This window comes from Eschrichtius robustus, chromosome 9, assembly GCF_028021215.1.
Source record: "Eschrichtius robustus isolate mEscRob2 chromosome 9, mEscRob2.pri, whole genome shotgun sequence".
Lineage (NCBI taxonomy): Eukaryota > Metazoa > Chordata > Mammalia > Artiodactyla > Eschrichtiidae > Eschrichtius > Eschrichtius robustus.
This window is the reverse complement of record NC_090832.1, coordinates 30,975,922-31,120,100: the sequence shown is the minus strand read 5'-3', so window position 1 is coordinate 31,120,100 and position 144,179 is coordinate 30,975,922. Positions and strand designations below refer to the sequence as shown.

At 37.8% G+C, this 144,179-nt stretch overlaps 1 protein-coding gene and 1 non-coding gene across 2 annotated transcripts; both read right to left on the bottom strand.

Annotated features, from left to right (window-relative positions):
* Positions 1-35,694: 35,694 nt before the first annotated feature.
* On the bottom strand, positions 35,695-113,816 carry MOXD1 (monooxygenase DBH like 1). The gene is given in 13 exon segments (XM_068551195.1): positions 35,695-36,855; positions 36,858-36,981; positions 37,465-37,633; positions 47,506-47,648; positions 51,476-51,535; positions 53,402-53,593; positions 54,706-54,872; positions 56,345-56,447; positions 57,088-57,267; positions 90,853-90,936; positions 91,071-91,238; positions 92,879-93,025; positions 113,465-113,816. Coding segments are annotated over 13 exon segments (1,842 nt in total). The 5' UTR covers positions 113,729-113,816; the 3' UTR covers positions 35,695-36,814.
* A 6,884-nt stretch (positions 113,817-120,700) lies between these two features.
* Positions 120,701-120,865, bottom strand: LOC137769747 (U1 spliceosomal RNA). The gene has a single exon (XR_011075063.1). It is a non-coding gene; the product is annotated as a U1 spliceosomal RNA (small nuclear RNA).
* Positions 120,866-144,179: the final 23,314 nt, after the last annotated feature.

The window sequence follows — 144,179 nt, the reverse complement described above, 5'->3', positions numbered from 1 at the left end:
AGGCTCCAGACGCGCAGGCTCAGCAATTGTGGCTCACGGGCCCAGTTGCTCCGTGGCATGTGGGATCTTCCCAGACCAGGGCTCGAACCCGTGTCCCCTGCATTGGCAGGCAGACTCCCAACCACTGCGCCACCAGGGAAGCCCAGGATAGCGGTTTTGAAAGTCATGAAGAGAAAGGTGCTTGTATATTTTTGCTTCTCAGGCTGAGACCTCTAGTCCGTTATTAAGACAGTCAGCATTTTAATGAAAACTTTATCAGGTGTTGGCAAGACAGGTCTGAACTCTGAGCTCTAAACCAAAGAATAAGTTATGCACATTTGTTTGCTAATATGTGAATCATGTTCATTTTTTTTTTTACATCTATCATGGTAAATAAACTACTTTGAAGTCCTGTAGACAGAAATGCCACCTCCCATCAGCCCTGCCTCCTGACCGGATCTTCAAAGCTGGTCTTAGCCTAAAAGGTCTCTTCCTGCTGGCAGCCCCACACTGTGAGATGGCCCTCCGTGCCCAGCAGGCACCAACTCTACCCGTGCAAGGTCATGATGCTCAGGACCTTTGTTTCAGGAGGTTTGCTATCTTACAGAATTGAAAAATGCAATCAACCTTAACCACATGGACCCTGCAGGGAACGTTGCTCTGGATAGATGTGCTTTGGTTCTAGTAGGGTATTTACTCCCTGAAGTATTATGTGTCAGTTTCAAAAGTAACTAATTTGAATAGAAGTCTTTCTCAACAGCTTTTTATGTTTTCTTCTTCTTGAACCAGTAATCAAATGTCATTTGAGATTTTCTTCATCACTTAGTATCACCCACACAGACATTTCTCAATGAGCTCTGTTGCAAGGATATAATCGTTCTGGGGTTTATTAAAATTGATCAGGATTTGGACCCTTGCACTAAACTTATAAACATGGTTTCTTTTTCCATTTAGCTCTTTTCTCATCATTTCCTGTGGACTCACTCTCTTCTGTGAATATAGAAGTCAACGACTGCAGATCTGAATTGCCTTGGATTTGGAAACCATTTACATCTATAGTAACCATAAATAAGTTGTGTGATATGGTAATAATTGTGATGTATGTGTGATAATAGTAAATACAGTTCAAGTGAGGGCCAGCTATGCCCTCCCAAGGATACTGTAACTGTGCCTTAGTACCTTGATTGAGTGTGTTTTTAGCAGCTCGCAGCTGCTGTATTTTTTTTATTCCTGGTTTGCAATCATACTCCAATATATAAGGTTGCCAAGTAGATGGGTTCCTTAACAGACCAGGTACTAAAGCAGTGAGCTCATTTCTCTCATTCCTATACTATTATGTTCATCTGTAGAGTTCAAAACAGCTTGTACCGTGTGGTGGGTAAGAGACCTCTGTAACCTGGCCTGGCAGCTTGCATATCCTCTCTCAAGCACTTATCAGCTGTGTGACTTTAGGCAGGTTGTTTAACTTTTCTGTGCCACGATTGTTTTCTTATAAAATAAAGGTAATGAAAGTGCCTAACTAAGGGGCTATTGTGAAGAGTAAATATGTGCCATCCATAGCGCCATGCTTAGCAAGTACTGAGCATTCAGTGAATGTTGGCTTTTATTAACATTGTTATGGCAAAACGGAACTGTAGATACTTGGTGTTAATTGAGTCACTACAGGTGCCCCATATCCATGATCCATCTTTAATTCCACTTCCTGCAAAGACATTTTCCAAATGTAACAGACCCTGTCTTTAAAATACCAGGGGAAAGTTGATCTGCTTTTCTTTTGGTGCTTATCTTGCTGTACCTGCCATTGCAGTTATGGAAAAAAGCTCAGAAGAGAGCAAGAACCACTGTATTGATCACCAAGACCTAAAGCGCCCACGACCGATCAAATACTAGTTTTGAACTGAGAATAGACATATATTTATATATCAGGCAGCTCTTTCACTCAAAAGTCATATATCAATTACTCCTTGAGGAATATCCCCAATTAATAATAATCTCACAGAGGAACACTTGCCTTGAGAGTGAGTAATGTTTACCAGAAAAATAAAATTTTCCAAGTGCTTTTTTGGGCTGCTAAATCTCAGCTATGCACATCAGTAGAAAAACCAACCACCTCAAAGAATGCGACTCAGTAATAGCAACAGGACTTTACTCTCATGCCCAGACCTTTTGCTGGGAAAAGGAAAACCAATACCCCACAGGGGATCCTCCAGGTTGACTTCCTCCGGGGTTGCCCTGCTCTGGCAATGTGAGTTGACAGCCCAGATGGAACATGTTGAAACACTTGGATGCTCTTCCAACAACGTCAAGCTGAAGCCTGTGGAACATCTCTCTGATATAACTACCCTTTCACATACTCTCCCAGTTCCCTCAAGTGAAGAAGGGAGGAATGTGGATTAAAGGCATAACACCCGATCAGTGGTAACTAGTCTCTTTGGATCATTGTTCATAGGTTACAGTACCGGACAGTTCACAGTCTATGAAAATATTCATGGACTCCACTCAAAAATGTGTTATGACTAAAGAAGAAAAGTTGTGCTCCATAGGGTATATATATTGTGTGGTCACTTCTGAAGACAAAAATCATCTTTGAGGGAGGTTTAGAAAGAAAAAGAGAGGTTCATGTTAGTTAGGAGGAGGTGACCTGAAGAGAAGCATGACTGTCCTGAGGAGAGGGAGGAACTCGGCCTCGGGAGAAAGTACTACAGGCAGGACCCAAGTTTCCCGATTTGCAAATAAACTTACCACCACTTCCCCCACCCACTCCAACACCAGCACCCCCAGTTCCAGCTGCTCCACTTCTCTGCTTTACCTCCTCTGAGGGGGGCTCTTTCCCCCTCTAACCTCTCCTTGCTGCAAGACAACCAAGCTAGACTGGACTCTTTACACCACCTTCTGGCAACACCTAAAAACGTTTTAAAAGGGTGTGTTTTTGTTTCTTTTACTCAGAAGTATTCCCAAAGGTTTCACCTAGCTCTTCCTTTTCTAATTAAATAAGCTTTAAAAAAGAAAAAAACATTTAAGATAACTAGAAATTGGTTTCATACTGTTAAATAGTGTAACATATACTACTTTGTACTCTAGTAGCATAAGTTGTTGTTAAGGATCCTTTATCACCATTCTTATTTGTGTATTCTTAGTTTTGTGCTACTGATTAGCAATGAACTTTTATGATGTAAGCTTCTTTTTTCAGTTGAAAAAAAGCAGAACTACCACTGAAACAATGAAGCAATAGTAATATGAAATATATGAAATAATAATAATAAATAAAAATTTAATGTCAGGAAGAATGTAGAGACTCATATTCTGGTCTTGGTGAGCTTTTAGGGTTTCAGAACTTCATTCTCACACATCACTGAGAAGCACAAGATAATTGGCTGCACTTCTGCTTTCCTAAGTAAATCCCTCCTCAAATGTCTACAACAATCATAGACTGCTATTATTCCCCTCCCTTCCAATAAAATCTCTACAAATTATTGATATCTCTCAGACCCTCCTTTGTTCCCAAAGTTCAGTAACTTGGAAAATATATGGTGTGTCCTACTTAAAGACTAAAACTTCCATACAAAAGAATGGTTGAATCTGAAGAAGCCTCATTAGAGTGTTTGGATTGTTCAAGATAGAAAGGATGTGAACAAATAGCTACAGTCATGGACATGTCCATGGATGAAAAGAAATGTTGACTTAAAAGAAAATAACAAAGAGAGGGTTTTAGATTTAGAAAGAAATTTCCAAACTCTCATTCATTGGCTGGAGAAATGAAGAGACATAACCAAGGTCATACATGGCTTATTGGTAGCCGTGTGGGACAAGAGCCAAGAATCTCTGATCTCCAGCTCATTGGACCTTCCTACAACAGAGAAGGAGATTCGGGCCATGTTGAAATAATGCCAGTGAAGCTAAACAGGACAGTGACAGCAGTGGTCCCCCTCTAAATCTAGACTTATCTGGATGCATGTTCTAGGCTGCATGCAATATATAGAATTCTATGTAGAAGAAGGGGAAGATCTAATCATAATTGGATGTACATCAAACCTCCTTGCCCACAGTTTTAGATAACTCCATGAATAAAGAGCCAAGGCCTTTTATATCTTCTTCTTAAAGTTTGATATATATACACAACGGAATATTACTCAGCCATAAAAAAGAATGAAATATTGCCATTTGCAGCAACAGGATGGACCTAGAGATTATCCTACTAAGTGAAGTAAGTCAGATAAAGACAAATATCGTATGATATCACTTATACGTGGAATCTAAAAAATAATACAAATGAATCTATTTACAAAACAGAAACAGACTCAGAGACATAGAAAACAAACTTATGGTGACCAAAGGGGAAAGGGGGAGGATAAATTAGGAGTATAGGATTAATGGATACACACTACTGTATACAAAATAGACAAGCAACAAGGATTTACTGTATAATACAGGGAATAATATTCACTATTGTATAATAACCTATAATAGAAAATAATCTGAAAACAATATATATATATACAACCAAATCACTTTGCTGTATATCTGAAACTAACACAATACTGTAAATCAACTATACTTCAATTAAAAAAAAAAGAAACAAGGGCTACTTTTGGATTTCTTGCCAATCACAGAAACAGATTTCAGTAGATTGTTACACTAAACGTTAATTAGGTGAATTCTGAAGCTGTTTTACTCTTGGATGTGTAGCAGCTGTAGACATGGTCCTCCAGTTTGCACAAGGAACCTCTGGTACAGGCTTCAAATGAGGCAGCCGATGGGTAACATCCGTCTTGCATATCTCAGTTCCAGCAAAGCCAAACTTCTGTGTAGCCGTTGTCTGTTCTAATCTCTCTCAAGCAAGGATTTCAATGGAAGTTCTACTTCTGTAAATAGAAAAACATCACATCTGATTTTTATCATATTGAGCTAAGGAGAATTTCCTTCCTGTAATGGTTCTCTCATTAAAACTAGGACACTCTTACTATTTTTCAAATGACTTTTGCATCTGCACTTGAGGAGGAAGTGAGGAGGAAGACCCATTGCTGTCTGGAATCCAGCATGCTTCCCCAGCATAGAAGGTACTGTGCTCAATGTCACTCTTGTTGAACACATGAGAGGCAGACATGCTGGGGCATCCTCAGTTGTGTGAAGTCAAAGAAGCGTTTGCTGCAGGCTTTGGCTTGGCAAGCTTTGAAACATTCCCCAGCTTTTCGGAGGTATTATTATATTTTCCACACATAATGGATCCACTTTTTTATGCTGCCAAAATGTGGTATATGGGAAACACAAGATGGAAAGTTGCCTATGTTTACAGAATTCTAGTTACTGTATGTTTCTGTGATCTACACACACAAGTTAGGACCTGGGCTCAATCAGGAGAGCAATTACCCCTGACATATCACATTACTGAGCCACTAATTGGTATATGAAATGGGGTATCCAGGCATTCAGAGAACAAAGCATAAGTAGTACAGACTAGTGGCTAAGTATGTGGCCTCAGACACATTGTTGCCAACATATGAAATGAGAACATTTATCCTTTGGATTTGTTGCAAGTATTAAATGGTATAATGCAAGTACAGCACTACATTCTAAAAATGTTACCTACCATCAGCATTACATGATGCTAGAATCCTGGGTTGAAAGTGGGAACAAGGCAATAATCCAGAGTTTATTTAAATGATTAGGAATATGAAAATATTTGAAATCATTTGATCAACTGATCTTTTAAAGATTTGGAATAACACCGGCTTATCCTTAAATTGCCTTCTTTAAACAGTTCATTTCACATCAGGTGCCTAGCATAGTGTTTTGCATGTAGTATTGGTACAATAATTGTTCGTCAAATAAATGAATTTTAAAATGAATGAACAAATGTATTGTTATCCATCACATAGTATATGATTTGTTCTTTCATGAAAAAATTGCGTAGAAATTTATCTTTACCCTCCATTTGTCTGAACATATATGAGAGCTGTAGAAAGATTTGAATACAAGTCCATGAATTTCTGGCCCTCATTTATATGAATATGTTCATTTCTAGTGATAATATGTTAGTCATAATAATAATATCTCACTATTGTAGGGTACCTCAACAGTTTTCAAAGCACTTTCACATAGACTTCATGGGAGAAGTAGTTGGGGATCACTGTCATTATTTTACAGAAAATAAAAATGTTCAACCAGATTGTAAATAGTGAGTAAATGAAAGAAAGGGAAGAGTGTCCGCACGTGACTAGTTCTCAATACATGTTTCTTGGATGGATGGAATACATCTTTCACCATAACAAAACCAGTTATACATATTCTAAATCTACTGCTTTTTCTACTACAACAAAACAGAGATTAAAGAACTATATCTTAGTGCTTGTATCTATTTCTAATTTTACCATCTTTTTATATGTTTATGGCAAAATTATTTACCATATTTGAAAAGCAAGTTAATCCGTGCACAAATAATTTTCAGTACCTACTAAGTATTAGATATTGGTGATATAAATGTGGAAAGGAAGAACTTCTTCAAGGAGTTCATATTCTATTTGGGAGTTGGAGAGCACTGACAGGAAACACTACAACAGAAGCATAAATGTAACCTTTTCCATGATTGCTAATTTATGGAGAAGATAAAATGGAATAATATGATAGAGTCTAGAATATAGGACACGGGGTTGGGGAAGGTTAATGTTTTGCACAGTTAATTGAGAAGTCTTTTCTGAAGAGGCGAATGGGAAGAAGGCTGTTGTGAAGATGTTGAGAAAGAGTCTTAGTTTTTCTTTCAATAAACCTTTGTTTGTAAATGGCTTTAAGATATCTATAATTATATACTTCTTCTTCATATATTATTCAACATGATTACAGAAGCCTATTAATTTATAAAATCTTCATACCTTTTTATTATTACTTATAAGCATTCTATATTAATTTTTAAAACACTGCTAATTCTCAGTACTTTTTTTTTTTTAATTAATTTATTTATTTATGGCTGTGTTGGGTCTTCGTTTCTGTGCGACGGCTTTCTCCAGTTGCGGCAAGCGGGGGCCACTCTTCATCGCAGTGCGCGGGCCTCTCACTATCGCGGCCTCTCTCGTTGCGGAGCACAGGCTCCAGACGTGCAGGCTCAGTAATTGTGGCTCACGGGCCCAGTTGCTTCGCGGCATGTGGGATCCTCCCAGACCAGGGCTCGAACCCGTGTCCCCTGCATTGGCAGGCAGACTCTCAACCACTGCGCCACCAGGGAAGCCCTCTCAGTACTTTTAAAGCTACTTAATAATTATATTTTACAGTGAGGTTGTTTATGCATATATTTTAAAATCTCTTTTGTCTCTTTCTATTTCTTGCTCTAATTGGATTAAGTCAAATTTTAGGAACTAAAATTTTCCTTTTATCCTTTTTAAAAAATTCCATTCGGATCAAAACAGTCTGATAAAAATATTGGTACCAAAAGATTTAAGACCAGCTGGAGTAAGATAAGAAGATCAGGAAGACAGGAACAAATGACTGTGCCTTTTTTCCGAGATTTTGATTGGATGCTCGTTATTAGTTTTGATGTAAATAATGGCTAGTGAAATTCATGATTCAAGCAAAGCTCAAGAGATCTGGTATCTTTCACCATAACAAGACTAAATTTATAGTAAATCTGAAATAGAACCCCAAGGAAAGTCTTGCAAAGAGCCTGTAACTTTACAGTTGTTGAAGATTTTTGCAATGAAAATACCCAAAACAAAACAAATTGTAGCATGCATGGGATCCTCTCCTGACCAGCTTGATGCACCTCGGTGGATGCATCATGATGGCAAGTTAGGGGACAAAATCCACAGCCTGCTATCTGCTGTGTATTTCAGGCAGAGGAACAACCTGCAGACGAGAGAACCCAGTCTGTCCAGTCCACTGATTCAATGGCAAATTTTAAGAATTCTGTTTGCAATTTTCAAACATACATACAGTATAATGCCTAAATTGAGAGTAAAAAATTAAACTATGGTGTTTCTGTGTTCAGGAGTAAACAAGGTAAAAAATATACAACAAGGATAATAAGAAGTGATAAAAGCAGCACGGTGGGAGTGGGGGGTAGGGGCTGTGAAGATACAGACATTTATTCACTTTATAACTTAAGAATTTTAAGCCACCAAACTCAGTCTTCTCAAAGGCATTTAATGCAATTCAACTCAATTCAATATAATATTGAGTGCTTAGTATGTGCCAGAACTTGGAGGCAGGTCAATTTTAGCAATATCTTCAAAACCAAGCCTAATGCCTAGTATATGCACCGTAAATACTTCTGAATGAATAAAAGAATGAGTGAATAAAACTGCATGGCCCATTCAAGGATCTGATTCCAAAACTAAAATCAACCATGCTTTTTCTTTTGATCTGATTCCATCTCTTATGTTCACTATCTCACTTAATGATAGTCGTATGTTTCTAGTCACCCAAGTTGACTTTAGCTATTTCCTCACCTGGATTGGTTTTTCCATTACTGTTACAACACTTGACCACAAACTTATTGGCTTATAACAAAACCCATCTATTATCCCACTGTTCTGTAGGTCAAAAGTCCCAGTGAGCTCATCTGAATTCTCAGCTCAGGGTCTCGCAAGGCTGAAATCAAGGTACTTGCTGGGCTGGCTCTTTTTGGAGGTTCTGGGTGAAGAATCGCCGTCCAAACTCATTCAAGTTGTTGGCTGAATTTAGTTGTTTACAGTTGCAGGATAGAGGCCATCATTCTCTTGCTGGCTGATAGCTGGGAGTCACTTGCAGCTTCTAGAGGCAGTCCTCAGCTCTGCCGTTCCATCTGCAACCAGCAGTGGCCAGTCGTCCAGTCCTTCTCATGGGTGAGTTGAGTGCTTCTCATTCTTTAAATCTTTCTGACTTTCTCTTCTGCTCCCAGGCAGAGAAAACTGTTTTTCAAGGGCTTATGTGATTAGGCTAGCCCTATCTGGACAATCTCCCCTTTGTCATATAACAAGACATAATCACAGGAACAGTATCAGGGGGTGAGGGTTGTGGAGGCCATCCTGAAATTCTGCTTACTCTACTCCCTATAACTTCTCACTTTGAATTGTCAAGCGTTACAGATTCTCACATTCACTCCCTTGCGTTACTACTACATACAAATTAAGGAAGTGGGCTCGTGTATTTGCCAGGAAGTGGTAGGAACCAAAGAACAGATGTCTCCCCTAGGCAGTAGCCCAATGTTAGGTTTTAAATAAAAGCCTAAACATCCAGATTTAGAGAGAAAAGTAGCTATTTTAGCTGTATCAATATATTTTTAAAAATCTATACAGATCAAAACAAACATTTTTGCTGGCTGCATCTAACCCTGGTTTATCATGTTATAATCTCCACACTAGACTCTGCACAGATTTTTAGCTCTCCTCAAAACAGGGGCTGTAAATGTATATCTCCAACATCTGGAATTTCTCTGACACCTGTTAGGTGCTCAATTAATGTGTATTCAATGAATTAATGGTAATGTTAATCTTTTAGTTAAAATAAGGTAATGGTGTATGTCATCTGCCTCTTTCACAGGAATGTAATGAGAATCAGATATTTTTTTATCTCCTTAGATAATAGACACTGCACCTGATATACGATCACAAGAGTTATTTTAATAAATGAGGAGTATGGTGTGTTTCAATGTGCAACTCTATCACTGAAATTGAGATTGCTCAAGAAAATTAATTAGGCCTTTGACAATATTTATATCCACATTATTTAGAGATTGCCCAAAAGCATTTATTCTGTGTATGAAGCCATACTTTAAATACCCACAACTCCCTGAGCTAGTTTATTGGATACTTTACAAATGGACTTTTTACTCTACCCGAGGCCCAGCGTTTTGAGTACGTTATCAATCCCTGCTACACCAAGAATTTCTCACATGGCTCTTTACCAGTGTAATAGTCATACCTAATATTATATTTAGCAGCAACTTTGATGTCTCTTCCAAAATTGAAATGTTATATGTTTTCAAAAAATAAAACGGCTCAAATGATTGAGTGGGTGCTGGGTAGGAAAGGATTAAGAGCATGAACGAGGACTTTACTGAATTATCTCAGTCAATGACATAGATAAAAGGTCCATCAACATGCAATAAATTTTGAACTCCTGGGACAATTATCATGCTTCATTTCCTTGGACCCTCATGTTATTTGTTTCCATAGCAAAGAAAATGCATCGTTGAGCTCAGAAGCTATCAACAAGGAAAGGTAGAAGAACTGCCAATGTTATTGCTACTGTACAAAGATTAATGGCATCCACTGGATTAGCCTGAAAATAAATTCGGAGCTAGAATGTTGTCACAGTGTCACTTAACTGTCAAAATTAAAGTGTATGGGCTTAGATAAAAGATTAAAAACAAAAGCTTGCTCTGGATTCATCAATAAATACATGGCTTCACAGATGTTGTCTCCCAGCAGATACATAAAAGTGTTATTATTCTCTCTTTAATACCCAAATAGTAAGTTCCAAAGGGGCAAGGCACTGGATTCAGATAAATCATTAGCCATTTTCAGTAGGCAAGTCTTAATTTTTCATTTGCAGTTTTATGTGCTTTATGAAAAGAATGACATTTATAAACTGAAAGGAAACCTGGCATTCTTAAAAATTGTGGAGAAAGTTAATCTATACTTTGAGGTAGAACATTCTGATTTTTATTCTATGATTACCTGTACAAAACTAAATTTAGTTATCCAACCAATAATGTCTAGTATGCTATGCCAATTGAATTAATACTGAGTTCTCAGAAAAATAAATGAAACGAAATGAGTTATTTTAAGGGAAATAAATCTCAATCATATAAGATAGCTGCTTTTCAAATAATATCAGTTGGAATTTTAATATAACTTATGAGAATTTTGTTTTCTTCCTTTTGGAAGGGATGTTTTAAGTCAAATATAGTAACCAAAATCTACAGTTTGGCTTTCTTCCCTCCAGGCATTCTTATGTTCAATTCCCACTATTTTTAGCTTTCAGCAGTTGCTCCAAGAACATACCTTTTCTCAGAAAGCAATATTTTCTCCCTTCAAAGAGAAGAATTCAGGAGAAGTTCAGAAAATGCAGACGCCCTAAAAATGTACTTGGCCTGCTTCTTCTTAGAATTGAAAAACAATTGGCTCTCTTCAGTTCAGCCTCTCTAAAGAACAAAGGCAACAGCAGAATTTGTTGTAACCAACTTGACCAACGATAAACTATTAAACGACTTCAATACCTTCAAACCACTTATGTTCCCTACTGTTAGCTGACTTACCTTATTGTCACTGATTCTGGCAGTCAAGACTGGTCTTGATAGTCTACAACATATTAGCCCAAAACACTCCAATGCCTTTTTAGCTTTTCTGTTTAAGAAAATTGGGCGCTTGGCAGTATAATCGTATCTGACTAGCATGTGATGACCAGGCAGGGTATGCAGTAATTGCATTTATGTCTTATTGTAGGGATGTGATATAATGATATATTACAGAGATGTGATATAACGTGGTATGTGATACAATGAGTTGCAAATAAACAAGAACAGGTGATACCAGTATAAAAATACCTAGAAAAGTGTGAGGTCGGGCGTCAAGTATAATTCACAGGAATGAAAATGATTAAAAATGAAAACTGACTGTGGTGATTTCTACTTTCTAGGGGCTAGAGTAGTTGTTTGGATAATTAATAGTGAAAAAATAAATTTCTATTGTGGTCCCTTCCACATACAGAAGTTGTTGCAGGGGCATGGGGTGGGGAAGGTGACGTTTTAAAGCCTCTGCTATATGATGAGGTCGTTAGGTGGATCTTTGTGGATTGCTGTGTATCAGTGAGTCCTTTGGAGATAAGAGGAGGCTCAGAGGTGAGTGGATCATGGAGGGTTAACTTGAAAGACACTATAAGGTGTTGGGCCAAAAAATAAAGGAGTAGAGTGAGGTAGGGGAGGCCTTAAGAAAAGGATGGATCTGAGTACCATGACTAGAGTAGTAAAGGCGACCAGAAGACTTAAGAACAGAGATGGGCAATAATTAATTTTGAGTTATATGCATTCCACAGCTGTAAAAAAGTCACTGTGTCGTACATAAACTTGGGTACAATCTGAAATAAGCACAGTGCCACCAGTCTGGTGAACGCAATCATTTTCAAGCATTAGCTCAAATGTCATCCTCTCTTTGTGACTTCGCCTGACCCACCCATCTCCTGGGAAATCCACCAGAGAAAATTAACCGTTTCTCTTTTTTTAATCAATGTTCATTGAAATATAGTTCATTTACAATGTTGTGTTTAGTTTCAGGTGTACAGCAAAGTGATTCAGTTATATATATTCTTTCTTAGATTCTTTTCCAGTATAGGTTATTACGAGATATTGAGTATAGTTCCCTGTGCTATATAGTAGGTCCTTGTTGCTTATCTGTTTTATATATAGCAGTGTTTATATTTTAGTCCCAAACTCCTAATTTATCCCTCCCCCACCCCCTTTCCCCTTTGGTAACCACAAGTTTGTTTTCTATGTTTGTGAGTCTATTTCTGTTTTGTAAATAAGTTCTTTTGTATCATTTTTTAGATTCCACATATAAGAGATATCGTATGATATTTGTCTCTCTCGGGCTGACTTACTTCACTTAGTATGATAAATCTCTAAGTCCATCCATGTTGCTGCAAATGGCATTATTTCCTTCCTTTTTATGGCTGAGTAATATTCCATTGTATATATGTGCCACATCTTCTTTATCCATTCCTCTGTTGCTGGACACTTAGGTTGCTTCCATGTCCTGGCTACTGTAAATAGTGCTGCTGTGAACATTGGAGTGCATGTATCTTTTTGAATTAGAGTTTTCTCTGAAAAGTAACCTTTTCTTGCTCTGTGTTCTCATAGTACCTCATCCATAACTTCTAGAACTTACCTACCTGAATTATATGGTATTGCTTTGAAAATCTGTCTCATCCATAATACCATGAACTATTTTAAGTCAGGGGCCTTTTCTAGTCATCTGTGTAGCCCTGAAATCCTAGCACTATGCCTGGCTGGCACATAATAACCATTCAACACATCGTGGCAATCTTCTACAAGTGAACTTTTCAAAAAGAAAGAAAAGGTAAAAATAAAAATCTTCAAAAACCACTTATTGATCAGATAGATAAATTAGCTTAAATAGAGAGAGAGAGAGAGACCAAAATTGTATTGTATTGTATTGGTACTTTAATTGTATTAAAGTACCAGTTAGTGTGGACCTCTAATGTTTGGCAGGTCATTGTCTAGGACACATGTCACTTTGTACATGAGTCCCTTGTAGTATTTAGAAGGTCGTATTGCTACTAATTGTTTTCAAATCTTTCACTAGACTGTAAACCCTGTTGATGCCAAGACTGTTTTATATACCTGTGTACATCCCCAGCAGCACAGTACCTGACATATATAATAAGGGTCTAGAAAAGTTTGAGAAAGGAAGAAGGAAAGGGAAGAAAGAAAAGGGAAAAGTTTAAAAGGGTGGAAAAAAAAAAAAAAGACAAAAGGTAAACCCTTAAAACTGTAGTATAAAAATATTACAAAAGAATTTTTTGCCAGGTTGGGGGTGTCTAGGCCAAATAAGGCTCTCAGACATGTAAGAGTTTCCAAGTTGACAGTGACTGAGCCAAAAGAAGATCTGATTCTTTCCCGTCTCCTCTTTGTTCCTCAGGTGCCACATGTGTATCTGACTAACGTCAAAACAGAAAGCTGGACTCTGTGTACAAAAATGTGCTGGCGAGCCATCCAGTGACCTTTAAGAATCAATCATTGCAAACGGGCATCGGGGCAAGAGGAAATGATCTTCAGCTGGGCCATTTCTCTTCTGCACACGCTGGCTGGCGAAGAGGCAAGCATACAGTTACAAGGAGCACAATTTTTGTTTTCAAACTTCCTGCCCAAACCTTCCAGTATTTTCCATAGCTTTACTGCAAAAAATAACACAAGTCTAACAGGATGTGAAAACTCCCTCCATGTCTTGAGACCATTCCCCTCCCCGCAGCTCAGCCTACTGGCCTCTTCTTACTCAGCCAGTGTGATCTGCGTCAATTGTTTTAGCAGCCAGATACCGAGAACAAATATTGGCCTTTCTCCTTCCTGTGTCCCTGAGTTCTCCCTTTATACACGTGCACCTGGCAATTCCCCAAAGTCAGGAGGTATTGCCTAGCTCATATTTGCTAGCTCAGTGTGGATAAACACAGTTCATCAGTAGCTACCAGCCCTCCTTCCTTCCTCAACCCTCTTCTTTCTTTCCCAGTGTAGGGTGCAGCTGCCTACCTGGGCCTCTTTTTAAAATACCTTGTAGAGTGGGATGGTAGGCTCATACCTTTCCAGATCTCTAAAAACAGATGGAAAATATTGTTTGTAGAATAATATTACTCCTTTGACATTTGTTAAAGTTCTGGCTCACAAGCTTATACATTGTTTGCCATTGAATAGTTAATGGGAATCGTCAGTTCCTGTTATTCTTCTAATGAAGACACAAGTGCGTGCAGGAAATGTGTTTTGTTTATTTCTTTGTTTCTCTGTTGTTTGCTTTTGGAACAGAAGGAGGAGGTGAGGAAAGGAAGTTGCTTTGTTTTTTAGAATACATTCTTTTAAGGTTAAAAAAAAATCTGGTACATCAGCTTTCAAAAATCATACTGTGTCAGTCAGAACTTTGGATATAGGTCATTTCTTCCTAAAAGATAAATTTCTAGTTTAAGGAGGTCAATCAGAAATGAAGGTAAGCTGCTTCTGCTACTGCTAACATTTAAAAAGCAATGTTATATTAGAATAATTCGACTTTGGATATAAGATTTTGTCAACAGCTGATGATAAGTACCTGCCTGGCTGAAGAAGTTTACATGATGCTCAGAAGTGAATCTAATATTGTAGACACAATACTGTTGATTAAAAATATCTTTCCATTTTGAACAAATCTGTAAACTACAGTACCTGTAATAGTCACTGTATATCTGGCTGTGAATAAATGTGAAGATGTAAATGCTTGTGAAAGAAATTCATATTATATCCCCTGCTAAAAAACTTTATTAGGTTTGTCTTTTCTTTTTCAGATATCATATGGGAATACATTTCAAAATCTCTTCATCTTTGTCCTCCACTGTTCTTATTTCTTCTTAGAAATTTTCTGTGAATGTGTCTTTTGAGCTTTAAGAATGCATTCCTATGAGCTCAAAGCCTACCTAAGCAGAGGGAGAGGCTTCTTTTCAACAAGCTGGTATAAAACTAGGTTTGTCATACAATACATTTGACATCACTCCACTGGTAGGAGACATCATTAATTAAGGAAGCTACTTTCTCCTGCAGAGTACAGATGAGACTCAACCCTGCCAAATACAGAGCTCAGACAGCTAAGGAAACCTAGCTCTTGGACTGGTTATAGAGCTGAAGGAGGTCAATTCGATTCTCTAAATTCCTTCTCAATGCCTTATACAAGCATATTTTGTTTTATTCCACTTCACAGATACTGCATTTTTTACAAATTGAAGGTTTGTGGCAACACTGCAAAGCTATTCGGCACCATTTTCCCAACAGCATTATTTATTTATTTATTTATTTCCATTGAGATGAGACAAGCTCTTTATTATGATTCATGTGTATGTACAAGATCATATATTTATATTTCCACACTGTGAGCAGATCTGAATACTTCAGAAAATCAAAGAGGGAATAATAAACCCAAGATTAAAGTATTGAAATGTAATAAAATTAATCTTTTCACAGTTTGTACACGCACAGAAGATTTTGAATACTTAAAGTCTAAGTACATTAAGCTAAGCAGGATGGGTTTCCATATCAATTTATATTTTTGAATGTTGATGTTGAATTCAGTGGTGCTGTATTACTGAAATACAATATCATATATCCCACATAAAAGAGATTGAGAATCACATGGCAGTATACGCTTGTGATGTTTATGACCCGCATTACATGATGTTGCTAGACGGCAAATGGCATATGTCTATAGTCTCATTTATTTTCTTTTTTTAAAATTTATTTATTTATTTTTAACATCTTTATTGGAGTATAATTGCTTTACAATGGTGTGTTAGTTTCTGCTTTATAACGAAGTGAATCAGCTATACATATACATATATCCCCATATCTCCTCCCTCTTACATCCCCCTCCCACCCTCCTTATCCCACCCCTCTAGGTGGTCAAAAAGCACCGAGATGATCTCCCTGTGCTATGCAGATGCTTCCCACTAGCTGTCTATTTTACATTTGGTAGTGTATATATGTCCATGCCACTCTCTCACTTCGTCCCAGCTTACCCTTCCCACTCCCCATGTCCTCAAGTCCATTCTCTAAGAAGTCTGCGTCTTTATTCCTGTCCTGTGCCTAGGTTCTTCAGAACCATTTTTTTTTTCTAGATTCCATATATATGTGTTAGCATACGGTATTTGTTTTTCTCTTTCTGACTGACTTCATTCTGTATGACAGACTCTAGGTCCATCCACCTCACTACAAATAACTCAATTTCATTTCTTTTTATGGTTGAGTAATATTCCATTGTATATATATGCCACATCTTCTTTATCGATTCATCTGTCGATGGACACTTAGGTGGCTTCCATGTCTTGGCTATTGTAAATAGAGCTGCAATGAACATTGTGGTATATGACTCTTTTTGAATTATGGTTTTCTCAGGGTATATGCCCAGTAGTGGGATTGCTAGGTCATACAGTAGTTCTATTTTTAGTTTTTTAAGGACCCTCCATACTGTTCTCCATAGTGACTGTATCAATTTACATTCCCACCAACAGTGCAAGAGGGTTCCCTTTTCTCCACACCCTTTCCAGCATTTATTGTTTGTAGATTTTTTGATGATGGCCATTCTGACTGGTGTGAGGTGATACCTCATTGTAGCTTTGGTTTGCATTTCTCTAATGATTAGTGATGTTGAGCATCCTTTCAGGTGTTTGTTGGCAATCTGTATATCTTCTTTGGAGAAATGTCTATTTAGGTCTTCTGCCCATTTTTGGATTGGGTTTTTTGTTTTTTTGATATTGAGCTGCATGAGCTGCTTGTAAATTTTGGAGATTAATCCTTTGCCATTTGCTTCATTTACAAATATTTTCTCCCATCCTGAGGGTTGTCTTTTCATCATGTTTATGGTTTCCTTTGCTGTGCAAAAGATTTAAGTTTCATTAGGTCCCATTTGTTTATTTTTGTTTTTATTTCCATTTCTCTAGGAGGTGGGTCAAAAAGGATCTTGCTGTGACTTATGTCATAGAGTGTTCTGCCTATGTTTTCCTCTAAGAGTTTGATGGTGTCTGGCCACACATTTCGGTCTTTAATCCATTTTGAGTTTATTTTTGTGTATGGTGTTAGGTAGTGTTCTAATTTCGTTCTTTTACATGTAGCTGTCCAGTTTACCCAGCACCACTTATTGAAGAGGCTGTCTTTTCTCCATTGTATATTCTTGCCTCCTTTATCAAAAAATAAGGTGAGCATATGTGTGTGGGTTTATCTTTGGGCTTTCTATCCTGTTCCATTGATCTATATTTCTGTTTTTGTGCCAGTACCATACTGTCTTGATTACTGTAGCTTTGTAGTATAGTCTGAATTCCAGGAGCCTGATTCCTCCAGCTCCATTTTTCTTTCTCAAGATTGCTTTGGCTATTCGGGGTCTTTTATGTTTCCATACAAATTGTGCAATTTTTTGTTCTAGTTCTGTGAAAAATGCCATTGGTAGTTTGATAGGGATTGCATTGAATCTGTAGATCGCTTTGGGTAGTATAGTCATTTTCACAATGTTGATTCTTCCAATCTCAGAACATGGTATATCTCTCCATCTGTTTGTATCATCTTTAATTTCTTTCATCAGTGTCTTATAATTTTCTGCATACAGGTCTTTTGTCTCCTTAGGTAGGTTTATTCCTAGGTATTTTATTCTTTTTGTTGCAGTGGTAAATGAGAGTGTTTCTTTAATTTGTCTTTCAGATTTTTCATCATTAGTGTATAGGAATGCAAGAGATTTCCCAACAGCATTATTTTTTAATTAAAGTATATGCATCATTTTGTTAGACATAATACTGTCACACACTTAATAGACTACAGTATAGTGTCAACAGAGCTTTTATATACATTGGGAAGCCAAAAAATTGGTGTGACTCCTACTATATTTAAAATATGTAACCAACAAGGACCTACTCTATAGCTTAGGGAACTCTGCTTAATATTCTGTAATAACCTAAATGGGAAAAGAATTTTAAAAAGAATAGATACTTGTATATGTATAACTGAATCACTTTGCTGTACAACTGAAACTAACCCAACACTGTTAATCAGCTATACTCTAACATAAAATTAAAATTTTTAAATAAAATAAAAAGCAAAAAATATAAATAAACCACAAAAAATTGATGTGACTCACTTTACTGTGATATCTGCTTTATTGCAGTGATCTGGAACCAAACCTATGGTATCTCCAAGGTCTGCCTGTCATTGTGGTTTCTTATCTATCACGATCACTCTGGGCATTCTTCATGGCCAATTTGAGAAATATGGTCATATTATGATTACCTACAGCTTTTCTACAGTACTGTAATGGATAGAAAAGGGTTTCTGACCTCTCCAGTGTTACGAGTCAGAGAACTTTCCAGAATATTAATAATGCTAGACAAGACCTTCTCCTGGAGCAGCCAGTGCCATGACAGGAGGGTCCTGCAGCTGTGGAAGGAGCACATTCCGTTCCTTTCCTTGATCAGCCAGATTAGACTAGAGCAGGGCTCCCCTCATCTCTGCAGCTGTATTCCAGCATGGACTGGAGAGGTGCCCCCAGCACACGGTGTTTCCTACTAAGAAATGTGCTAAAATTACCCAGAAGTTCCTCAAGTCCTGGCTTGGAGGATGCCACACAATCAGCATCACTCCCTTTCTTCTTCAGCACTGTTTTCCTTGCTATTTCTGGAGCAAGTTACCTTTGGCATTTTGGAGGATTTATCATTGTTGGTCTTAAACTTGGAACTCTCCGGTAATGACCAAATAGTGGAAATTTCAGTGAACACAATTTTTGACTATATGAATTCCAGGCATGAGCTGCAAGATTCTGTTTGTGCATTTTTCCTCCACAGGCCCTACCTGGCGTTTGCAGCCTGAGTCCAAGGAAACCTCATGAAATAAAAGCTCCTGTTGGTCACGTGTGTTATCTATTGGGCCACCCCTTTAGTATTGTCTCTTTGGGCCAAAGGTGCCATTCTTTCCAATAAACCATCTGGGAGTGAGGGGGCCTGCTCCTCTGAGACCAAGTCAGAGGCACCACACACAACATGGCCTCAAGCAGCTGAGGCAGGGAACCTGGTCCCTGTGAGAGCAGCCATGCTTGGGCCAGCCCCCAAGCCCTCCAAGTGAATGTCACCTCGTCTCCTTGTTACTGAGTCTAAGCCCTTACCCCACGACAGGCCAATCAATGGAGAGACAAGGTGTGGAGGCAAGGAATGGCAACTTTATTCAGAAAGCCAGCAGACCTAGAAGATGGCGGACTAATGTCCTAAAGAATCATCTTGCCCGGGTTTGGATACTGCTTTCTTTTATGATACAGAAAGACAGAAGTAAGGAGGTAAAGCAGAAAAAGGCCATAAGTTGCTGCAGCTATTTCCTGGTTCTGGCCAGACTCCAGAGGGCATGTGTTAAAATTCTTCTTTCCTGAAGCTCTTCACAGGTGGACCTGGTCAGGATGTTTGCCGTGAGCTGAACAAAGGCATTTTAGCTTAACATTCAGGCATGGTGGGCAGGGTTCCTGGAGATGGATCATTATGTATGTTTTAAGCTATAGGCAACCTTTCTTCAGGGATTCACTTGCAGCAAAGGCAATAGAAAACAAAGGCTGAAGTCAAAGCAACAGATCCAATATGGAGTCAGATTTGCTGTTTCCTATTATAGCTTCACAGAAGTGGTCCAGGCCAAGGGAGACAGCTGAGGGTTTCCTCTACCTATCCCAGGCTGACTCCACACCCCAACACAAACACTTGTTGGATTGCTCACGCCACCCCCTCTAGCTCTCACTTTGGCCTGACGTGACTTCCCACCCTCCGCTCCAGCCTGCTTGGTGCCCCCACCTCGCCATGACTAGCTTCTCTTCTGTGTTCCTCACAGACCTACAGTCCTGCCTTTTTGCTAACAAGATAGACCTGTGCTTCAGGGCCCTTTCTCTCCAGGTCTCTAGTGTCTCTCTGGAACCTTCAAATCAAGATTCTGCTTCCCAGAAAGCAGGAAGTTGGGACAGAGCCCAGAAAAATGGCTGCTGATGGGGTGAGGGGCCAGAGAGGAGTGTGGTGCTGGGTGATGAGCACGGCCTGGAGAGCATGGACTCCTTGGCTCCCAACCGTATGCAGGTCTCTTACCTGCTCTGCAGCTTGGCTTTTACATCCTAAAAACATGATCCTACTAATAGGCAAGGATGAATTGAACAATCTCTTCAAAGCCTTGAGTCCTGGCTTGGTACATGGTGCCTCTCCATATTAGTTTTTATTATTACAGGGGTACTTACCAATGCATCTCCTGAAGAAAGGAGTCTTGTGATCGGCCACACCAAAACATGTTCCAAGTTCAAATATGCCTGAGAAATGGTATGAACTGAAACTTACCCAAGGTCAAGGGAGGTTTGTAAAGTTCAGAGTCAGTTCTTCCACAGAGGAGCCTGGATAAGTTTCTTAACTGCTCTGCTTCCATAAAATGGGGCCAGTAATAGTCTCTTCCTCCTATTATTTTGTTAGCATGAAATCAGGGGCCATATATGAAACATTTAGCAAAATACTTGACAAATCATATGTGCTCAATACATGTTAACAGGGAATATTAAAATTATTACTACAATTATTTAATGATACTGAGAATTCCTCAAGTTAAAAAAAAAAAAAAAAAACTTGTATATGTTGTTGAACCAAGTGTTTCCCAAACTTACTTGACCACATGGATCTTCTTTCTGGCGACAAGTAGAAAACACAGGCTAAAGAACTGAACCCTTTAGAGATGTGTGGTTTTCAACAAGAACCTCTGGACCCAAAGAACCTTTCAGGCTACAGTAATATTCACTGAACTCTTCTTGGCAGGGATGGTTCATGCTGCAGAAGGCGAAATGTTGAAGAGGGCACAGTAGTGGCAGAATTATGAGCTTCAGAGCCCAGATGTGAGAGCATCCCAGCAGAGTGCCAGGAGCATGAGCCTGCAACTCAGCTGGAACTGACTCTAAATCCTCAGGGAGCCATTTTTTATTCTTTCGGGGATAACAAAGGGGAATTACTTAATCTCCCTAAACTTCAGTTTTCTCATCTGCAAAATAAGAATGATAGTGCCTACTTCACAGACCTGTTATCTAGTATAATAAATGATATATAACTGAACCTCAAAAAAACTATATCTTTGGCTTCCCTGGTGGCACAGTGGTTAAGAATCCGCCTGCCAATGCAGGGGACACGGGTTCGAGCCCTGGTCCAGGAAGATCCCATGTGCCACAGAGCAACTAAGCCCACGAGCCACAACTACTGAGCCCGTGTGCCCCAACTACTGAAGCTTGCGTGCCTAGAGCCCGTGCTCTGCAACAAGAGAAGCCACCACAATGAGAAGCCCACGCACCACAATGAAGAGTAGCCCCGCTCGCCACAACTAGAGAAAGCCCAGGTGCAGAAACAAAGACCCAATGCAGCCAGAAATAAATAAAATAAATAAATTTATTTAAAAAAAACAAAACAAAAAACAACTATATCTTCTTGTTATAAAAATTGTATTATTTTTATCTTTGTTATTTGTACCCCAGGTTCTCTACAGAGCTAGTGTATGACCTTTGGCATGATGTATTTTTGTTAGGGAACCACTGACCGAAACTGCCTGCCTTGGCCAGGCATGACGATAACTAGTTGCCTGAGTTGTCTCACAGCAGGAGGTCCTGAGAAGGAACATCGTGCTGCTGAAAACTAATCAGGAGATTTCGGGAGGGGCCAAAAGGAGAGGGGAGACACCAGCCCATAATATGTCCTACCAACCTCCCAGAACCCTTCGCACTGGAATCCATCTTGTCTGAGAGAGATGCATGTGCCACTGGGAAGGACCCTAAGTCAGACCAAATATGGGCCAAGCAGGATGACTGGCCAGAGACAACCCAGAAACTAACCTCATCACCATAAAACCTGAGCCTGCAAGCCACGCGGCAGAGCAGTTCTCCTGGATTCCCTTACTTTGCTGCTCTCCGCCATGGGCACCCCTTCCCAATAAAGTCTTTTGCTTTGTCAGTATGTGTGTCTCCTCAGACATTTCATTTCCAAGTGTTAGACAAGAGTCCACTCTCTTGGTCCCCCTTTCTATAACACTTTTATGTGTTGACTTTTGAGGGTTAAGTGAGAAGATGTGCGTGAAGAGGGTGGCACTGGGAAAGTACTTACTATAACTCTGATCCTTCCCCCTGCCTGTACCTTCCTATGACACTGATTTTCATTTTCTGCTGGTCTCCATTGTTTCTTATATTGAGACTTTGTGTTTTGTTTTTTTTTTTTGACCAGACTATAGATCCTGAAAAGCAAATTGTAAATTCTCTCCTCTCACTCTACTCTTTTCTAAGTCCCTAGAATGTGCTAAGCATATAGGAAAGTGTCTGTGATTCTCTGTGTGAAAGGAATAATGGAATGTCAGGCATTAAACCAGACCAATGTGGAAGAATTTTTCAGAGTAGCATCTTTTTAGAACACTGCAAATCAAAACCAAGGAGAAAATACCTTTTCTAGTTTTGTGTTCCAAAGTGAACAGGCATCACCTCTCCTGTGGAAAAGAGCAAACATAACTCTTGGTGTACTTTATTCTTCCTGAATTAAAGTATTATTATGTTGGATATGCCTTAAGTTCAATCGCAGAGTCCCCACGTTGAGAGAAAAAAATCTAATAAGCATTTATTCTGCAGAATGCTATCTTCCCAGAACTAGTCTGCTAATTTCCAGGCCCTCTGCAGCATGGTTACCCCTAGGGTAGAGTCAGTGGCCCCTACTTTGTTCTGAAGGGTTTGTGCTAAGGTAATTACATGGAAAAGGGAAACTCTTCTATCTGAATGTCTTGTGATCTCAAGTTTTTGTGTTCTATAACTATTCAAAAGGCAAGAATGGGCCTTGTTCATTTTATGTGTCAACGTGACTGGGCTAAGGGATATCCAGATAGCTGGTAAAACATTTTGTATTTCTGGGAGTGTCCGTGAGGGTGTGTAGGGAGGAGATTAGCATTTGAATCGGTGAACTGAGTAAAGCAAGTTTTTTTCACCAATGCTGCAGGTCATCCAATCCACTGAGGGCCTGAATAGAACAAAAAGGCAAAGGAGGGGTGAATTTGACCTCTCTCTATGTCTCTGTCTCTCTTTCTGTCTATGTCTGTCTCTCTCTGTTCCTCTCTCTCTCTCTCTCTCTCTCTCTCTACGTCTCTCTCAGCTAAGACCTCCATCTTCTTCTGCCCTTGGGCCATCGATGTTCCTGGTTCTTGGGCCTTGGATTCAGATAGGGACTTACACCATCAACCTCCAATTCTCAGGCCTTCAGACTCAGACTGAATTACACCAGCAGCTTTCCGGCTTCTCCAGCCTGCAGACAGTCCTCTCCACTCCCAGAACCCTGTGAGCCAAGTCCTATAATAAATTTCCTCTTATAAATATCTATATATATCCTATTCGTTCTGTTACTCTGGAGAACCTTGACTTATACAGGCCTCATAAGATGGCCATATTGTGCAAACAGTTTCATATTAAAATTTTATTTACACTCTATTTTGGAAGTTTAAAAAATAGAAAAATCAACCATAAAAGTATACTTTTTGGGGGGAGAAACTAAATTAATATATAGCTTATTTTTAAACAAATCTATGACCTAAACATTCATTTTTTAAAAAGTAAAACATAGTGGGTAGTTATTTGCTTCATTGGTCAGTGAACTCCTTAAAAAGTAAGGACTTTATCTCTTCTCTCTATACAACTTGTATGCAGTACAATACTGACACGTAGCAGGCACTAAGTACATATTTAACACAGCAAGCTCCTTTCAAGTGCATTTAAAACATAAAAGTTAACTTACACAGCTTTCATTGCCTAACCCATCTATTTCATGAGAAAGATGATATCTGAATTCTAGCAGACAGGTAATATAATGTGAAGCTTTCTATTTATTCATTAAACAAAATTCAATGAAACCAGTATGTTTTTATCATGCCAGACCCCTGCTAAACATTCAGGTCCTTGAGATAGAAAATTTTAATTTAGTAGCATTTCTCACCAATAAACATTGACAATAAATTTGGGGAAGTTTTATTGTTTGTTTCTATTTGAAGTAGCTAGAAACACTTAGCCATGTCACTATTTTTAATGAACACCAGACCAGAGAAGACAAGGGAAGGAAACACTGAGTTCAAAACCAATACTTTGTAACAGATGTTTTTTAACAGGCTGTATTAAGATGAACTTTCTTGTTCTTCTTACGTAATGCTAATAGGAAATGTGAAATTCTATCAGGATTGCATTCAAGGTATCTATGCATTTCCTCAAATGCCCACCCGCCGTTTTGGCAATATTTAAATCCTTAAATTCTTACGTTGGGAGTCCGTCCAGAGAAATTTATCACTCTCTTTGCAAAGTGACATATCTACCACAAGAGGGCAGTGTCCTTCTAATTCAATCTAAAAGAAGCTAAAACTCGAAACAGCACTCTGTCCTAGCTTACCGGAGAAGGTTTCAGCTGTTGCAAAAGAAACACTTGCATGTGTCTATTGTATTGGAATGGAAATAAAAGAGAGAAGTCGTTATTAGCTCAATAGTTCCAAAGGCAAGAAAACAAGTGGAATGAGAACTGTTGGTTTGTCAGCACTTCTGGTCATTTTTATTCATGCTACAAGAGGGCACCTCTTCCTCCATCACAGCTGTGCTGCCAGCCCTGAGCCAGTTTCTGTTTTCAAAGCTTTGTGTTGGCAATCAGCACTGTCATTTTGAAAAAAGAATATTTCTTGTAAGTAGAAGCTTAATTAAGAAACTTAAGAATTTTTTTCATCTACTTATGAAAATCTGCTATTTTTCAAGGATGGGTTTCTGTCAAAGATGATCAAATGTTAGAACAATGAAATGAAGAGATATTTTCACTCTACTTGGGGGATTTTCTCCAGCCCCTGAGCACAGCCTCATTTAATACAGGTAGTGCTGGGTTTCACATGGTCCTTAGCTTGCAGTACAAGGTTAAAACTCTCTCACCAAAACCAACAGAAATACTTTGTTTAAACAATAGCAATTCAGCCATGAAAAAGATAAGTTATTTTCTGAGGAAAATGATTTCATTATTTAGTGTTACAATTAGGTTTTCAATTCTTTTGAGTTTAGCTGGATAATTTTCTAGCTGGAATGTCTGCCCTCCTTGTGCCTTTTGACTTGCAGGGTCCATTATTAAAGTCCTCAAGCCTGAGGCACTTCTGGGCTCTACAGCAGCACCTGCGACTATGGTTTCTCTTTGTCGCGTTAGGGTGCTGTCTGCTCTTTAGGAAGAGGAATAAAGAGAGCAGCATGGGTGCAAATGGTTTAAGTAAGAAGTATAGACTGATATGATATAACAGTAAGAATACTGATGAGCATATTTAAGTCACTGCATTGCTTTAATGAACCAACTGTGAATGTTCTAGGCCCATCCCTGAGATTATGCTTCAGTAGGTAAGACATGGCGACTGGGACTAGGGATCTTTATTTTTACAAAATTCCGCAGGTGATTCTGACACACATCCAGGTTTTGGAATCACTGACAAGGAAACTATGGCAAAAAGATCAAATGAGAGATAATAAGGACTTGAGTTAAACTCATAACAGTGAGAATGGCAGAAAGCATTCAAGGGTCTACAAGACATAGGGACAGACAGACTGTGAGGATTGAAGAAATGGGTGAAATTGATGATGAATTCAAATTCCAGTTCAGGTGAATGAGAGGACTGTGTGACCAATTCACAAAAAAGGAAATAGATAAGAACATAGACGTTTTGCAGCAAGAGGAGTTCTATTTGGGATATAATAAATTTGAGATTTGAAATTAAAAGTATATAACTATATATACCATAATATATATTATATATAATTATCATATATATAATATGTAGATAGTATATATAATTATAATTGTATAATATAATTGTGTATATATATTTCTGTTGCTATGTCTAGTCCAATATGTTTGAGGCCAGGAATTATCATAATACAAACCCTCGTGAACACCAGGGAAGACAGAACCCTATAGAGCAGGAAGGTGCTAAATCACATAAATACATTTTGTAAGGTCTGCTCAACACTTTTTTAATTTAAAAAAAAAAAATCAAAACCTTTAGTTGAGTTTTGTGTTCTCCGATTTGGACACAGACCTCTTCATTCCAAATTTTCTTACGATCATCAAATATAATGCTTATTTATATTACCTACTTTGTCACCATAGTTATGGCATTTGCCTCCTCAATTCAAGGTCTGTGTAGGGTTTAAGAAAAGATACACGTCCAAGAAAGAACAAAGAGAGAATTGTAATGCACAGCCAAGGAGGGGAAATATGAAGAAGACAGAAGGAGATCATTGTGTTAAATGCAGCAGAGACATTAGATGAGATTGATCTCAGAAGCAACCTGACATTTTTCATCTGATAATTTATGATAGAATGCATTTATTCAACAGATGTTTATTGAGCATTTTCTCTGTACCTGGTAGTATGTTAGGAACAAGTGAGACAACAAAGTTATAATTCTTGTCTTCGTGGAATTCATAGGCCAGAGGACATAGAAAAATATATAAGGAACAATAAATCCCCCAATGATGACATCTTATAGAATCATAGTATATTGTCAAAAGTGGTAAATCAATATTGTTACAATACAATTAACTCAACTATGGACAATGTTTATATTTCACCAGTATTTGCATGTACTTTTTTTTTTTTAAGGAGAGGGGTGCATAGTTCTATGAAATCTTATTACCGGTACGTATTTGTGTAACTATCACAATCAAGGGACAGAACTATTCCATCACCACAAAGAAACTTCCTCATTTTACCCCTTTACAGTCAAATCCTACACCCAGCCCTAATTTCCGGCAACCACTGGTCTGTCCTCCATCACTATAATTGTGTCATTTTGATAATATTATATAAATGGAATCATACATTATGTAATCTTTTGAGATTTTCTTTTTCGCTTGGCATATGACATTGAGAAGTATCCAAGTCCTTGTATCAATAGTTCATTCCTTTTTACTGCTGAGTGGTAATTCATAAGCCGCATGTACCCAGTTTATTTTTCCATTCGCCCATTTAAGAACATTTGGTTTGTTTCCAGTTTTTAGCTATTATAAATAAAGCTGCTACAAACATTCATGTAGGGCTTTATGTGGACATGAGGTTTCCGTTCTCTAGTGTAAACACCCAGGAATGTGATGGCTAAATGAATGAGTTGTAGGCTAAATGAATGCTTTTCTTTATAAGAAACTGCAACCTTTGATCAAAGTGGCTGTACCACTTTACATTCCCACCAGCAATGTGTAAGTTTATATATTTTTGTTTCAGGTCCTCATCAGCATTTTTTTCTGTGTTTTTGATTTTAGCCATTCTAATATATGCACAGTGGTATTTGTGTGATGGTTGTTCATGGTACTGCTTTCCCTTGAGGCTGTCAATTCTACAAAATCAGGAAATTTGTCTTGTTGATGACCCGGCCAAGTTTGGTGCTCAGTAAATGTGTGCTGTCTAGCTGAGAGTTTGCAAGAGGGAATGAAGACAGGGGGGGAGAAATGGAAGGTGGAAGGGAGGGTGGGGAGAGAACACGGAAGAAAGGAAGAAGAAAGATGAGAAATCTGTGGGACCACAGTGTCTGCTCAAACCCCAGACTATTGTTCCGTCTGCAAGAGTGGACTGCTGGACCCTCCAGGATTGAGAATATTTCTGTAGCTGCCTGGGCATCTGTCCCCACAGTGGCACCCATGTCCTTTAAAACCAAATGGGGAGTTCAACGACGTGTTATTCCTTCTACTCTTTGGGAAGGTCACACCTACCACAAAAAGGGGAGAAGGAACACCTGTTATCCTTTGGCATTTCACCCCATAACCTTTTTCTTGATTAATTAAGGTCATTTCTACTCACAGAAGATTGAAAGAAAATGTAGCTGTTGTATATGGGGACCCATTTTAAACTTTGCATTAGACTTTTCCTCATGTTAAACCACAGGCTCCTATTTTACACTGAAGTAAATATCTTGCTGCTTTTATGGATGACAGGAGAGAATGCATTAAATGCAAATTACCTTGACAAATCCTGGTTGTGTGGCTTAGGCACACATATAGTGCAAACTACAGAAATTGGAGAGAAGGTTGTCTTCGACTCTGTTTAGTGTCCATTACTTTTTTTGCAGGTAGTCTTGTTCATTCTTTCATCTGAATACTCGACCCACATCATCTCCTCCAACCTTCTTACCTCCACCACATTCCATTAAATTCCTTCTTCCTTAGGAAGGAATAATATTTAATGTATTAGCTCTCCAATGACCAAATAATAATGTTCTGGTTTTGAAATTTTAGGCAGCAGCCAGCTAGGCAGAGTTTTTCTATTCACCCTCTAAGTATCTGAATTCATAAAGCTAGATCACATGGTGATTATCCTTTTGCCTATTTACAAAGCAAGCCCTGCGTACCAGACATGGCCTTAGCTAGTCTCATAGTTCTGGTTACTGTGTTTTTCTACCAACAGTAAGATACCCCATAAAAGAACTTTATATGAAAAAGTTTGATTTACTTAGTCTGACATTACGTGCTTTATGTCACTTTTGGTACAAAACGAATTCAAAAATTTTTAAGTTTTAAATACTAAACATATTTAGCCTACTGGAAGGCTACTAGCAACCTACTTTTAAAAAACTTTAAAAGCATAATTGGAGATACTCTAAAACTACATATTTCAGAATTCTTTAACTAATACTTATAATGAAATTACTATAGGCAGTTCACTGTGCTAAACTGTATAGGGGTTACAAAGGAAAATGATGAAAATTTTTCAGTTAAATCACATTAGACAGTCTAACGGACATGAATTTTAAAACGACGATTTAAAGAGGATTTTAGAAAATTTAATATCTTATTCTAGCTTCTTCATTGTACTTGGGTCAACTTTAAATCAATCTTATGTTCATTGTAATGAAGTAAGGCAAAGATTTAACGTCAAGTCATCACATCAGAATAAGTACTAAAAGCTGCTATGACCCGGCGACTAAGCATTGTGTAACAGTCCCAAGCAAAAGTGTTTTTCTGTAGATGTGGAATATGAGCCACAGAACACAGCCCAAGCTCTCCTCCTCTGAGAGCTCTCTGCCTGCTCATCCTACCCTTCTTACTCTTGTAAGCAGGTGCTCACAAGTATAATTTATACATTAAAGCTGCATGGATCCAAATCACATGAAAAATAATATTCTTATTAGAGATGCAGGCATATCTTACTTAAAGGAAGCCCTTTTAACTGTTAAATAAACTCATCTGCAGATAATACAGAAAATAAGTTAACAGTCCTAAAAATATCACTCACATGGAGGGTAAATGCAACACTTAACTGTAAGCAATATACAGGTCAAACATTACGATAAGTAAAGCTGTAAACTCTATGTAAAAAAAAAACTATGTCCCATGGCTATCAGAATTGATGCTGTATTAGCTATGCAAAGAAAAATTAAAAATAAAAGATTCGTTTCACGCCGTACCTACAATCTGTTTTTCTCCTGAGATTTGAACTTGAGCTTTCTTGTTCACCAGTGTATTTCAAGTCTGTAGCAGCATGTCTGGCTGAAGGGTAAATGATGGATGAAAAGTTGAAATTGTTTAAAGGCTGCACACGGACTTCCTGCAGAGCCCATATGTACAACCACATCTCAATTATGCAGGACTGCAGGAAATCTTTGTTAATTGTAAAAATGGAAGATTTTAATAAAGAAAAAAAGAAAATTTCTCCAGCTCATTAGCCATCGCAAAAAGTGACAGAAAAAAACGGGCAACCCCAGGAGTAGGCCTAGTTACCACATTTGCTCATTTCTCCAAGTGCACTGCCCATATACGGCTCCTGGCTAGGGGAATGAAAGTGTCATAGTTTACTCCAAATCCTGTGCTTTTATAATTTGGAGACTATGGAGTTGTAAAGAACAGAGTACTTCATAGGAGCACTAAATGGTCTGTGAAAAGTAACACTATCCTTGCAAATCCAGTGTGCCATCTGAGCGATAGAGTTTATGACTCTAGAAAGATTAACCAATGACTTCAAGCACTGAAGACTTAGCCTTATCTGCCCTGGGAAACCCTTTACAGGGAGCCAGTGAGGTAGATGGCAGAGAGTTCCAGGGCAAAAGTTCCTCCACTTTTCCTTGTTTACAGAGTGCATTCTCGCTACTGCTTGCAATCCCACTTAAGGGCATCAAGCTATTATTAAAGAAGTGTATATATATATATATATATATATATATATATTTTTTTTTTTTTTTTTTGATAGAGAACTAATGGACTGAATAATAAAGAGATTGGGAAGAAATGATTAAGATGGTTAGATCAGAATTGAAACTGAGAATTAAATTTAAAAAAACAAAAAGAAAACAGTGAGAGATAAGAGAACAGAAAGTTAAAGATCTAAATAATCCCAAAATCGAAGGTGAAGTATAAAACACAAGCTACAGTAAAATGACAATTTGGAAATTTTAGAAAGAGGCTTAGACTCATCACAGTAAAAGGTTAAGAAACTTAAGATTGACCTTCGAGCTAAACCCTCAAAAAGAAAGCTTAAACTTTAGGTAACTGAATTTAGAATTAGCAAGAATAAAGGTAATATGGAAGGAAGTAGGAAGAGTCCAACATGTGAAGCCTCAAGAGCAGTTGGAGGAATCCAGCATGTTTAAATCCTGCTCCATAGCTGACGGGATTGACGAGCAGATACACAAAGCGCCCTCTAGTGGCGAGTAGAAACACGTTCCTTGTTTAATTCGGATATCTCTCTCACCCCACTCTTTTATTTCCCCCATCCTTCCTTATTTTTGGTTAACAGAGTATCATTATATTTAGTAGGATTATTTAGAAGAGTCCCTTTTTCCGGAAATATCTTAATAAGACAAGACAACTTATAAAATAATTTCTCAAGATGAGGTTAAGGTACTGTAATCAAATGTGGAAGAAAAAGTCTCATGAAGCAATAAAAAATAGAGAACTTCAAAGCTGGTCACATAAAAACTAATCATATAAAAGACAAGGAACATAGTTCATTTGAACTCTGAAATATCATTCGTTTCAATGAGAATAGATTATTTTCAAGAGGAAATAAAAGAGCAAAACAGTATTTTACCTCTCTGGAAACATAAAACATAACAAGTAGCCAGTCATTAAAGATTTTTATTTTTGAGGGAGTGATTGCCAAATTCACTCAGACCTAATATTCATTTGATTACGTATCATTCACTCAGTAAAAGTAGTTTGGTTAAAGTCAAATTTCAGTTGGTTATGTCTGTAAGGCAGGAGAGAAAATCTGCATTTGTTATCAGATACTGTGCACCTTAAATGTGAGATCTTGCAAAGGGAGGAAAAAAACTAATATTGACAACTCATTGTGCCAGGTGCTATACCTTCATTATCACATTTAATCCACAAGCAATTTTATTAGGTTAGAAATTATTATCCCTACTTTACCAATGGGAAACAGAAGCTTAGTAAATCCAAGTAATTTGGATCTAATTTATACACATGTAGTTTGTAAAGTGATTGAAACTTAGGTCTGCTATGATTACGGCAGTACAACATGCTGTCTACTTAGCTTTTCTGAATACAAATGCTCACTTGTAAAAGCAGTTTTAAACACTAAGTGAGAAATGTGAAAGCACTTTGCAAATTCCAAAGCATTGTATAAATATATGGAATTATTTTGGTTGTTAAGATCTAATGGGCTTATTTAAAAATATTAAGGGAGAAATTGGTTCAATTCAGGATTACATTCTACATTTGTAGATGGTCATTCCCAATTTTCATTTTTTTTTTCATTACATCAATTCCACACCATTAGTCTGTGTCTACAGGTCTGAAACTTTCCAAAAATATAGTCTTATTTGTCAACACTTCTGATACCTTATTCATGCCATGTAATTCATTTTAGTGTATTTTTTTAATTAAAAAAAAGTAAATTCCCTTTTCTTTGTTCTCCGTAAATTGTACTAACTCTAGATTAATAAAAAATAGTGTTTGTTGGCAAAAAGAACAGCAAATAAGGAATAAACCAGTGAACACACGTGGAAGGCCCGTGTCTGTTGGGCTATGCTTTGCAGCTAGCCACGAACACGTTGCAATCTTCAGAAAACTTGTTACATAAACCTGGACTTGCTCTGCGGGGAAAAGTGTGTGCCCCAAAGCTTGTTCCTTGGGGAACATTGCTCCACTACAACGTGGTAGAGTGGTCAATGAGTTCGGGAAATGTTTCATACTATATAGCTTGGACTTTCAAATGCACATTCATATATTCGAGACTCTGAAAAGTGCAACAGTAACCCTCTTTAACTTTGTATCAATTTTCCACCGCTATTCATATTTTCCATGGAACACACCTCTCGCCGGGGGGTAGGGGATGCTGCCATAAGTCTATTCAATTGACCATTTTCTTCTCATAAACTACCGGTTTGACTATGCTGGATTTGGATACAACTGTCAATCAAGATCTTGTAAGGCTAAGATGACCAAAAATAGATAAAGCTATATAAACTATGTTTGTGGTCCAAATAACCTATGGAAAAGGGATGGTTCAGGATGGCGAATAAGCATTTCATAAAGCTAAATTTATTCAGTTTGAAGGACTGACATTTATTCTGAATCCTTCCATTTAAAAAATAAATAAATAAAGATAGGAGATTTTATTTGGCTCAGCTATGAGTTTTACCGTGAGGCTATAATCTCCATTATGGCAGAGACAATAGCTGTGTTTACTCACAATTATAAGCTCAACATTCTAGTAAGAGCCTGGCCCCAAGTAGGCTTTCAAAAAAATTGTTAAATAAATACTAATTATCCTGTTTAGTGACCTACTTGACAAATACATATAGTTGACAACACTATGCTGGTCTGATAATTGTCTCTAAAACTCAAAACTCTTGGAATTTACTGGATTAGATGGAAGTCAATTTTGCTAAAAATATCTATTGCAGCAGAGCTTCTCTTCTGTAGTGCTATCATTAGGAGGCAGCTATCCAAACAGACATTATGTTCCCAGCCCCTTTCACATTCCATTGAAGCCACGTGACTAATTTTAATCAGCAGAGTGAAAGTGGAAGTCATTTATGTCACTCTAGTTCAGGTCTTTCTCTGGTTAGCTGGCTGAATGCATAGGACCCCCAGGCTCTAGGAATGATGGAACCGTAGGATCTTGGGTCCCTGAATCACCACGAAAAGGAAAGCCCAGGGAGATCTGCTCGGTGCTTTGTGACCACCTAGAGAAGTGGGATAGGGAGGGTGGGAGGGAGATGCAAGAGGGAGGAGATATGGGGATATATGTATATGTATAGCTGATTCGCTTTGTTATAAAGCAGAAACTAACAAGCCATTGTAAAGCAATTATACTCCCATAAAGATGTTTAAAAAAAAAAAGGAAAGCCAATTAGCAAATGAACCACACACATCAAACTAGTAAATGAATATGAAATAAACTTTATTCTGTTAAGCCAGTGATATTTTGGAATTTGTTTTGGAAGCTAGTGTTATCTAATATCAAATATGGATTCACATAAATATATACTTTCACAGACACATACTAGAAGCATATGAACCAAAAAGTTAGAGTTGGTAGTCTCTAGATAATAGGATTAACAGATTTGGGTTTTGTCTTTTTTTTAAGTTACCATATTTTCTAAATTTTCTTCAGTGAATAGGCATTACTACACATTAGATTTATAATCAGGGGAAAAAACATGAAATAAATGATACGTATTTTTAATGATGGTTTCCAGCTCCAAAACCTCTTCCTTTTTTGTGTTGGGATCCTTTCCAAATGCTTAGATTTTTCAAGCCCTTTGTTCTGGACCTCTAAACTGGGAATATATTCCATCCTTAGTCAGAACTGGCAAATTGCCAGTCATCCCTGCCCTCACCCATGGGCATCTGAGGCATAATCACATTCCAACTTCTCTCTTTGCCACTGTCTAGGGAAGATCACTTGCCTGGATCACTTTACTATAGGTGGATCTTTCATTATTGCATTTGTAACTTTTTATTCTGAAATAATTTCAAATTTTAAAAAGTTGCAAGAATAGTATTAAAAAACTCCTATGTCTTTCACCCACAGTCCTCAATTGGTATCATTTTACCATATTGAATTATTATTCTCTCTCCGTGGACAGATGATAGATAGATGATAGATAGATAGATAGATAGATAGATAGATAGGATTCTTTTTTGAACCATTTGAGAATAATTTGAACAATAAGTTGAAGGCATCTGGCAGTATTCATCAAAATTCTCAAAAATATGCAATTATTAATATGTAACTCCACTTATAGTAACTTATAAGGCAATACTTATAGAAATGAGAGTTTTAATTATAAGAACGTTAATCACAGCAATGTTTATCATACTGAAAAACTGGAAATGGCCCGTATGTCCAACAATAAGAGCTCAGTTGAGCAAATTGTACAGTGCAGTTATATCCTGCTTCCAAATGTCCTCCTATTTGCTATTCATCATTGGCCTCCGTAGCCGTTAAGATAAAGTCCAGAGCCCTTAATTCATCTGCCTCTGTTGACTGCATCACTCTAACCACTCTTACCACCCTTGACCCTGCCTGAGACTACTCCAGAGAAAATGATCACCCAAGATACTTTCAACCTCACATGGCCTTGATGAATTTTGGTTTTATCACGGATGCCTCTCTGACCCTCCCCACATGGCAGCTCAAACCAGGGACCATTGTACATGGAGACCCTGTCCTCCCTTGAGTCTCAGGCACTCCTCCCTGATAGCCTAGGAAACAGGTACTGTGACTTGATCCAGGGCAGCAGAAAAAGCCTGGGCTGTTCAGGAAGGTCTGCTCAACTAAAGAGCAAACTAACTTAGAATATAATCAGAATCCTACCAAATATTCAACAGATAACCTATCCCAATTTCAAAGAAAGAGTCAATGCCTCAAAATTATACATATTCATGAGAATTCCTATGAGAAGAATGTCAGCTTTATTCTTAGCAACATCAAGTAGAAAAATAGATTCCCCTGGCTCCAAAAATTTGAGTTTCCAAAAGCTGTGTATCCTTTTCTAGCCAGTATGTGCACCTTCTTTACTAAGAACAATGAAAACAAATATAATATTACACCATTTCCAAAGGAAATCATTTGACTTTGATATCTCAGATTCAGAAATTCTGAAGTAAAAATAAACATGAAATTTCAAATAGGGAGTGTTTGGGATGATCATATTTCTTACAAAAATATTTGGAAGGAAAATCATAGAATCTGATATAACACTTATGAAATAAAAGGAATTAAAGTTAACAATAAAATATTCCTCATAAACATTACAAATATTTCATTAGATGGACAAATTCTGAGAATCAAGAAGGAAAAACTCCGAAACACAATATTTATTTAAAAGACAATACAGTCTGTGTTGAAGATGTTGTTTGCTAGGGAGAAATGGCTTAAAAATGGAATGGAAAAATGTAACATTCTTAATTGACTGGACTGGCAAATCAAGCGGTATTGAACCACTTGCTTCTCTCAAGGAGTATGCAAGATACCACACAAAAATTTAATTTTATTTAGTTTATTAATATGATCCAAACAGACTTAGTTTAAGAAGTGAGCGAAAGACACAAAACAAGATTTGGCTAATCTATACTATACCAAGAGAACCAAAAAAGGTGACAAGATTTTCAGTTGGTGACAATTTTACGATGGAAAGTTAGTTTATTAACTAATATGAAAATACATCTACAACAGCAACTGTGACTCAGATTGAGCCAGTATGCAACACGTGTGACACCCACCATGGTCAGGGAGGTACTACAGGGACCTCACACCCTCCTCAGCTGGTTCACACTATCTGGCCTTTGCCCTGGAGCCCCACAAAACACCCCTCACAGCACAGAGTTTGCAGCCAATTACATTTTCTCCTCAGTCTACAATCAGCTGTGTACCATTTCTATGTTTCCCATAGCCTCTTTCTTTTTAGATAGTGACAGAGCTCAAGGAAAAAACTCACCTGGCCAGTGTTAGCAAGGAAGGGGGAAAAAAAGTACTTTGAGATGGGTTCAGGGTAGTTTGGGACTCAGACTCAGATAAATGAGGAGACTAGAATGGGCACCATCAGAAAGCATTGAGGTCCATGGGTAACTCACAGAAAAGGACAGAACGAGATAACGCAGAAAGGTAGGAAGGACCACTGTTACATCTGGGAAGTCACACCAAAGAGAAATAAAGAGGAAGAAAACTGGAATGGAGAGCACTTCCTTTTACACCTTTATGATGAAAACATTAAAAAAAAGAAAGGAATATAGAAACCAAATCAACAATTCTAAAAAGTAAAATAACACAGAATATTTCAACAAAATGAAATACAGAAGGAGGTAAAGAATTCTTTTACTTCCACTTGACTTTATCCATAGTTTTTAAGAGGTTATATTAAGTCAGGCCAGCTTTGCTCTATTTGGGGGTCGACACATGTTATCAGATGTTTCTGAGGAAAAGACGAGAACCCGACTGACATCTCTCAGGCAGCCTGGGAGGAGGGGGAGGGGAGGAAGGGGACGTGTGAAAGGAAAGTCTCCAAGAGCTTCACCCTCACCCTTCATGCCCAAAGTGTCTTTAACCTGCACGTTAAATGTCAGGTTCGGATCTCGGAAAACCATGGTCACGGAGCCCGACAGGATTACGGGCACAAGCTCGTGGTGCTTAGTGTGCCGCCCAGACCACGAAGCACAGGAGCAGCTCGAGAGACACATTTCCATGCAGAGAAGTGGAAGAAGCGCCACACACCAAAGGCTCTGCTTTATAGGGTCTTTCTATATCTGGAGGTAATGCTGTCATCCCTTGAATCTGCAAAGGAAAGAGCAGACATTGCCACTGAGTGTGTGAGTTAAGAGCAGGACCGCGGCCAAGCTTGCTCGGCCCTTGCGCTTCTGCGGGGCTTGAAGGGGCGGTGGTATGGATGCTGAAGTTGTGCACCGTCCGGGTGTCAGAACCTTAAGGATTCCCAGCGAGGGGGCGAAGAGGGCCGGACACGCCTTTGGGAAAGAAGAGATAGAAAACACGCTCTGTCTTTTTTTGAAGGTCTCATCCCATCTTATTCCTCCTTCAGCCCAACTTTAGTTTCAGAATAGATTGCCTTCTTCGAAGGAAGTGGAATCAGGAGTTTTGGGCCAATCTAAGTAATCACTGAATAAATTCGCAGACATATCAAAAGACAGCTGGACCACTGGGTTTATGGATATCTGTCTGTTCCTTTGATTGTATCTGCTGTGGATTCAGGTAAGATGTAACATCTGGTTTCCCCAAAGACTAAAACAAAGTGGGGCTTACCGACCACTCCGCGTTGTCTGTCTTGGAACACCTCACGTTCACCGGCAGGCTAAGGACAAGCTTATTGAAGGCAAGACCTTCCTTTTTAGTCCATTTAAACTTATTCATTGCATCCATGAAAGAAAGGTTTTTATACTGCTTGGGGCTTTTAATAATGAAAGGCCAGGTCCTGAATTTAAAATAAATAACCATAATTAGTCATATTCAGAACAAAAGCATTACATGTTTCCGTCACTTTTCAACATTCTAAAATAGACTTCATACTTGTTCATTTTTACACACATAGATAACCTAATGCAAAGCACTGATGAACTCTTAAGCAGTTGCTAGAAGAAATACATATAAAATAAGGAGTCTTTTTAAAAAAAAACAAAATTCCTCGGTTTAGTAACAGATGGGTATTACTTTTAAAGAAATCGTTTTGGCTTAGAAAGCTTCCCCAGAGCCTCACAATTCCTCACGTACTTGTTTTGGTTCTAGTTAACAATATAACTGGTAAGCATTCAGTTCTGACGAGTATAATGCTAATGGTGCAATGAAGAAACGTATAGAGTCTCAAAAGGTACCGAACAATGTTGGAAATTTCAATTCCATACTGTTGAAAAGCCTGACCCCTGCTGGCTGCCCTGTTTTAGCTTGCCTAAGTGACAAAATTTTTTTTAAAATTTGAAATTGAACCAGTGTTTTTAATATTCCACTGAGAAAAAAATACTCTACAGATGATACACTCTGCTTCTACTTGCTGCTCTAAAAAAAATATATGTTAAATGTCCAAGAAAGAAGGATGAAATCACAGAAGAATGACATGACCAGCTTCAAGAGGTACTCTTCAGGTGATGTCTTTCATTAACTATAAGTTTGATATTATTGATTCTTGAAAAAAGGAAAAGTGTAAGTGTTGGCATAGCTCAGAAATTTACATAAACTACTCCACGGACCTTCCAGGAGATTATCATGGGTAATCTGTAGGTATTTGGCTCCCTTGATACCCCAAGAGGAAGTTCCAGTGATTTTCAGTAATTAACAATGAATTAACCTCCAGCTGAGGAATCTCCATTCTTAATATTTGATCTTCACAATTTCTTCATTTAATTATGTCACTACCGACGCTCTCTCTTACACACATAACCTACTCAGGCACATTGAATATTATCTTTTTAATTAAATGAAACATCCTTTATTCATCTTTTACAGTTACAAAGATACATTTTTAATGTTTAAAATAAAATCATTTCCTCTGTACTCTAATAAGTGAGACAATGAATAATACAATAGGTCATATATGAGAATCTTTATATTCTTTATTCCTAACCTTCTTTTTCCTTTAATTAAAGTCAATATATCTTTGTTGAGTTTTAAATGTACTATTTTGCACAGAGACCTTAAAGTGCCATAGAGAGCAATCACCATCATACCACATTAAACATATCTAGCAATGACCTTAGATCTATAACATTGCAAATTAAATACACTGTGAAGACTTGTAGAGATACAATCCAGAATTAGTATAAAATAAAACTTGTACATGTAAAAACTTGTATAAAGTAAAAATCTGACTTGAAAGGGGCCCATTATATTTACATACAATGTCCTTTTAAATACACTAAAAGCTTTATATTTCATTAAATATAAAATAACTTTAAATCAAATATTAAAAATCAAATTTACTTTTCAAAGAGATAAGGTATTTGTCTTGAAAAAAGGAAAATCAACTTCATCACCAGGGAGATGCTGGGGGTTAGGGGGGTGGGAGTGGGGGAGGTGTGGAGATCATCAGCCTGTAATCACCTAAAACACCACAAGGTGGCAATGGAATCTCTGCTAAAGCGCTAAGGTGGACTAAATGCCCTAAATTTTCTGCAGCCCTGCTGGTAAGAGTGCATAGTGTATTACATACATAGGTGAAATCTTAAAAAGCTTTACTGCTAAAACAAATTAGTAAACTAGTATCTGTTTGAGAGTTCACAGTATAAAATGACAGAAGAGGTATAAACACATCTATTTACTTACTATAAATATATGGAAAAGGATGTAGGAAAGGGCAAACCCAATGAATCCCATGTCGGAGCCAGCATGACAGGCTGGGTGAGGAGAAGCATGTCACAATCTCCCTGACCTAGCATCTTGTCTCATTTTTATTGTCTCCTTTCCCTTCCTACTAAATTTGTTCAGGCTCCTACTCTGTAACATCACACCAACTAATCTCCTAACCTTTCCAGCCTGTCCTACACCACACTTCCAGATTACCATTGGAGAAAAGAGGAGGAAAAGACAGAATGAGGAGAAATCCTGGAAAAGTAAAGATTTATCCTGAGTATTTTTCCTTAAAAGACTAAGCTGTAAACCAGAAACAGGTGATGTTGAAGTAGCAAGTTCTTCTGCTCTCACTGGGACTGGGACTTAGTTATTAGAAACATTAGGAATGTTCTAGAAATTAAAGCAGTTACATTTCTGCACATCTGGGCAGTGTCCAAATGACTACCCAGATATATATATAAATAGAAGGGTATTATTTATATATATCACTATAGTTGATAAAAAGGAAGGATTTAATATTGATGAGTAATTTTCTTTTGTAAGCTTAATTTAATGGACTAGTTGAATTAAAAATACACAAATATGGAATAAACTTAGACTATCCAAAATAATTTTGGAAAAAGAAAAAGAATGACAAGTTTGGAGACTTTTACACATTACACACTCTTATTTCAAGATTTACTATAAAACTATAATAATAATCGAGTGTGGTATCACAGTAACGCTAAACATGTACCACAATGAAACAGAACTCAGAGACCAGAAATTGTCAGTATATGGGGAAATGATTTTCAGCAAACCTTCCAGAGTAATTATATAGGAAAAGGGTAGTTTTTTTCATCAAATGGTTCTTGTACAACTTGATATCTGCATGAAATACAATGAACCTCAGCATATACAACACACAAAAAATTATTCAAAATGGATCACCAACCTAAAGCTCAAACTGTGAAGTTTTTAGGAAAAAAAACAGGAGAAAATCTTCACAACCTTGGGCAGGCAGCAATTTCTTACATGGGATATCAAAAGCACAAAACAAACCAAAAATGATAAAACAGACTTCAAAAAATACAGTTGAAAAAGTAAAATCAAGCCAGACTGGGAAAAAGTTATTTGCAAACATATACCTGACAAAGATTTATATCCAAAGTACAAAGAACTCTTTAAAATTATGAAGGACTCTTACAACTCAGTAATTTAAAAAAAAGTAACCCGATTGAATGGACAAGAATTTGAACCATTATGAAAGAACATATATAAATGACTAATAACCACGTGAAAAGAGGCTCTATATCATGCGTCACGGGGAAATGGAAAATAAAACTACAATAAGATACCACTGCATACACATTAAAATAGATCAAATTTAAAATATGGAAAATACAAAATACATTGGGAAGATTGTTAAGCAGCAGGAGATCTTATTAATCTGGTGAAAATGTAAAAAGGTACGCTATTCTGGAGAACATTTTGAGAGTCTTACGCAGTAAACATAAACTTAGTGTACAATCCAGGGACTCCACCACTAGGTGTTAACCCAGAAATTGAAAACATTTGTCCATACAAGGATGAACACAATCATGTTCATAGCAACTGTCTTCATAATAGCCACAAACTGGAAAGAATCCAAATGTCTTTCAACTGGTGAATCGATAAATGAATTTGCGTATGTACACACTGGGGAATACTACTCAGCAGTAAAAAGCAAAGGACTGCTGATACATACATACATATGTACATGAATCTCAGTATATATTCATCAGTGTAGATGAATCTCAGAAACACTGTAAGTTAAAGAAGCCAGGCACAAAATAGCATATACCATCTTATCCTATTTTCATAAAATCTAGAAAAGATCAAAGCCAATAGATAGTGACAAAGCAGTTTCATGGTTTCCTGGAGCTTTGTGTGGAGGGCGGATTGTCTCCAGAGGTGTGAGAGAAGTTTTGGCCGTGATGAAAATGCTCTACATCTAATTTGTGATGTGTTTAAGTAGGGGTACACATCTGAGAAAACTTGAGAACAGTATACTTAGCCGTAAGGCCATTTTATTGTATGTATGTTCTACCTCCAGCAATTTGACTTAAAAAAAAAAAAACATAACAAACCTACAAAAAAGACACAGTGTATACTTTACCAATCAAATTGTTAAAGAAGGAAACCAGGAAATCGGACTTAACAAGGCACAACTCCTAATCCTCTCGACACTCCCTGAGCCAGTGAATGTTGTGAAGCACCCAGTAAAGCTCAATCTCCCTGATAGAAGCAAAAGCTTGAGAGCTGCAACAGATTTGACAGCATGATATAAGGCCTGGGACATTCCCTTATGGAAAGGCATTCGGCCCTAACCACTTAGTAACCATTCTCTAATAGATTTTTAATAAAATCTGAGAAAGGAATAACCCATGCATTGTGACATAGAGTCCCACCTCTACACACACAGCCCTTTACCCTCAAAATATAGAAAAGGAAGTACATAAAATACATCACCCAAACTTCAAACTGTGGTGTGGAGAGAAAAAAAACTACTCTCAGATTTGCTTAGAAGGTAGTAAAAATTCACCTATATTTTACCAGAGCAAAGAGAAGTTTTAAACAGAACTGGCTCAGCGTAAGCAAGAAATGACAAATAACCATGCAAACTTAGGGTGAAAGGAAATTATATCACATTTCATATAAAGAGACAGAAAAAATCAATTCTAGAAGAAGATATAAATCAATTATACTGGAGAGAATTCCCACAAGTGTTTTCATGCTGTAAGTTTATTTAATAAGAACATGAATTCAATTAAACAAGAGCTCAAATAAAAGATGATAAAACAACACAATGAGATGAAAAGAGGGACAGCAGACTAAAGGAAATAAATTTAAGACAAAAAAATTAATACCAAATAAGTTAGAAAAAACAGGAAGCAGAAGAGCACTTCTGAAAAATTATGGGAAAATGCTTGAGAAAAATCCCAAATAGATTAAAAAAATGTTTGTAGATATAAGATAAAATTTTCTTGAAATGAAAAAAAGAAGTGAATATATGTACTGAAAGAACACTTTGTGTTTCGGGAAAATTTGATTCATATGCTCAACACTGAAATATGTTCAATTTAACTTATGAATTCTCCAGGTAGAGGAAGAATGAGCCCATTCATCCAAAGACATCTCCAAAGGGGGAAAAAAACCCCTATGACCCCAAAATATTATATCCAGCCAAATGCTGCCCAAATATAAGTGCAGAAATTTTCAAACATAAAAGAACTCAGGGCATAAAGCACATGGAAGCCCTTCTTGATTAAGCAACTTGAGGACAAAACCCTGAGGAATCAAATTAAAGAACTCAGAAATGCAGAAATCATATAAAGATTAGGGATTATCACTGAATCTATAAAAGTTGCACTAAATATTGTGGAAATTATGTTTTAGGATTAAATGTGAAAATTAAAAATCTTGAGAATACAAAAATTCTTATATAAATAATAAATATTTGGAGGTACAGAAGGGAGGTTGGGAGAAAATGTGAAAGTGTGAATGTCCTCATCTTTATGATCTAAAACTGAAACATGTTTTTAAAAAAATGTGTTAATATCTTTTATGATCTATTTTCTCAACAGTTGAGAGCTCCTTTATACAATATTATCTCTTGTAGTTAAAAACAATAGCAATGCTTATTTGTTCAACAATTATTCAATTTTGATTTAGTTTATTTTTCTTCTGATAAATTAAAACAAAATTAAATTTTAATATGTTTGTTTAAAGCACTGCACAAATTATAATCTTTCTAACGCTACTCTATTCATCTTCATATAAATACCTACATAGAAAAATGTCTGTAATGACATTCCATTAATGTTAGTGTTGCTTATCTCTAACAGAATTTGGGGTGATTGCTTTCGTCCTCTTTTTTTTTTTTAATTTATTTGTTTTTGGCTGCGTTGGGTCTTTGCTGTATGTGGGCTTTCTCTAGTTGCGGCGAGCGAGGGCTACTCTTCATTGAGGTGTGCGGGCTTCTCACTGAGGTGGCTTCTCTTGTTGCGGAGCACGGGCTCTAGGCGCACAGGCTTCAGTAGTTGTGGCATGCGGGCTCAGTAGTTGTGGCTCACGGGCTTAGTTGCTCCGTGGCATGTGGGATCTTCCTGGACCAGGGCTTGAACCCATGTCCCCTGCACTGGCAGGCGGATTCTCAACCGCTGCACCACCCGGGAAGCCCCATCCTCTTTTTTAAAACCTTTTTCTGCATTACCTAAACTCTTTATAATAAAGCCTGTGTGACTTTTACACCTTATCAACATAAAGTAATTTTTTTCCTGCAAAGAAAAATACAAACACCTCTCTTGATTTTTTTTTTTAAGAAATAGAACAAATAAGGCAGGAACTTTCCATCACATTAATCTCACTGGAACCACACAGACAGTGGTGATGTATGGTGCAGCAGAGAATACAAATTTATCTGAGCTCATTGTCTACTCTGTTATCTGATCTTTGGGAGTATTTTGTTTTTCCTTAAGCCTTGCCAGATCTGTAGGAGGCAGAGAAAAACTGCATCCCCCCGAACAGACAAATCCTGAGACAGGATGTACTTGTCTCTATCTTTCCACCAACGCATCCTTTAATCCTAGAATTGCTACAGAATGTTTAAAACAAAACTGGACACCTAAATAGTCCTTACATTAAAAGCAAAAATAGGAGATTCTAGGTTATATGTTTTATAATATTCCTGTTTAGTATTGTGTCCTAAAACCAAATTAGCGATATTCTTATAAGCAAAACAGAAAAAAAAGCACTCAAACCATTTCTCTCTTTCTGATCTTTTCACCAGAACCTTGTTGGTTTGGCCTTTAATGATATTTATGTCAGTGTGATGATGAACTAGACTTGAAAGTCTGATTTAAAGTCCAAACATGTATTTTATAACAGAGGCTCTTTTTCACTCATATTTTGGAAGAATAACTATATTTAACCATGTAGTTAAATGGTTTTATGTGGGCAATAACATCTCAAAACTGGCCCTGTTCTTTGAAGCAACTCTCCCTGTCTTTCGAAGTGATGAAAACTCCAACTTCAATATTTCCTGAAGGAGACCAAACGTGCGGACACTGGCAGAGCTTGTTGGGACACAGGAGCTGAACGTTTCAGAGGCTTCACGCAAGTTGAACACACAAAAAAATAACTGGACCACAGAACACATTTCATTCATCTTGTAAATACACGGCTTTGAATGTTCACCCAACATTCACTCCAACATTCTCTTGATTAGGAAAAGTTTCTAGTCAATACGTTAAAAATATTCTAAAGGGAAAAAAAAAACTACTTAAGTCTTAGTAAGAAACAATATAATCTCAATATTTTAAAAACAAGACTACATCCTAGTGTTCTTAGAATGACGTTTTATGTGCTGTTTTGATTTTTATTGATATTTTATTTACTTATTTGCAATGTAGTTATTGATTGTGAACAAAAAGGCACATGTATCAGCAACCACAATACAAACCCCAGCTCCCCCATTTAGTATGTACTCTATGAGGTTGAACAGATTTTTAATCTCTTAGCTTCCATTTCCTTCTCTAAACTGGGATTGCAAATACTGCTCTACCTATTGGAATTGTGTGAAAATAAATTAAATGAAATCATGTATGTGAAAATACTTCATAACCTACAACCTAATTCACACCAGCATTTTGTTATTTGTATTTTGGTAGATACAGACTTATTGTCTAGTGGTCATTGGGTTGTCTGGATAAGAACTCAGTAGAACATATCTGTGAATAGCAGGTTTAATTTAAAAAGAAGAGTGTTTTTAGTTCCTAATTTATAATCCCTATAAAATTTTGGAACAAAAAGGAGACCATAATTTTATTCTCCTTCAGATCTGCATTTTACCACATCCTCATTAAGAGTTTATTTAACCTCTCCTTAAATACACCCCCTCAAAAATCTATGTGTATCTTTTGCCTAATTACATCAGTCCTTTTCATTTTGAAAAATCCTAATCATTAGAAAATTCTTCCTTATATTAAAATAAAATCTACACTTCAAAATTTCTACCAGCCACCCTAATTCTTCTTTGTGGCACTACTAAGAATGGATAAAATCCTTTTATTCTACATCAACCTTAATATTAATAATAATAATTAATTAATAATAATTCTCAATTTCTTCTTCAAACATGTTTCCCTGCACCATTCACATATCATTACTTTCCCTTTACTCTTCTCTTTCCCTCACCATCCCCCAGAGATGCAGTCAATCAACAAGCCCAGAGAGTGCTACCTTCAAAAGCTAACCTGATTGGAACCATTTCTCATGAACACTACTGGCACCATCCTGGTCCAAGGCACCCTCACCTCTCAACTGGACAATCACAAGTCTCCAGGTAGATATTATTCTTTCCAATCTTGCCCTCCTAGAGTCCTTTCTCAACACAGTAGCTAAATTAACATTCTTAATACCCTATACCCTATAATAGCTTCTCTTCGCACTTAAAACCCAAAGTCCTTATGTTGCCTATAAAGTTCTACACTATATGGTCCCACTTGCTCTTAGACCTCCTCACCTACTCTCTGCCAAATTTCACCCTGCTTCAGCCAAACTCACCTTCTTGCTGTTCTTTGAACATGCTAGCCTCATACCCGCCATCTATTATACTGGCTTTTCTCCCTGAAGAGTATACCTGCATATCTTTCCTTGGCTGGCTCCAGATCACCGAGGTCTCTGCTCAAACATCACCTCCTGCTATGGTCTGAATATTTGTGTTCCGCCACCCCCCGAAATTCACATGTTGAAATCTTAATGTCCAGGGTGACATTATTAGGAGGTGGGGTCTTTGGGAGGCGCTGTCCTCATAAATGGGATTAGTGCCCTTATAGAAGCAGCTTGAGAAAGCTCCCTTGACCCTCTGCCACATGAGGTCACTGTGAGAAGATGGCTGTCTGTGAGGAAGTGGGTCCTCACCAGATGCTGAATCTGCCAGAATCTTGATCCTGCACTTCTCAGCCTCCGGAACAGTGACAGATAAATTTTCTGTTGTTTATAAGCTACCCTGTCTATGGCAGTAATAAGAGTCCAAATGGACTAAGACACCTCCCGAGAGAAGCTCTCACCACCCTACTGAGAACAACTATATACTTCCTTCACTGTCTTGATTATTTTCATAACATCTTTTAATATCTGAAATTTTATATTATGTTGTTTATTTGCTTATTACCTCTTCCCCACTCTAGCACACAATCTCAAGGGAGCAGGAATAATATTTCTCTTGTTTATAATTTTATCCTAAGTCATCTCTATTATATGCAATTGTGCAGAAAGAGTTAACACAGCAGGCCTGAGACTGCCATCCTTAGGAACACCTGCTTGGAAGGCTGACCTCTGGCTGGCATCAGGGAACTTAAATAGCAAACAACTTCCTATAAGGACATAAAACTTTCTCCAAATGATAAGAGTAATTTACTGTACCGAGACTGTCTGTACAAATGACGCTGTTTATGTTGAACACTTGCTTTCCTTCTGGGAGTCTGGAATTTTGCTATTTGCTAAGCAGAGGGCACCTATGTGACCAGCCCCCAGTAGAAACTCTGAGCACTGAGTCTCTAATGAGCTTCTCCAGTTGACAACACTTCATATATGTTGTCATAATTTGACGTGGGTGGAATTAAGCACACCCTGTGTGACTCCACTAGGAGAGGTCTCTTGGAAGCTTGCACTTGGTTTCCTGTGGACTTTACCTCATGTGCCTTTTCCTTTTGTTCATTTTTCTTTATGTTCTTTCACTGTAATAAATATTAGCCATGAGTACAACTATAAGCTGAATCCTTTAGGTCTTCCTAGAAAACTACTGAACCTAAGAGTAGTCTCAAGGCCCCTGGACATAACAAGCAAGAAGGTCCCTTGGACTCCTCAGTTGAAAATAATCAAATAGAACAGCACATAAAGGAATCCCATAACATGGTGATGAATCTAGTATGAAAATAAAGCCCATCCTTACCCCTGCCATGAAATCTGTTTACTACTTACGTGACTGGCCTGTAGATCTCCTTAACACCAATGAACTGAAGTTGTTCCATAATGTCTGGGATACTTGCACATCGAGTAAGATTAATTCGTGGGTAATAAAGAAGGTATGAGAGACACATTTCATTCCTGGTGCTTAATCCTCCCTGAAAATGGAGATACTTTATTTAGAAAAGTATATGTTCCACCGACTCTGATACTTACAGCACACAAGCTGCAAATGTTATGCAGTTTCTTCCCATATTGAAATGCCATAAATCTTAAAGCTGAAAAATAATCACTTAAAGGCCAATTTGGTTTTTCAACAGATAGCGGCACATTTAAAAATTAATAAAGTTATTTCCATCTCTTTAAAAGCTGCCTTTCTTAAATAACTTAATAATCTCCTCAAAGTTCAGTGTATGTGATGTAAACTTCTCACCACAGTGAACATTCCAGAGGATGTTCAGTAACAAGATACCAATCGGTCAGTTTGATGGAATCTTTGCCTGATTGATTGCACTGAATTTTCCAAAATCTTCCTGTCATGTATATAAACATCAGCAGCTGCATACCACAGGGGAGGCACAGGTCACAGTTTGAATCTAAGTAGTAAATTATGTACTAATTAAAAAAGAAGAACAGCATCTGGAGTTGCTACAACAATGTCCAATTTTCAACCAAAAGTTATTAAACATGAAAAGAAACTGGAAACTATGATCTGTATTCAGGACAAAAAGTTAGTAGAAATTAATTGTGAGAGGACATGGATGCTGGATTTAGCAAAGATTTAAAAACAGACATAAATATATGTAAAGAGCTAAAGAAAGATGTTCAAATAATTAAAGGTAAATATGTTAAAAATGAGTGAACAAATAAGGAATGACATCAGACAAAGGAAAACATTAGAAAAAGGAACCGAATAGAAATTCTAGAGTTGAAAGTTACTATAACTACATTAAAAATTCACAGGATGAGCTCAACAGCAACTTGACATGGCAGAGGAAGGAAGCCGTGAACTTGAAGATCAATCAATAGCAATTTCCCAACCCAAAGAACAGAGAAAAAAAGACTAAAGAAAGTGAAAACACCTCAGAGATCTGTAGGATAATATTAGATGTTCCATGTGTGTAATTTGAATTCCAGAATGAGAGGGAAGAGAAAAAAAGAATAGAAAAAAATATTTGAAAAAAAAGGTGGAAATCCTCCCAAATTGAGTGAAAAACATTAACTTACAGACCCAAGAAGCTCAATAAATGCCAAAGATAATTATGAAGACAGCCATACTTAGACACATCATAGTCATATTGCTGAAAGCCAAAGACAGAGAAAATCTTGAAAGCGGCAAAGAAAAACGATACATTGCATACAGGGGAGCAGTAATACAGTGAACAACTGACATTTCATCGATGGAAGTAACAGAAAGATATTGGAATCACATTTTCAACTGCTCCAGGGAAAAAGAAATTAACCAAGAATTCTGCATCCAGCAAATCATCTATCTTTCAAAAGTGAAGGTGAAAAACATAGTAGTGTTGTTCATAGTTACATATTAATGTAGTGGCTAATATGCAATGATTTTACAAATTGCAAAGCAGAATGCTTCGCACTTGATGCAGGATTGGGCAAAAGGAGAAGCTGATCTGCAAATGAGGTGCAGCTGACACCTCAGTAAATCTATTTAATCTGTCCTTGAGCTGGGATGGCTATTCAGAGTTATACCAAATTGTAGGAAGGGAATTGGGCTTTTGTATTCTCACATCAACCAGTCATTGGCTGCTGGCTGCCCCACTGAAGAGAGTATAACTTTAAGTGGGTCATTCCTTGACTCCGATGGCAATGTCCAGTGAGGGACACACTTCTGCTTTTTTTCTATTGTATGTTTGTCTTATGTTTTGGATTTATAGAATCTATTTTATATGCTGGATACTAATGCTTTATGTATTGCAAATTTTTTTTTTCAGTTTAGAACTTATCTTTTCACTTAATAGTGTTTTTTGGGTAACCAAAAGTGTTAAGGTAATCAAATTCATCAATCTTCTAATTTATAGTTTGTGCTTTTTATGTTCTGTTTAAGAAGTTCTTACCCCAAAGTACTAAAGTTATATTTATATATATTTCTCCTAATGGTTTTAATATTTTGTTTTTCACATTTTAACGTTTAATCTACCTGGAAATGATTTTTTTGTGTATTGTGGGAGATAAAGATGTAACTTTATTTTTGTCATCTGGATACCCAACTGTGCCAGTAATTCTTTAATGAAAAAGTCCATCCTTTGCCACTTATCTGAATGCCATTTCCATATTAAACCAAGCTTCCACGTAGGGGGTTTGTAGGTCTGTTTCCAGGATCCCTATTCCGGCCCACTCTTCTAACTCTGGACCCAAACCACACTATTAATCACCATAGCTTTAAAAGAAGTCATCAAATCTAGTAGCTTGTTTCCCATCTTGTTCTTTTTAGTAGTGTCTTGCCAATTCTTAACCCTTTGCTCTTTTATGTAGATTTTACAATCAACTTGCTCCGTGTAAAAGCTAAAACTGTAAAATTTTTAGAAAATTTTTTTTTAAAAAATAGGAGCAAACCTTTGGCTAGGTGAAGATTTCTTAGTTAGACACCAAAACCCCAAATCATAAAATCTCTCTGATCTTTCTTTACTGGAATTATATCAAATTTATAAACCAATTTAAAAAGAAAGATTATCTTTGTTTCACTGAGCTTTTCTATCCATGAACACAGTATCTCTTAATTTCTTTAGGTGATCTTTAATGTCTTGCATAATGACTAATAATTTTCTCCATAGATATCAAACACATCTAATGTTATTTTATTTCTATAGGATGTATAGCCTTAAATTGAATTTTCTTGAGATAGTTTATTGTATACTAAAATACAATTAACTTTAGATTTATCAGTTTGGGGGAGGTTTTGATGTGGAAAATTACAATATCTGTAAACAATGTGTTTTACTTCTTCGCTTCTTCCTTTCTGATCTTTATATCTCATTTTTTTCTTTTCTATTACGATATTGAATAAAACCAGTGATAATAAATATCCTTGTATTCTTCCTGACTTTAAAGAATTACTTCTAGTATTTCACTTAGTTTGATATTTGCTATAGATTTTTCACAGCTAATCTTTATCTGGTTAAGGCAATTCTCTCCTATTCCTAGTTTGCTAAATGTCCTTTATTCCCCCCATGACTGACAAATTTTATGAATGCTTTTTCTGCCCCTATTGAAGTGATCATAAGTCTTTTTCCTTCAATCTCTTAATGTATAATGGCATTAGTGTATTTTCTAATTTGAACCAATTTTACATTCCTTGGTTAAGCCCAAATCAGTCCTAACGTTACATTTTTATATAATGCTGGATTTGGTTTGTCAATACTTTTTGTCAAAGTTACTTCCCTCTGGTGCATGTTGTGGACCTTTCTCGTATTGCCCATATCAAGTTTCAGTATTAAGCTTATGCTAACTTCATAAAATGAGTTGGTAGAAGGTGTTCCCCCTTTTTTTTTGTGCTCCCTGGAAGAGACCGAGGAAGGCATGAGTGATTTATTTCTTGAATGTTTGGCAGAACTCCCCAGTAAATCTGTTGGGGCCAGATTTCTCTTTGGGTCAGAAGCGCTAAGGTCATGGAATTTATTCTTCCTTTTGAAGTCTCGATTCATCTAAGTCCAGACTCACGCGCATGGTCATTAGCGACCACAGGTCTTTATTAATAATATTGGGTGAGGGAAAACTGAAAGACTAAGTATAGCTTTTCATGAAAGGCTCACTAAATTATACTGCAAATATTACCAAAGTATCATTAGTTAATCTGATAAAATGCTAAAACAGCTCTGATTTCACTTTTATGATGATTCATGTTCAAGACATTCAGGAATTTTGCTTCCAAATGTGAATGCTTTTCACTTTTTTCTCTTCTAAAGTCAAAGTTTATTCCTTCTCCTCCACAAAAAAATTTTAATAATAATAAAATTCTTCTTACCCAAGTCATCCGGGATCTATCTTTTGTGTTGTAGCAACACTCAGTAATTAGATTATCTCCCTAAAACATAAAAGTAGAAGCTTTCAGATTGGAGTTTCATGCTGTTTTATTTATCTAATACATTTGTAGACACTTTAATTTGCTATATGAATGCATGCATTAAGTAATTTGATTCATAAGAAGACCTTTGACCTATTAAATTCTAGGTTTGCTAGTATAATAAGCAAGCAAACAAACAAATAAGACTCTCTTTGTTTAGGCCAGACTCCACCATGTTCTAGCTGCGTGATCTTAGGTAAGGAAATGACTCAACTGGGCACAATTTGTTCATCTAAAAAATAATGATAAAAATAGCACTTATCTTGCACAGCTGTTGGGAGGAGATTACATGACAGAACACACATTTAGTTCTTAGTACAGAAGAAACACTTCATAAATGTTAGCCAAGATACTAGTTATTGTGATTACCTCTTCATTTACATTATTTTCTTTAAAGGTCCTTAGGTATTCATTTTCTTAAAACAGATTTATGAGGCAAATTACTAGTAATTTATTTTTCCCATACTTTCCAACCTTTTGAACAGTTCTGCACGTAATGAAAATAATTTTTTATGGCTCCCCAGTCAGGTAAGTGGACAGGCTATTCATCAGAGGGAGTGAGCTCTGGGTAATGGCCCCCACATTTGTCCTCCCTGCCTGGATATTCAGAGAGCCCAGAGATCAGTATCTCAACATATTAATACCCTACTTATGGCACACCAGTTATGTGTCACAAGGAGTTCTGAGATAACCCAATAAAACTGGTTGGAGAGTCCCAAGACAAGACAACACCATAAAATGGAGGGTAGTCCTTAAGAATCTTGAGATCACTATTTCTCAAATTTCATCTTCCTACTCTCAGGGTGTGTCAGGGGATTTCTGCATGTAGAAAAGATATTGCTATTACTCTCACTTCATAACTAGTATAAGTATCTGACTTTTAAGAAGAGAATAAGGGGCTTCCCTGGTGGCGCAGTGGTTGAGAATCTGCCTGCCAATGCAGGGGACACGGGTTTGAGCCCTGGTCCTGGGAGGATCCCACATGCCGCGGAGCAGCTGGGCCCATGAGCCATAACTACTGAGCCTGCGCGTCTGGAGCCTGTGCTCCGCAACAAGAGAGGCCGCGATAGTGAGAGGCCTGCGCACCGCGATGAAGAGTGGCCCCCGCTTGCCACAACTAGAGAAAGCCCTCGTACAGAAACAAAGACCCAACACAGCCAAAAATAAATAAATAAATTTTTTTTAAAACCAAAACAAAAGAGAATAAGGGTAGGAATTTATATAACTATTGAGCTTGATGGCCATTAAATAAAAAATTTGACAAAATGAAGCATCATCAAATTTTTAAAATTCTTCATTATTATAAAGCATAAAATTCTCTTCTGTGTCCTTCCACTAGAACCCCAAGTACTGTTGCAAGCTGGATTACACACAACAGAATAATTAGCTATGTCCAAATATCTTTGTCAAATGAAAGAATTACCTTATACTCATTTTTACTGAAATGAAACTTCCAAAAACTATCTTATGTTGAAAGCAAACTTCTGATCTTACCATTACCTGAACTGCAAGCCAAAGGATTGTTAACTGGGGAGTCAAGTAAAAAAAGAAAAAAAAAAAATAGATGCTTACAGCACAAAACCCAAGTTTTTGTTTTCTTTTTAAATCAACAACTTGAGTTGCCCCTGGGAATAGTAAGAAAAATGAGTTTCAATTTGGGAAAACAGATCAAACACATTCCATGTGGCTTGTGCAACAGCCATGGTGGGTGGCTTTGAGGATATGGATGAGCGATTTATTTCACCAATAGAAACCTGGCTAATTCTCAGCAGACATATGTCTCAGGACTTTGATGACATTCAGTGAAAAAGAACAAAACAATCATACTGGTAAGATTGTTCGTTCTTCCTTAAGGTACTGAAACTCCTGGAAATTGAAGTCAAAATCATCATCATAAGCGAGTAATCTCATTTCCTCCCCTTTGCGAAAATGACGCAGCCTGATGCCTCTGCCTGCCAGGTGAGCGTGGAGCAGAACAGCAAACACGTGGATGCCACTTGGCTTTTCAACTTCCAAAGCCTGCAGGGGACACAGGGGACACAGGGGACAGAGGCCTGATTAGCCCAAGTAAGCTCAGACGGTTCACCTTAAAACACACTTGTAGGGGGCAACGGAGAAGAAAAGCTTACACAATTTAAGTGAATGCATGAGCTGCCAGACATTTTGAATTTGGATTTTTCCTGACTTATACCTAGCAGTGTTATCTTTGTGAAGCAATACTGGCTGGGAGAAAAGAAAAGGAACTAATGCTTGCTGAGGACCAACTGGACCACTTCTAAATATTACCTTTCTTTTTTCTTCTTTTAGTAGGTAAGAAAGCAATCAAAGCTCCTGGCAAAAAGATTCCAGTACGTTGGTAGCTTGCACGTTGAAAACTCTTAAAAGGAGAATCTATCCCCACTTTTCCAGATAAGAAAACTGAACTGGGAGAGTGAAATTAAATGAAATGCTCATGGTCCTACAGCTAGTGGTTGATGTCATGGCAATTTAATTCATGGTCTAAATGTCTTAAATAACTCAGAAGAGCACAATCTTTCCACTCCACCAGTCTGCCATACTGTCTACAACCACAATATCCTATAATTCATAAAGAATACTATCCATGTCGAAATACTTTAATTCAAGAAAAAAGAACTATAAATGGAAGCAGCCATTATGAAATACTTATATATGGTTTTCTCTTATCCAATATGTATTTTTATGTTAGTTATTCTTGCTCTTTGGTTAAAGAAGGGAAGGCAACTATAAATCAGAGAAAATGAGAAAAAAATGAAAATGAATCATGGAAAAAACAAATATGGGTAAAGATGAAGTTGAGAAAGGAGAAGGGGACTACACAAACAAAGGTCGAAATTGTAAAAGAGAAAGTGAAGTATCCACTATGAAACAATCAAAGGAGGGGAAAGGAAGGAAAACACCCTGAAAATTATTCCTGTCTTTAGAATTCTACACCTGTAGTCTTCAAGATTTAAAAAAGCAATAAAGGTCCTGCTAAAATTGTAAATAATTGTTTTACAGCATGACAACAAGAAAAAGATTAATAATAAACTAACTTGGAATTTTCCAAACATAGTTTCTAAGAGCATAGATGAATCTGGAAACAACAGCTCATAGACTCAGACATAGCATACCTCTTCCAGGCATTCCAGGGTGCAGTGACCCTCAGACCGGAAATCAGGCAGGCCTGGAGGGATTGTGTGGAAGAGGCTTACCCAGAGGCCAGCCTCAATCACCCCAGCGTCGTATTTCCTTATATCTGTCGTGTGAAATAACCTCAATCCAGAATTATCTATTAAGCCTGGAACGAGCATTTAAACAAGAATCATTAAGAGTGAGTTTAAGTTCTTAAAAAAGAAAAAGTTTTCCATATTCAGTTGAAATGGGTTCATTGGCTTTTCTTAAAAATCTCACAAGGGAAAGGAATACAAGCAAAGATTAATGGACGGCAACATTCAGCTTCAAAAAGAGGAATTAAAAGATGAGTCACGAGTCACGATATGGTCTGCAACCATTCTTGACTTACACAGCATACCATGGGAGACACGTTTGTGCGGACTAGCTGATATATTCCACAATTACCTAACATGAAGACAGAACGAAAATTCTAAAGTCATTCATTAGAATACAGAATAACTCAACAGGAGTTTTATTTTATATTGTTTTGAGGTGAAGTTCAGTAACATTTACATAGAGGTGAAAACCCCTTGGTCTAGAAACCACCTGGTGATGGAGAAAAGTACTAATGGTTAACTTTCTTTATAGTTTATTACCAGTCTTTTAATAATTCATCAGTCGTTCGATCAACAAACAGTTATTAAGAATCTATCATGTGAACAGCACAACAACAGGCACAGTGGGGAGGAAAGATGAATAAGACACATCTCTTGCTGTGACACAGTTATCATAAGGACGGACAGTATGAGCCCCAAACACTTCATAAATCCGTTCCACTATAAAATTGCTTCTTCTCTGCAGTGGTGACTTACCTACCTGTGACTACCGAACTGACCTTTGGATCAATTAACATATATATAATTTTGTATTAATTGTTGTGATTATTTTATTGTTTCTCTTTTCCACTACACTATAATGTCCATGAGCGTGGGGACATTATGTTGTTAAACACAGATTCAGCACATCATTGGTGCTCAGTATTTGCCGAAAAATTACACGAATCAGTGTAAAATAATAACTTTAAGTTTCTTCTGTTGATAATTTCATATTAAATCCTTCAATTTTTTGGCTTTGGAATATTACATAGTGAATTCAGGTGTAAATACTTACCTCTCTTCGTTCCAACATCATATTACACAGTGTCACTGCATAAATATATTTGAGTATATTTATGGTTTGCCTATCACACAACAAAATGCTTAATATTTCCTAGTGTGATGAACGATAGTTTTTTATATATGCTTTTAGAAAGAAAATATTTTGTAAGCACCATGTATTTGGGGCTAATTTACATCATAAAGGGAAAAGTCTATTATTCTACTTCCTGGTAAGTAATATGCAAATTGCTTTTTAAAATTAGTGATCACATGCGCCCATTTGCCTGGTTCATCGCTGGTTAATGACTGCTGTCCCAGTGTAACTATTAATAGTGCCCTTTTTCATTCTAAAAAAAGTATCCTAATTGGATGACAAATGTATAGGTTAATTCTTTCTACCACTGGATGTTATTTTATTTTAAGTCTGTTTAACTCTGTTAAAATTAAAAGTTACAAAACTTTAAAAATCATAGGTAGAATGTATAAAGAATACACTCACCTTCCTTATATGTTGGATTGTCGTAATGGACTTCCAGGAGCACATAATGAGGGTCTAATGGAGTGCCGAGGGATAATCCAACATGAGGTGGATAGGAAAAACCCTAAACAAGCAAAATTCCATGACATACTGTCCTGTGAAAGTCCCTCAGAGCTCTGCTCCACCCAAAAGCCAGCCATTCTCAACGATATTTCAACGTTCTTCAACTCCATTAATCTATAGTTGATCAAATAAAATGGCTTAAGGGAAGAATTACTTCCTATGGAAAGAAAAATAAACCACCCTCATATCAAAAATAGTACATAGGGCCTCCCTGGTGGCGCAGTGGTTAAGAATCCACCTGCTAATGCAGTGGACACGGGTTCGAGCCCTGGTCCGGGAAGATCCCACATGCCACGGAGCAACTAAGCCTGTGAGCCACAACTACTGAGCCCGCATGCCACCACTAATGAAGCTCACGCGCCTAGAGCCTGTGCTCCGCAACAAGAGAAGCCACTGCAATGAGAAGCCCGTGCACCGCAATGAAGAGCAGCCCCCGCTCGCAGCAACCAGAGAAAGCCCACGCACAGCAACGAAGACCCAACACAGCCATAAATAAATAAATAAATAAATAAATAAATAAATAAATACATACATACATACATTAAAAAAAATAGTATATAGAGTTTTACATGTAAGTGTTAGACTCGTAGGGGGAAAAATGATCAATTAACTTCGTTACATCTCAGTAATCATTGGCCCACCTCTCCACCAATGGCCCACGCAAAAATGACAGTCTCGCAGGTGAGGAAGGCATCGGGCATGTTAGGGTGGTAGCACTCGTGGCCGTGGTCCAGGACGCTGTCGCTGAAGTTGCTGCTGCACTGATAGAGCAGGATGTGATGGACCAGACTCTCGTGGCCTCGCTGTATCACGGGCTTAACCTAAGCAAGCACAGGTGCGAGGGAGGATGCAATGAATAAAAACACCCTACAACACCCTACGATAAGCATGAAACTAGCATAAATGATTATTAGTTTTTCAAAGGAATAGTTTTCTCAACTATGTAACGGTTACGTGGCTGAAGCATAATTTGTTCTGGAGATGACGACAGTGATGATGATGATGGTGCTGATAGTGACGGCAGCGGCAAAGACAATGGCAACAGCAAAGATGTGATAACGATTTACTCCTCCAAGAATCCTAGGACTTCACTAATCTGTTGTTTGCTTTTTAAACTCACTGTTGTTTGCCTTAACATTCTGCATAGCAGCTGTTTCAAAACTGGCTTGCTCTCTTCCAGGTTTTACTTTGCCCTGGCACTCTCTGTCTCTCTCTGTCTCTCTCTCCATCTCTCTGTCTCTGTCTCTCTGTCTCTCTCTTTTTCACATAGAAAAAAAATCACATAGGCATAAACGCCTTCAGTCTCCCTCTCCACCACCTCAAAATGTTATCTTTACCCATCCCTACTGGCAGTAATAGATCACGTATCACCTATCTATCTATCTATCTATCATCTATCATCTATCTATATGGTACAGAGCATAGTGCTAGGCACAAAGGAGGGCTCAGTAAAGGATATTTTTATTTTAGTGATTAAAATCAAATTCTAACAAGAATTTTACCATTAGAACTTAGGAGAGAAAAAGTCACTGTAGCGATGCGCTCCTGTGACCCTGCTCAAATTAGAAGAAGGAAACTGGTGAAAATAGAATAAGTGTAAAGTTGGTCCTGAAAGCGTGATTTAGGTGACTATGCTCCTTCCATTGTCCCTTCTGTAAGTTCCCTTAAGAACATTGTCCAGGAACCCAGAATGAGCTTAGCACATCCTAACAACCCAAAGAGCCTTATATCCAGAGGAAGTGGACGAGCCCTGTACTTAGCTTAGCTGGGCTATCGGTGTTGCCATTAGTTACAGGGTTCTTTGAACCTTCTGTTCATCTGCCAAAGGCGGCCTGGTGTGTTCCTAAATTTCCAAGAGTTCAGCTGTCTTAGAGCTCATCCACATTTGTGCTTTTAGCCCTAACTACTCAAATGCAAACAATTCATTTTAAAATCCTTGCTTTAGACAGTCATAAAGATGAAGTGTTTTCAGCCATTTTCCCCTAAGTCTCTCCATTTCGATTTTCTACATAGTTTTCTTTATATATATATATATGTTTATATATATGAAAATCTAAGCAGCCAAAGAGAGAAGCAGTAGGCAATGAGTAGAGATCTGAATGGGCAGCCAGGGGTTCAAGTTTTTAAATCCAGCTTTTCTTTTGTGCTGCACAGAGTCCTGCCACACCTAACCCACACGTACATTTTTAAAATCACATTCACAGAAAATGACGTTGCACATGGTTGTGTTTGCACTTGCCTCATCTCTAGAGGATCGTGTGCCCTGAAGACAGAAACTATTTTCTATTTTGCTTGAAAATGACAGTTATTGTTCAAGCATGGTTGCGTAATATATAACAAGTACACAGAAGGACAGCCCAGGATTTCTACGAGATTGTAGTTTCCACATTTAGTTTGAGCTTTTCTGCAAGCACTTATTTGGGTGCCTCAGTACTCCAAGGGGGACAGGAAACTGCTAATATGTCCACAGTAAAATATTCAGGCACATGTGAGATTTTTGCTCTGTGCCTTCTAAGTTCAGGCAGAACCTGTAGGTTGTACCGAGCTCTACCAGGTAGGTCCTGGATAGGAGCCCTTAGGGCAAATGAGGGTTGGCTGTTGCCAAGGCAGCTACATAAACTAGAGGCCTTCATAATGGCACAGCAAGAGGGCACTAAGAGAGGGTGGGGGGCAGAGTATGTGAGGCTGGGTGGTGCCTGTCTTAGAGGAGCTTCAAATAAACTTCTTAAAAAAGAACTCTTTAAGAACAAGTTCCTTTTGTATGTATAAAGGAAGTGCTGAAGCCAACACCAATTTGCCAAGCTAACAATGCATTCTAGGAACAATAATAGTAACATCTGTCTTTTATTTAGCACCTACTAACTACCAGCCACTATTGAGTCATTTCACATATTTCATTTACTATTTATAACAAATCTATAAGGTAAATGTTATTGTCTCCATTTTACAGATGAGAAAACTAAGACTCAGAGGTTTAGGCAGCAAGTTCAAAGTACCATGGCTAGGAAGTGGTGGATGGCGATTTGAAACTAGGCTGGTCTGATCCCAAGGTCAGTACCCTTCTGCTGCAACACGCTGTTGAAGGAAGATACGTTGGAGATGCACCAATGACCTTGGGGGTTGCTACCAGTGAGCGGGCGGATGAAGGGTTTCACATAAGGCAAGTTGCCTACAGCTGTCAGGCAGATGTCAATGCCAGGAGGTGCTTTCAGAGCCACTGCTGAAAATCCCCATGCAATACTGCCATCAGGGGAGCAGTGCCGGACTGGGAGGGAGCGTCATGCCTGGGGAGTCTCCTGCCCTCCTTGTCACCCAGTCCAAGTACCCTTAGCCTCTAGAGAGAGGAGACAGACTGTGACCTTTAACTGTGCTCTCTCCTAAGGAGAGCAAATAACAAGGTCTCTCCTCGAAACCCAGTGAAGGCTTTAAGGAGAATTAAATTGCAATCCAAGCCCCAGGTTACAAATGGATAGTACAGCCTAGAAAATGAGGATTTCCTAAGAAACATACACTCATAAAACAAGAAGGAAACTTACTGCAGGCAAACCTAGGTACTGATCATAAGAAAATATAAGAAGCCTTGGAAGAAGCGAAGCCCTTGAAAAAAAGAATTCTTTTTCTACTGTGAGACGAAAGAGAGAAAGAAAGAGAAGTGCCTGAGAATGATTCGTAAGGATAACTACTGAATGAAGGGGCCACAGACGTGGGAGGAAAAATACGAGTTATCAAACTCCTGAAAAGAGGAGAATTTCTTGATAGAGAACTTTAAGTTGACCATGGGGGATAATTAAGCAAGACACCAAGAATATCCCCATGGATGGGAATAACCCGGTAGTGCAGGGTCCAGGTTCCAGCGAATGTGAGCTCCTTGATGAGAGCGGGACAGGGCCACTGGCTTACGGTGCCCAGCACAGGAGAGAGTTTCCCACAAAGCCTCCTGTCATGCTTAAGGGCCTAGTGACGTCAGTGCACGGCTACCAATCACCAAATGATGGCTGCACGTTATCTTCTGCTGCCACGACCAGTTCCACAAACATCTGAAGCAGTCATAGCACTTGAGTTTTATCCCCTGTTGTGATATCCTTCATTTCTCCCAAGTAAGGCTGAGGCAGAGACCAGCGAGTACATCTGAGGAAGGAGAGTGAGGGGCACAAGGGGTCCATGCCTCACACTGCTTGCTGGCTGAATGCAAGCACTCAGCACTACTCTTTCTTGTGCTCTTGGTTAACAGTTCACAGGAAAGAATCTTCCTTTTGCATCACTGCCTTGTTTGAAACAATGGTGGAGTTCTATACTTTTGTATTTAAATATTTCAGAGACAAATAAGGCTTGTTTGTCTATCAGTGCTATAAGGGGCAGCACTTAAAAAGGATTTCCTATTTTGATTACTACTTCATAGGTGTCACGTTATTATCACAATCAAAATGGGAATGCCAAAAGTTGCCTCTATTCAAAAAAATATTACAATGATAGAAATTGTCAAAGAAGGTCATGGCAAGATAAAGTACACAAATATAAATAAATTGGTCTCCCTGAGACCGTAATGAACATTTAATTGAATTTTGCTTTTAGTTGGCTATATGCCGGCAGAAGAAATAAATAAAAAGAAATATTTTTTAAAAGTGCCTATGGAAGTGGGTGGCAATGACACCCACCTGATGACATATTAAACTGTGTGACTGATCAGTGTTCCTGCACACAGATGGAATTTACAGACCTAGAACAGATGGTAGGCCTGTACGCCCACCTTCATATGCAAAAGAAGCCAGGCAAGGATGGCCTGGCAGCTGCGGGTTATCTGTTAGCATGGGTGCACACTAAAACACAGCCGGAGAACAAAAACGCAGATGAAAAAGAGAGGGAAGTCTTCAACCTGAAGGATTTTAGCAGGTAAAACAATCCCTTCAGTTAGTTCAAGAAACTGGAACTTTGGGATACTCTTGAGAGGACTTAGCAGTAAAAAAGAGAAGAAGAAGAAGAAAAAACAAGAGCTGCTAAGCATAGCCAAGACAAAGATGAAAATTAACATTGATGATAAAATAACCTAGACATTGAAAATCCCCAGATATTTATACTGTTTCTCATGACCCCGTCTTTTCTTGTCCTCTTTAGTCAGGTCAAAGCAAAGTCCCTGCAACACACAGATTACTTCATAACTACTTATTGAATGGAAATGAAGTGACTACTACCTCTTTCATGAAGCCAATATTAAGGAGGCTGTGTCATCAAATGCAATGCCTCCTAACTTCCTGATCGTCTCAACTCCAGTGACTTATGCTGCACCCCACTTCCCTCACCATCTCCCAGAGATGCAGTCAATCAACAAGTCCAGTGAGTGCTACCTTTAAAAGGTAGCCTGATGCCAAGGAGCAACTAAGCCTGTGCGCCACAACTACTGAGCCTGCGCTGTAGAGCCCGCGAGCCACAACTACTGAGCCCGCGTGCCACAACTACTCAAGCCAACGTGCCTAGAGCCCGTGCTCCGCAACAAGAGAAGCCACTGCAATGAGAAGCCCGCGCACCACAACGAAGAGTAGCCCCTGCTCACCACAACTAGAGAAAGCCCGTGCACAGCAACGAAGACCAAACACAGCCAAAATAAATAAATAAAATAAATATATTTATTTTAAAAAAAAGGTAGCCTGAATGTAACCATGTTTTCTCAACTTTCAAATATCAATTACCTTAGTACTAACACTTGCAGAAAGAAACCTCTTTTTTCCTTAATTCCCCTACACTGGGTTGAGCAATGTTCCTCCAAAATTCATGTCCACCTGGAACCTGAGAATGTAACCTTATTTGGAAATAGGGTCTTTGCAGATGTAATTAGTTAAGATGAGTTTCCACTGGCTCAGACACACACACACACACACACACACACACACACACACACGGATGGCCATGTGAAGACAGAGGCAGAGTCTGAAGTCAAGTTGCCACAAGCCAAGTAACCCCAGAAAGCAGCAGAAGCTGAAAGGGCCAAGGAAGGTTTCTCCCTTAGAGCCTTCTGAGAAAGCATGGCCCGGTCAACACCTTGATTTTGGAGGTGCCAAAATCTCTGGCTTCTGGCTGCCAGAGCTCTGAGAGAATAAATTTCTGCTGTTTCAAGTTACCCAGCTTGTGGTCATTTATTATGGAAGCTCTAGGAATCTAATAGAGCCCCCCATCTCAATTTTTTAAAATAAAAAACTAACAATTCTCAGATTTTTACACTTGTACCTAGGCCATGGTTGTCTCTGCATTTGTTTGTGATGTGAACTTATCTCAAATATACATTGTTTCCTCTTATTTGAATAGATCTGTAGATTAGTTAATAATATTGTATCAAGGGTAATTTCCTGGCTTTGATAATCAAACTAAGTAAATGTAAGATGTTAGCATTTAGGGAACTCTACTATTTTTACAACTCTTTTTGTAAGTCTGATATTATTTCAAAATAAAAAGTGTAAAAAGTAAAAAAATATAAGATTCATTATCTATAGCTAAATATATGTGTTATCTGCTTTTGTTTTTATTTTTGGCGGGTAAAAGAGAGGGGGATAAAATGCCCTTCTTGACTGGTCTAAGTATACTGAGCTCAGTGAGAAAAACAGGAGGTGATTAGAGCTCTTACGAGCAATTTTCCTATACTTCTTCTACCAAGTCTACCCATTTAAGATGTGACTTGTTGGAACATGAGTGGAACATAGCTCTCCAAAACCAACTTGCAGTTCTAATAAATTAAAAATTAAAACAAAAGGAAGGAGGTGATGGGTGGAATCTGTAATGAGCTGGAAATTTTGTAAATCCCCATCACCACTTTTCTGCCTGCCCGTTCTTGTTCCTGGCATCCCGCTTTACATACCCACCCGAGGCACAGGTTGCTGTCCCTGTAATAGCAGGTAAACCAGCTCTGACAAAGGTTATCCAAAGGGCACCTGGCTCTTAAAGTGATGCAGCCTATGAGAACATTTCAGCCAGAACTAGTAGTATAGATAGATGATTATAAGGTCATGTGACTATTTGCTTCCCTCTCTCCCTTTCTCCCTCTTTATCTTCATCCCTGATGGGGAGAACTCTTTGAGAATGACAATACATCTGACTTTTTTTAAATTAATTTATTTATTTTTGGGTGTGTTGGGTCTTCGTTTCTGTGCGAGGGCTTTCTCTAGTTGTGGCGAGCGGGGGCCACTCTTCGTCGCGGTGCACGGGCCTCTCACTATCGCGGCCTCTCTTGTTGCGGAGCACAGGCTCCAGACGCGCAGGCTCAGTAGTTGTGGCTCACGGGCCTAGTTGCTCCGCGGCATGTGGGATCTTCCCAGACCAGGGCTCGAACCCGTGTCCCCTGCATTGGCAGGCAGATTCTCAACCACTGCGCCACCAGGGAAGCCCCTATTTGACTTTTAAGAGGCAACCAAATTGAGCAAGAGAATGATATCACTGTCCCACAGGTAATCCACTCTGAAAAAGTTCAGGGTTCAAAGCAAAACCCAACTTATTGATATGGTATCAAGAGGACACAGCTTGAATGGACTTGGCAGCTAAAGCCCAGGAAATCATGTTCAAATCAGATGGAGATGACTAAAAGAAATGAAGAAAAGGGGAAACCTGAGGGAAAGGAGATCTCTGGGAAATAATTCACTCCGTACTGCAATCCTGAATTCTCCTAGGAACTACCACCTTCACGCATGACCATGCCCGTGCAGCCACAGTTGACCAGTTCAGGGATGGGTGCCCAATGCATCAATCCTTTTTGGAGATTTTCAAACTATGAAAAAGAACCCACTGCCTTCTAGAAGGTGGTGATTGTGGAAGAAGCCAGCCTGTAGTGAGATACGATAAAGTCAGCACACAGAAAAGTGCCAAAGACAAGACAGTCTTTGAATACCTAACTTAAGCTGTTCCTGAAACCAGCTGCGTCTCTGCCATTCTGTGGATTATTTATTCAACCTTTCCTCTTATTTCATGAGTCAGTACATTCCTTTCTATGTCCTAAGCTAGTTCAAGTTGAGTTTCTGTTACTTGCAACCAAGAGCCCTGGTTAATAATCACACAACTATATATCAACAACTTATCAATATGTGTGTGCGTTTATGTATGTGCTATCTGAAAATATCTTTTTTTCTCTTAGGAAACTTGCCATATAAAACTGCTTTGCTTTTGTTTTACCCTTTTATTTTAATTATTATTCTTAATTGGATCTGGGTAAGTTAATAACAAAGTTACTTCAATAAAATTCTCTTAATAGGCAATATGGGGGAAAAAATCACCCCCTCTAACACACATAAATGTCTCTCTCCCTTGCTTATTGATTCCTGAAATTCCACGTAGGCACTTAGTACTAAGGCTGTTTTACTTGGTGAACATGCAAATACCCTTGAGAAAGGTAAAACATTATGATTTACAGTCATTAATTTCTGCATGTGAATTAATGAGGTACTTTTGCCAAACACTTCAAGCATATTTAAAAAAAAACAAAATAAAACAAAATTACCTTTAAGAAAGTTCATAACAGCATGCTTAGTGTATGTATTGTGTTTTGAATTTTTAATAGACTATTCATGAACTCTAAGATAGCTTCTGGCCCTATATTTATATATTAATTTTTGGTTAACTGAGATATTTAATAAGCTAGAGATCACCTACCTACTCTAAGAAAATTTAAATTAACACCTGTATGGCCAGCAAGGAGTAGTGGAATGACCTGGAGGTTTGGAGACCAAGTTCACTTCCTGCTGTGCCACTAACCAGCTGTGGGACATGACCTTGAGCAAGTCACATCACACTAGTTCTTACTTTCCATCAGGCTCTAAGGCTCTAGTTTATATACAGACTAGACATATAAACATAAATATTACATTCATTAATCCTCAAAACAACCTAATGAGCTTAGGTAACAGAATTTTCACACATTTTATAGAAATGGAAAGTAAAACACATGTAAGTTAAGAAACTTGCCCAAGTGTCAGAGCCCTGATTTGACCTCTGGTGGCCTGCCCTGGGAGTCGGTGCTCCTAACCACCACACTGATGTACTGACCTCTTTATTGGCAGGGTAGTAGATGGGGCAGTGTCTACTCCACCCAGATCACTTCAGGTCTCTGTAGCCTTTACTGTGTACCCATCACCCAGGTTCTGGTGCCTAATTTCTAGGCACCAGAGGCATGATTTTGGATTCACTTTGCAAACAGCAAGAAGTACCAGAAAATGTACATTCCTCTAGGGAAGGTGAAAGGTAAGAGAATATGAATGTCTGGTAATCTTGTGTTAAACAGGACAACTCTAAACATACTTTATATTCTTCATGGGTGCTATGGACTGAATATTGGTATCCCTGCCCCCCAAATTGATATATTAAAATCCTAACCCCCAAGCTGAGGGTATTACATGTGAGACCTTTGGGAGGTGATCAGGTCATGAGGGCAGATGCTCATGAATGGGATTAGTGCCCTTATAAGAGACCCCAGAGAGCTCCCTTGCCCCTTCTTCCATGTGAGGTCACAGTGAAAAGACAGCCATCTCTGAGGAAAAGGTTCTCACCAGATAGCAAAGCTGCCAGCACCTTGGTCTTGGCCTTCCCAGCCTCCAGAACTGTGAGAAATAAATTTCTGTTGCTTAGAAGCCACCTAGTCTATGATATTCTGTTAGAGGAGACCAAACGGGCTAAGACAATGGGATTAAGTTACACCTGGAACTACAAGGCAGTCACAACCTTGCTTGGCTTCTTCCCCTTCCCTAACCTTACTCTGCCCACTACTGTTTTCTCCTGGTACTTCCTTAATCAATCCTTTGTACATAAAACCTTGTCTTAAAGGACTGAATCTGGGAACCCAACCTAAAGCAGGTAGCATAATGGAAGAGCATTTTTGGACCACATTTTCTTGGGTTTGAATCTTGCTCCATTACTTTCATATTTACTTATTTTCCTTGAAATGTACTTGACATATAACACTGTGTAAATTTAAGGTGTACAACACGCTGATTTGATACATTTATACACTGTAATATAATTGCATCAAACTTGTTAAAGACTAGATTTTAATTATTCCCACCACAAAAAAAAGGAATTGATAATTACGTGACTTTCTATCTCTGTTTCCTAGTTGCTTAACGTCTCTATCTCAGTTTCTTTATCAGAAAATCAGTGATAATGAGAGTTACTCATAAGATTACTTGAGAATCAAATGGCTGGTACACATAAGGCAACAGACACCTTGTAGGTGCTCAAAAAGTGATGTATTATTATAAATTGGGTTCTGGGTTTTTAAATACATTTTTAACATTGTGCCCACATAGATAACAAGCAAAACTATGCAAATAATTTATTCACAAATGCCAGTATTTCAAAATCAAAATTTAAGGCTTTATGTTATAAATATTCAAGCAAAAAAATATCACCATGGTCAAATGTTTTATTGCAAAATATGTCATCATATGAAATACAAATTTATGTGTGCCTTGTCGATTTATTTAGGATTTGAGTTTCAAATCTGTAGATATAAGACTGAGATGTATTTTCTCGACAGAGATCTTTTTCTGAATTACGACCACCCTCCTTTCTCCAAAAGAAACTTAGCTACGTTGACACTTATGTGTGTTGATGTATAATTTTGAATATAAACGTTCCTTATCATTTTGCTCTGAAAATCTTTTCTCTCAAAGAGATGCCCTCCATTCATTCATTCATGCACTCAACTAATCAACTAAAAAACAAAAAAACAACAAAAAAACCCACACACACCTATATCTACTCTACTGTTTGCTCTTTGTTAGGTGCCAAGGGGGGAAACAAAGATGCATCATACATGAATCTGACAGTCATATGGTTCATATTCTAGAACGGTAGAGAAGCAAAGGCCAGAGAATGATCATTTTTGGTTGCTTTCCAGCACTGATTCCCCCAGAAGATGTTCCTACCAGAATCCTGAACTGCTTAACTACACCATTGGGCTAAGAATGATTCCTACTTCCCCTGAGTGGCCTAAACCCATCTGTGTGATCCCATCCTTGACATGAACTTAAATTTGTCAAATCACAGGGACTTTTCCATGGTAGCTGACAGAAGAGCTGTCCTCTCCCTTCCCCAAGATGTGGAAGAGAAAGTGTTACATCAGGAATTGAGGCTGCCATTTCCCTACCATGAGGGAAAACAGCCTAAGCCTGAAGACAACACAATGGTAAGGGCCAAACTCAAAATGAAGCTGCAAGCTCTTGAAACGTCACAAACCTCCGGACTAACAGATTTGCCTGAAATAAACACAAGCAATGCTCAGTTGAAATAAAAATGGGTTTGATGCTGACAGTAATTATCAATGACAATTATTTTCTTCAGTCACCCTTCATTTGTTTCTTCCCTCGCTTTAGACAAACAATGCAAACTGAGATGAGCACCCAAATCTGGATATAGTCAGAAGCTTTGTTAATTAAGACTTCTGAAAAAAAAAAAAAAAAAGAGTTCCCCAAATATTAGCTAATGGCTGAGTCTCTGGTTCTATAACATATTTGAAAGCTGATTTTTTTTTCATGAGAACACTGAATAGTTAGAATATGCCACAGCAATATGGCTTATCCTATTTCGTATTTCTCATCTTCAAAATATCCTTCAAGCTACTTTCCAGTCACAGCATTCATCCTACTCTACACCTCCTACACATCCTACCTGAATTATACCAACAGCCACATACTTATCTTCTTAAATGTTTAGGAGCTTGCTTTCTGGACCACACTCCATATCCCAGCCAAACCATCTTCACAGATTACTACTTTTCACACTGTAAATCTGAATAACATTCAACGGCTCCATACCACCCATCTGGTAGCTGTTCAAGTCCACACTTCTTTTTCTGACATCCGGGGCCCTCTGTCATTGGCTGCGTGTTAGTTACACAGCCCTACATGCATGAATTTCCATCCATAAGAATCACTTCTCTTTATGCATCATGTTCGTTCTTACCTCCATGATTTCATTAGCACTGTTTTCTCCACCCAATACATTCCCTTTACTCAACTTTGCTTGTTAAAATCGTACTCATTCTTGAAAGCCCAGCTTTTGTTTTCCCTGGATTCCTTCTCTGATTATTTTGGCTCACATTTGCCTTGTTTCTCTGAACTTCTTCTGGGAGGCAATACTCTGTGGTAGCTTGAAGCCAAAGACTTGGTTTAGAAGCCAATGTCCAGCGCTTACCAGCTGTGTGACCTGAGGCAAATTGCTTAACCTTACTGAAACTCAGTGTTCTTATTTATAAAATGTAAATACAAACCAACTTTTAATCCATTATAAAAGTAAAGGAAAATATGTGTCTAGCACATAATAATTCGTAGTAAGATGTTGAAAACTCTACTCAGTTCTGTATAACTTAGCGCATCTATCATTTTTTCCTTATTGGATGCAATAATTTCATACATGAGCTTTTTTCTCCCTACTTGGAGTAGCAACTCATTGTCCTACCGCTTGCTGACAATTCATTACATGGAGCAGACTTCTTCAAAGTCTTTATTATTTCTGTGCTTTAATTAAGAAAACAGAACATCAAGACTAGTTATTGCTAGTTATTCTCTGACATGTAATTTCTAACTTACTTGTAAGTGTGAGCTGTTTTTAAACAGTGAATTGAAGTTTTAGGTAAACTTGCATTTCAGATTCTGGCAATTCATGGAATCAAAAGTACATACTGTTTATATAAAATAGATATGATTTGCTGTTTCATACTGCAGAAAAATGGTTCAGAGAACTTATCCAACAGTGCTATTAGTCAGTGCATGCTATTCAGTGCAGCAATACATATATCAAAGGTATGAGTATAACTGGATTTCTGCCAATCCTATGCAGGGTAGAGAGACACACGTGGACCAACATGTTTTATGAAGGATAAAAACTGCAGAAATGGGGGATATCTGATAGGAACATAGCTCAACATCACAGAATGACAGGGGAGACAGAACAGTGCAATAAAAATGCATGGACACTCCAACTTTATCTAAAGTGACCCATCCTCCTACTGTGGAGAAGTGGACTATACCTTAATAGAGGAAAGAACTGGAAGCAACACTCAGCTGAGCAAACACTAAATTAACACTAAGTAAACACTAAATTACCAAAATGATGAGGAAAATATTCGCAACATTTATGTCAAGCAAAGGGCCAATTCCCTTGATATAAAAAAGGTCTGATAAACAAACAAAAAGACAATAGTAGAAACAGGCAAAGTTACATGAGTGAAGAGTATATAGCAAAGAGATACAAGTGGTTACAAATAGAGAAAAAGATGTTAAAAGTCATTCATAACTAAATAAATGGAAATAAAAACAACATACTCTTTCACCTATCAGATTGGCAACATGTTAGAAGTTTGTTAAAAGGCAATGTCGGAGAGTGGACTGAATGCTGTATCCCCCAAAAATTCATCCATTGAAGTCTCCATCCCCAAAGTGACTATATTTGGAGAGAGAGCCTTTATGGAGGTAATTAAGGTTAAATGAGGTCATAAGTGTAGGGCCCTAATCCAATAGGATTAGTGTCTTTATAAGAGACAGGAGAGTGCTCTCTTTCTCTTTCTCTCTCTTTCTCTCTCTGCCATGGGAGGACACAATGAGAAAAGAGCCATCTACAACCCAAGAGAAGAGGCCTCAGAGTGAAACTTACCTTGCTAGCATCTTGATCTTGGACCTCGTAGCCTCCACAACTGTGGGAAATAAATATCTGCTGTTTAAGCCACCCTAGTCTATGATATTTTGTTATGGCAGCCTGAGCAAACTAAGGCAGACAGGAAGTATGGAATCGCAGAAAACTGAAAATATTTAACGTTATTAATTAAATTATATTAAATTCAGACAATGGACTACTACACAGTCATAAAAGAATTAAATAGATCTGTACATACTGAAGTGAAACATTTTCCAAGAGATAGTTAAATGTAAAAAGCAAGTGTCAAAATATATAGTTTAATTCCTTTGAAGTCTAAAAATAAAAACAAGAAAAAATATATATGTAAAGAGAGAGGACTTAAAATGTAAACAGAAATAGACATAAAGGTGTATGATTGCATATGCATAGGAAATTTCAGAAAAATACAAGAAAACATTAATGATGGCTTATGAGAAGCAGAACTTGCATGGTAGAAATTAGAACTCTTTGCTTTTCACTTTATGGCCTTCTGTATTTGAGTTGTTTACACTGAAGAAATATTAATTTTATAATATATTTTTAAAATTCTGGGTTCATCACTTATTAGTTGAATGGCCCCTGACAAGGTAATTAATTGAGTCTTTTTTTCCTACCTCATAAGGTGATTGTGAGAATCACATGAGATATCAGAAACTCCTACACAGTGCACGGTATATACAAACATCATCAAATATTAGTTCTCATATTTCCTATCCGTAATCTATCTAGGATACTTCCTTGAATGTTACATATATATCGCATTTGTGTTATGCTATTACACTTGAATATATAATACAGAGTCCCCAAAAATGTAAAAAATGTTTATTTCCCTAATCTTGAGTCAGTGCAACAATAGTCTGTTTCCTCTCATGATTTTTTAATTTAAAATTAGTTATTTACAGTAATAATTGACCAGGATGGAACAACATACTGTTCCTCTGAAAACCCAATTATAGCGTCCAAATTTTTAAGCCCTTAGAATAAGAGAGTTTTCTTCCCCAAACCTGCTGTTAAGACTTTCCAGCCCACTGGCAGATGTCACTGAGTTGGCTTCACCTCTGAACAGACACAGCTCCTGCTGGGAGGGTCCCAGAAAAGACACCGAGACCTTTCCTTGGTTCTGCATCAAACATTTTCTGTCTCCCTGGATTGTTTTTGCTTTTTGGTCTCCTTTGAAGCTATAGTTGCTGGTCTGCTTTTTGTTTTTGTTGTTGTTGTGTGTGCGTTTTTTTTTTTTTTAATGGTTTAAAGGCCTAATAATTCCATCCATGAAAGGACGGAACTCAATTACTAACAGATGATCCACATGATAAAATGCCATAGCCCCAAATTAGGGGAAAGAAAAAATTTAGTTTTTCATTTAGCCCAATACAACTGACATGTAAAAATAACTGATATAATTCTGCATATTTTAAAACTAACTCTTCAAGACTTGTTTCCACATCCTGAAACTTCTAGTACCTGTGTTTATATATAATTTATCATAATAATTTTGGCAGATTTAAGTAAAGTGTATTATTTTAGCATTGATTCATCATAATTTAAGGATTGTTTTTCCTGGAGAAATTTAATAGATGGGCCAACCTTTTTTTTCCTCTAGGAGTACGGAAATAATCATTACATGGCATTTTTTATTCCTTCAGGCATAGTTCAAAGATTAGATGTAATTGTAAGCAATACAAATGAATAACACTGCCTCATGCAGAATTCTATGTTGGCTTTTATCCAGAGGTGTAGAATTCACTGCTCTTTAAATTTAAATTAAATTTAAGTTTAAGGCATAGTCTATTTTTTTATCTTGTAATGAAAGTAGGAGAAACTGATGTTAAGTATTTTTCTCTAAGATACAAAATAATGTCGCTTTAGAGCTGGTAGTAAATGTAGGTTTCCAAATCATAATTCACTTCATTGAATTTTGGCCCTTTCTATGAAGTGTCTACAAGTAGCACAGCAGAACTGTTCAGTTCAGCCCATAAATTAGATACATAATCCACAGTGCCACACATTCAAAGTTCATTTGTTTCAGGGATACGAGATACTTTACTGAACATTGTTTATAATTCACCATCACTGACTTGAATTTAGATTTGAGTCATTCATCCAACAAGCATTCATTAAGCACCATTGTCAGGACCTGTACCCAGAACTGAAGGTCTAAGGATGAGCATGGCACAACTGTCCTGGGGCTTAACTTCTAAGGTCAGGTAAAAAGATGCGTCCCATAGGAAATATATAGGTGCTATATAGCATCAGTAATAGCTATCATTTGTATTTATGTGTACCAAGCACATTACACATACTATCACATTTAATTTCATTTCATCTTCATACCATCCAGAGACAGGTATTATTGTCTCATTTTATAGACAAGGAAATTGAGGCACAGTTAAGTCAATGGAACAAACTCACACAGCTGCTGAGTAGCAGGCTTGAATTTGCACCCAGGGCTGACTAGCTTAAGTCCCATTCTCTGGGGGACAGTTCTTGTCTCCCTTTCTTATCCACACAGACTGCAGTGGGGATCTGAAGGGGGAGCTATGGTTAAAAAAAGAATTGGAATAAGGCTCAAAAATAATTTTGTACTTTAACACTACAGTACTCTTTCAAAGAGTCATTTGATTTTATTTATGGAACTTTGCCCTCTGGTTGGAAAAAGGATGATAAAAATAATAAAAAAGAAGGTGAGGGCTTCCCTGGTGGCACAGTGGTTGAGAATCTGCCTGCTAATGTAGGGGACACGGGTTTGAGCCCTGGTCTGGGAGGATCCCGCATGCCGCGGAGCAACTGGGCCCGTGAGCCACAGCTGCTGAGCCTGCGCGTCTGGAGCCTGTGCTCCGCAACAAGAGAGGCCGCGATAGTGAGAGGCCCGCGCACCGCGATGAGGAGTGGCCCCCGCTTGCTGCAACTAGAGAAAGCCCTAGCACAGAAACGAAGACCCAACATAGCAATCAATCAATCAATCAATCAATCAATAAAAATAAATTTAAAAAAAAAATTTAACCTTAAGTCAATATAAATATGAGAAAAAAAAAAAGAAGGTGATCTCACAGAATTTGTTATTAGCCATTACTACAATTAAGAAATACATATGGGGACTTCCCTGGCGGTCCAGTGGTTGAGACTCCGTGCTTCCACTGCAGGGGGCACAGGTTCCATCCCTGGTCGGGGAACTAAGATCCCGCATGCCATGCGGTCAAAAATTTTTTTTTTTAATTTTAAATAAAAAAAAATTTTTAAAGATTAAAAGAAATACGTATGTATAGTCTTTACATTTCAGGAAAATTAAACAAATACCAGCGGATGGCTTTTATAATTCTGGCTCCCCTCTTTGTTTCTTTCTTATTCTCTACATGTTTAAACATGAGGCCTCCATAAAAAGAAGTCCTCATTTATAGGGCAATTCCATGAAAAGGGGAAAACAACAAAACGAAGAGTGTCTCACTCAGGCTATGGCTGAGTTAACACTGCTCTTCTGTGGGTGAACCTCCACTCTAGATGGATAACCCCTCCTCCACGAAGCCTTCGCTTGGCTTAGTAAACAGGATCACACTGAATTCACCTTTTCAAAGCCCTTCAGTCTCCTGCTGCCTTCTAGCTATTTGAATAAATAAGTCTTCTCCTCTAGATGTAGGTTTCTGGAAAGCAAAGCAAGTATCTCATTAATCTTTTAAGTTATTTGCTTGCTTCTGATTTTAAAAAGTTTATACCTATAGAAAATAACATCATTTATAACAACCACCCAGAATTAATTAGCATATTGTCATTTTTACTTTGTTGTTCCTCTTTGCCCCCACTAAATCCAGCATATTTCTCTCTTCTCACTAGGCACTCATTGGTGACCTGAATGACAAACTCAGGCATTCAGAGTCTCAAGGAATAACTCACGGGTCATTAGTCTTAACAGGTCTGATCTTCTTTTTCCTAAACATGGTCTCCATCTTCTTTAAATTAAATCTCAAATAACTTTTGTAATCAGTACTTTTTATCAGAGCTTAAATATTCTTAGGTCTGCTGTTATAGTAATTACACACAAAATGGATCTATTTATGAGAGAAACATAAAAAGCATGGGTGATTTATTCCATATTCTTCTCAATCAGATAAAAGCCACACTCAATCTAAACTTCATTATTCACTACCTTCATAGGTATTCATATGAGAGAAATGTGCAGTTTCAGAAATGTGGCCAATCTCCTTTCTTGGCAGTTGAAAGAAGAAACCTAAAAATGATCTGATAAATCGAGTTATGATAATGGTTCCAAGAAAGAACTCGTCATCTTCTCTCCCCCATGAACCATCTCTTCCTTTGGATTTTTATTAATCTTAACCCCTAACATCAAATGAGCTGCCAAGTGTTTCAACTTCCACTTCTACAACAACACTTGTGTGTATTCTCTCCTTATTTCCCAAGCCACTCTCCCAGTGGAGGCTGTCTTTTCCTCTCACGTATACTTGTCCTAGATTAGAGGCTAAACTCCTATCTCTAATCTTCTGTATTCTAAAATCTCAACAACAAATCATGCCATTCCTCTAGTCAGAATGCAACAGTTCCGCTCTGCCTCAAGAGAAACTCACTTTTCAACCTCCTACCCATGCTCCATAGGATTCTGTCACAAGATCCTCAAACATTACTAGGAAGATCTGTTCTCTGCGCCTGTGGTCATGGCATTCCAGCCTCCTCAATCCTGAATCTGGCAAAACTGAAATGTGTCCATCAGAGCTTGAGCTTTCAGTAGGATAGCTAGCTGTTTTAAACACCCCTCAGTTGGAAAACATCTGGATTCTCAAAACTTAAACATACCTTCAAATGTACTGATAAGCTTGGTAAGAAATTAAGGGAAATTTCTCAAAGGTAAATTTATATGTATATATGTTTGAAATCAAAGTGATAAACAAAAACAGAAACTGGGGCTCCTATGAGAATGTATGTCTATACTATGATCCTAGAGTCTCCGGGAATAATGGTGAGAGGATAGGCTGATTGAATGATAGGAGAGGGGAGCCTGAACTTGACACATATCTCTTCCCCCTCCCCCATTTAGACATAGAATCTGGACCCCTCAATTTGATACAACTCCAGTGAAATGGAGGCTAGAAAAATCTAAATGCTACCAAAGGCAGCCAATGAAAAAACCTGCTTCTGCCACAAATCTGGGTTAATATGTCCTCCCCAAATTCATATGTTGAAGTCCTAACCTCCAATGTGATGGTATTTGAAGATGGGGCTTTGGGGAGGTAATTAGGGTTAAATAAAGTCACAGGGGTAGGACCCTCATGTTGGAATTAAAGGCTTATAAGAAGAAACATCAGAGAGTTTGCTTTCTCTCTTTCTTTCTTCCTGTGCTTGCACAAAGAAGAGGTCATATGGGCACACAGTGAGATGGCAGCTGTCTACAAGCGAAAAGAAGAGGTCTGGGAATGAAACCCACATTACTGGCACCTTAATCTTGGATTTCCTAGCCTCCAGAACTGTGAGAAATAAATTTCTGTTGTTTACCAGTTTTCTATCACACATCTATATGAATAGCTTAAAATTAAAGGGTTGGCAAGATGTGAAGTAACTGGAATTCTAATACACTGCTGATGGGAATATAAAATGGTACCACTACCTTGAAAAACTATTTGGCAGCTTCCTAAATAATTAAACATACACACCATGCAGTCCAGCTATTCCACTACTAGATATGTATCCAAGAGTAATAAAAACATATGTCCATACGAAGACTTGTAAAAGAGCGTTCGTAGTAGCTTTGTATGTGATAGCTAATCCCAGTGTGGTTTTAATTTGCACTTCCTTAATGAGTAACGATGTTGAGCAGTGTCTCAAGACATTGGACATCAATTATACCTCAGCAAACCTGTTAAAAATCACACCATGCAACACCACTATACTCCCTCTAGAATGGCTAAAAATGGAAAGCACTGGTAATATCAAGTATTTACAAGGATACAGAGCAACTAGAACCATTACACACTGAAAAACTGTCCCGTATCTAGGTTGAAACTGTATTCTTGGGGCAAGAGTAATAGTATGCCAATCCCAAGGGCAGACATCAAATGGCCTTATAGCTTCTACTTTCTTGCTTGGAACATTGCCACCATCTTTGAACAAGCTCAATCTAGACTTCTGGAGAACATGCTACTATAAAGGAGAGCCGCCTTCCCAGCTGAGGACTCCTAGGCCAGCCTACAAAGAGCTGACTCTCAACCACATGCGACAGCCCAGCCACCATTAAAGAACCACCTACACAACCCAAGCTGGTTACAGACCTATGAATAAGCAAAGCAATAAACAGAAGAACACCTGCCAGCTGATCTGTAAACTATAATAAATGTGTATTTATTTAAAGCCTTTGAATTTCGGGGTGGTTTGGGACACAGCAATAGCTAACTGAGACAAACAAATAAAAAATCTGGAATATACAGACAAACACTATATCACACAAAGATGAAAATGAACACATGATTTTCTACACACAAAAGCATGGCTACTCACACAGCATGTTGAGGAAAAGAAGGCAGACACAAAAGAGTCTGAATATCTGATTCTCTCTGCATGAAGTTCAAAACAGGCAAAGTTAATAAACAATGATTGAAGTCAGAATAGTGGTTATGTCTGGAGAGAAACAGTACCTGGAAGGGATCTCAAGGGCCACTTCCAGGGGAGAGGTCATGTTCTCATTTCTTGATCTTGACTCTGATTCCATGAGTCAGTTCACCTTCTGAAAATCCAGTGAGTCATATACTAGTGTTTGTACACTTTTATATATGTAATTCAGTAAAAGGATTTTTTTAAAAAGGAATCGGTAAGGAATTGAACAGCAAATTCACCAAAGAGGTAATATAAGTAAAAAGAGCATCAGTCTCTCACTGAAAAAAGCAAGTTAAAACACTCATAAATACTAGTTTTCATCCATTAGTAGGCAATGAACTTAAAAGACTGAAATATTCAGTACTTGAGAGGGAATGAGGAAATATCGGCACATTGCTAGTGTGTAAACTTTAGAAAGTAATCTAATGAATAAATTAAAATTTGTAATGCAGATAACCTTTACTCAAGGTTAAAGTTTATGAATCTATAAACTCATTTATTTAATCTATAAACTATTTAATCTATAAAGTAGTTAAAATCTATAAAATCTATAACTATTTAATCTATCTATAAACTAATATACAAACTCATTCATTTATGAATCTATCCTACAGAAATGAAACCACTAATACATAAGCATATACTTACAAGAATATTTATTGAAGCACTGTTCATAGCAGCAAAAAAAATTTAAATCGCCTTGAATGCACATCAATTGTGGATCGCTGCAAGAATTGTGCTTTATACGTAATAGGGAACTTAATTATATAAATATTAAAGTGTATGTATTATTATAGTTTGACCTGCAATGATAAGGGTGGTAATTTGAAAAAGCAAATTTCAAAGTAATATATATATAGTGATCCTACTTTTGTTTCAAAAAAGAAGGGATATTAACTCAATAAAATCCTATATAATTCTGTAATTTTTTCCTTGAGCATAAAGTTACAGAAATTAACAAATAAGTCTGTTAACATTGGTTACCCCAGAGAAGTGGAATTTGGAAGAAGGGGGACACCGCTATTGTTTCTTTTATACAGTTCACTTTTTTCTTGTTGTAACAAGTTTTCATTACATCGAAAATGAAATATGTACACACGTTAGAAAATACTTTTTTAAAAAACTCCCAGCATTTAAATTAAAAATAAGAACATCTATTCACTTCATTAAATGCAGTTTTCAAATTTTATATCCAATCAGCACAGGTAGACACAAACATTATACAAAATAGACCCCCAAAAAGAAGAAAAAACTAAAGCATTCTCTTGAGAAACAGTGCACAGAACAAACTCCTTAATCTTTCAACTAATGAGGGATAAAATTTTAACAGTTGTGATCTCTTTTCAAGATTGTTAAAGGTCAGTCCAGGAGGACATCATATCACATACAAATATCATATGATTATGAATTCAAGCTGAAGAAGAAATAGTCTTTAAAATATCTTTTAGCACTTGGAACAAATACACTTTGAAATAAAGTGACCAACCCAAAAATCCGTTGGAATTATTTGCTATATGAGTGGAAAATATTACTCAGAGTACTGACATTTCCTGTTTATCATGTAAAAAAAGAACTTAGTTCTCTAACCTTGTAAATTTAATTCAGTTGTGAATCCTACAACTTCTTGCAATGAGAGCTTGCCTTACATAACAAATAAGATACGTTTGGCAGGCTAGCTCTTAGAGGAACCAAGCTTTATCTTAAAAGTGAATATAGAAACAAAAAGCAAAGATAGTAGAAAGAGTGAACGGCAAATTATAAAGAGCTAATATACCATATGAAATCCAGTTGGATATAAATATATTTCAATGTTTCCCTCTTTTTAATGTCTCAGAAAACTCAATGAGATCAAAGTGAGTTTCACAACTGCTCTAAATTACTGGACAATTACATTTAAGTAACTTAGAGCTTTTCCAAAAGCTCTAAAAGTTCTTTCATTAGAGATTATTAAAAGATGACCGAGTAGAAAGGGATATAACTCTTGGGTATATTTTTTACCTTAAAATTGTTTTGTATTTCATATACTGAAAGACGCAGATAAATAACAGCAATTTGGGATTCATGACCTAAATTTGAATCATAGTTTCAATTAATTAACTGGATGAGGAAGGCAGGTTTTTTTTCACGAGACTTCATTTTCTGCAACCATGAAATAAATGATGACAAAAGCAAACAGAAGGTTTAGAGTGTCAGAGTAAAATATATCATATGCCATTAGAGCAGATGCTCTACAAGCATTTTCAAATAATTAATCTGTGAATAGGTAGTGTCTCCATTTTGCCAACGAGGAAAGTGACATCCAGAGAAGTTATGTTTAAGTCACCCAAGGTCACACAAGTGGCAAATGGGAGAGCGAGGATTTGAAACCAGCTCTAAGTGACCATGAAAACAAGGTCCTCGATACTTAGCTTCATATAAGTTAAATAAATTGTGTAAGCTCCCACTGCTAGACTACAGGAATATGTTTTACAATATTAAATCCTCTGGGACATTAGGAAAGTCATCTAATTTTTCTGAACCTCAGTTTCCTCATCTGCAAAATGACATAAGTAGTAAGTAAAGCACAGTGCCTGGTACCTAAAGAACAATCAACAAATATTTGTTTTTGAAGATTCAATATTCTTAAAGCACTTTCAGAGTAATCTTGAGAAGACAGGAATTATTACTTCCATTTTGCATATGGGCATATACTGATACCAAGATCATAAAAGGTAAGAGGGGCATATTCAATAACAGGCCACGGTATTTACTGCTGTGATGAAACTGTGTTGTTTCCATTCAAAAGGACTAATTTGCCTTGAAGCCATGAAGTTAAAATCAGCTATTGTGGAGAAAATATCCAATTTCATTAATAAAGATAAATTTGGAAAGTCTATGGAATATTTTAATAATTATGAGAAACCTTCATCTTTGGAGGGTGGTTTTAAAGAAATATTTTTTCAAAGCTCAGGCAATAAATAAACTATCTCTTGAGATCTTTTCTAGGTCCATGATTCAACAAAATGAACAGCTAAGTGATACAAACCTCTTGTATAAAAAGCCCACACACATTACATACTTGTAAACTACTGGGAAAACCCGACTGATGTTGACAATGCAAATGGATGTCCAACAAACTCAATAGTCAAGTCACCCTACAGTGAATAGAGCTCTAGGGAAGACCTCTCACTTCCATGAGAACTGAAAGGCCATCACTCTCTTCTGAGGAAGTGTCTGCAGCTTTTCTTTAAAGAGCTAAATGGTTACATGCATATGTGTGCAATTAAGAGGTAGCCTTGGTTTCTATTTTGGAGTGAATGATGCAACTTGCCAGAGTTCTAACATTAAGTAAAACTATAAGTTCATGACTGGGGATAAAGCTACACAATGGTATCATTCAAGATAAAATCAGTGACCCCATTTAGGTAGTGAAGGCCACAGTCTACAGTCCCTTTCAATATTTGACACTAGGGGCTTTGGTGTAGTATGCCTAAGGCATTCTCTGATCAAAAAATGCAGTTACCCTGACAACAAGCAACTGCAGGGATTCTGCATTCTAATCTGACATGACTATGAATTTAAAGTTCAGCCAGCCGCTGCTGGTTAGCTCTAGCACAGGCAGATGTTGGCTGGAGCATCAAGGATTCTTGGAGACATTCCTTCCTCGGGGAAAAGTATACAAACAGGAGAATTATCAGCAATGAGTAAGTTATGTAACTTCTCTGGGCTTCAGTTTCCTAAAATGAGGATAATACTACTACCTACTTCCTAGGGTTTTTTTTTTTATGAGGATTGATGACTCACAGAATGTACAGTGCTCTCAGTAAATGTTGTCTTTCATCTAGTTTTATGTTGGCGCTTAAGCACGTGAACAGGGAGGCTGCCTCCGAGTCGTCCTCACCACACCTGGATCCTTACCTAAGATCCGACTGGTTGTACTTTCCCCAAATGATTCTTTCCATACAGCATGAGACTGTGCCCAAAACTTTACTGCTCTCTCCCTTCTTTTTGCCTCAACTGCCTGCACTTTGTAGTTTGACACCATGTTCGCTTGCCGGCTCTGGGGTTTCTCTGTTACGCATGTGTGCATCTCTTCTCCCCATCTAGGTTGGAAGGTCATTGGGGTGAAAGGTTATGTCTTATATTGTCTTGTATCTGACAAAAGACATAGAATTTTCTGAAGTGGACACTCATTAGACACTCATTGATTCTTCTTTGCGATTTAGAGGATAGTAGGAAGGTATATTTCTAGCTGATTAAGCATATTGTGTGTTAAGTACACATCTGATTTCTGAAACATATAACAAACAAAGTGCCTCTCCTATATTCTCAGGACTTCTCACGCCAAGCTAAAAGGCTGAAAGGCTCTAGCATTTATGTACTCAATAACAGTTATTTACATGGTCTGGCCGTTAGTCAATATGTAAGATTCCACATAGAGCAATTCAGTGGGATTTCAGTGATGAAAAGATGTCTCTTTGTTGGTAATGGAATGCATTCAAAAGTCAGGAAGGTGGTCTTCTGTATACAGTTTCCAAAATGGATCCATTACATTATAAGCATTAATGTATAGAGTTAACTTCGAGGTGTATATTTCCCTAGAACATAAGTCTTTTTTCCTTCGTAGAAGAAAGTATCCCTTATATCTGAATTAGTTCATGTTGAAATTTTATAATGAATGTCAGCTGTGGCTCCAGGAAACAGCTGGTGTTTTCGCCTCTCCACTTCCACAAAAAATGTGCAATGCATCAGGAATAAACTATCTCAAAACCATAAATTGCTTAAATCTTCATGTGCAGACAACTAACAGTGCATTTCAATAGTAGATGTTTGATGTGTGTTCAATTTTTACAACATTTGTTGAATAAAACAGTGTATTACTATAAAAATATGCACCGATGCTATGTAATATGAAGAGCATTTTACTAGGTGCTATAAAATCTAATTTAAGTATGGTCTCCTGGGAAATTTTAATACATATAAAAGAGTGATTCTCAACCACAGAGTTCATATCAAGATCATTTAAGGAACTTTTCCAAATGACAGCAACAACTGCCACTAACGTAAGGGCCTGGACTGCATCCCTAAAGATTCTATCCACATGGTTCTAATGTGTACCCTAGGTTAGGAATCAAGAAAAATATAATTATTCAATGAAGCAAGACTCAACCATAACTTTTTTGATATGTGAGTATAATATTCTTCTTCATAAAATAGATATATTATTAAACTCTTAAGTATAATCTGAATTTTTGATGTAGAAATACATTCATTTTAAATGCACTGAGAGGCTTGATATTTTAAAGAACACAACTGTGCAGCCTTATAAACTTGAATAGTAAATAACTGATTTATTTAAACTAAGTTTCTACCACATATATACTTCTCTCTACTAATTACTAAAAGCTCCATTCATAAAAACTATAAGAAATTTCAGTGTTGCATTAAAAAGGAAATAATGGGTGTCATCCTGTTTTGAAAAGTATAGAAGTTTTTACATTGAAAATAGACATCAAAGTAAAATTGGCATGTTATATCCCACGAGAACACACACACACACACACACACACACACACACACACACACAAATTATCTTCATTCCTTTTATAATTTTTAGTATAACTTTTTATTACAGTTTATTTTATAAATTGTATGAATGTGTCGATTTATTTTATACATTTCCAGTTTTATCAATTTCAATATTTCACTAAAGTCATAGAATTTTAAGGGTTAAAGGTCACTTAGAACAACCTCTTGGTTACATAGATTTATAGTCTTTGACTTGTGTTATTAACATGAATTCAATCTCTTGAGAAGCACTGTGGTGCAGCCACATGAATGATCAGCTGACCAATGGTTACTGCAGGATTAGAACCCACACTCAGTCTGGTTCTTAAGCCACTCGGAGATATCAACACTTCAAGACCTCTCTCCAACAACATGGCTCTTCTTGTTTTTAGGGTACTTTTCTCTAGGCACTTTGCCATACATTTAACTTCCAAATGGAAATGTTAGTATTTTTTCCTCACATTGCCAGTGAAGGGCAATAAAGTAGGTCATTGCCGTTATTTTCACTTAACTCCAAAGAGGATTGTAACTCAGCTTATAGAGAAGGCTATGGGCTTGTTTCCAATGATCCTTATTCTACAAGACATGTCCAATAAGATTAGCAAGCTACCTTCTTTCCACTGAAGTTCCTGTCTCCCTAACATCATCTCTGAGATCTAACGTTCCGTGCCCTTTTGTATCCATATGCATAATCTTTCACCTAATCAGCCTAACTCGAATCTTATTTAAATGACTTCCTAAATCACAAATGAAACTTTATAGGTGTCATCTCTTGTTCGTGAGCATTTCCAATCCCCAAGAGTGAAAACAGTAGGCCTCCGTGTACTCAAATGCCATCCAACCAGGTCTAAGTCAGTTCCCAGGATCTTTATACTGACATTTCTGGAAGGTTCCAGTGGGATCTGCTCATGTAGCCCTCTGTCTATGCACTGATTCTATAGGACATAAAAGTAGCCTGGGTACTGAGGAACTTATTCAAATTATGTTTCCTTGATATATATCACCTAGAAAAGTCATAAGTCCTGGGCTAGTAGTATTGTAGAGAGAAAGATCCACTAGTTTTGCTATGAAGATCTGTGTTCAATCTTGGCTCTGCTTCACAGAATTTGTGCAATGTTAAGGAAGTTACTTATGCCTGCCATGCCTCACTGCGTTCATCTGGAAAGTGGTGGTAATTCAACTTACCTCAAGGGAGGCTGTGAAAAATCCAACAAGATAATGTATTTAAAGTAGCAAAAAAATAGGTAAGTATTTTGCTTACATACTTACCTGTATGTAAGTAAAAGTCATTCATATCTTAATATTACCATACTTCTTAATCCTATAGTGCCGTCAACATCTAGAATCCAACCTAAACATCTTAGTACTCTTTCAATAGAAGTGCTATTATTTACCAATTTTTATAGCCAATAATTATCAATAGATGGGCTAATGCTTCTCAATTTTGTCATCCAACCTTTTGAACTACTTAAAAAAAAAAAGATGTACCAGATTGGGGGTAGAGTTGGGTGGTAGAAGAGCAACAAAGAAGAATAACTATCTTTTTATGTCTGCTGAAAATTATTTAAGGCCATAGAGTGGAAGGCTAATGGGTGATCTAAGAATGTGAAAGAATATTTCCCAGAGGTTAGTCACCAGCTGGTTTTTATCCTTACTTAGCCAGAACAGGAGGAAATTAGCTTAAATTTCCTTTGGTTTAGAATAATGGAAACAAGCTATGAAATCTAATTCCCAGGGAATCTTTTCGTCAAAATAAAATAGAGACTTACTGCCTACCGTGGTTTCAGTGCGGTCCTGACTTTAAGTATGAGAAAACACTAGATGAATTTATAGTCATCCATCTCTATAATCCCCATCAAGAGAAGAAAACAAGCAATTATGAGCCGATTATGCAACAGGTGTCTTCACTTGTAACCATTTCATCTTCACTGGAAATTGTTTTTCCTACCTCACAAGGGAAGATGCACACTGAGAGTTTAGTTTGCCCAGGGTCATTGAGCTAATGAAAAGCAGAGTTAGAACACAACCCCTACCTGTCTCTAGAGTCCATCCTGTGTGCTGTGCCAACCTACAAGCTTTCCTCACCCTGGCACTCTTAATTCTATCCTTATTTTAAAAGGACATTATTCCCAAGATTTAGAGTTATTTAGTTGTTTGTCTGTTTATTTAGATTTATTTTATTTGGATTATATCCAAGATTTAGAGGTACCTGAACACCAATGTAAATTGGGAATATAGCTAGTACTTATTGAGCTATCTAATATATGCCAAATATATAAGAACTCTACAGATATTAACTCATTTGATAATGACAGTTACCATTTGAGACGAGTACTATTATTATCCCCATTTACAGATGGAAACCTAAGCCTCAGAATGTATGCTAAGAGAGCCTATGACCGAGGGACTAAAGAAGGAGACTTTTAACTTCAAGAAGGAGGACTTTTAACTTTAAGGGAGGCAGTGGGGTCCTAAGCATTGTCACCCTGGCATGCCCAGGGATAGTGAGAATGAAGCGTATCAGGAAGTCACACCACAGGGCATCCAAACCCCAGCACAGATTTCACTTTTAGTTTTCAGCAAGTCATAGATATTCAGAAGTAAAAGAGAGCCAACTGAAATCATCTGGTCCAATCCCTTTATCTTACAGACAAGGAATTTGAGGATCAGGGTGAGGTTAAGTGCTTTCTCTAGGGTCAGAAAGCTAATTAGTGACAGAGTTAGCAATAAATCACTTCCATGAAAAGACATGCTTTCAAAGTGAATTCAATTACCTCTGCTCTCAAGCGGCTACTAAGAACACCCATGTAGCTAGACAGTCTCCAATGTTTCAGTGAAGTCAGTATGACCCAAGAGGATCTAGAAAGAACTTGGCAGCACTGAACAATCTAAGTCAGTAATTTTTAAAATGTGCTAATCTGAGTCAACTCATTATTGTTAGGGGCGATGCTCCTACCAACTTCTCTTCTGTTCAAAGTTATAGTTTTAGCCACAGTAAATGCCCAAGTAATTTCATCTCTTCTCTGGTAGATGAAATCTGTACAACATTTCAGATATTCTTAGATATACTTGGACATAAGGGTAAAATTATTTTGGTATTTTGGTATTTATAAATTTTGGATGACAAATTCCCAAAGAAGAAGATTCTTATGTTTTTACAGCATGATTTTTTTCTAGAAGGTCAAAAATCATCCGTTTTGTCAATCAGTGATAAAATCCACAGGTGCCAGTGGTCATGCATTGGTATTAAGAATTTAAGAACCACATATAGTGTTGCAAAGTATTTAAAAGGAATGGAAAGTATTTTTACATGAAGCATACTTGGAAAGCTAATTTCTTTCAACATACTAAATAGATCTATCTGAAGAGCTAAAGTTTGCCTTTAGGAAATATGGTTGAATTAGTAAAAGATAAAAGGGAAACATCAGGAAACCCAAAAAAGGACTACAGAGTTGGAATGAAAATGGGTGAAAATACAAACAACTGTTCAGTCAACAGTCAATAACGAACACCTACTAGTCTGCCACAGAGTAAAGTGAAACACACAATGAAAGAATGAGAACTAAAGCATGGAGTCTGTGAAAATGCATCCTGATGACAAACCAAAATGCTATTTCCATCAGGGGGCAAAAAATCACATCAACTAAAATATATTTTGAAATATCATTCCAGGGAAAAAAGGAAGAAGATACACCGACTGAGAAGAGATCATTCTAATTGTTGTCAAATCATGTAGTTTGACACTGAGAATTTCCAAGTTTTACTAAATTTAATCCTGAAGTCTTACACATTTTCAGAAATAGAAACCCGCTATCACACTTGACGTTTCAGAATGTGTTAATGCTAAATTTCTCCATTTGATGGCGTCCTTTTATTTCAAAAAGAAGAAGGAATGAACATAATAGGGAAACCGGACAGCAGTGTTCATTTAATTTCGTATATAAAGTCAAAGGTTCATGCTGTGTGTCTAGCACAGGAAAATCAATTTTTGAGTGACTATTTCATGGCTATACAGTACTCTGGCTTCAAGGACATTTCATGGTTATTCAGTGTCAATTGTGCTTAGATTTTCTTATCCTAGGAAACATTCCCCAAATTAAATCACTCAGATTTATGAATGCCAGCAATGAAAAAGAACAGCGGCATCTAATTTCATAGCAAGAAAGATGTTCTATCCAGTAACAAGTATAAAGCACAGCATTTCACTTCTTGTGTAGATTGCTGAAGAGGAGAATGATGAGTGTTTTTTTCACTCAACTTCACGTTTCTCCTGAGCAGAGAGTTCTCACGGTGGCCTCCCTAGATGAAATGAGCAACAATCTCTGTTTTATTTGGAACTCTGACTGTCTAGAAAGGGTTGGCTGGTGTGGAATCCCTCAGAAACCCAGAAACCTAACAAGATGTTTAACAGATTAGCAACTGTGTATCACTAGTGATCAACATAATTTTATTTAGTTACTTTATTTAACGAACACTATGTGCCAGGCCCTGTTCTAAATTACAAATATTAAATGCCTTTGATTCATTTAAGGGTCATAACAACCCTATTAGGTGAGAACTATTATACCCATTTTTCCAGATGAGGAAACTGAAGTACGGGACAGTAATTACTTTGCCCATGATCACACAACTAGTAAAAGTAATCCTCTCTTAAAACTCAGCAATAGTCAACCTTCTAGCATGATGTTTGTCCTTTTCTGGGCCTTCACACAAAATAGTAGTTTTCAATGAAAAGTCATTCAGAGAGCAAAACTGAAAATAAATGGACTGATAAGAGTAATTGAATTTATTAAGACTCTTCTGTGTTAGATACTGTACTAAGCACTAATAAAATTTTTTTTAAACCTGCTATTTAATCTTTAGTCTAAACAATCCCATCAGGAAAGTATCATTCCCATGTAAAACTGAGTTGCACGTGATTAATAACTTTCCCGCCGTTCAGTGACTAATAGAAAGAAGGGATTCAAACCTGGCCCATCAAAGCCTAGAACCCACCTACTGCCTCCCTATTAGGGAGTCATCTCTTTTAAGGGGAGATGACTAAGGATGGTGATTCAGCCTGGCTGTTTTCCTTTTTCCTCCTCTTTAACATAATAAGCCATCAACAACTATTTATTAAATTGATTAAGACACATCAGATTTAAACAGATGAATCAGAAGTTTAGTTCATCTATGGGGAAAATCCCCTGACACTAAAAGCTCCTCAAGAAAAATAAAAAAGTGTGTTAAACCAACTGACAGCCCCAGCTTCTAGCAGAGTATATCCAAGCAATACTATAAGTTGGGATAATGATATTATATTGACTGAAGAGAGTGGAAAGAATCACTTTCTCTAAAAATTTTAAATTTGGGGTAATATCACATATTTGGCAAAGCTCAAATAGGGTCATGCTTAAATATGAAGAGATAGGCTGGAGGGTGGGTCTCAAGAGGGACTCACAGAGATGATCTCATATGAGAAGTATGGTTTTAATATAATTTACCAAGAATTTTCTTTTCCATAATCTCTATATCTGTCATCTGACAACATCAACATTTTCAAGTCATAATTTTAGACATTTTTTGCAAGCATCAAAATACAAATCAATAAACTGGAATCACAAGTAAATTGGAATGACCAATAATTTATATCATAATCCCATCTTTCCTACAGCTAAAATTATTTATCTTTGTTATAATTTTAGAAATTATTTACCTTACTATTTTGTACTTTAGTAGTAAATCATTTTTATCATTATATGATTAAAATTTAAGCTGTAATTAGTATTTTGAATTTTAGTCATTTCTATTAAATGTATTCATTGATCAAACCACCGATATATTTTATTTACCTGCTTAGTTTTATAGTTATTACAACTACTAAATGTATACTAGGCAATACTATCAACGTTTAAACTTCAATTACAAACATTTGCTTTGAAATAGAGTCCAGAGAACACAACTGATTTCTCATAATACTAGTGTAATCAATATGTTCTTAAAACTCATTGCAAATGACACACAACATAATACAATATACAAGCAATGTTCTTTCTTCTGAGAAAGCACTTTTTGTTTGTATCAGAGAAGAACTGAGGCTTTTTCATGCAGCCAATATGCGGGATATAAAATAAGGAATAAGCAGAAGCACTTAGCCAATGGATTTTTGAAATATAGTAGTCTTTGGTTCTATGAAAAGAAGATACACTTTTCTTAAATTATTAGAAATCATCTCTGCTAAGGAAAAGAGAATGGAAATTAGATAATTTCTTAAGGTAAATTAGAAATCTATGAATCCTACTTTAAACATCTATTAAAATTTTATTATAAACTGGCAGAGGCTGCAAATTAAAACTGTTTTTGAAAGACTATCTCAAAATTTATACAACCTAAATATTTTCAATTTATTTTCCAATAGAGCTTTCTCTTGTTTTTGTGTTTGTTGTTTTTTGTATATTATCCTATTTGAGTTCATTTGCCAGTTAAATGTTTCATAATACTTAATGACTTAAAATATTTTAGGGATTACCAACAAGCTCAGGAATCTAGTCTATAAGTGGTATTCATGAGTAATAACAGAGTTTAAAATTTTAGCCAACAACCCTCCGCCCTGCAACAACGCAAGTCTGTATAAGCCTTGCTCTCCAACCTGCCGCCCCTCCCTCAAATCCCCTCTTGTTCAGGGTAAAGACCTTTTGTCATCTTACAGATCTCCAACCACTGCAAAAGAACCCAAAGCAAAACAAAACAAAAAAAACTGCTCCAAAGCCTTTCCAGTCACTGAGATCCCTCTTGATACCTATGAAGACAGCAATGTGAACCCGAAAGTACTTAATTCCAAACACACCCTTAGATAATAGATACACACATATCTGAGTTTTACTATGATATGCTTGTGACAGGAAAGCTAGCTAAGACTTCTTAGATGAGGTCCTAAGCAAATACCCTACGTAGAGGGTCAGAACATATACTGCCATCCCTTAAGTGTAGACAACTGTTTTTATTTCATTCAACTTAATTATTAGCATTAATAAAAACAAGAATAAAAATGCATTCATTTAAGTGGTTAAGGACTTTACATCCTATCATTAACATTTGCTGAAAAATGAATCAAGGACCTGGTTTGTGAAACATTTGCTTAACCTATAGTTTTACATTTGACCCTTAAGCCAGGTTCCAGTTAAATTTACTGCAAATGACACATAGTAATGTATGACACACAGTATGTATAAATATAACATTCTCTTTTCTGAGAAAGACTTTTCATTGATTTAAGGGAAGGACTCAGGCACTGTATTAAGTATGTAAGAATAGAATTTGCATTCCCCTTTCACATGCAAGAAATAGAAACTAACACTGCATGGAGGGGAATTGACTCATCCACAGTCACACTGTTGGTAAATCTTCTGATTGTAAAAATATCCTACAAATATTTAGGACTACTTATTAATTGAATAAACATTCCCTCAACCTACCCCTCTTGCTTCTCTAAGTAGTTATGAATCATTCTGTAAACAAAAGGCAGATCTATGCCACTGGAGAAATATATTAGAAATTAACTAATTTAAATCACTTTATAGAATGTGCTCAGTGTTTCCATCTTTACCAGAATGCTTTGAGGTTGGTAGGAAAAGTGGGACGATTAACCCTCTTTTACAGATGAGGAAACGGGGCCTGCGGCGTTACCCCAGAGTGACTTATCTGAGACCACATAGTTAAAGAGCCAACTTGCTATTTGAACCTGCATATTTCCCTCTAGATTTCAGAATCTAGAAGTTTCCCCCTTTCTCACATCCACACTACTTCATTACGTAGTCTGGGGGAGGACAAAAAGTCAGCAATGTCTGGCCTTCTGAACGTCTGCAGTATTTTGTGTGCACTATTTAATTCTATCCTATTCTTTCTTGTGTCTTGGTCATGTCTCCTACAATCTCACTGTAGGTTCTTTGAGAGCGTGAAACATATATTCAGCCTCCGTGGAACTGCCTAACAATTCCTAGCACAGAGCCAAGGACCTGTAAATTTTTTAAAATACTTGTTCAGTCACTAACTAGATGCAAAAGTTTTGGGAGACCTATCCCTAGAGGAGGTGGGAGGGAATTAGATGCCACAGGCAAATTAGGCTTTGTTTATTACTCCATTCTGTGTTTTTCAACTCTGTAGCAATTCACTACAATTTTCTTGTTTTCCTGTTTTCAAAAATATACTGTAACAGTTATTTTTATGACAATATCCAGTATTTTCAATGAAGCAGATATTCTCAAACAATATAGGGGAATGTGAACTTCCCAGATAGAATTTATTGATACATAAATATATTATTTTAAATTGCAATTCCAACCATTCCAAATGTTGAATTGTTGCCTACGAAATAACCAGAGGTATACAAATGCATCCCAAAACTTTAACCTTTAAACATATAAAATTAGGAGACAAAACACAAAATACTAGCTACAATCCGAGCTTCTCACTAAATTCAGTGACTTTTAGGACAGTGTGTGGGTCAGATAAGCCAGTTCCTTGTTCTCTAGGTAACTTTTAAATAACTGAAAATCATTTCTATAAATTTTATATTATTTTCATTTTAAGAACAACAATTTCTCCTCTGTTCATACAAATTAGGTTTAGCCTGTGGGTGAGTCACATACCTTTACTACATGATGCTTTTCCTGGAGCATAGGAATCTTAAACATTTGGCACCAATATGTTGTACCTTTGTTTGGGATGGGGACCTGTCTTAAAAAAAAGGAGAGGGGGACAAAAGTCACATTCTCTTGACATTCTATTAAAAGCAATAACTTAAAAACTATTATGCACTTTCAATAAACCCACCCCTAGAACCATAAAAACCTGAAAAAAAACTTACGTTCTGATTTACCAGGTCAAAGTATGGTACGGCTGTAGACAACACACTGGTTTTCTCAGGATTCAATAACCGCAGACTCTTGGTACCACGACTGGATTCGTGGTACTTGGGACCCGCTTCTCCCACATCTTCGTGGTGGTAGGCCCAGATCACCCTCACCGTGCTCTCCTGGTGATCAGACAGGGGCATGATTATGTCTCATGAGAGCACTTTGCTTACCATTGAATTGAGTTTAAAGAACTCTATTCAAAGCAGGATATAGAAGCTCAAAAAAGAAAATAATGACATTTGGAGTTATCAATATGGTCTCTCACATGAACTGTGTAAATCTGATTAAGTCATTAAAAATCCAAATAGATGAGTTCCTCTTTGGAAGAAATCATCTCTCCCATGCAAGATTATGTGTTCCAAAATAGAATGAAGGACAACTGATTTAGTAGTTATGCTTTCATGCTTACGGCAACAGTAAATCATTGTCATGCTAAACCTCCAAACTAGCAAACTAGTAGTTACCAAGCAAATACTCTTGTTAAGCAGCAGGGGTTTGGGAAAATTAAAACCTATTTTTATGCCATGGAACATTTTAGGGAAAACAAATAAATACAATTAAAATTAAAATGACTTCCCAGGTCAGGATTTTTATTTTCACAATAGATTTTTCCCAGACACTAGCCCACTCACATGTATGAATTTACAGAAAGTGGAAATACAGCAGGACCTTCTGATTCTAGGTTTGTTTATTATCCTAGAATCTATCTATGGTCATTTTATGAATCCTGGGAATTTCCTAGGGACTGGGGTATCCCAACTAGAGAAAGCACTGTCAAGTGAAATCGGTTTCCATTTAGTAAATGAGAGATTGCCCAAAGGGCAGTGGGGCAGTGGGGAGGGTTTGCTGGGGTATAAACAGTTCAGTCCCCCCACAGATAAAGATGATTTTGCCAGATCTTTGTAATAAGAACTTTGAAAATAAATAATAAAACAAAAGCTATTTATTTTAAAAGCTATATTCTTTCTTAAGTCAAACAACTATAATTATTACTCCAATTAAAGTATAATTGCACTGTATATTACATAAAAAAGTGGTCCATGTCTTTGTATGTGTTTTTTTTTCTTCCTCTTTTACGCTTTATGCTGAATGTTAATCAAATTTGCTTCAGATTTTTACATTCCCATTTTTAAAGCTTTGACTTGCCAAATAAAAATGATAATTTTGTTGGTCTATACAAAATGAAATTGATTCAAGAAATTCATGGAAACCTTCAAAGTACCACATGAATTTTAGATCCTCTAGATACCTAATTTGCATATGCACAAAGATGTTAATTTTTGCATGACGTCTGACAATAAGAAATCTTGTTTAATATGTTGACAGGCAATTTTCATCAGTCTACTATTCATCTTGACTTTAGAAATTCACAAAAATGAATCAGTTACAATTCAGATGAATTACAGCCTAATATTCAGTATCATAATTCTCTCTTGTGTAATACCATTTTTTCCAACCTTTATCTATTACCTATTTTCAAACTTTATAAAGAAGCTAAAACCTTTTACAGGTAAAATCTCACACACTTTAAACAGCTCTTCAAAATTTTAGATTCACACAAAAATTGCCTTCATTGAAATTTATAGCCTTAGATTTTTTTGTGGCTTCTAAAGAGAATTCAAAAATATTCCAAAGAAGACTATGTGCCTTTGTTGTTAAAGGTTATTTTAAAATATTTGTTTCTTTTTATTCTGTGAAGTGTTTCCCATTTGTAAATGTACAATCTATTCATGCATGCATTCACTGATAGACGCCTTACCGTTATACTCTTGTCATTTATGTCACATGTATGCAGTTCTCTGGTAAATTCAATTATTGTGTGTGTACTATTTTCCATGGCATATTCTAGGTGGTAATCTTGCTGAACATCTTTTTTCAATTCTCTATTTGCGTTTGTAAAATAATCCTGTGGAAAATATGAAAAAGAAAAATTAGGATGTCCTAAATTCAGGGTGAAAATAATTTAGATTGAGTGTACGTATCTCACCTTAAAAAATTAATTCTCAGTTTGCTTATTACAAAACCCTGTATTTATAGTCATTTTTTAAGTCCTGGGAATTTCCAAGGGGCTGGAGTATGGGATACTCCATAGTTGGGACTAGGGACAGTTCCCTAGGAAACTGGTCCATATTTGAACTTCTGGCCCTTCAGGAAAAGGCAGTAATGGATTTATGGTACCACAGAGCATTGAAAGAGATGGAATGAATGAATATTCGCAATCGCTGAGTACTTTTTCCTCATTCTGCAAATGAAAAGAACTTCAACACTGGGAAATGGCTTGCTCCAAATCAAATAACTAGTTCATGGCAACACAAGGACCAGGGCCAGGGTCAGCACTTTTCCACTGTTATACCTTGTGGTGCTTCCCTTCTGCACTCCTAAAAGCAAGGAGACCCATCCTGAGATTATAGGTTGTTTTAAAAAGTAGGAGCTTTAATGGATATGTTTATTAAAATGAAATGCAATGGGAAAATACGGAAAGAAATGACACTAGTTGAATTATAAGATATTGAAAAGCTAGGGACGTTTTGTTCTGGTGGTTCAGCTATAATTTTCATACTAAGCTTGTTCAGTGGTGTAAGATCACTTCTGGGAGGCAGACAGATGCAATGGAGAGGGCATGGGCTTTGAGATCAAATGACTAGGATCTGACCCACAGCTCTACTCTGAAATGTCTTGACGAATTGTTGAAGTCAAACTCTGAACTTCTGTTCTAACATCAATAAAACTGAGATGATACATACTTATTTTGTGGATTTTGAAAGATAAATAAGTGAAATAGTATATGAGGGAAAAAACTGCCAACCATGGTTAGAGCTCATTCAATGCCAATCTCCTTCCCTCTTCCGCAATTAGAGTTTGGTTTTTCCCGAAAATATTCTCCATGCTTTTTACCATTAGCTTTCTATGTTGAGAGTGATAAAAATCGCGTTGTTAGTTTTTATCACTTACAGAAGACACAAAATTTGCCGTAATTATACTGGTTTTTCAGTACATAAGGGTATTTTATTTTTGATAATCACAAAGACCTGATTTAGAATATACATGTTGAAACATAATTATAATTAGCTTTTCTAACATTAAAATTACATTTGAAGAAATGATTGCATGCTTGACAGAGAAAATACAGTGTACAAGAGAAGAACTTTAAATTGTCTATAGCCGTCATACTCAAATGGATGGTACTTGGCATTTCTATTCCTAGCATCTATTTTCTTTTTTTTGGCCATGTGGCATGTGGGATCTTAGTTCCCCAACCAGGGATCATACCCGTGCCCCTTGCAGTGGAAGCGCAGAGTCCTAACCGCTGGACCACCAGAGAATTCCCTCCTAGCACCTTTTTAAATTAGTTATCAAGTGTGTGTAAATTTGATATCCAGGGTACCAGATCTAGATACTGTTCAGACTACACATTATCGGTAATGCACAGAGCCTAACTAACCTCTTTCACTCTGGTAACAACTACAACTTACTGTGTACATTCTATAGTTTAATCACGTTACACGTATTAACTCATTTAATCTTCAGATCAAGTGTATGAGATAAAATGAAGCACAAAGAGGTTAGCGTCTCGCCCAGGGTCACACAGCTGGTAAGTGGTAAAGCCAGTATTGAAACCTAGGCAGTCAGATCCAAGCCTGTGTCCTTCTTTACTGTTCTACATCATAGTGGCCACTGCTGGAAAAGGACGGGTTAGTTTATATCTTTCTGGCTACAAAATCATCTTATCAAGTTTTTTTCACATAAAATGTTACTTTATCTACTGCTGAAGTCAGGGTTTGTCCAAAATTTTTTTCTGAGAACCAGCTGTAATTGTGAAAGCAATTCAAATGAAATATTCCTATGATACTATGGTTTTCCCACTTTTGATCATATAGATTTCAGTATGTAAATGAAATAACAATGCCTGTGGACAACAAGGGATTTAGATAAACTAACTGTGCCTTTACACCAAGCTCACATTTCATTACGTGATTCAAGTAGTCACAGTTTTTGCAAACAAAAGGAATACAGTACAAAATGTAATCAGTTCAAAGAGTAGAATAATTATCCTAGTCTTGCAAATATGTTTCCAAAACCTTAGTCCCACAAAATATCCAGCTGGCTTGCCAATTTTCCATTTGTTTTATTTCCACTCACCAAAACCGATTCCTTTCAGCTATTCCACCTTTTTCTGGCTTTTCAGATAACTTAGCTATGAGAAAGCAGGAGAAACTTCATTCAGGACTTACTGAAAATCCCTTGAGCTCATCTGCCTCGTGTAAACCACTGAGTGTTCAATATTCAGAAAAGACAGATGCCAATTATGTCAAAGTTCTGGACTCCTGGAAAAATGTGGTTGTCTAAAACAAGCTGATATCTTCAACCTCATTGAGGGAAAATATGAATGGATTTGAATAAAACTAAAATTGAAATGTGAAATAGCCTAATCACCACTGTAATTCCATAAGTGTTTCTTTGCATTCTCCAATTTTTAGGGTCTATTTGGAGACATCTTCAGATTTGACCATTGTACACCTTAGCTATCCAAGTAGTGTTATCAGTTACCTGTTTAATTAGCTGTGCCCTTACTAATGCTTGGAAATCCACATGTTAATCTCTTGCTTTTCCTGGGAGACCTCCCAAGACAAATATTCTAAACCTTCTCTATATAAGATGCCAACATTTCCCCAACCTCAGCTTATGATCATACTTCTCCCTTCATTGAGAGAATTTCAGTTATGATACATGAGAGCTCACATCTTGCCTTCTTTCTAGTCTAAATAATATTACTTAATGGAATCATAAAAAAATCAATCTAAAATAAGGCAGGAAAAGAGAAATATAAAACAAAGAGTAAATGGGACCAGCAGAAAACAAATAGATGTAATTGAAATGAACAAGAAATATTACAGTAGATCCTACAAACATTAAGAGGTTATTAATTTTATGCACACCTTGATGTAAAAAGCTTGAATAAATTAGATGAGAAACAGGCAAAATACTTGAAGGACACAAACCAGCAAAACTTAGTGAAACAGATACTTTGAACAGTCCTATAGTCTACCTATGGGTAAAAATCTTCCTACAAAGAAAATTCTAAGCCAAAGTGTTTTCACTTGGAATTTCACCAAATATTTAAGGAAGAGGTAATATCAATTCTTCACAAACTCTTCCACAAGATAAAAGGGAGGGAATACTTCCTAACTCATTTTTTGACACCAGCATTAATCTGATACCAAAATCAAAGACACTACAAAAAAAGATCAATATCTCTCATGGGCCTAGCTGCAAATTTTCTTAAAAATACGTATTAGCAAATAGAACCCAATGATGTTAAAAAAAAAAAAAAAGAAAAAAAGATATTATGACCATGCAGAGTTGATTTAACGTTAGAAAATCAATCAATGTAATTCATTATACCAAACTCTAAAAAAGAAAACAAATCATACAGTCATCTCAATAATGTAGAAAATCCATTTAAAACATTTATTCATGGTAAAATCTGTCAGTAAACTACCAACAGAAGGTACTTCCTTAACCTTATAAAAGGAATCTATAAAAACCTATAGCTAATATCACACTTAACGATGAAAGGCTGAATTCTTCCCCACTAAGTTTGGGAACAAGTAAGTCCTGGGAATAAGGCAAGGATGTCCATACTCCCCACTTCCAGAAGGTTCCATTGTTGGTTGTCCGCCTCTGACAGTTTGTCTCTGTTATTCCCATTCCCTAACCACGGTCATGGAACTTCTGTCCTTGACATTATACTACACTGTCTTCATCTTTTATCCTTTGGGAATCTCATCTACTCCAGGAGTTTCCAATCATCACCTTTATTCAGGATTACATACCCAAAAGTCCATTGGATACCTTCACTTGGAAGTCTTACCGTCTTTTCACGTGCAATGTATCCAAAATTGTATTCACCCTTTATCTATAAGGATTTTTATTTCCTGGTACTGCCATTCTCCCAACCATCCAAATTCAAAACCACAGTTTTATTAACTTCTTCCTTTACTACTCACACCTCCACAGATGATCTCTGCTCCTATCAGTTCCTCCTTTAAAAAAATAACCCAGCTTTTACTTCTGCTCCATTCAGCTTCTCCTATCTCAGTTCAGATTCTATCACCTCATACTTTTGTCAAGGTCTTCCTTGAAAATCACTCTCAATGCGTCATTACATTTTATTCAACAGTATAGAGTGCAAAGTTCTATCATTTAGATTCAAGTTTCTCTAGAATTTAGCCTAACTTGGTTTTCCAGAGTGTCTATCATTAATCTCACCACATGGGACTTCTCTGGCTGTCCAGTGGTTAAGACCTCACCTTCCAATGCAGGGGATGCAGGTTCGATCTCTGGTTGGGGTGCTAAGATCCCATATGCCTCGTGGCCAAAAAACCAAAAACATAAAAACAGAAGATATATTATAACAAATTCAATAAAGACTTAAAAAAAAAAAAATCCCACCACATGATCTCTATTATCTATTTATTATTCCCCTCAAATAATCTACGTTTTTCAAGCCCTTTGCTTTTGTTCATTCTTCCTCTTTATCTCCCCACTCTCTTCACCCCGCTGAGATATCCACTCCACTACCTCCACCCACAGAAACAACTCCACTGAAATGCTTCCTTCTCTCCAAGACTCATGATTCTATCTCCTCTACGAAGTTTTCTTTGAGCATTCCAACTGGAAGTGATCATTCCCTCTCTGAATTTTTATTCCTCTATTTCCATTCCCGCGTAGCATGCAATATATTCTAGACACAGCATTATCTTCTCAACCAGTGGTAATTGCCTAGAAATAGACAGCTAGTCCTGTTAATCCAGTTATAAATTTATACCTTTAGAAAAGTTGTTTACATTGTAAATGGAACAAAAAAAGGGAACAATAGATTATTTTCCCATTTGCTCTCAATTATATTTACATATGGTTAAGACCTGGTGTGGAAGGTGTTTAACCAGATGCTAGAATGAGTTTGGGTCTGCATGACCTGTGATGCAGACACATCTGGCACTGAAATTTGGGAACGCTGTTATGACCTTTTAGCCCCTAAATGGACATGAATCTTATGCAACTGACATCAACATTTAGAAAAAGAGTTTACACATGCAACAGCTCTTTGAAATCCTTTTACACTAGGATGGTATTCCCTACCTATTTTAAAGAAATTTTTTAAAAAGACATATCTGAGAAAGAGAAACCCTATTTTAGAATGTTTTCTGATGTTAATTTATATCCTCAGTGCCTAATGGAGGGACTTGCATATTGCAGAGCCTCATTAAATATGTGCAGTTTTGAAAGAAGAATCCTGCCTTTCCTTTTGCTAAATCTAAATGAGGGGATAATCTTGAAACTAAAAGATAAGGACCCATAACCTATCCTCCGATATTCACATCTTTGTGGTAAAGGAACAGTTTAACTTGGTGGGAGCAAAATATCCGGCAGTAGCACCTACTTTCTTCCTTCAGCCTGTATTAAGAAGATACATGAACTATAATCAAACAGGATTGATGGTGTCAATATTATACCGTAAGAAATGGCATATTGGCAAACCTTAAAAGCACAATTAAATGAGGCAAGAGGAGAGAAAAAGGCAAAAAAAATCCGGGTCTCAAATTTCTTATCATTCAATTATTCTCCCTGGGAGGGAGGGAAAACGGAAGAAGGAAGGAGGAAAAGAAAGCGAGTCAGTCAGAGAACAATCTTGAGAATTTATCCTGCGGATTGGCCAAACCAAAAAAAAGTATATTTAGTGAGTTTAAGGGTTTCCTGACAGTTTGACAAAGAGATAAATGTTATACAAGGGGATAATTAAATGGAATACTTATTTTGTTACTATCATCTTCTAGGGGAAAAAAATGGAGAATGAAATTAACAGCAAAACATTGACCAACTAAGAATTTGAATACTGATAACATCAGCTAGAAATTTACATTCACAAAACCATACAGTATAGTACTTATGGGCTATTTAAGGAAATTTTCCAGGTCAGTTTTACTATCAGATTTTCACCTTTAGAATTCGAACAAAATGGTCCCCCTCTCTCCCACTCCCCATCCCATTTAGCAAATGGGGCCAGATGCAGCTTCACTGTACATCCACGGTGAAGGCCATTCCTCAGCCACCTTGCTGTAGTGTTTGATATTCCAGGACTTATAAAATAAAAATAGAAATATTGATCACAGTGTACTCTCATTGTCATGGTCTGATTATAAAAATAACAGCCATTATAAAAATCTCATCGTATGATATATATATTAAATATATTTATAAACTATAAATGTAACATAAAATGCTGATAAATAAAAGTAGGTTCCGATTAAGTGTCATTAAAAATTGACTTTATGAGGGCAAGAAGGTTGAGGAGGATTCAGAGAATCATGATCCTATAGAGATTTTGTAAGCATTTAAGAATAAAAATATGTAGAGGTTTTAATTGTGTAAATATAAAAGCTGGTATGCAGAAGTCATTCTTCTTTGTACTTATTCATTTTTAATGTTCTATAAAGTGAAATGTGAAGTAATATTTCCCTAGATAAATGGTTTTATGTGGATTTCAATCATATTCTATAACTCAAATATCTGCATAAATATCAGCTTCAATATGAATTGTCATTGAGGTATTATTTTTTGTTTTTATTGCGGATTATTATATTAATCATGTATTAACCTTGTTTATACTTTTTAAAGATAAAATATTAGCTGTTACCTTTGAAAATTGAGTTGATAATTAGACTCTGGCAATAAAATTAACCTGCAGTTGTGTCATAAAAATATTACTTCTAGATGAACCGGTTTGCAAGGCAGAAATAGAGACACAGATGTAGAGAACAAACGTATGGACACCAGGGGGGAAAGGTGGGGTGGTGGTGGGGGTGGGATGAATTGGGAGATTGGGATTGACATGAATACACTGATGTGTATAAAATGGATAACTAATAAGAACCTGCTGTATAAATAAATAAATAAATAAAATTCAAAATAAATAAATAAAATATTACTTCTGAAGCATAGTCTCACAGGATATTTTTCCTTTTGAACATGTATGCTTTGAAATAAATGATAAAGTGTATTACTGAGGTTTCAAAATGCTGTGTGGCGATAGTAAAGACGGCATCAGCAGAAGCTGGCATTAGCATTTCGCATGGTAGCCAGACTAGTGACTGCCACCTTCAAACTAAGATAACAAACCAAAAACACTAGCTTTGATAATCCACAAGATTGCTACGACCTCTCTCGTTAAAAAACATGATTACACAGATGTGAAATTGGTTCTCACTCATTGTCAGTCTTTTTTTTCCTCTCTTGAGTAAAATCTCTGTTAACGAAAAGAGCTTTGACCGGGGCTGTGTTAAACAGGATGAAGTGAAGACTCTTATGGGTGTAATAAAAGATATGAATAAACCCCGGTTCAGCCTGGGGAACTGAATGTAAGCACAGCTGCAGAGGGAACCTTGAGAAAAATGTTACCATCTGTCATCATTTTCTTCAACAGGTGCTTGTAGTTTTTCTTCTTTTTCTAAATCACAAAAGCCTTGTTATTTCAAACATTTCTGTTTGTAATATCCATTTCTATAATAAGTGTTATGGTAGTTTAATAATATTGATAGTATAATAATAGATATTTTTGTGTTCAAGAGAATCTTTGATCCTAAAAAACCACAAAACCGTATAAACAAACTATATAAACATAATCTTCAGATTTCAGTATAAGCTGATTTTAGTAAGTTATTTCTTCGCTAATCTTGGAAATTTGAGAGGAATGTCAAAACAGAAGGGGCTTGCCTTCCAGAAACCACTTCAGATAAAACTGAAACTCTCTAGCTCTAAGAAGGGATCTGTTAAATGGCTGCCAGAACGCCAAAATGTGAGCCCTATTAGCTTGCGTTCCAGTGAGGGGCCCACCTGAGCAATCTGTTTGTCCTTTAAGTGCCACCTTCTGGAAATACACATCCTGAATTTTCTCCCACAGCCAATCATCTCATTTTAGTTTTCATATAGGTCATTTAAGACTTTGCTATAATTATAGAATTATCAGATAAAGTGTAAAATGAAAACTTTGACCCGATCTCTAACGATAGGCTTCAATGGAAAAAACAATTTCAAATCTTACCATTGACATAAGATGTTATTTTACTTTCACCGTATTCCATCATTTTAATTTTTAAAAAAATTTGGATGACTTCTCTTAATTTTCCATGACCAGTTTATGAAAGGAATAAATTTTGAAGAGAAGACCCCTTCCTTCCTGCCTTCCCTCCTCCGTCCCTTCCTCCCTTCCTTCTTCCTCTCCTTTTTTCCAACACATATTTTATTGCATGGCTACTATTCCTCATCCCTGTTGTAGGGCTGAGAGCACACGATTGTACAGTATAGACAGTATAAGACAAAGTCCTTATTATAATCAAACTGATAGTGGAGTTGCAGGATAAGCAGACAATTTTTTAAATTTAAATAACAATATAACCAAAAATATCTTGATAAGTGCTTATAGGAAAATAAAACAGAGATTCTAGACACAGATTGGAAAGCCTTTGGGTTGAGGGATCAGAAAAGTCACCACTGAGACACTGAGACTTGCTTTGAGAAATAAACTACAGTTAGGAGCCAGCCATGGAAAGTGAGGAGGAAGTAGGTCCAGGAAGAGAGAGCAGCTATTGGAAAGGACCTAGAAGGGGGCAAGGCGAGGTTTATCCAGTTTGGTGAAGCAAATAAAAGCCAGGGTGACTGAACTGTAGTGCCCGGAACAGAAAAATGAGGTCAACAGGGATCAAATGAGGCCCCAGATGTTGTGACGCCTTATGGGTCAGTATAGGGAGTTCAGATTTATACTAAACTTATATAGAAGTTATTTGAGCTTGAAGCAGAAAGTGACACATTCTGATTGACATGAAAATATATATATACGTGTGTGTGTGTGTGTGTGTGTGTGTGTGTGTATTACTGTGGCTACCATGTGGAGAATGAAGAGAAGAAAAAAGAAGAGCCATGGTCAGAAGATAGGAGTCACACAGTGGTCCCAGGGGTTCAAGCTTGAGTGGTAGTAGTAAAACTGAAGGGACGTGGGCAGGTTTTAGATTTAGTTTGGAGGAAGAGTCAATAGAATCTGAAGAGGTGGGTTTTATATGTGGGAAGAAGGAAGGAGAAGAAACAAGGATGACTCCTAATTTTTGACTGGAGGTACCTGGAGGCGCCATTTACTGAGATGGGGAAGGCTGGGGAGGAAGCAGATTTAAGATGCTACCTAGACATCCAGATGAGAAGGTCAGGAGGCAGAGAATATGTAGACTATTCTTAGATCAAAAAAATGCATCAGCCAAGTTTCTGAAACTTACTGACTTTATATTCAGCCTTGAATATAAAGGCTCCTGAAGCCCTCCAATTCTTTTGAGTATATACAAGTCATAAGACATTCTTTTTTTCATTTTTTCGGTTTCAAAATGAATACATATTCACTATATATGATAAACATACACTCACTAATATAATTCAAGTATACTGAAATATATAGTAGGGAAAGAAATGAAATACTCTCACAACTAATGTAAAGATTCAATGCACACCTATCCACAGAGACAGCAGAACTTCTTGAGGCAGGTTAAAAAACAACATAGACAGTTTCATAGTTGCTAATGTCTTCCTTTCTGTTAATTTCTAGAATAACCTAAAAGCAAGGTTGTGGAGTAAATTTCTTTTCAGCATCACACTCAAGTTGGAAGACAGCCTGAAGGATACCTAATCCTAGCTCCCATCAAGAGGATTTCTCTCAAAAATGTTTTTAAGAGAGGATCACACGGTATTCAATACCTCCAGTGACAAAGCTCATGAGTTTACAATCTCACAAGGCAACTCATTCAATTTTAATACCTCTGATGGTCAGAAATGTATTTCTTATAGTAACCTAAAATAGAGTATACTAATTGGGTCTTTTTTCTTCCTTCTGGAACCTAATAGGTAGCATCTAATCCATATTTCTTGAGGAAGACTGTCCACTATTTCAAAGGCAATGATCATGTCTTTTCTAATTGTTCTTTTTCCAAGCAAACATTGCCAGTGGTCTCCCATTACTCAAGTACCCCAATTTCCAGAGATTTCAATCATCCTTGTAATTCTCCTTTAGAATGATCCAGTTCACCCACACATCCTTTAAAGAAGTTATTCAAGAAGGTATCTTCTGTTATGGTTAGCCTAGTACAGATTACAATGTCAGTATTACTTCCCTTGATGTAAACGTAGAGTTTATAGGCTAATATTGCATATTTGTGTTCAACAAGCACATCTTTTGAGCTTAAGAAGAACTAATATTTAGACCTTTTTCATATGAATTCCAATTAAGTCCAATTTTACACATTTTGTACATACACAACTAATCTTTAAACCAAGTGTTTAACTTTATTTGTATTCTCAGTGAATTTTTAACTTTTAGTTTCCTTCCATTATTTTAATATATCACTATCTTTTGAGTCCTTATTCTGTGGACTAATGTAGGCAGTCTGTTATCAACATGTTGTGACATCCTAAGAGACCTGCCAATTACTTTAGAATCATTCAGACACACCATTGATTTACTACCACAACTACAGGTTCAGCAAATCCAATGCAAAAGCAAATGCAGTCTTGTGAGTATAACTTGTGTTTATTGAAACCATGCTGACCTCTAGTCACAAACCAATTGCTTAGGGCCAAGCATTCACAAACCAGTTGCTTAAAGTTTGTCCTTGAATTTCCTCAAAAATTACTATGAATCTCCCCCATCTATTCCTTCAACAGATATTTTTCCCCAAGTTGAAAATCCGGGACGTTTCTCTCCATGTAATCATCTGACAATTCTGATATTTCACTAAGTGACTCATTATAATAATACCTTGTATTTATTGAGTACTTTTAATGTGCCACATACTCTGCTAAGAGCTTTACATGCCTATTTCATTTAAGCCTCACAAAAACCCCATGCATTAGATATAATTCCCTTCTTCATAAAGGGAACTGTCACTTTAGAGACGTTAAAGAGTTTGCCAAGGGCCACACAAGGAGTAAGTAGCAAGCAGTGCTGGGATTCAGAGCAGGACTGCCTGCTTTTAGCTGCTCAGCAGGTATTTCTTGAGGACCCGCCAGGCACGTGGACTCTCTCCTGGTCCCTCAGGAAGATTGTGGCAGCACTGACGTACTCATAGACCTGTAAACGTTCCATCCACACCCTAATAAAACACTAATTCTCCACCACTCCTACTCCTTTTCCTCCTTCTCCCTACTGCAACTACAGCTTTAGGGCATTTCACTTCTTATTAGTAACCTTGGAAAATGAAGGAGGGAAGGAAAAGAATATCTATTTGCGTAACTAGAAAGACACTTCAGAATTTTTCCAAATACAAAGGGAGTCCATTTTGTCACTGGTAATTCTAAAAAAAGATTTTAGAGCAGAACACGCCTCTTGAACAGGCTGAGAAATTATCTAAGACTTTCATTTATTAATATTCCTTTAATGCCCTGTGGCCATATATAACTTATGAATTTTAGACTCTGTGTGGGCAGATATTCCTGTTGCTTAGAAATACAGCAGCTAGTACCAACTGACAAAAGGTGTGTAGGAATGGTAGAGGGCTATGAGGAGGAGGGAGATTTCTGGCCCAGCATGTTTTAAAATACACCACTACCCACAGTTCTTCCATTGCTGCTCTCGTTTCAGCATGTACTTTTGAGAAAATACTTAGAATTATCACCAAATTTGTTGAACATTTCAGAAGTGTTTCAATTCTAGAAAAACCCACTTTATTTTTCTACTTTACAATATAATCTTAAATATCTAAGCATATGTTTGCCCTTGCTTCAAACATCAAGTGGTCACTCTGAATTGCTTTGTCCAGAATCCTGCTATGCGTCCCCATGCCCAGCACCTGGAATCTTCCAAGCTTCTATAGGTGGACCACACAGGAGTCACCTGATTCTGATCAAAGAGCCTAACCACATAAGGTCAGTAGTTCCTGAACTTGTCTGCACATTTCAGAATTGTCTTCACAGAGTCAATTAAGAAACTTTAAAATATATTAATGCCTGTGTCCACCCCCCCAGAGATTGTGATTTAATGGGTATTAAGGAGGGATGGGGGTTGCCTGGACGGTGAAATTTTTAAAAGACGCCCAGGAGATTCTAACGCGCAAATCTGGGAATTTCTGACGTAGGAAGTATCTTTCCCAGTTCTCAGTCTTCCATTAGCTCTGCCTGCTCACCACTGGATTCCAATCCACCGTAGCACAGATCCATCTTGGCCCTGCCCAAAGGGATCTGGATGTCCAAAGTACCAGAGGCCTTGCTTCTACATGGTTTCATGTACGAAGAGCTTCCTTGTATGAGTGGGTTTCTGTGCATGAAGTTTGCAGGGGGAAAAATGGTAGCAATTTAGTTGTATCTAAGAAACTGAGACTTCCAAGTTTTAGTCTAAAACTTGCCTGAAAGATGGAAATCTTCCCCAGACGCATGTGGTTTTGTTGCTCTAGCTTCTCAAAGTCCTTTAGCTCTCTCATATTATTGAAGACGAGAAAGAACACAGAGTATAAGAGAAAAACATTCATACCTAGTATTAAGAAAGAAACTCCTATAAAATCACCGAGTCTCTAGATCAAAGCTTGAAAGACTCTAGTTGAGCTTACTAAACATCTGTGTAACAATGCCACAGAAACGGAAAAGAGAGCTCATGCGGTTCAGACACATTAATTATATTTCCTCCAGGTAGGCAGTCTCCTATATTCAAGGTCTACTGAGTCCTTTGATGCCCATGCCAGATAATCTTCTTCATAGTATATGATATTTTGAATTGTAAACACTATGGTTAACCTTGAAAGACAACCTTTAGAACTTGGGATATTTGTTTTCCTTCGTGTTTTGATTATAAGCATCCCAATCTCAAACAGCCACACGGTTGCTCCTTATCACATCACCCTATTTTAATTCTCTGCACAGCACTTACCACTTTCTGATATTTTTGTTGCTTGTTTATTTGTTTATCCCCCATCAAAATGTGAGCCCCCTGATACCACTGATTTCCTCTCACTAAATGCTATATCCCCAGCATCTAGAACTGTTCAATAAATCTTCAGTAAATATTGGTCAAGTGAATGAATGAACATTCTAACATTCTCTGCCAATCGGTGAGTACTTTACCAAAACAGTCATATGAAAGTCCCAAGTGATTCTCATGCTGTGTGGCCTGGAGCCTCAGGTTTATACAACTACAAAATGGGAGGGGAGAAATAAGATATTGACCGTATAGGGCTATTGAGAGAATTACATGAGATATCACACTTTAAGGACTTATCATAATGTATGGCATATATTAAGAACTCCATGAGGGACTTCCCTGGTGGTCCAGTGGTAAAGAATCTGCCTTCCAGTGCAGGGGACAAGGGTTCGATCCCTGGTCAGGGAACTAATATCCCACACGCTGCGGGCCAACTAAGCCCGTGCACCACAACTACTGAGCTTATGTGCCTCAACTAGAGCCTTCGTGCCGCCAACTACAGAGCCCACGCGCCCTAGAGCCCACGCACCACAACTAGAGAAGAGAAAACCCGCATGTCACAACTAGAGAGAAGCCTGCGCACCACAACGAAGAGGCCGCATGCCTCAACGAAGACCCCACATGCCGCAACTAAGACCCTACACAACCAGAAAAAAAAACAAGAACTCCATGAATGAAAAATCACATCATAGAAATGTATACCTATGACATTCATAGTACAACAAAAGTAGTAAGAGAGATACTATGATTTTATCACTTTTTAAAAATGCATTTCATTAACATGTTTTTTCACTATTGAGGAAGAAAACTGTTAATATGTTTTTATGTAAGCTACCAGTTGCTTGTAGGAGAAGAAAGACCACCAAACCAGGACCAAGAGGAAATGAATCCAGGCTACTGATCTGTATGGCCTCCAACAAGTCGTTTAATAGGTACCTAAGGCCTAGTTTCTTAACTGTAAAATTGGGGCGGGGGTGGTTTAGGAAATTTAAGGGGAATCAACTGAACTCTGAGCTCTTACGAGCAGCAAGTAAATGCCCAAAACATCAACATTTAACTTGTAAAAGCAAACATTGTTTAAAGATTTTCTCATAATTTTTGGCTACATTAGATGACTACAAAAGACCTCAGTAGTAAATTAAATTTGGTCTATACATTATTTGCACAGCACTCATATATAATCACCCATTTTTACAGTTAACAAAAAGTGATATATTTGAAGTTATTTTTATTTTTGTAGAATTCTCTGCTTATGTGTGTGCTGTATGTTGTCCTAATGTGAAGCTTTTTTTTCCCAGTCTATTTTAAAACTTAACAAGTTAAAGAGACATAGATTGGGAAGAGGTTTCCTGGAGAAATATTCTCTGCTTAAAAGTTCTGTACTAATTATTTTTGAAAAGTTACAATAAACAGCACTGTGAGGCATCCAGAGGCAGAGGTGTTTTCTGTTTGTTTTATGTCTTCTGTTTTTACATATGGATCAAACATTTCCAGAAACATGATATATAATGAATTCACTCCTTTTGCCAGCAACTTTATTTTAACAGGGCTCTATTACAAATGATGAATCAATAAACCACCGTTCACTTTCTTTGAAGTGGACTCTTCCCTCTCCTTCCAAGAATCCAGAAACAGGCTGTTGGTTGCCTGAAGTCTTAAACCTTGACGGTCAATTCAGGCGCACTGTTCTCTTGGCTCTTACTCTGCCATCTCCTCAGGCTGGCGCTATGAAATCATCTGCTCTTCCAGGGAGAACCGCACAGCTGACGAGTGTCCTGGTGTGTTCCCGTTCCAGCTTACATTGGTGCATGTGTACTTATTACTAATGCACAAAGCATGAAGCTTGGAGAGGTCCCTTCCTCATCTGGAAATTGATGGGGGGGGGGGGTGGTGGAGAGGACATAATTTGAAGATTTATAAATATCTCTTAACAAAGCCCCAGCTGAGCTGTGTCAGGGTTGCACACTCTCTTCGCCTTTCCCTTACAGCTTTTCAATTTGCTTTCCAAACATTTCTTTGTTGCCATTGGCCCCGGTGCACTTAAAAGAAGCCCATCATTAACCACAAAGAATGCTCACTGTTTTCTGTGATTTCAAATCACAGCATAATTTCCAAGCACTTCCTCAGGGAGCAGCCCTGCAGCAATTACCCCGCTGCTGAAGACTTCCTTCTCATCACAGAAAAGTTTCAGTCGTAGGGACGGCCAACCAGCAAGGCAGTAACAAATGATGACATAGGTTTCAGCCTCCATTCCCCAGCGATTTACACCCCCAAAGGAAGAGTGAATCCATTTTTGTGCAAATTCAACAGGCACATCTGACAATGCTGCCCTCTTCTCCAATTCACACAAACTAGGCATTCATCAACCCGGATTACTTCCCCCAAATGGGGACTCACAGTTGCTAAGTGGCTTGGGTCGGGGTGGGATCGCTCTGTGTCAAAAAGGGGCAAAGTACAAGGAAAGGACACGAATCCGAGTGCATCAGGGAAGTGAGGGTTGAGTTAGTTCATTGAGACAAAATAGAGAGGCTTTCCAAAGCCGAGGCAAAAGGAAAGACCGCTTCCCACCCCCACCCCCGGCCGTTCTGTGAAACACACTGTCTCGAAACTAACCTCAGCAGCATCCCAGGGGTAACGTGTCCCCAAGTGTAACCCGATCCAGAACAATTTACCCGACCGGGTACACTGGGACGGGCTTTACTTCACAACCGCGTTTCTCTCTTTTCTTTCCCATTTTGACGGTACCTGGTTATACACCATTTGAAGAAACATCTCCAGACAGGGTCGGAGGGTTACAAAACGGGCAGGGCAAATTTCCACAATACCTCATCTCTGGGTGTGGTTTTAAGGGTGTCCAAGCCAGTATACTGCCTTGAGGCAAGGAAATCAAAATCTGATTTTTCACTCCACAGCTCTCCAAGCAAATGTTGCGCTGCCCTCCGGAGACAGTCTCATTGGGTCCAGCCCTGAATTAGTGATCGGCAGCCACTGAAAAATGTGGGTTTGTGGAGGTTTAGAACTCTTTTTCTGAGGGGAAGGGGTGGAAGGAATGTGGAGTAGGACGACTAACCATTCACTAACTTCTTGGGAGTAATGCGCGCGCGCGCGCGTGTGTGCCCGCGTGCGTGTGTGCGCGTGCGTGCGTGTGTGCGCGTGCGTGTGTGTGTGCGCGCGTGTGTGTGTGCGCATGTGTGTGAAGTGGGGGGGAGGAAAGAGGTGAATAAGTAAGCACTTGCCTCCCAATCCGAGCAGCGTCGAGAGAGCGACTACATGGAGACAGGTACTCAGAAGCGGTGGTGGAAGGGAACTGGCAAGTTGGTGACGATGGGTGTGGTGGCATGGATTTTCCGAAGATGGCCACACTAATATCTTCCCCTCCCACGTGACCTCCTCACAGCATGATGTTGAGGTGGCGTCTACATTCTCTCTTCAATCCAGTGGGGCTGTGACTACAGCAGAAGACACAGTCCGTGATTCCATGGCTAAATTATAAAGGGCCATCCACTTTCCACCTGGGCCTCTCAAGATGTTCACTCTTGGGACCCAGCCACTCTGCTGGGAGGAAGCCAGGCAGCTACATGGAGAGGCCACGTTCCCGCCACAGTACCAGCGGAGGTCCAGCCAACAGCCAGCATCAACTGCCGGTCAGACAAACCAGTGAGAGAGCCTCCAGATGACTCCAGCACTCGCCTTGGAGCTGACACCACGTGGAGCAAAGAAGCCCTGTCACCACTAAGCCCTGCTCAAATTGCAGCTTTGTGAGCAAAATAAGCCGCTGTGCTTTGGGGTGGTTTGTTACACGATGATAGATTAGCAAAAGAAGGGGCAAGGTCCCCTCTGACACTGGACATTTCTTGACACAGAATAAATCTGGCCTGAAGAGAAATGGGACCTGCCTCTCTGTCTTTTCTGGATTTTCATAATTTGGGTTGATTCTTTATTAACTTTAGCTTTTCTTCCTCTTGGTCCCAGATGAAGCTGTCCATGGGATATATCTCAACTGAAATTGTGTATGTATATGGGCACTACAGGGTGCTTTGTACAAATTTGAATTGTGGCTGCTATTTACTAATCAGAAGGTTTTACTTACACACACACACAAACTAAAAATCTTTCCTCTCTTGGGACTTCCCTGGTGGTGCAGTGGTTAAGAATCCGCCTGCCAATGCAGGGGACACAGGTTCGAGCCGTGGTCCGGGAAGATCCCACATGCCACAGCTCCATGCGCCACAACTACTGAGCCTGCGCTCTAGAGCCCGTGAGCCACAACTACTGAGCCTGCATGCTACAACTACTGAAGCCCGCGCGCCTAGAGCCCACGCTCGGCAACAAGAGAAGCCACCACAATAAGAAGCCTGCGCACCTCAAGGAAGAGTAGCCCCCGCTCACCGCAACTAGAGGAAGCCCACACGCAGCAATGAAGACCCAACGCAGCCAAGAATAAATAAATTAAATAAATAAATTAAAAAAAACTTTCTTCTCTCAAAAAAACAAAAACAAACGGAAGATCTGGCAATACTCGATTTGCATTCCTACATAACAGTAATTCACATGCAAAAACTCGGGTTTCTTCTCTCCCCTCTACTCTGCTGCATTACAGTCCTGCCTGTTCCACTCAAGACGTGTCACTCTTTTACATTTGCTGCTTGACCTCTACATGAATTTGGGTTTATGACATCTGTTTCAACGACAGTTCTCTGCCTGGCTGGTTAGGATTTATTCTTATATAGTTAACCAGGAGTTAACATTCTATTGAAAAGAAGAGTTTCAGATCATCAGTTTAATAATAAAGTGAGCTTAATAATCATTATTAAAAGTCATAATAATAAAAGAATAAAAAATATGTAAAGGTCAAGTTTTTTTTAATTAAATAAGAAAGGATGAAATAAAATATATGGAAAATAGCCACAAGGGGCGGTGACTAGGGTGTCAACTTAGGTTGTTATCATACACTCTGATGCCATCCTACATTGTGCCCCAGAAGCCAATGCTTTTTGTTGTATTGTTTCATGCAAAATTTGTTCTTATTGGGAGTAAAATTACACAAAATTCAGTCTACTAGTGGAATCACATACACAATGTTTAACAACCCTATTTACCTTTTGGTATAGTTGCTGAGGATACCCTTATCACACCATTGCATGAAGAATCTCAAATCAATAGTTTCTAGGGGGAAGATACAATTTCAAGAGTTGGAAAATGGAATCACCCAGCCTGGATGATCCAGCTGGAACTGATACATTTCTTTTCATTTTTAGTGTCTGGGGTCTTTCATTTTATTAAAGAGGTTTTCAATAAATTTTCTTTCTCCTTAACTGATAAGCATAATTTTTATTGTATATTATATGTCCTAAAATGAATGGGATGCTTAAAAAAATGGAATAGTAAAGGATGTCAGTCAACTAAGAAAATGGTGATCCTTTATACATGAAAATAAAGATTTCATCTCCTTAGGAATAAAAACAGAGGGGAAAGTCCTACTTCGTGCTCATTAAATGTATTGGGAAAGGATCCATTTCCAAGGCTTATTTCATAGTGATATGTGTTCAGTAATTACTTTAAGAAAAGTTCTACGTTTCAAAACCCATCTAAAGAGCACTTAATTAATTCTTATGTGATCTTTATGAAGAACCACCAGCAGTGTGAAAATAACTGTAGTTTAACAAACCCTATGTTTGTGGTGTGCCCATTATGGCATGTTGAAACAGAATTCTACTCTTAGTCTTTCATTTGATATCAAATTGGATGGGCTTTCTAGAAATGCTACTCTTCTGGGGAAAACAATATCAAGTTTTCTTTTAAAGTACACATGCTCTGTTTTATGATATCACTATAGTAAGACTTGCCCCCTTCAACAAAACATGCAAGGAGAGTTAAGGGGCATTTGACTCTCCCCACCCTAAAAAACCAAACAGACAAGCAAACAAAAAGATGTGGCTCAACAGGTGTTTAAATAAGGTATTGTCTACTTCATATCAGAAGAGAGCTAAGTTATTCAGCTAGTGAGGCCTGTGCTTGGGGTCAAATTCTTGGTTTACAAATTTAATGTCTGAGGTGCTCCAGGAGGAGAAAATTTATACATCAATGACTTCAACAGAGTGTAATCCTCATATAACTTTACTTTCTTGGAGTTGTCCTTATCTTGGGGAGGAAAGGACGAATTTATGAAAATATAGACAACAGAATGGTTTTAAAGTTTTTATTGCTGTCATTTTTTAAAATTTCTAGCCGGAGTTAAAAGCCCAAAGCCAAAATTAGCGTTAAAAATTAATTGCAGAATGTTGTGGAAATCAAACTTAGAAGTCAGAAATAAAATTACTGAGAAATGTTCTTTGAAATCCATCGTGCACATCGATTTTAACATCATCAAAGCCTTAACACAATGCCAGAACCAACTAGTTTTCATCTGGATCAAGAGACTTTTGGCAATGGTCAGCATTTTTGGATGAACTTTGATAAGCAACACTACATCTACCACGATGTTATGTCGTCGTGGAGAAGTGTCCAAATGTCGGTCAAGATCGAACAAAGATGTCCAGAAAACCAACCTACCTACGTAATCGTTCTGGTCATCTCATAATTTAAAAAATTTTTTTCCTATTCATAAAAACATCTGTGAACAGGCAACGACTCTACTCGGGCTCTTTCAAAGCAAAACGGTAGCCGTCAAATTAATTTTGTTAGCTATTAAAGTAAGTGAAAAGTTTTGCCACTTAATAGGGGGTTTTGCCTGGGGACTCCAGGTTTTGTAGGTTTTGCGGCTTCCTAAACGGCTCTCAGAATAGCAAGCTCCTAACGATTCTTGGGGGCCTTTCATACATTTCTCGGGTAAGGTAGCTGACCCGGCCCGCGAGCCAGGAGGCTTCAGAATAGCCGAGATGTGGGAAGTTCTGCGATCCCCGACCCTCGATAGCAAGACAGCAAATGCTACAGCTCTCTGGTCCCTTCAACCCTGAGAGCTGTCCCGTTAGGCCCCAAAGCCGGGGTCCCTCTTCTTTCCTGTGAGGGATGGTGGGGGGTGCGTGGCAGGTGTGTACCTGGGGGATGTATTAAGTGGGGCGCTGGGGACAGGAAAGTGTTCAGAGACGAAAAGCTGCCTGGGGTCACCGTGCTCAGCGGTGAAACCTGGGGGCCGGAGGGCGGAGCTGGGGAGCCCAGCCGCGGGCGCCTTCGGCTCCGGGGCGTACAGGAGCGGACGGCGAAGGGAAACGGGTGCCGGCCAGGGGCGGCGGGGCTGCGGAGCGCGACGGCGTCCAGTCTCGGCCGGAGGGAAAGCCGGGTGGCCCGGCGTCGGGACCGGCCGGGGCGCGGCGGGGCGGCTCCGGGAGGGGACGCGCTTACCTGCAGGTAGGGCCGCCCGCGGACCACCCCGCCCACGACGATGTCGGCCGCGGCCATGGTCCCGGTGGGCGAGAAGCCGAAGCCCACGTAGCCGGCGGTGCGCACCTCGAGGCGGAAGGCTAGCCGGCCGCCCCGCGGGCCCCAGCTCAGCCAGTACTTGCCCTCCGAGTCGAGGAGGGTGCGGTGCGGGAAGGGCCGGCCCGAGCCCCCCGCCGCCGCGCCGGGGAGCAGGCCGCACAGCAGGAGCAGCGGCCAGCGGCACATCCTCGGGCGCGTCCCGCCTGGCGGCACCTGGGCTCCCGCCGCCTGGAACGCGGAGGGCGCACGCCGAGCGGCGGCCGAGAGCCGGCGGCTGGGCACCGCCCCCCGTCCCGCCCGCCGGGAGGGGCCGGACTGTCCCGCTCTCCCTCCCAGGCCCGGGCCGCCCGCCAGCCCGTCGGCCCGGGTTCCGCCGCCTCCAGCTGCGTCCCGCCCTTGCCGCCCATCCACCTGCCACCCCGCGCCCCTGATTTGGTCCCCGAGGTGGGATTCAGTGGGGAGCGGAGCGACGGACGTCCTGGAAGGAGAGAGGAGGAGGCGGAAGCCGAGGAAAGGGGGTCGGGGGCAGAGGGAAAAGGAGCGGGGAGAGGGGGCACGTCTTGGGGACCAGGGGGTGGGGAGTCCCAGGGGAAAGAATAAGAAATTGCCGAGAGAGGGTAAGTTTAGCTTAGCCGAGGAGGGGAGGACCTGAGTAATCAAAGAGATAATCCTGCGTTTGCTGGAGGGCAAGTAAGAGAAAGTCCCGTCCAGGGTTAACCGCTTAATATTTCGGTATTCGCTGCCGTCGGTTTTCCGAAACCATTGTACACAGCGATGCCTCTACCCCGCCGGGAACACGGTTCACCTCGTCCAGCGCATCTCTCTCACCCTTTCATCGGGTCTGGGGAGATCTGGTTCCCGACGGCAGGAGTCAGCACCTTAAGGCTTGCCTCCTTCGGCCTGGTTTTCGTTTGATTTGGTTTGGTCTTGAGGGGACACCTTCTGCCAAACCGCTCTGCCATCAGCAAATAGGTCAGGGTTGAAGCATCACTTGGGAGTTAGATTTTAATTTGATATCCTCGTTTCCTGCTATTTCAAGTTCTGGCCATAGTCATGTTTATCAAAAAGTGTTTTTGTCTCTACCTTTGACCACATCACTCCTGTCTTCAGAAGGCTAATTACTCCGGGTGGCAACTGCAAATTACCTTCTTTACTTATTCACTTATTTATATTCTGCCATGTTTCAAAAAAGTTCTAAGGTGGCTTATAAAATACAAATAATACAAAATATAAAAATAAGAGAGGATATCAGATAAAAAAGAAATATGGGTAAGAAGAATACTGCAAATATGTACTATTTACTTTGGATTTGGAGGCTCCACACAAGCTGCTTATATTAATTCTCTCTTTTCGAGTCGTGCTTCAGCCTGTTTTTTCTTGCTCCTATTTTCTCTTCCCATCCCTTTTCCCGTAACTTTTCCAGAGTTGCCACCACGCATCAGAACTGTGCTCTCCCAGAGATTCGGGCATATTTGACTAATTCTGGAAAGCAACCTTCCAGCGGATCTGTTTACCAGGGAGTTCAGGGAGTTGCTTGAGAAGGGACTCATCCCAAGGAGAGAGGGGACTGAAGTCTACAGGTTTAGTCAGTGACAACAGACCACCATCAGAGGAGAGCAATGTTGAAACCTTGGGATAAGGCAAGAAATAAAAGAGCCTGTGAAGCCTTTAAAGAACTGAGGCATTGGGAGTATGAACTGCCAGCAGCCACAGGGCTCCCTGGGCGGACGTCAGGAGCAGCAGCATCAACTTCTGCAAACTAAGAATCGCATCCGGGAGCTTCCCTGGTGGCGCAGTGGTAGAGCGTCGGCCTGCCAATGCAGGGCACGCGGGGTCGAGCCCTGGTCTGGGAAGATCCCACATGCCGCGGAGCAACTGGGCCCGTGAGCCGCAATTACTGAGCCTGCGCGTCTGGAGCCTGTGCTCCGCAACAAGAGAGGCCGCGATGGTGAGAGGCCCGCGCACCGCGATGAAGAGCGGCCCCCGCTGGCCGCAACTAGAGAAAAGCCCTCGCACGGAAACGAAGACCCAACACAGCCAAAAATAAATAAATAAATAGAGTTCCCTTTAAAAAAAAAAAAAAAAAAAAAAAAAAAATCGCATCCTTAGAACTGCATCTTTACAAGCAAGCACAGGGGCATGGCTACTGCTGTTGCTGTGGCCAGGAAGAGGAAGGGAATGTGGAGAGAGAGAGGAACAAAATGGTGGACATGGAGGCCAAGAAGAGTGGGTCTTGGTACCATGTGAGGCACAGGCATTTCAGGGGAGTTATATTATTACTCCAGAGTGATCAAAGGCAAACTTCCTGTTTTGTGACCCCACTTTTATCCCTAGCATAGAGGAGCCTGGAATACATGGTTACATCTGCTTCCTGGGGTTTGTTATATAAATCCCAAATTCACATCTGGAATCTGCCCCCTGTTTACTGTTCCAGCTTTACCTTCCATCACTGCCATGTCACTCACCCATTTCCAACCGGACACATAAAAGCTGCCTCTAGAATCCTCAGAAGAGAGCCCTGCTCTTTCCCATCACTGTGCCTTTTCAGATTGCTCACACTCTGCCACACTTGCCTTTTCTTCCCTCCATTCTTCGAAGTATTTTCTGATCCTTCTTCCCACATGTCCGTCAGATTGCATTGACCCCTGCACAGTGGTACCCATGCCCATGGAATGTTCTGTCCAGACCTCATGATGGCACCCCTAACATTTCAGTGTCTGTCCATATGCTTGTTTTCCTCCAGGATCCTTTTAAGTCAGGAACAGATTCTGGTTCCTTGTTCTAGCACATTGCCTAGAATATGGATGAACATGCAGTAGTGCTTAATAAATACTTGTAGGAAGCATAAATAGATGCATTTTCAGATCCGCCTGCAAGCATCCTCTTAACAAAGATGGGCTGTGGAGGGAAAGCTTGGCCCCCAGATGTGATTGAATGTTCTGCTCTGCCCTGGTATTGAGGCAAAAATAGAAAAGAAGACCATACATGAATACACAAAAGAGAAAGTCTTAAATGGTCTTTACTCTTTCATAAAGTCAGAATGTTGAATGCGAAGTTACTGCCCTTTGCTTGTCTGTGACTGGCATTGCATCCAAAACACCCTGCGTGCTTAAGAACTATTAAAACTAATATAATCATGTTGAGATTAGGTCAACAAACAGAACATCATTAGCATAATTCATCCTCAAGAGACCCATTCTGCCTTGGCTTGAATTACCTTAGTAAATGAAGACAAAAGAGACAATTTTATCTAAGTGTGCTTTATAAGCTGCCTGAGTTCCCTAGATCAAAATCATCTCCCCGCTCACTTGTATAAAGTCACAGTTTCCCAACTGGGAAATTAATTACTGTACAACTGCTTGTCTTAAATCTGTAAGGAAAGCAGGAAGAAAGCACAGGTCCATTAAAAACTCAGGGTATAAAGCCGAGAAGAGAATGAAATCAGTGGCAAGTGGTTTCAAATTTACTTTTGTAACTATTGTTTTTGCAAAAATGATACTTGCTCCTTATTTAAAGCAAAAGATCAGGAAATGCAAAAAATATGAATAAGAAAGTAAACTAAAAAAACACCTGAAATTCCACCATCCAAAAATAACACTTGTATGAATTCCAAGAAACATCATTCCAGAACCTAGTGCCATTAAAACCTTGAAGGAAGAGCCTGTTGAATAAGAATTTGCAAAGAAACAGGTGAATTACTTTTGTAAAACTCCTCTTGAAATAAACAGAGTGACTCTAAACCTGCTGGTTACAATCACATTTTTTAGGTTTCTTCTCTACACATGTATCTAAAAAAGAAACAAAAGACAAAACTAGAGATTCAGTGAGGTCCTTCCTGAGTTCAGAACATTCAACCAAATTACTCATTCTTAAAAAATGAATCATTTTTTCACACTTTTCAATCAGGAATTTTAAACGTGATGTGTATTTTGAATCCTCACCCATTCTGATACACAGCTTGCCATCAGCCAGCATGTCTGCAATCATGCTGGGCTTCCTTACCTTGCAACCCCCGCTGCTGTGGAAGGTTTATTTATATTTCCACGTTTGTCAACTGCAAGGGCTGAGGAGGATGGAAAAAAGAAAGCTCAAGAGACCCTAACAAGCCAATGCAAAGTCCTTGGTATGAACCAGGTTTATCTGAAATAGGTATTTCTTACTTAAATACGGGAGTATAATTTCCTGTCTCCTTGTACCTAAGGTGCAACAATAAAACTAAATATTTATAAAGTTCCTGTCTTCTAGGGAGCTCAAAGAAAAATATTTATATAAGTGATCTCAGCAGTTCTCCAGCATTCAAATAGGGAAGCTGAAGCATTTCTCATTTTCATCTGTTAACTAAGCCTCTTGTGTGGATAGGCTTAGTTAGCAGACGAAAGTTGGCCTGGTTCAAGTTAATACTGTGAGTCAGTGGCAGTAAAGCCAAAAATAGAACTTTGGTTTCTTTCTTTTTTTTTTTTTTTTGACTACATACTTTCCTTAGCTCTCACCTCATATCCACTAAAAAAAAGTAATTTTTAAAGCTACCAGGTCATCATCATGAAACTTTCGGCTGGGCTGATATTTTTCACATGAGCAAGATGCCGTGATCCGCTATTAGCCCAATATTACACTCCTTATTTTAATAATGGATGATACCAATGATGATGGTGGCACAGATGAAGAAGTGCATTTATTTTTATTATTAAAAAACTGAAATGGGCTTAACTGAGTTCTTGAGGTTACTTTGAAAATAAGTGCCAGTTGGCATTGAAAATCCCTCCATATGAAGAGAACAACAAGCAAACCACTTTCTCTGTGCAAAACCTGCACTTTGGTATTATCTATAAACCATGCTCTGAAATCAAACTGTTTCAACTAGAAAAAGTAATAAAATTTTCTTAGAAGAAAAAAATAATAATAATTTTTTTTTTTTTTATCACTAGTGACTATCTGTTAGAATTTCCATTTACAGGTAACTATGATGTGTATCAATACCCTGGTAGGGAAGAAATTGATTTATACCAGCACTCAGCCTATAGTATTGTAAAGCCTTTTTAAAAAGTTATTTGGGCGTTGATGAGAGCAATAGACCCCGGAATTGTGCTCTTTATCAGAGTGATCTTTAGATGAAGAAAAATAACCATGTTCTCTAAATTTAGTCTCTATGGCAATGAAGCAACTGAAGCTGTCAGTGATTATGGGAGGAGAAATGAGGGGTGATAAAATGTGCTGAGTTAGTCCTAGGAATATCCTAGAACTTGCCTTGAAAGGAACCTCAAGGACCCTGCAGTCCATACTCTCATCTTGCAGCTGAAGCTAGCAAGTCCTAGAGAGAAGTGAATTGTTATACAAAGTTACAATTTTTTAATAGATACAAGCAGGAAGGGCGGCTGCCGGACAAAATTAACAATGTTTGGCTCTTCCCACATCCTCCTCTTAACAGTTATTCTTTTGGATGTCTCATGTTCACCACTGGTATTGGTTTACCAAATTTTAACTTCTGTAAACATGTTGGGAGAAAGAAGTCATTGTGAGTACAGTAATATTCTCCCTAGATATTACCCTTCTGGTTATACAGTAGATTTGGTATTTTAAATGCTTGTGCTTCTATGGGCTTATGCTTCTATAACCATCAATTTCAAGAAAAGTCTACATACTTAGTCAAAATGAGCAACCAGCATCAATTCAAAAACTGAATATGAATGAGATGATTCAGTACTACTTGATTCCAAAATTCCATATGAGGTTTTGGAAAAATTTAAAGAAATCTATACTCTAATGAAAGAACATAAAGACTAGAAATATAAAAATGTAATTATTAAAAAACACAATGGGGGACTTCCCCGGTGGTCCAGTGGTAAAGAATCCACCTTCCAATGCAGGGGACTCGGGTTCCATCCCTGGTAGGGGAACTAAGATCCCAAGCCCGCACGCCACAACTACTGAGCTCCCGCGCCCTGGAGCCCGCGAGCCACAGCTAAAGAGAAGCCTGGGTGCCACCGCAACGAAAAATCCTGCATGCCTCAACGAAGACCCCGCGTGCTGCAAATAAGACCCAAAGCAGCCTAAAACATAAAAAATAAAAAATAATGAAAGTCATTACAATCATTACTAAGCATAATAAATAATGAAAAGAGGTTCCCTTAAATGCAAAACTGGAATAATTAGCAATTATTTTTCCATGTGGAAACTGGCAAATATAAGACATAGTCTGGGAATGAGTGTTGAACTAGGTTTTGAAGCTCTCTAATCAACTCTTGAATAAAAAAGGAAAAATGTGTGTGTTTATTTCCTACGCTGCAAGATTTTATTTCTTTTCATTTTTAAATCTAAGCTCTAGTCTCAGTTCTTTGGAAATTTCCACGTTTAAATATCCAAATTAGAAGTTAAAGAAATTAAAGATTAATTAACTTAGAAATTAAAGATTAATCGACTTAGCCTTACATAAACACAATTGGGTCTTCAAAAGGCATCTTTTTTTCTTTAGGTAATTAAACAAATAAAACAAATAATCAGGTTGACTGTCACTGTTAATTGACCAGATAATTGATGGCCAATCACCTCACTTACAGCAGAGTTTGCCCAAAAAGAGCCTATCAAAACCCCAGGCCATTACAAAATCAGCCTTAGGAGTAAAACCGTTAATAATAATGAGAACACAGGAGCATGACCAGAGGGTAATTTCTAGGGAGCCCTACACTTGAGGAGAATTTCCCTGTATTCATGACCTCTTCATCTCTACTCTTTACCTTCCAATGTGTTTATGGAAGTTAAAATTTGGTAAAACTAATTCCAACAGTGAGCTTGAGACACCAAAAGAATAAAGAATAACTGTTAAAATGAGGATATGGGGAGAGCCAAGTATTGATAGCCTTAGAAGTAGAATCATAATAATGATAACGATCATCACAATAATACCAATACGTTTATTAAGTGATGCAGGCTGTTACATTAATTGTCACATTTAATCTTTAGAGTAACTTTATGAAGTCAGTGTTTTTCTTCTTCCTATTTGAAGGAAACTGAGGGAAAAAACGTTTTTCAACTTCTATGAAAGCAAAGACAACAGGATCTTCTCTCAACTGTAAAGGAAGAAATTTCTTATAATATTACATATCTATTAATAACCATAAACTGTTACATGTCTTAGAAACTTCTTTACACCTCTTTGTTTTTCTGGGGAAACCATAAACACAATCCCCCAACTGCTACAAATTATGCAGTTGAGTTTCCCACACTTGGGGAAATCGCATGGGTCAGCACATCCAAAGGGCAATGGATAAACCTCCCACTGGGAAAACTACCTTCGAGATCATGGTACCTCCCCTGCCAGGTATGTATTTTTTTTTACATCTCTTATCAAACAACTCTATTGGTAGTATTTTTAGTGAATATAAATAAAATAAACAAAAACCCACAGGAAATCAATTTGCTACAAATATTTGGAGCTTTTCTTGACACAAGTTTCTAAAACTGTATGTGGTTACTGAGTTCCTTGAGGCGTGTCTATATACTAAAATTGGTTCAATGGCAATGGAACATATAAAAATTTAATGTTAAAAAGTCATGGTGAGGGTGAAGAGGGGAAGTGAAATTTTGAATGAAATTGAAGAAATAAGTCATCTTTTTAAAATAGTATTTCTCTTTTATACTCTCTCCTCTCTCTTTCTCCACATGTACACTCAGACACAACTTAAAGTCACTCAGTTAATCTTGTTAGGCAGAATGGTAATTGTCAATCCATTTTTTCCTCCACTTTTCAGATGTTAGGAGAGGAAAACTAAACATGTTGAAAATTTAAACTTCATGTGATATAAAATGAGAGTTGGTGTCTTGTAAGGAATAACTTAGAAAAAAATGAGTAATCTGCTCTCTTCCTCAAGTATATAATCAGTGTTTAGAATTCACAGCAGCAAAAAGTTATAGAGAAAATTGCCATGGTCACGTTTTGTTTTTCAAGTTGTAGGTTAATTCTATGACCCCTAGTGACATTAGGGAGTGAAGGCTTTTAGGTAATTTAGACCATGATACAAACATTAACCAGTTAGTGGGTGTAAAATAGTTTGAAAATCTAATTTTAGAAAGAAAATTTGGGCTTTCCTGGTGGCGCAGTGGTTGGGAGTCCGCCTGCCAGTGCAGCGGATATGGGTTCGATCCCTGGCCCAGGAGGATCCCACATGGCGCGGAGCAGCTGAGCCCGTGAGCCACAACTACTGAGCCTGCGTGCCACAACTACTGAAGCCCACGCGCCTAGAGCCCGTGCTTGGCAACACGAGAAGCCACCGCAATGAGAAGCCTGCGCACCGCAACGAAGAGCAGCCCCTGCTCACCGCAACTAGAGAAAGCCCGCACACAGCAACAAAGACCCAACGCAGCCAAAAATAAATACATTAAAAAAATAAAGAAAGAAAGAAAAAGAAAATTTATTTTCTTTTTAAAGAAGAACTGACAAATAATGTTTTATTATTGCTACTTATACTGCAGGACTGTTAAGTCAGGGGAAAAAAACCTAAGGGAGTTTTTAAAAAAATCATGATTTGGGATATAAACCAGAGAAATCAAAGTATCATTTCTGTATCTCCAATATTGTTAAAAATCTTTTTTGACTAGCATAACCAATGTTTTTATTTGAAAATATTTTTTAAAATATACCTTTGTAAGGTAGGTTTATTTGTGTGAAGAATATTTAGGAGGCCTAAATATTCCGGAAAAGGGGTTTGACCTGACCTATGGTATCAATTTGATCCGCCTCCTACAGAGAAGAGGCCAAATATCAGCCAGAACAGACCATCTCCTGCTCTATTCTTCCTTCCTCTTTATTTTTTTTAAGATTTTTTTTTTTTTTTTGATGTGGACCATTTTTAAAGTTTTTATTGAATTTGTCACAATACTGCTTCTGTTTTATGTTTTGGTTTTTTGGCCATGAGGCATGTGGGATCTTAACTCCCCAACCAGGGATCGAACCCGCACCCCCTGCATTGGAAGGCAAAGTCTTAACCACTGGACCACCAGGGAAGTCCCCATTCCTCTTTAAAAATGATGTTTTAATTCAGTCTTGCAGATATTCCTGTAACAATACATTCCCCCAAGGAAATAATAAGTACTCCCAAGTAAAGAACATTAATTTTAATTCTTTGATTCACTGTGAACAACAGCAAACACCATGTGATAAAATGCATGTTATCTGAGGGGGGCAAAGTTAGGCAAACTGTTAAACTATACGGTAGCCACTTCTTAAAGCATATTTATTGTCCATTCTGAATTACCTTTTATATGAAGGAATTACCTGAAAAGTGTTTGTCTAAGGTGGTGTGAATGCTGTATGTTTCTTTGGTGGCCAAGAATGCAAAAAGAGAGATTAGAAAAAGCAACAGACTGAATCCCACTGAAAGAGTCAGAAGAGTGCGAAATGTGTAAAAATAAAAAGGACAAGGGTGACAAGGGGCATACCAGAGTCCTGCCAACATCAGTCTCATGGCTTCAGCCCACATGATCACCACCTCTGTTGGATCACCCATTTTAAGGTAACTCTCCATCAATTAGAGCCATTTCCCCGACTTGGCTAGTTGGTGGTATTTCACAACAGAGCTTCTAAACCAGGAGAGCCGAAGCTTGGAATGTTCCAACAGAAAACAGAAACTTAACTAGATGATCCAAGACAGCTCTGCCTAGCTAACATAAATATTGATGAGAGGGAAGATGAGCTGGGGCAAAGAGATGATTGCAGGAGTAGAGTTTATTTAAAGACCCAGCCTGAAAAGGAAAGTCAAAGATTAAAAACAAAATTTGAGGTATATATGATATATGACATCAGACTTGTGAGGAGTCTTCTATGAAGTTTTGGTTAGAAGAAAGATTTCCATCTATAGGAGAAATTTTAGGTTGGGGAGCACCAGAAAAATCAGAAAGTTTAAGAATATTGTGATTTTTACGGAAGGAACATTTTAAAATTAAGAAATGCTACTCAAATATTTAATAGAAAGAAATGTTCACAGCATACATTCTCTAATGGAGAAGTTTGGTTTTTTTTACTCAGCCTTTTGTCAATAGCCACTAGAATTTACAAGTTTCTGGATTTTTACCAATGATTAAAAATTATCAGAGCAGCTGGTGTTCATGCGAACTTCTAAACAAGCAAACATAAAGTTTTCACATGTATTGTGAAACAAAACCTTTTTAAGAAATCATCATGGTTACACAACCCTATGAAAGAATATTTCCTTAGTTTGTTGGGATTAATCCCTTTAAATATTTTTTTATTTGAAATTTGTGAATTTTTTATTTAGATTGCATTCCAGGATGTTATTTTATTCATTTATTCATTATACTTTTGATAACCTATTGTGTGCCTATACTTCTAGATGCTGGAGAAGCCCCATTAAAAAAAAAAAAATCCATTCCCTCATGGAGCTTGCATTTTAGTGATTTAAGTAACTCAGGGAGCATTAGAAGAAGAATCAAATTACAATTAGTCAAAAACCTGACAAGATTTCCTCTTTTGAGGTGGATACAGCACACATTTTTCTTTAATATAAAACCATTTTTGAAATATTGTCACTTTCTTATTTTGAGCTCCATCAAAAGAAAGAACAAAATGAGGGCCTCCATTCTGAATAAATAGTGTTGAAATGTTTTGCTCCATGTGGTAAGAATTATCGGAACATGGAGAGTAACTAAAACAAAGCAAAAATTTGGGGGAAGAGTATTTATATAAGAGAGAACTCCATCAGGATACTCTTAGTGGAGTCAAGACACAAAGTTTAAACCACCATAAAGAAATAATGCATCCAGGCTCTAAAGAAACAAATGGAGATGTGCCATTCTGAGCAGGACTAGAGTAGGGAGAGGATGAAATGCCAATGCATTTCATTACGTGATTCTCCAAAGCAGAGCTGTTTCAACTTATCAAATTAATTTATTAGGAAGCAAATTCAGTCAACCAAACGAATGTTTAGGTATGACATTTTGAATCATTAACTGTGTAATGTAAATATTTTTATCTCTTCCTGTCTTATATTTCCTCAAATTGCTTGACACACAATCACTCTTTGGATCCCACTCTTTCACCTCACTTCTGAAGTCTTATTTCCTCTATGTCCTGACATCACCCTCTAGACTACTGCCCCTGCAACACACACACGCACACACACACACACGCGCGTGATTAAAATACATCTCCAATTTCGTCATATATTTCATAACCACATGTTTAAGAATATCTGTATGTTGTGGGAGAGCTGTATTTGCCCAGAAAACATACATCTTTCTAATATCTATCTAATCAATTTATGCAAAAGTTAAAACTCAGTTATTGAGTCAACATTTGAAAACAGAATACAATTTTTAGGAACACAGTAGAAATTGAAATCTTTCTTTTGATACCCATATTCTCCCTAGCCAGTTATTGTGAATCTTCTGAATACTCTGAAAAGTATGATGAAATAATCTCCTTATTCCCCTACAATCCTTGTCTACTTAGAAAACTGAAACGTTTGATTTAAAGCAGATTCAGATTTGAATGCACTATTTCAGTGTTTTCAAGCACAGGTACACTTGGCTTCGCAGCATATAGATTACCTTGGAAGCATTTTCAAATGGCATGTACTTTAAATGTATGGTACTGAATTAAATAAACCCAGCTTGTGATGTAGTGATGAAAGTGACTAATCATTGTCATTTATGATTCTTTCTCACTCTGTCCTTCCTCCTTCTCCACACCTTTTGTCTCCCCCTCTCTCTCTCCCTTCCTTTCTTCCTTCCTTGTTTAATTTCTACAAGCAGAACACACCTGTAGGTAACAAGGTATGGTTTCAGTATTTTAGAAAAAGAAGAGCATGGACTTTGGAGCAGAGGACCACCTGGAGCTGAATCTCAGCCCTGCCACTTGCCAGCTGTGCAACCTTAAGGAAGTTAGTTAACTTCTCTGTGCCTCATTTTTTATCCCTTATAAAATGTGGATAAAATTAAAGTTATCTCACAGGATTGTTAGGATTAAATGAGCTCATACTTATAAATTCCTTAAAGCCTGGCACTAGGAGGTCTTATTTAAGTACATGTTAAATAAAATAAATAAATAAGCCTAAAGACAAAACTGCTCTTCACTTAGAAATAATTTCTCTAGAAGAAAACTATGGAAAGTTAGTAAAGCCACCCAGTTTTTGTTTGCCTCCTCCATTGCACCAACCTTGCCCAACAAATATATTCTATTTCAAGAAACTGAAATTGATTCCTTCTTGTCCATTTAATTCACATTTGTGAATAAAAATTCCAGAAGTTATTGTTTTCACTCCATTGGTCACTCATATAAGGCAGGACTCCTTCTGAAATTAAATGACGTTAGAGCAGCAGAGGGGAAAGAGAGAAAAGTATAGCAGAAGTGACTAAAAGTGAAATATAGGAGTGCGGAAGAAAACATTAAAAACAGCCTATAATTAAAAGCATGCAAAGAGTCCTGTTGCCCTTGGCTGACTCCAGAAACACGGTTCCAAGAGAAGTGGTCTGCTCTTAACCATAAATACAGAGGTGAAGAGCTCCAGGGCAAATCACATCAAAGGCAAAGGGAATGAGTTGGTGCGAAGGGGCCCCACCCAACCTCCCAGGATGGGCTGGGTTTAACGTCGTCCAGCAGACTAACCAAACCAGCAGCTTTGACCGTAAGTGCAAATTTTCACCAACTCTGGCAGATGAGCCTCTAAGTGGAGTTACCGGCGGTTACACTTGAAGATCAAGGAGCACACTGAAATTAGACTTTGCATTCCCTTGTCTCTTGAGTGGTGACTGCTTGGGACCCTTGAGTCTGACTGGGATGAATAAAGACCCTCTCAGACTTGCAGACTCCCCCTGAGGCTTTTGACATCACCCCACAAGCACTCGCTTTCTATGAGCTGCGTCATGTTGCCCTCTTACCTGATGGAAAGATCTAGTGCCTGAAAGTGTTCTGAGATAGCTATTCATTTGTAGGAAAGTTAAAATACAAATCTGTGGGCCTAGGAAATCGTTTTGAACCAGTCATTAATTCTGGAAATTTAAAATGTGAGTTTTGGGGGTTATTTTTTTAATTGTTCCTTAATTCCCAATTTACTAAATCACTATTCAAATCTACGCTAAAAAAAAAAAAAAAAAAAAAAGAGTACAATATGTAGCAAGAAACAAGCCCAAAGTATTTTTTTATTTACATTTACCAAGAAAGGGATAGCAATTTCCTTTGAGGTCAGGAGAAATGTAATTTCTCTGTGTAGTAGAGAAAGCTGGTTCCATAGGGTTCTGCTGACAATACAGTGCCTGTCATTCTTGGGATCAATCCCCTTACCTATAATCAATCACCAGCTTTGTTCTGAATGTACCTATTTCAGAGCACAAAATCCTTCTAATTAATTTAAATTATGAAAACTTTCTGGCACAAAAAGACATAAAGAATAATATAACACACATTTAAGTAAAGATGGTTAACTGAACACTTGATTTGCCTGGCCTCTCTCTCTCCTGAAATGCACTATCATGGTTTTTCAAAGCCCTAAACCCACAAAGAAAAAGAGGATGTTAGGGGAGAAAAGAACAGCATACTTTTGGAAACCATAAAGCATATGGATCGATGGTAACCAACTTAGCAAATCTGAGAAAACTAAATCCTAACCTGGCAATAAAGTCCAGGAGAAAAGTGACTTAAATCCCAGCATCTCCAAATGGCCAAGCACAGTGAGTTCCATATACCTCTGTAAGTGAAGGTGATGGGCTGGGGAGTACAGTGAGAATAGCAAGATTTTGAAAATTTAGGAAGTAGTTGGATAAAAAAATTCCCTCTCTTCCACTCACCTGGGTCAATGACCCTCATCTGTTTCAGCCCCAAACTGAAGGTTTATTCTCCAGAAAGGGTAACAGAGCAACTCAAATTGGGGAAGGAGGTGAGGGCACCAGGCAGCACTGAGGGCAAGAGCCCTGGAAGGGAAGAGGGGAAATACATAAAGTACAGACGGTCAGATTACAGTTTTGTCTCCACTAGCTTCTAGAACGCTGAGAGCTGACTTATACTCACCAGACAGAAGGTCATTCACTGGAGAATCTACTCAGCCTAAGGATGTTGATGTTGGGCGCTTCCCAATAAAACTGCCGAGTCAGGTCACCCCACAGTATACATGTCCTACTAGACCCTAGAACTTCCCATTCACTCCCCAACTTTCAGTATGAATGAACTGCAAAAGATCACAAGGTATTTGAGGCAATTCTCTACTGTTCTAAAATGAAAGTCAGAGAGGAAAGAAAAAAAAAAAAAAGAAAACAAATCATCAAAAATATGCAACTTGAGGAAATGGAAACTATCCTCAGAAAACAAAATAAAATAAAAATTTGTCTTTAATATCCTCAGAGAGCTAAGAAATAATATAGCATCTGTGAAAACTGGCAAGATGCCATAAGAAAGAAACAATCAGATAATAAAAGGAATCTGAGAGATTAAGAATAAAATACAGTAAACGAAAAGCTCAAAAGAAGGCATAGAGAATAATGTCAAAAAAACCCCAAAACAAACAACAACAACAAAAAACACACAAGAAGGCAAAGCAAAAAAAAAGAGAGATGAAAATAAGATGCAAAATAGCTATTTTTAATAACACCAAATTAGTAAAGAAGCTTCTATCCAAATAACAGAAGTTCCAGAAAAAGAAAGCAGAGTAACTTGACTGGAAAGGAGGGGGAGAGTTATCAAATAATCCAAGAAAATCTCCCAGAACTGTAGAAATGGGTCCACTGGGTCCAGGATGAAAATAAAATTATACCAAAGAACATCATCATGAAATCACTAAAACATGGGATGAAAACAATCTGAAAACTGCCTGAGAAGGGAAAAAAATTGTGTAAAAAAAGTGAGAATTGGATTGAGTCAAATTTCCCAGTAGCTCACTGGCATGAAGTCATTAGAGCAAAGCCATCAAATTTCTTAAGGAAAATTATTTCCAACCAAAATATTTACACCCAGCCAAATGACCAATTAAGGATAAGGTGACCAATAAAGAATTTCCAGATTTGCAAAATCTCAAAAACTTATCTCCTATGCATCTTTTCTCAGAAATATTCTGGAGGAAATAAAGCAAGAGCTTTATTTTCAATCAGGGTCTCAGATATGGGAGAGACAAAGGGAGAGCCCTCCAAGAGTTGGATGGGGAGAGATCCAGAGATGATGATTCTGTCATAGAAAGGAATCAGTCCACATGGGCGTGGAACAGAAGACTCCAGGACAACTTCCAAAACTCTGAAACTGATGGGGTACCTGTTGTGTTGGAGGTTTTGAGAGAAAATTTGGACTTCTGAGAGTTTAAAGATAGATATGTGCCATATACATAGAAAACTAAACGAATAACACACATAAAGCAAAAGTTAAGAATTTTAGCTTTTACAGTTAGGTCTGTGATCGATCTGAATTAATTTTTGTGTATGGTGTGAGATAAGGATCTAAATTCTTTTTTTAAATTATTTATTTTTAGTTTTTTGGCTGTGTTGGGTCTTAGTTGCGGCATGCAGGATCGTCTGTGAGGCATGTGGGAGCTTTTTTTTTATGTTGTTGTGGCGCATGGGCTCCAGAGAGAGTGGGCTCTGTAGTTTGCGGCACGCAGGCTCTCTAGTTGAGGCGCCCGGGCTTAGTAGTTGTGGCGCGTGGGCTTAGTTGCCCTGAGGCATGTGGGATCTTATTTCCCCGACCAGGGATCGAAACTGTGTCCCCTGCGCTGGAAGGCAGATCCTTTACCACTGGACCACCAGGGAAGTCCTAAAATTCCTCTTCTTGCATGCAGATATTCAATTGTCCCAGTATTGTTTATTGAAAGGCCTAGCCTTTCTCCCCAAGGAATTGCCTTGGCACCTTTGTTGAAAATCAATTCACCATAAGTGTAAAGGATACTACATTATCTTGATTACTGCAGGCTGATACTACCTTTTGAAATCAAGAATTCTAAATTCTCCAACTTTCTTTTCTTTTTCAAAATTGTTCTAGCTATCCTGGTCTTTTGCATTTCCATGTATATTTTAGGATTGGTTCATCAATTTTTGCAAATCTTCTGCTAGGGAGAATTGGGAGAGAATTGCCATCTTAATATTAAGTCTTTCAATCCATAAACATGAAATGTCTTTCCATTTATTTAGATCTCTTGTAAATTTTCTCAGCCAACTTTTATATTTTTTCTTCTACCTATCTTGCTCCTTTCATTAAGTTTATTCCGAAGTATTTAATTCTTTTTAATGAAATTATGAATGAAATTGTGTTCTTAATTTTATTTGCAAATTGTTGGTAGTATATAAAAATAAAATCGATTTTTATATATTGATGTTGTATCCAACATTGCTGAACATGCTTATTAGTTCTAATGGAATCCTTGGGTTTTCTGAATACAGAGTCATGTCACCTGAATAAATAAAATTTTACTTCTTTCTTTTCAAACTGGATGCCTTTCATTTCTTGCTAGAACCTCCAATGCAATGTTGAATAGAAGTAATAAGAGTGGATATCCTTGCCTAGTTCCTGATCACAGGGAAGGAACATTCAGTCTTTCATCATTAAGTACGATGTTAGCTACAGGTTTTTCATAGATGCCCTTTATCAAGTTGAGGAAGTTTCCTTCTATTTCTAATTTGTTGAGATATTTTTATCATAAATGGTATTAATTTTGCCAAATATCTTTTCTGTAACTATTGAAAAGACCATATGGTGTTTTGTCCAGCTTTATGGTTGCTTTTAGGGAGAGGATTTTTTTTTTTTAAGATTTATTTATTTACTTTTTGGCTGCGTCGGGTCTTAGTTGCGGCACACAGGATCTTTCATTGTGGCATGAGGGCTTCTCTCTAGTTGTGGCGTGCAGGTTTTCTCTCTCTAGTTGTGGCGTGCAGGCTCCAGGGCATGTGGGCTCTGTAGTTGTGGCGTGCAGCTCCAGAGTGCATGGGCTCTGTAGTTTGCAGCACTTGGGCTCTAGTTGAGGCACGCAAGTTCAGTAGTTGTGGCACGCAGGCTTAGTTGCCCCAGGGCATGTGGGATCTTAGTTCCCTGACCAGGGATCGAACCAGCATCCCCTGCATTGCAAGGCAGATTCTTTACCACTGGACCACCAGGGAAGTCCCTAGGGAGAGGATTTATTTATCTACTCATTCTGACATGCTACAAGTAGGAGATCCCAATGAGATTCTAATTTTGATTATTATATTATTTATTTGTAGTTAATAGTTGTTATTGTTCTTATTTATTTTCAAATCTGTTTTTATGTGTTTATTTTATTTTTTATTTATTTTACTATTTTAAAAATATGTTTTTAATAGATTTCAATGTATTTAAAATATATTTTTTAATATATTAGACTTTTATTTTCATAATCCTTAAATCCAAACTTCTGGGTGTTCAATTCTGTAGCTTATTGTTTCTTTTGAATCTCACTTGTAATGCTTTGTTCCCTTGTGTGCTTTATAATTTTGTAATGTATGCTCATATTCATTAAGCATATATTACATGGGAATCATGGTTTGAAGATGTTTTTCTCCAGAGAGGATTTATAATTCCGCCAGACACCTCAAGGCTACCAACTCAGGACCACTTTCTGTGAATTTTCTTTGTTTGGGATTCTTGGTTCCAAGAAGTATAAATCCAAACCTGAAGCCATGTGAGGGTCCAATGGTGGTTACAAATTCTTAGTAAACAGTTTTTTTTTCCACCAGAACTCAGGCCAATTCAGATGGCTCTTGTCATTTTCCTTTCTTGGTGGGCAGATTTTTCTAGTCCCCCTTTTGCTAAGGGTGTAACACTTACAGGGATCCAGTTATACTGTTAGGTTTTCATTCCAAATTCTTCTCTTCCTGGGTCTAAGCCTTAGTTATTAAAAACTGCTGTGCTTAGAAGATTATGCCTCAGATCCAAGAAGATGGAGACTGGCAAATCCCTTGAGGATAACTATTAATTCAGTGCTGCTTAGCACGAAGGTTTTTAGCTTCTACCTGCTTTTCCTTATTTCTTGAGTGTATACCTGTGTACATGCAGGGGTGTTGTATCTAGTTTCCAAGATGGCCTTCAATGAGCTTTACTTCCTGGTATTCACATCCTTGTATAGTTCCCTCCCACACTGAATCATGGTTGACCCATGTGCCCATTTAGGATAATGTGGAAATGACAATGTGTGTCTTAAGTATAAGTCATAAAAACATTGCAGCTTCCATCTTGGCCTCTCTCATGGATTGCTTGCTCTAGGGGAAACCGGCATCATATTTTAGGTACATTCAAGCACACTGTAGAGAGGGCCCCACGGGGATGAACTGAGGCTTCCCACCAACAATCAGCATCCACTTTCCAACTATGTGAGGGAGCCGTCTTGGAAGCAGATCCTGGCTAGGCTGCTCCCGAATTCTTGATCTAAAAAAAACTGTGAGAGATAATGAATGTTTACTGTTGTGTTAAGCCAGTAAGTAATTTGTTATACAACTATAGAAATCTAATATTATACCATATCCAGCATTTAAAGATACTTTCTAAAGGGAGTGTTCAAATTTTTTAGTCCATCATATTCCCAGAAACAGAGTATTGGCCATGAAATAAACCCAAAGATACACTCTTGTCTCAAGGCTTCTTCACTTGCTCATTCCTTCCCTGATCATCTGATCTAAAATTTCACCCCTGCATACTTTCTATGTTCTTTCCCTGCTTTTTTCCCCTCTCCTTAGCACTTATCACTATTGAACATACTACTAATTTTATTTATTTTTAAAAAATTATCTATATTCCAAGTAGCCAAAATGATAGAGATTACTGTGAACAATGATATGCCAATAAAATGGAAAACCTAGATGAAATGGATAAATTCCAAGAAACATACAATTTCCTGAGACTAAATCATAAAGTAAAAGAAAATATGAACAGACTGATTACCAGTAATGAAATTTAATCAGTAACTTAAAAAAAACTTCCTCCAAACAAAAGTCCAGGACCAGACAGCTTCACAGGTGAATTATACCAAACATTTTTAAAAGAGTTAACATCTCCTCTCAAACTATTCCAAATAATTGAAGAGGAAGGAATGCTTTTGAACTCATTCTATAAGGCTAGCATCACCCTGATACCAAAACCAGAAAGACACCACAGAAAAAGAAAATTACAGGCTAATATCATTGAAGAACATAGACACAAAAATCCTCAACAAAAAATTAGCAAACCAAATTCAACAATACATTAAAAGGATCATACACCATAATTAAGTGGGATTTATCCCATGGATGCAGGGGTGGTTCAATATCCACAATTCAATTAATGTGATATACCACATTAACAAATTGAAGAATAAAAATCATATGATCATCTCAATAAATGCAGAAAAGGCTTTTGACAAAATTCAACATCCTTTTAAAACTAGCCACAAAGTGGGTATAGAGGGAACTTACCTCAACATAATAAAGGTGGTATATGACAAGCCCACAGCTAACATCATACGCAACAGTGAAAAGTTGAAAGTATTTTTTTTAATATCAGGAACAAGACAAGGATGCCCAAGAACAAGGATGCCCACTCTTGCCACTTCTGTTCTACATAGTATTGGAAATTCTACCCACATCCATCAGACAAGAAAATGAAATAAATCCAGGTTGGAAAGGATGAAGTATAACTGTCACTGTTGATAGATGACAAGATACTATATATAGAATATACTAAACATACCACCAAAAAACTATTAGAACTCATCAATGAATTCAGTAAAGTGACAGGACAAAATTAATATACAGAAATCTGTTGCTTTTCTATATTCTAACAATGAACTATCAGAAAGGGAAATTAAGAAAACAATCCCATTTACAACTATATCAAAAAGAATAAAAAGTCTAAGAATAAACTTAACCAAGGAGATAAGACTTGTAAAACGATATGACATTGTTGAAAGAAACTGAAGATGACACAGACAAACGGAAAGACATACTGTGTCATGGATAGGAAGAATTAATATTGTTAAAATGACCATACTGCCCAAGGAAATCTATAGATTCAATGCAATTTCTATCAAAATACCAATGGCACTTTTCACAGAATTAGAACGAATAATTCTAAAATTTGTATGGAAACACAAAAGATCTCAAAGAGCTAACACCATTTTGAGAAAGAAGAATAAAGCTGCAGGTCTTATACTCCCTGATTTCAAACTATACTACAAAGCTACCATAATTAAAACAGCATGATACTGGCACAATAACAGAAACATAGATCAGAACAGAGTCCAGAAATAAATCCATGCTTATATGATCCATTAATCTATAACAAGGGAGGCAAGAATATACAATGGGGGAAAAGACAGCCTCTTCAATAAATGGTGTTGGGAAAACTGAGTAGCTACATACAAAAGAATCAAACTGGACTACTTTTTCACACCCTATACAAAAATAAACTAAAAATGGATTAAAGACTTAAATGTAAGACCTGAAATCATAAACCTCCTAGAAGAAAACATGGGCAGTATGCTTTTTACATTGGTCTTAGCAGTATTTTTTTGGATATGTCTCCTCAGGCAAAGGAAACAAAATAAAAAATAAAATGGGACTACATCAAAATAAAAAGATTTTGCACAGTGAAGAAAACTATCAACAGAACAAAAAGGCCACCTACTGAATGGGAGAAGATATGTGCAAATGATATATCCAATAAGAAGTTAATATCCAAAATATACAAAAAACTTATACAACTCGGTATCAAAAAACCAAACAACCCGATTACAAAATGGGCAGAGAATCTGAACAAACGTTTTTCCAAAGAAGACATATAGATGGCCAACAGACACATGAAAAGATGCTTAATATCACTAATCATCAGCGAAATGCAAATCAAAACCACAATGAGATATCATCTCACACCTGTCAGAATGGCTATTACCAAAAGAACAAAAAATAACATGTTGGCAAGGATGTGGAGAAAAGGGAATCCTCGTGCACTGTTGGCAGGAATGTAGTTTGATATAGCCACTATGGAAAACAATATGGAGGTTCCTCAAAGAAATTAAAAATAGAACTACCATACAATCCAGCAATTCCACTTCTGGATATTTTTCCAAAGAAAACAAAAACACTAATTCAAAAAGAAGTATGCTCCTCTACGTTCATTGCATCATTGTTTAGAATAGCCAAGATATGGAAGCAACCTAAGTGCCTATTGATAGATGAATGGATAAAGAAGAAATGGTATATATATACAGTGGAATATTACTTGGCCGTAAAAAAGAATGGAACCTTGTCATTTGCAACAACATGGATGGACATAGAGGGTGTAATCTAAGTAAAATAAGTCAGACATAGTGTATAATTTCACTTATATATGGAATCTAAAAAATAAAACAAATGAACAAACGTAACAAAATAGAAACAGACTCATAGATACAGAGAACAAACAGGTGGTTGCCAGAGGGGAGGTGGTTGGGGGAAATGAGTGAAATAGGTGAGAGAGATTAAGAGGTACAAACTTCCAGTTACAAAATAAATGAATCACAGGGATGAAATGTACAGCATGGGGAACACAGTCAATACTATTGTAGTAAATTTGTATGGTGACAGATAGTAACTAGACCTATTGGGGTGATCATTTTCTAATGTATATAAATATTGAATCACTATGTCGTACACCTGGAACTAACATAGTGTTGTAGGTCAATTATACTTCAGTTTAAAAAACTGTCTATATTCCAACTAGAACATATATTCTACTAAGAGCCAGGATTTTGTTCTGACTAGCTCACTGCTGTGACCCAAGGACAGCAGTTAATGTCCTGGCAAGCAGTTAATGTCCAAGAAATATTTGTAGAATTAGTAACGGAATAGATGAAATTTTAGCCTGAGCTTCAGTCACATTATCTTGATAAGATCTTCCTCTATTATACTCTATCTCCCCAAGCTTTCATAATTCCCAGTAGTATGAAGTCCCAGTTCTGCATATTTGGAGGTGAAGTGTGCCATGCTCTCCCTCCAATTCATTTCTATTCCTCTTAACGTCTATAGCACTATTCTAGCTCTTTATCATTAAATTTTTTGGCTAGTGAAATTCCCTGAGTTTCTCATTTTTCTAGAAATAGTTTGTTTTGGCCCAAGTTTTATCTCTTATTTACTTCTTAAATCTTATTTTGATAGAAAAAATCCTCCATGTTGGAACTAACACTTTTCAGGTCTCTGAAACCAGAAAAGGGGTATAAATTTCACAACCTCACCCATTTATTTGGGCTCAGCATTTCCTCCATCTCCTCACCTAATTTTTAAACTTAGGCATTGTAAATCCTGTTCCTTATAAAGTTAAATTTGAAAATACAGACTCCTACACCTAGTAACATTAGAAAACTCCAAAAAGAAGACTAAATACAAGGCTTTAAAAGTTTTTATTCCTCCTTACATATTTAGCCAAAATGGTCTTTTAATGTTAAAGTTCCACAAAAAGATTATGTTTATTTGGCTATTCTTCATTAAAAAAAAAGTTGTGTTTGTTATTATAAGTATTAAAGTGGAGAAGAATGCTCATTTCCAAAAAGCAAGAATGTGGCCTAATTAGACTTATTCCTTGCTTTCGTCTTACAGATTTTTCTTGTGCCAGAGAACACCAATTAAAGCATGTCCATTTATTGTGTTAAAAAGAATACAAGGAACAGTTGGTTTTTCACTAAGCAATATTGCCCTGAGAAACGCTACCAGGAAATATTTACTTGAACAGAGTATGGAGAAGAAGGTTATTTCTATCACTGGAGCATATGGATGTTTTAAATATGTCATGAGACTGTTATTTGGCTGACTAAAGTCAGATCTCCACATGGCAAATGCACCAAGCCAATTGCACTAGAAAATGTTTGCTGGTTTTAGATTAATTCAGCTGTCAGGGTGGTGGAGAGATACAACAGAGAATCAAAAATTACTTAGAATCAACAGTATGCCTACCAAAATAGAATAAATTTTTAGTTCTCCAGGGTTTTTTTAATGATAATACAGAAAATATAAAAAGAAAATATGAACTCGTTGCCCACAGTATATTCTAATGATGAAGATACTATTATTGTTATTGTCACTTTCAGTGGAACAGTTAATATAATTCATAATTACATATAAAATATCCAAAATTCTCCTTTCCTTGAGATAGTCATATGTTGTTTTATTAAAACCAACTCACCCCTTCTGAAATGAGTTTAAACTGTTTTCAGTTCACTAGAGAGGTTTTTCAGGTGCACACAGGGGCAAATGGAAACATGTACGTAAACATACATGGAGGGAAGGGGGAGGAAGGGAGAGTAGATGATCAGCGCACCTTTCATTCCTCCATCTACCTGCAGCCCGGAGATCAAGCTGTCACGCACGTATCTTTTCAGCACATGGAAGAGCTTTCACTGAGTTGGTACAAAACCTAAGTGTATGTAATTTTCCTGGAGGAAAGTTCCCCAGCGTACCTGTGCCTGCAGATGCCATTCCAGTAGGTTTTCAGACTACTGACCTCCAGGAACTATGAACTAAATTAATTTCAGATAAGCTAATGTAAGACTTATACAGAAACTAGAGCAATCAGCAATGTTTTGGGGGCCAGTAGGGTCAACAGCCACTGAGAAGACAGAGACTTCCAGGTCTCAGTGGAAGTTGAGGAAGGAAAGTCTGTGTTGATCTTTAGAGAATCCCTAAACTTGAAGGAGGAAGATGAACTCGGGTTGGTTTTCTTTACTTATTCATTTTATATATACTATACATAGGTATGTATAGTATATAATGAGAGATAGCAAGGTTATTGAAGGAATGGATTATTGCAGCTGAAAAGGGAAAAAGGTCATAAGACAAGGCCAGGGACACAATAGGACCGTAAACCTTTTTACTGAGATATCCGAACACTTAGGTCCCTGGGCTCCTGCCTCCACCAAGCATAAGCCTGAGGGCATCGCAAGATGTTTTTTTCTTAGGGTATCTTTTGACACACAAGAGAAAGGGGTTAATTTCCTGATCCAAGGGGTATAGTCCCTTACTCCTACTCATATTTGTGTCCAACAAATCTTTCTCGTAGCTCTGTCTCCCCTTTTAAACTGGGAGTCCTGGAACATGAATGCCCGTTGAAAACACTTCTTCACTAATTATACTCACTCAGCTGCTATCTTCAACCTGAAAATGATAAATATGTATCAACTGATTACATACTGGTCACTCAATAAATGTTTTGGGGATGAAGAGTAAAGGGTGAAGGATAAAAATACAAACATGAAACTCAATCCCTAACTGAACAAACTTATTCTGTTTGGAATTTTTTAAATTCCAAATGTTTTTGACTGGTAAAACATCTATATCCATAATGTGTGCTGTTGTGTACAGGATTTAATACCATATTCTGTATCAGAAAGCCAACAGATGACTGGATAAAATTTTTTTTGTGTTTCTTTTGTTTCTTTTTTTCTTTCTTTCTTTTTGTATGTTCTGGATACAAATTCATAATCATTAGTTGCTCTATTCATAACTTGTTTTCCAATTATGAACCTACCAACTCTTTCACCTTTTGTTAGCTTTTAAATCATTTGTAACTGGGGAAATGTCTTGAACTCAAGTATAATATAAAAGAATTATAATCAGTGCCTGCTCTGGACATATGGCTTCATTTAGAGTATTTACAGTTATTAAACTTTAGGAAAAATATAATTGAAGGAAAGTAGTATGAACATAGAATAAAGTTTATATGAGTGTTTGTAAATCTCTTTAAATTTATTAAAAACAACCTATAGTGATTTTCTCAAATGTAAACAATGTTGATTTTCAAATGTCAAAAGTTGCTTACAATCATGTTCTTTCTTCAAATGGAGCCAAATGGTGTAGTAATCAACACTGTGCAATATTATTTTAAACAAAATCTAAGGCTGCAAACAGAAAATATCTTATTATTTCTGTTCTTCTTTAAAGGTTAAACATCTCTTAACTCTGTCATTTATTGGTTTAAAGTACACGTTTCAATATTTAGATATATTATTTCTTGGACTAGTTAACTGATATTTTTTCCTGTGAAATCTCTTCTTTACACATCATCAACTGAATCAAATTAGATATCAAATAATGTGGCCTACAAAATTAAAAAAAGATATAATTCTGAGGGTTTTTTTACTAGGAATAAATAAGCACATCATTTAATGTTTGGGGTTCTGCTTTGGAGAAAAAGCATGTTATTACATTTGAAACTAAAATATGTATTAATTCTGTGCCAAGCTTATTCCATTTATCCTATATAAGCTTGATTTTTAAACATAAATATATTTAAGAACAATAATACCAACAAATATCCTCAAAATTATAAACCACTTAAAACAAGTTTTCTAATCTACCAATGCTAAGATTTAAATGAATCTCTGTAAGCATGGCCAAATGTACCCATAGGCACATACTTCTACAGGAGCCAAAAAGCATAGCTCAAAGGGATTTAAAATGAAGGCGGGCATCATGGCACATAGGCTGTTGAACTGATGTCATCAGGCAGGTCTTAGGACTGAATGATAAGTCATTCTACTCGCTGAAGCTTTCCACTGAAACAATCACCTGTTTTCCTGAAAGATCCTTTACTGAATTTAAGAGAAAGCAATCCCTTTCTCTGCTGAACACACTGGGGAAAGCATGGTCCACAGAAGAAATTCCTGTTTTGAAGTTTTGGAGCCAAGAAAACCAGAGAAAAGCTGGAGCAGTCAGCAGGTGTAAAGAGGAGGCAACACAAAGCAATAAGCAATTGAATTCAGAATAGGATCCAGAGCAAGAGGAATACGCAACCACTGTATTAACATCTTCCTCAGGAATCATTGAAACAACTGAAGAAAACGCTAGATTCCCCAAACGACCTAGGATAGGGACTCAAACTATTTTATTTAGAAAACATTCTGGAAGGGTGTAAACCAAACTGTTAAACACTTTTTATTGGGAAGGGGGATACTGTTTTTTACCTTCTATATTGTTACATCATTTAAAAATAAGCATGAATTATCTTTATAAACATGAAAATCAGTAAAGATATTTTCATGATCATTATTTTTATGTATTGGTTTAAAATCATAACATAGTGAAAACTTAGCTGATGGTGTTGTTTAGAAGGTATAAACTTTGTCATTCTCGCTCCCTCTGCTGGCTGGCCAACAGGACCAATGAAGCAACCTTCATCCCTGCCACATATTCTAGGAGACTCTGGTGGGGAGCAGAACAAGAGCATCTCTTCATTAGAGACTGTCAATTGCAGAGGAAGGACCATATTGCTGGTCATTTCTTGGTCTGGAGGGAATCAGGTGACTCTTGGTAAAGACGGTTCTTCCTGGAGAATTCTTAGTGTGAAGGCACTCAGAATATGTCACCCAATGTTCTCCTGAGGCCCATCAATGGTATCTCATGTATGGTTGTTTTGAACCTTAAATTTTTTTTTTTTTAAACATCTTTATTGAAGTATAATTGCTTTACAATGGTGTGTTAGTTTCTGCTTTATAACAAAGTGAATCAGTTATACATATACATATGTTCCCATATCTCTTCCCTCTTGCATCTCCCTCCCTCCCACCCTCCCCATCCCACCCCTCCAGGTGGTCACAAAGCACCGAGCTGATCTCCCTGTGCTATGTGGTTGCTTCCCACTAGCTATCTATTTTACGTTTGGTAGTGTATATATGTCCATGCCACTCTCTCATTTTGTCACAGCTTACCCTTCCCCCTCCCCATATCCTCAAGTCCGTTCTCTAGTAGGTCTGTGTCTTTATTCCCATCTTACCACTAGGTTCTTCGTGACTTTTTTTTTTTTTTTCCTTAGATTCCATATATATGTGTTAGCATACTGTATTTGTTTTTCTCTTTCTGACTTACTTCACTCTGTATGACAGACTCTAACTCCATCCACCTCATTACAAATACCTCCATTTCATTTCTTTTTATGGCTGAGTAATATTCCATTGTATATATGTGCCACATCTTCTTTATCCATTCATCCGATGATGGGCACTTATTGAAACTTAAATTTGATAAATGGATTAAGAGCCTCAATTTACCAAGTGACAAAGTCTCAGGTCTTCCCTTGTGTCTGTCTGGAATTTTCCAGGAAACAGAAAGAGTGTGTTATGTGTAGTCAGAGCCAGCTCATTGGTCACTTAATACCAGCAAATGCTTTGCCTTCAGGAAAGGCATCTGCCCACAGCCATGCTAGGAGACACACGGGGTGATACTGACTCCAGTGTGATCTTCTCGGGGCCCACTCTCCCCTGCAGATGCCAGAGCTCTTCTTTCCTGCCTCTTGGTCCATGGAGTTTCAGTGGTGCTGGCTGCCTCAGCTAAGGGATGCCCACAGCTGTGTGAATCAGAACCTGGCTTCTGCTAACCTGGGACAGATTTCTTGCTCCCATTTCTGCCATCTCCTGTCTGAGATCTTCACTCCCTGCAATATGCCTCCTGATACCCAGTGTTGACCGCTTTCTCTGCCATTTGGAAAGCACTGTCCTCTGCCTGTGTCCAGCTCTTTCAAAGAGAAGTTCTCACAGTCGAGAAATAACCCCGGTGGCAATTCATACTGTTCTTCTTTTTTGTCCCTATGGCAGCCCCACGTTGTAAAATAAACCAGTCAAGCACTGTTACTGAGTCTCACTGCCACACAGTTTACTATTGGATATTTTCCCCCAAAGGCTCCTCTTGTGCTTTCCTGCCATCTGTCTCCACTTCTACACTCACCATCCCCCTCACCGTACTCCGTCTGTCCATTGGCATATCTCCACTTGACTAAACCCAAATTCGGAACTAATTTTAAGGTCTTTGGTAGGGGGGGTGTTATGTAAATGAAAGCATGTGGCTAATTGCCTTCTAACGTTCCGTGACAGAGAAGCTTTGAGGATCTGTTTGGCGATGTACAAACACACCCTCCAGAAAGATGTCAGCTGTGATCAGAGGTAGATTTATAGATTTACCATGTTGTTAATGAATCTTAATCTTTAGGGCCTCTCACTGTACCCGTTCTAAGGCTTGCTGTGTTCTCTGGATGACTAGAGAAGAAGGAGTGGCCCTAGCCATTGGCAGGAAGCAGGAAGTACTGGTCAGCCTGGTGGTCACCCTCTACAACCTGATGGTGGTATTGGGTCTGCAGTGGTACTAGCGGCTACCAGGAATACTACTGTATCATCCTGGGACTCCAGATATAACCTCAGGCCTCCGGACCCTATCTTTGATCCCAAGGAGATGTCTCCCTGCTTATGGGCAACTATGACTGAGAATTCAGGAATATTTTCTGTCCATCATTTCAGATACTGCCCACTGGGAAGAGGGAGCAGCAAAGACCTAATAAAAGTGAACCATCTTCTGTGGCAGGGGTTATCAGGGTCCATATCCAGTGATATTGGAGTTTTCTTACAATTTTCTTGACCAATGCCTGAGAAAGAGACTCAGATGTGGTATTACCGGTAATGAATGAAGAAATTGCAAGAAAGCTTTCTGATCACTCAATTTCCAACAATCATGATAGAGGGAAGAATGAATTATATTTCTAGTCTTTCTAGAAAAAGTATTACAAAAAATTTTCATGTGAAGAGATAATCAAAGTGTATGCAGCCTGAAAATGCAGGAAAAAAATAGTTATAAAAGTGTTAGGCAGATTATTGTCATCATAATCATCATCACTTATTTTGTTGTGCTATTTGTTTTTTAAAAAATAGTAATTTGTTGTGATTTATTTTCTCATTCTAAATACTCACATTCACAGCTTATTTTTGTATTCATAATTTTGTGTTCTTGTTCTTAAAGAAGGCCTATCCACCTGGCACTAGTCTGTTCAACACAAGCTGTTATCTGGTTCCCATTCAGGCTGTGACTTAGCAAGGGCTGACCCTGCAGGGACAGATGCAGAAGACAGAAATGTTTTTAATTTTGATGAAGTCTAAATTAATTAAGTCAATTGACCACAAATGTAATAATTTATATTGGGACTCTCAAGTCTCTTCCACTGATCTATATGTCCATTCTTGAGCCAATATCCCATTGTCTTGATTACTGTGCCTTTGCAGTAAGCTTTGAAATCAGGTAGAAGTCCACCAATGTTATTTTTCTTTTTCAAAATGTTTTGGCTACTCCATGACTTCTGCATTTTCATATAAATTTTAGGATCAGCTTGTCAATTTCTACAAAAAATTCCAATTGGTATTTTGACTGAGATTGCATTGAGTTTATAGATATATTTGGAGATAACTGCCATCTTGCAATATTGAGCTTTCAACCAATCAACACAAACTATATGTCCATTTATTTAGATATCTTTAATTTCTCTCAGCAATATTTTATAGTTTTCAGTGTACAAGTCTTTTATATTGTTTGTTAAATTAATTCCTAAGCATTTTACTCTTTTTGATGCTAATGTGAATGAAATTATTTTCTTAATTTGTAGAATGTTCACTGGTAGTATATAGAAATACAATTGATTTTGTACATTGACCTTATCCTCCAACTTTGCAAAGCTCACTTAGTAGTTCTAGTAGCTTTTTTTTAAGATTCCATTTAACTTGCTACATAAACAGTCACATCATCTGAAAGTAATGACAATTTCACTGCTTCATTTCCCATCCAGATGCCTTTTAAAATAATTTTTTTCCTGATTGCAATGGCTATTAACACCAGTACAATATTAAATAGAAGTGATAAGTATAGGCATCTTTGTCTTATTCTCAATCTCAGGGGCAAAGCATTTAATCTTTTACCATTTTAGATGGTGTTAGCTTTTTTCGAAGATGTCTTTAGCAGGTTGAAGAAGTTTCTTTCTCTTCCTAGTTTGTTGAGAGTTTTACCATGAATGAGTATTGAATTTTGTCAAATGAATTTTCTGAATCTACTAAGATGATCATGTTGGTTTTTTGCTTTATTCAATTAATATGGTATGTAATATTAATTGTTTTTAGATGTAAACCAACCTTGCCTTCCAATGTTATATTTTTAATACCAAGAATGTCTTTCTCAAGGACCTGGGAGCCATCCCATTAAAACATAATCATCTAGAAAGACTGCACCTTTATCTCCTAGTCTCTGTGAAAAGGTAGGGAACTAACCTCAATAAGCACCAATTAGCAAACAGAGATGGCCTAATGGCATTGACCAACCTCCCCAATAATGCCCAACAGTACCTTTCACCACCTCACTTCAGTGCTTAAAAATTCTCTTACCTTTTGTTTCAGTGGAGGTAAGTTCAATCTCTCTCTCCTTAATTACAATAGTCTTTAATAAAGTCTCCCTTGCCTGTTTAATCTGCTCAGTGCAGTTTTCTTACATTATGATGGCTTTCATAAGGAGAAAGGAGCATGGGTTCTCCCTTTCGTGGTTTTAGCTGGGGAACTGAAGTCACTATCCACTGAAGAGAGTCTTAATAAAAGGAAACTATCTCTTTGCTGGTTAAAAGGTAGAGACCTACAGAATGGGTGATAGAAGGTTGATGTAAACTAAGAAGTACTGTGATTCAATTATAGTGTTCTCATTCTTTTTGAGAGTCTCTAGTTGCATATTATAATTTAAATGAAAACAACTACCTAAGCTTTATCCCCTTAAAATATTGCTATTGATAGAAAGGCCATTTCCCCCTCTCCCTGTTAACGGCTTTCCCAACAGTACCCCCATAGTTTTAAAGGAATTACAAGGGCAAAGAAGCTAAGAGTCTGAGATAACTTGGTATAATTGATGACCCAAA